A 109,401-nucleotide genomic window follows, 5' to 3' on the forward strand; every position below is an offset into this window, starting at 1 on the left:
AGGTTGAAATATGTCTGGGGATGAGCTGTGTCTACAGCTTTATCAGTCATTCATTCTTTTCTTAGCACCTTGTGTTGTGGTTAATTTAATGAACATCTCAGCACAGAGCCATATGCTGAAACTTTAGCTCCCTCTCAGTCCAGAAGAAAACAGGTGTACATGCACACATGCACTTTTATCTGCAAAGAGCTGTTTTCAATTAGTATTATGCATGTGTGTGTGTGGTTGTGTTGGTGGGTGCATGCGTGCGTGCATAAACGAACGCAGACCAGGACTTGTGTACACTCCCATTTTCATAATTTCGTGTCAAAATAATCAGCTCGGGATGTAAACGTCAAAGAGTGACAGAAGTGTGTGTGTGTGTGTGTGTGTGTGTGTGTGTGTGTGTGTGTGTGTGTGTGTGTGTGTGTGTGTGTAGTGGATATTGGTGTGTGAGTGTTTTTGTGTGTATGTGTCTGGATGAGTAATGGAGCCGCGGTAGGAAATTCTGGTGGAAACAGAGCTCTAGAGTCTTTTTACACGATCGCAATGAGTTAGGAGAACGTTCATGAATGAACCTGAGCGTGTTCACTTTTCACTGTTTGGTAATGAGATTTTCTATGTCTTTAAGCTGATAGTTTAATTCTTTCAAAACTATCCTAAATTCTTTTTTTGTTCAGAGTGAGATGGGACACTGCACTGCAAGACACAATGGCATGTATGTACATGTCAAAGAGTCAAACTAGGTAAGAAAGAGCTGTGCTTTAAGTTGTTTTGGTATTTTTATTTCTGTTTCCTGTGAAGCTTTTGGTAATTTGCTAGTAGCCCCCAAAGTAATTAGAAATGATGAATCTCTTTGTGTGAACATATTGAATCCAATAATCAGACAAATGAATTTTTTCCATTGCACATTCTACATATGTTGTTTCGATAATAATTTAGATAATAAAACAATCTGAGATGCAAAGTAAAACACAATCTCAATCCACCACTCTTTGCTAGTAAAATGTGAAATAGCAGCACTGATTAAAATAAGACTGAAAGTCAATATTTGGGATGAACATGTGATTATTCCACACAGTTTGAACTCTCTGATGCAGCTTTCTTGTGAATTCATTAAGCAGTCTTCAGAAATAGTTCTCCAGGCTTCTCAAAAGACATTTCAAATCTCTTCTTTGGATGTTGCCTGTCTTTTATTACAATCTCTGTCAGGACGATCCCACACTGCGTCAATAATGTTGATTTTCGGGCACTGTGGAGGCAAGTCCATTGCTGATAGTGTTCCACTGTGTGTGTTCCTTTCCAGTAATACTTTCACTGTCCTGGCGGTGTCTTGGGGATCATTGTCATGGCAATTAAGTCATTGCCAATCACACACTTTCCAGATGGTATTGCACTGTAGATCAAAATCTGATGGTACTTTTCCTCAGTATTCATTTTTCTATTACAACACCACTTACTGGCATTCAGCCTGAAACTATGACAGTCTCCACTGTGTTTTACAGGTGGCTGTAAACACTGTACTTCTCTCCTGATCTCCTTCGTACAGCTTGCAGCAAAACGTTTAAATTTGGATTCATTACTCCACAAGAACTGTTCCCACTAGTATAAATTGGCACCTCAGCCTTTCATCCCTATTTTCTTCCTTAAGAGCGGCTTTTTGTCAACCACTCTTCCACTTAGACCATTGTATTATTAGGCTTCAGTGAACAGTAAACGAATCAGATGGAGAACCAGATACATTCCTGAGCCAGGTCTTTGTCACATTTTTTCTTCTGTTTCTTAAGGACATGACTTTCAGATAAAGTTAATTTGCAGACAGTTTTTCTGAAGGAGGGCTGACATTTCTTTTATTCTCCATCTTTCCAATTCCTCAAATTTTTAAGGACACACTCAACATACCAAGTATGTCAATGACTCATTGAGAATCCAGTTATTGGCATGGTTTGGTATTATTATTCTTGAATCATTCATAGGTAGGGATGGAAATTGTTTAAGGTTTTATCCGATACTGGTGCCAAACCGGTACTTTTGAAACGGTGCCGGTGCTTAAACGGTGCTCGAACCTAGGGATGGGTACCGGTGTCCGGTACCATGATGGCACCGGTTCTGACATAAACGGTAGTAACCAGACCGAAAAGCAGCGCACATTTCGGTGCTTTATTTCGGTGCTTTTTTTTCCTGAGCTGTGATACACTTTAGATTCTAGCCAATCATTTTACGTTTCCGAGGATAGTAGGCGGGGCCAGGTACGTACGTTCTTTTAGAGCAGAGCTATAGATTAAAAATGACCAAGGCGAAGCGGTCAAAAGTCATTCATCTGCTTCCTTTAGATATGGTTCTCAGTGAATTAAAATGAATTGAATTGCCTCATTGTGTCTGTATTTCGGTCCATAATTCTTCCCTCTCTAGAGCACAGGGTGCAACATCAGTTTATAGACAGATAATTTTCTGCTTCATGTTAGACGTAGATACGCAACAGATAGACAGATGGTTGTTCCTTTTAAATATTTAAACAGTTGTTTTCAGTCTGTCTGTCTATGTGTGTGTGTGTGTGTGTGTGTGTGTGTGTGTGTGTGTGTGTGTGTGTGTGTGTGCGTGTGTGTGTCAGATACCGTTGTGAGCTTAGGTTTCTATGTAAATTCTTTCGATCATGTCCACAGCTGTTCTCAACATTCCAAACTAGAGTCTGGTGGACTTCCTGGAGCTCACATGCACATACACACAAACACATTTCTGCATCATGCTACTGTGAACAAAGGTCATCTGTGTTCTTTGATAGCTTTAGTTAAAGTAGTGTTAATGCTATGAATTATTGTAAGTGTGTGCTGCCTTTTGAGCGAGCAGTGAAACACTGAGCACCTATGCTCTGAGGGATTACAGCCACAGCTAGCACATACAGGACATTATTCAAAACCAGGGGTCAGTAAGACACTACTTGTTGAGTAGGTTGCCTAGGTGACAAACGATAACGACCTCAAGGAATGCAAGTGTGTTGATAGAGACTAACACAAATGGGGGGCTGGTGGATCTGACTCATTTGCAGTCGCTTCTGTAATGAGCAACAAATGTGTGTGAGTATTGGATTGTAGCTGTGAAACTGTCAGTGAGTGCAAGTGTGATGGTTGTAGCATAATGAGTAGCACAAATAGGGACTTTACAAATCAATTTGAAGGCACCCACATCACACCTCACATTTAGTATGAGATTAAAAAACGCTTTTGTAGCACATTTCAGGCAACATGAATACATAAGCTGCAGTTTCCTGTGGGCGGGTTTTTCTTTGAAATGTTGCTCAACTCTACAAACTCTTTTGGCTTCTCTGAAAACAAGTTAATCACCATAGGTATCTATTATATAGTATAGTGTCATATCACTGGTTTGCAAATGGTGTTCCAAGGCAAACTGGTATGCCATGAAGCAAGTACAGATAAACTGTGGAATTTGACATTTGACAATGACAGCTGCTTACTATATTACCATATACAAGTAAAGAGAGTCCAAATTTTCTGTTTGTGCCTCCAGATACTCCAGCTTCCTCCCACAGTCCAAAGACATGCATGTTAGGTTATCTGATCATTCGATCACTTTTTTGTGCAAAGCAAACCACAAACACCACCTACAGAAAAACAAAGAACTGTCACTAAAGTCTGTTAGAAAAGCTACCTGTTTTGGCTTCAGCTGAACCACAGATGCTGCCAGTCTTCGGCCCGAGTACATCATCTGTCAGCAGAGGCTGGGTAAATGGAGCGAACCAAACATTTCTTCCGAGAGAAACCTGCCCTGTTTAAGATCACTAGATCTCCACCAGAGAGAACAAAAATGTTTTTAGATTTTCTGTAAGTGTCTGGTAAGAGAGTGGAAACAGATCATATGCTTGTGGTGTGACAACACTGCAGAAAAAATGCAAGTACATGCTTACTACAAATATTTTACCTTGAAAAAGAGGTCAGAGGTCCAAAATAATTTCGTTATACTCTCCTTTCAATATGTTGACAATACACACCACACCTGTAAGAATCAGAGTTTCTAAGTTACAAGGCTTTGTGTAAGTTTTCAACCTTGAAGACCTTTGTGGATGTAAGCCAGATTTTAATGGATTGTTAACATAACCCCACTCTAGACCCCGGCAACTTTTTATGAGAATTCATTCTGAACTTTTCAAGCTATTTTATTTAGAATGAAAGAATGATGCAAATGCTACCAAAGATACAAAGATAGATTTGTGTTTGCTCCCATACGTAACAACAGAGTGAATGATGTGCTTGGCTTGCTGGTGGTGTCTCTGCTGGGGAGTGACTCTAGGCTACAACTGTGCGACTTGGAGGGGCTGATGATGCATTACGGACAAACTTCAGAATGCTATGTTATAGGTGAGCATACTTGGCTCTTGCCTACTCTGGGTCCATTGCCATCTGTCCAAACTTGGACCTAAATCAATAATGCACAACCTGGTTTCAGCTTCTAGAAATTGTTACGAAATCAGTTTCACCCTGGTTCTTTTTATTCCTCTGGCATCCAGAAACGGACCGGACTCAGTAGTCATTTTCACAAAACCTTTATTCATCTTTATTCATCTTCATTTACGCATGCATCTTCTAGAAGGGGAGACGTGCAAGGCCGTCCTCTGCAGATCTTCACTCCTTTGTCTGTGAAACACAGTTTTGTCGAGCGACCCTATCATTAAACCCCCATGGTGTGCTGCAAACTCTGTGTCTGTGTGTGTATGCACGAGCACGTGAGTGCCTGTATGTGCGCGTACCCGTATGTCTATGTGAGTACACGTGAGTGACTGTATGCGTGTGCCTGTGTGTATGTGTGAGTGCACGTGAGTGAGTGTGCATGTACATGTGGGTGCGTCGTAACAGTCAAAGCACTGTGTGTGTGTGTGTCTCTGTGTACTCAATCTACACCAAATTCCTTTACACAACAGAGTTAACATATTACAAACACTGAGACCCCCACTCTGCATCCACTGGGCCTCTTGTTGTCTTACATTTACATTTAAGGTGGAAAGTCTCCTGCAAACCTACTTCTAAGTTTATAACAATTATGAGCTTTTATTAAAGGTACAAGCATCAGCATCAGCAATCCCCAACTGTAGCTTCCTGTGTCCTTTTATGACAGGCAGACCCCCAGTGTCCATAAAATTCCTTTCCCTCTAAACAATTACACACACACGCCAAACTAAAACACGCAGACAAATCTTTCCCTATTCCTCTCATCTACTGCTGGACCCTCTTCTCTAAGCAAATTTAACACATTGTATTCTAATAATTGTTTTCTTGTACTCACAAATTACAGGTCTTGATGATGTGCTGCTCAAATAGGATGACATCCACAAAAGCTGTTTAATAAATGGTCAAGTTTCAAATTCTTGATAATCCAAACTGGAACCAACCTAGAAAAGCAACAATATTGTTTTCTCCTTCATTCAAAACCAAATGTCTGGAGTACTTTCAAGTCTTGTGCCAGTGAAATTGGACACTGCTTGGAAGAAAGCTCAGTGTTAAAATGTCAAACTTGCACTTATTTACATGATTGGAGGCCTCAAAGTGGCAGCAGCTGGTTGTGAAAGCATGGAAATCCTGGATTTAAGTACATTTCAAATCAAGTAAAATATTATATATTTTAATGTAAGTTGCTAAAATGTAGTGCAATTTGAAGTGCAAGTAACAATCCCTATCCTTAGAGATTTGACTAGTTTAAGGAAAAACTCTCCCAAATATGCAAAGGTCTAGAAAACACAAGAAGACAAATTTTAATTAACCAGGAAAGAACCTTTTAATATTCACATTCTCTCCTGTGAAAGTACACACTGCATGCCCTCACTGTGGTAAGAAACCAAACTCCCACACAGGCAGAGAGGTAGGGGGTGAATACTTCCTGCAAGGTCTGCACTACAACAGAACATGTAGCATAAAACAAAGCAGAAACAAACAAGATCCTAAAAATATAAATATGTAAGCCCGAATCTTTCAGATAAGCTGAAACATACATACACAATGTTTTTTCTATTCTGCCTTCACTGGGAAATCCCTTTCCCGGTCGATTTCACCTAATCCATATTTAAGAAAAAGGCCTCCTCTCATAATGTCACCATGAAAGCATTTCGAACACATTCATATGTGAGCAAAGAATGGCTGGATTGGGTTACAAGGATCTAAATCAATGTTGACATTTAGTATAAATAAAAAAGTGTGCTCAAAATTGTTCTGAAAGCTTGCTTGGCAAGCATGCACTTATGGTTGCTCAACAGTCTGATAAGGGAGAGTAGCTGGGACCAACAATTCTGGCCTCTATTACACTGTACAGGGTGGGCCATTTATATGGATACACCGTAATAACATGGGAATGGTTGGTGATATTAAAGTCCTGTTTGTGGCACATTAATATATGTGAGGGGGCAAACTCCTCAAGATGGGTGGTGACCATGGTGGGCATTTAGAAGTCGACCATCTTGGATACAACTTTTGTTTTTTCAATAGGAAGAGGGTCATGTGACACATCAGACTTATTGGTAATGTCACAAGAAAAACAATGGTGTGCTTGGTTTCAATGTAACTTTATTCTTTCATGAGTTATTTACAAGTTTCTGACCACTTATAAAATGTGTTCTATGTGCTGCCCGTTGTGTTGGATTGTCAATGCAACCCTGTGCTGCACATCTCGTATCTTCACACCATAGACAATTGCCTTCAGATGACCCCAAAGATAAAAGTCTAAGGGGGTCAGATCGGGAGACCTTGGGGGCCATTCAACTGGCCTATGACGACCAATCCACTTTCCAGGAAACTGTTCATCTAGGAATGCTCGGACCTGGCACCCATAATGTGGTGGTGCACCATCTTGCTGGAAAAACTCAGGGAACGTGCCAGCTTCAGTGCACAAAGACGGAAACACATCATCATCAAATATCCAGTGGCCTTGAGGTTTCCATTGATGAAGAATGGACCCACTATCGTTGTACCCCATATACCACACCAAACCATCACTTTTGTTGTTCCAACAGTCTTGGAGGGAGCAATCCAATGTGGGTTAGTGTCAGACCAATAGCGGTGGTTTTGTTTGTTAACTTCACCATTCACAATATAGTTTGCTTCATCACTGAACAAAATCTTCTGCGTGAACTGGGGGTCCTGTTCCAATTTTTGTTTTGCCCATTCTACTACTAGTGTATATTATGTTATCCAAACTTTGGTAAACTTACAATTTGTTCCTGAAATCTGTTGATTACCAAGCTGTCACATTATGGTGTGATATTTCAAACATTTTAGTTTCTGATACAGAGAAACAGAGTAGGCCAGATTTATTTCAACTCAGTGTTACAACCAAATATGTAATAGACACGATGGTCAACTGTGTCCATTTCATGCTTTGTCTCTCCAAAACACGAACTGGATACATATGCAGAAGTTGCATCACCAGCAAGGGGAAATTACATATTTAAAGCCATGAAGTTGGTAGTGAGCAAAAATTACATGAATTGCATTCCAGAGTGCTTAATCATCAGAAACAATTTAATTACTGCTACCAAATAATTAAACTGAGTCCTTAATCTCCCTCTGCTGTTACAGCAGATTACTCCAACTTAACACTACTTCTGCATACATGTCCTGCATGCACGCTTTCGAGAGGCAAAGCATCAAATGGACACGATGGACCAGCATGTGTATTTCACGCTTTGATAAGAGGTTGTCTGTTTTCACCTTGACTACTGGGATGTGGTTTCTACTCCTCTTACCAGATGTACCACCATGAGTCAATCCAGTTCCAGCATGGCCAAAGGTGAAAGTTGAAAGGTACTTGCCTGCTCATAGGAACATACCAATTTCTTGATAGTTCCTTGCTCTTTGTGCCCGCTTAAACCCCTTTCTTTGTATTTTGATTGTATTTGACTGTAAGACCAGAGTCTTTCTTATTTGTTTTATTAGAACGGGGTTGTCAAAACATGAACTCGAACAGGGAACGTGTTAAAACATGGCTGTATTACAAAAACATGGGAAGACTGTGTTTCTGATATTTTCATTAATAGTGTAATTATGCCAGTCAACTCATATAAATATATAGATCTTCAGAAAACAGTACAGTACATACCGGACTGTGTGGAGTTCAACATTTTGATTGCTTTTGTGTAATTTTACTGAGTAAAGCAAAATTAGCATTCAGATCTGGATCCAAATGAACTACAGGGCTAGATTTTGTCCCAGTGCCAGGTCCTTAAACATAGCGTATCTGCTTATAAGTCTCCTGCGGCAAAAGAAACTAAACAGATACCACATGAATCAAAATATTCTTTTAATAGCGCTCCAAAAAGTCTGTCCCATCTGCATCCAAGTTTCCATTGTTGCAAAAATTCCCCAGTCCAGAAAAACGGGAAAACATGATGAATCTGTTCTGTTGGAAACCACATAAGGTTTTAATGTGTTGTCATTTAGTATCACGTACAGCTTGGTATTGAGCTTTTTGGGCCTGTTGTACATGACAGTTGGAATTAATACTGAAGAGATTAAACACACCAACACCTACACATACTGACTCATCCTACACATCACTGTAGTTCTTGGGAATCAATTTACCACAAATAACCTCTTCGCCTGAATGCACTCCTGTGATCTCAGAGGACAGGTTTGCCTTATCTACAGTTAGTTTCCATGGAAATACATTTTTCCTTGTTTTCAGACTCTCTGACTGATAACTGAATTTTAGATATTATACTAGTGTCATGATCCGAGTGAGCGGAGGCCGTATCTCTGGGGCAGCTATGTTTTCCCGTGATATGCTTGTCTATGGAATTTGTGATATATCGTATTGAATCTAGTAGTGCCAGTGATGTTGATCTGCTTGATATGAACCCGTACTGACTCTCTGTGAGTGGTTTATGTTTATCTGTACATTTTCCCAGTCGGTTCTTAAACAGTTTTTCAAGAATTTTTGAGAACTGAGGTCGCAAAGAAGCAGGCCTGTAGTTTGTGAAATGGTGTTTGTTGCCAGACTTGTATGGAGGTACAACGTTTGCTATTTTCATTCTGTCTGGAAATAGAACAGTTTGAAATGATATGGATTATAGATGTATGTAAATGGTTTTAAATAGCCTCAATGATGTTTTTAACCACTATCATATCAACATCTTTACAATCCAAGGATTTCTCACTTTTACATTTATTTTTTGTTTAACAATTTCAAAAACTTCTATTTTCATCAACAGCTGTGAGGAACACTAAATAAGGATTTCTGTCTATTGAGGTATCCAGTCTTTCCTCTGCTTTCCCAGGATCAGTGATTGTTCCTGCTAAATTTGGTCCAGCAGTTACAAATTCTTTTCTTCATGGTCATTATCAATGAAATTCTCCTGTGGTGCAAACCCACTGCTTCAGTGACTCTCTGCCCCAGCACTGTGACAAGCCAGTCACCTGTGTTCACCTGTAGCCCCAGTGTTCCCCACACTGCTTTGTAAAAACGGTGATTAGCCAAATGTCACCCCAGTGATTTCCCTCGCAAAATTGTGTGGTATTCTTTGTTTAAAATAGTGTGTAGAATAAAGAATTGTGAATCTGATCGCTATTTGCACATTGGCATCTGGATTTGGGTCTTTCTCTTGTGGTGGTCAGAACAAGATGCATTTCTGGAAGTGCTGTAACCAGGTTTAAGAAAGTGATTTCTCAATGCCATGTGCCAACACAATGCAGAACAGCTAACTCAACGCTACTCCCACAGACGTCAATTATCACATTAATAGTCTTACTGTGGTTCCTCTAAAAAAAAGAGGGCAAAGCAGATAACGTGTAATTTAGACTCATTTAAAAAATATTTGTTTGATCTGGAAAAGTAGTGTGTTACGTCTTTTTAAGCCCCCTGTAAAGCTAGGACTATTTCTCATTAATCAGGAAAAACAGGAACAGCCCCAAGTTTCTCTTCAGAGCTGTGTCGAGCAGAGTATTCATTTAACGTTAACTAGCATTGACTTCATGAATCTCTTGACAGATGAAATTTTAACCACTGGAGAAAAAATTAAACTCTTTTATTCTTTCAATCTTTCTGAGTTAACTTTAATAAGGTTTTCCTCTAAACCATCAATTTGCCGTTGTCTACAACATGGGGGTAGTTTTTAAAACAGTTAACTAATCATTTGCAGAGGAATGGTTCATTTCAAGTATTTCAGTCAGGTTTTAGGATTTTTTTTGCAAGCTACAAATGATCTGGCTCTGACAGTGGGCTCATTTCTGTTCTTGCTCTGCTAGATCCCAGTGAAGGACTGGATAGCACTGATTTTATTACAGATATTAGTAAACATCATTGTTGTTAAAGGCATTGCTCTACAATAACTGGAAGCATATCTACTTAATATACTTGAATTTGTGCATGTAAATGGGGAGTCTTCCCTGCAGACAAAGGTTAATCAGAGGCCTACAGGCATCCATGCTAGGATCAATACCTTGGACAGTATTATTACCAAACACTGGATACATTTTAATTGCTATGTAGACGACACTCAGCTTTATTTATCCATGAAACCAGATGATATACATCAACTAGTTAAACTATAGGCATGTCTTAAAGAAGTGTCTGCACATAATCAGACTTTTTTCCACTCTTGTGTTCTTAGTGTTAGTTGTAGATCTTTTAGAATGAAAAGTCAGATATATTAATTGATTCGCGTCTAGAATACACACCTTGCTGAGAACAGAGGAAAAAAAGAATCTTCCCATTTAACTTTTTTGTGATTTCCTGCCTCTTCTGAGATAAAAGATGCCACCCAAACACATGAGATATTAATGGAAAGCTCAGGATGTCCTCCATTTAGCACATCAGGATTTAGGGTAGCTAAAATAAGAACAAATGTCCATTACACAGGACATAAATGAATAGTCTGGTTCTCAGGAGGATACAGAGTTAGTATAAATCAAAAGATTCCCCCCCAATCGAGAAAGTTTGCTTAATATTGTTTGGGTCTGCATCAAGCCTTTCTATGATTACTTAAACTATGGAAAATATTGATATTTTTGGAACGAGGTCATAAAGAAAAATTTAGTCCAAAGGTCATATAACATATTTTCGGACTTTTTACAAAGGAATGCATAAAACACAAACAACTGCAGTTTTGGAGTAGATACCAATGTCTAAAACACATGAAACAATAGTATAGTGTAATAAACAGCAATACAAGAGAAAAGACTGCTGGCCAGAATTATCATACCAAAATAGGATTCTGGTTAAAAACCCAGAAAATTCCCACTAACTAAAAAAAAGAGAGGAAAAAAAATCTATTTTTAGACATTAAGGGAAACTCACTGTATTTGTACCTTCTGCCTATAAAACATATTCTACTATTGCTGTCTCGTGGGATCTCAAAACCAAAGGCTCGCTGGGCCCTGACCTGTGGCTTTAGGAGCAAGACTCTGGAGCACTGGTAGAGAAGAGGGGTCGAGAGGCGGGCTGTGAGACTCTGGAGACTGTAAGGCTCGGTTCCAATGTTGGTAGAGAGCAGCATGTTCAGACTTGAGCAGACAGATGGGCTCAGCTTCATTACCTCTCTGTCACTGGGCTCAGTGTTTGTGCTGCAAACAGTGCCACACGTCTGTCAGCAAGCTCATCAGTCTCACACACACACACACAAACACACACGCACAGACAGCTCAGTGTTCCGGTATTGCCATATGAATACATTCATTTTAAAGTTTCATAGTCAGTCACTTTTGGTTACTTAACTGAAAAATTGTGAAGTGTGTGTGTGTGTGTGTGTGTGTGTGTGTGTGTGTGTGTGTGTGTGTGTGTGTGTGTGTGTGTGTGTGTGTGTGTGTGTTTTAATCTTTCATCTAGTAGCATGAGTTGGACATACAGACATGCAGTTGTGAAATAATCTCAGAACATCTTCTCAATTATTGTGCTTATAATGAGTTTAAAATGCTCGTTTCCAGTTCCATAGTTTTGCTTCTAGAAAAGGTCTGCATGACTCACAGTACCAAATACTCCTTGTTTGTATTATGCTGGTTCCTTGTTGCAGCTGCTCAACTTGTCACTGTCTGAAACAAGTTGTTTTAGCTCTCAGCAATGGTTTCAGAACCTGGTGCTCTGAAACCATGCAAGGTGTTACCACCTCCTCCACAGGCTAGAGTGAAGGGTCGAAAGGCAAAGTGTAAACCTAACCACCAAAAAAGAATCTCATTCTTTACTGGAAATGGCAACTACACAGTCACTTGTTTCAAAAAGGTGAGATCATTTGAAGTAACTGAACACGATTTATGGGATGACATGAAATACAGAGTTTGAGTGATACACTATTTGATGACTAGATTCTGTTGAAGCTCCATAGCAGAAGATAGAGACTCCAAAAACTTATTTTTTTATTGAACTTATGCATACACACTCCAGCCCTGATGAGAATGGACAACATAAACATCTGCAACAGAGATTACAACTGGAAGTCTCTGTTTAGTAACTATTACCTACTACCTACTGTGGGTCTTACAGCCGGTTTAGTCTTTTTATAACAGTCAGTGCACAACAGTGTCAATGCTGTCCCTTTTAATAGCTGCATAAAAAATGCACTGAAATGCTGACTGGAGTGAAAAACCTCAGCCGACAGGAAATATCTAAGGTAAGGTACACTTTTCACTTCAGAAGACACAGAATTGTTATGTATATTATAGAATTTCTTACTGAATCCCTTGCAAAAAAAATGCTAATCAGATTATTTCCAGGTGATCAAAATCAGACACTGATAAGAAATACTATTCTGTATTCATAATTCCAAGATTTTCAACACCACTAATGCAAAGGTGTAATCTGGGATGGGGTGTAACACAAAGTGAAAAAAAAAACTATTAATCACTGCATAGTTAACGTCAGTAAAACGCCATTTATTTTAAGATTAAGGCAAACCAACCAATTAGGATACAAATAAAACACAGGGAAGCGTCAGAGTCTCTGAAGCCAAAACAACAAACAAAACACAACTTTCTAGCTAAAAAAAAAGACCACTCTTTCTGCAAGAATACAATCTAGACAGCATACATACGAGTGGTGTAGATAATGTGATAGCTGATGTACCTTCCTGGTGCAGTGTTGACCTTTCCCGATGAACATGGTGGTACTTCTTAAAGGAGTTTCTGTTTTACTCTGTGTGATGACACAGCCTCCACCATGTAAAAAAAAAAAAAAAAAGGTAAAATGGCCTGCATTTGTATAGCGCTTTACACTACATTTAGTCATTCACCCACACACTGGCAGTGGCAAGCTATATTGTAGCCACAGCTGCCCTGGGGCGCACTGACAGAGGCGAGGCTGCTGGACACTGGCGCCACCGGGCCCTCTGACCACCACCAGTAGGCAACATGGGGTTAGTATCTTGCCCAAGGATGACATGCAGCCTGGGATCGAACCACCGACCTTTTTGCTGCTGTTAAATGAGCATTTTTGTCATTTTTGAAATATAAATTACTATAATCTGTTTCTTAATGTATTTTCTTTTAAAATACAGTGTGTGTATTTTTTAATATTGTAATTATACAAATCTGTAACTATGTGGATATTAGATAGTTTTTAGTAAAATAGAACCCATCTAGAAAGGCAGGGAAAGCCCTGTAACTTACTTTAAAATGAAAATGTTCCTTTAGTCTTATCATAAGGTGGCATAAAGAGTGACTGATTTAAATATTCTCATATGCTCATATAATATAAATGGTGTCCCTTACAAAATAGCGATCCAAAAAGAGAGGTCTGTATTTTTTGTATGTTGTAAGAAAGAAGAAAAAAATTTATTTGTGAATGTAAAATATGTAATTTACTGTGTCCTGCAATCTTTAAATGTAAACTTTCTGGCAGTTCTGTATAATTCCAGAACATTTCCTGGCGAAGTTTCACAGTTCACACACTATTTAAATATATAATGACTTGTTTACTGTTCCGATTTCCAGTATTTGGGTAGGCGGTTACACACACACACACACACACACACACACACACACACACACACACACACAGAGAGAGAGAGAGAGAGAGAGAAAGAGAGAGAGAGAGCCCCCCCTGCCTCCTCCGGTTTCCTGTCAGAGCAAAGTGAGTGTGCTTGCTTATAAACGGTGTGAGAGAGTGTGTGTGTGTGTGGATGGTTCAGCAGTGACTCTCCAGCTGCTGAGCGGAGTGGAGCGCACAGCGTAGCGGACGCACAAAGCCAACTCCCTGGACTCTCTCGTACTCCGCGGCTCGTGTGACTGAGAATCTCGGGCAGGGGGACACAGAATCATGAAGGCACGGCGCTGCTCTCTAACTTTCCGCGGAGTTGTATCAGCCTTTCTCATATCTGTGCTGCTGGAGCCCGGGGCTGCCGGTGAGTTACACAAACACCGAAGTTTAACAAACGTTCTGCTTGTTCGCTGTCACGCGCTCTGGTGTCACTATATAACGTATTTAACGCGAACTCGGAGTTCTGGAGCTGAAGGGGGCCGGGGGAAAGCTTTCTCTCTGGCGCTGTTCGCGTGGCTCTCCGCAGAGCCGCGAACAGCGAGGTGTAACAGGTGACTCAGAGCGGGCAGAGACGCTTCTCAGCTCTGCTGCCCGTGCAGCCTGAAGCGTACCCACAGAGCGCCTCAGAAAACTTTCCCTCTCGCTGTCAGACCTTTCACTGCTGAGGATCACAGGTTTTAGCAGACCGAACGATTATTTTAAACAGGATTAGGAACAATGATAAAAGGTGTGTGTGTGTGTGTGTGTGTGTGTGTGTGTGTGTGTGTGTGTGTGTGTGTGTGTGTGTGTGTGTGTGTGTCTGTGTGAAAATAATGGTGCAAAAGTAAGCTGCGTTGTACAGAATCACATTTCTGCCTCTTGCGCATCCATAACGTCAAGACTTTTACTTAAAAGGGTCACTCCACCTATTTTAGGCTTGCATACAGCCTGAACAGGTTTAACGTTTCTTGTAAAACGCTCTAAATAGTTATAATAGCATTATGGAATCTGTCAGCTGGAGACCTGTTAGTGCTAAAAGGCAAAAAAATGTGTGCATCTTCTGAGGTGTTCCGGTTCCTCGCTTTGATCAGAGTGAAGAAATGTTTTCATCCATTAGGAGTTTGACTTTTCTCTTTAGCTGTTTGCAATGCAGTAGTGCTTCTTTCCCTCCCAACATGCCAATTAAATAGATCTGGCCACTTTCCATCTGTGACACCATGACAGTTGTCATGTTAGTAAACCACAGAAACTTCCCCTTGTTGACAAGCGGTTAGCTCAACTGTAACAATGTTGACAAGAAGATGAAAACTGGAGTCGTGTATTTTGTTGTCCTCATTACACTTCTCCTTCCCTTCTCCCCCTCTCTCCTGTTTGTTCCTGCCCTCCTCCCACAGCAGGAGCCTATTTTGAACCTGGAAATCCCGCATACCACAAGGACTGTGTGGTCCTGCTGCATTACGTGTCACAAATAGACACACATGCACACAAGAGCAAGAAGACATACAAACTTGTACCCACATGAAGACACAAGCTCACACATAAACTTATTCCATGCCATTCCTCCAGAGCTCCTTGAGCTGCAGGAAGCTCCTCGCTGCTCTTCCACTACTGGACCAGCTTGACATTTTTGGTTATCCAAACAGCAGAGCTGGACTGTTTTTTATCTTCTCCTACTTTTTTTTGCTTCCGACTGATGTCAATAACAATCCGCTCAGCAGGATTTCACAAGGTTTCGTTTTCCTTCATTTCCAGGGAATCTTCATTGTGTTGAGGCAAATGTCGCTGTGCATTTCCTATTTCTTGTGCACAGTACTACGTTTAAGCATGGAAAATATAACTTTAAGCTGCCTGAGTTATGCTCCTTTGATTCCTTTTAACCATATTTGTCAAGTCTTCATTCTCAATACGCTTCACTGGAGCGTTCGGATTCTTAGAGACGAAGGAGGGATGGAGGAAGAGGGGAGGCCGAGAGAGGGAGTTAAACAGGAGGAAGATAAAGACAGGGAGGAATGAGAGGATTAGGGCCAAAGTGGAGTGAGGGGTGGATTAAAAGAGGTGGGAGGATAACTTTCAGGAGCAAAGGGGGAGAGCCCAGCCGCCTGCTGTGGCAGTTATGTGGCCCCGAGCTGCCTTCTGCCAGTTGTCTTTGCACATTTCAGTGACAGCGCTGCAGGGAAAAGAAGAAGGGTTCTTGTTTCAACTCAGATTATTTCACATTTTTATTTCCTGTGTTGCTCCAGAAAAGTGTCAGCAGTAAAATCTCTTTCAGGGTTTTTTTTATAGGATTACTTCTGAAAGCGCTGTAGCTTCACATTGAAATGTGAGCTCATTAGGCCAAGCAATGCTGTCATACCTGAAAGCATAGTTCTAATGTCATTATACTAAATGTCTTAAAATGTTGTTTTTTATTAATTATTTTACAATTTTTTACACATGAAACATTCATGAGTGAGTGTTTGAGCACAGAAATCTTTCACTTCTACTCACAGTAAGAATGCATTTAATTTGGAACAAATTAATTCAGAGCCTTGAAGTGATACAAACCTATTAAATGTTTGCCTGGTTTGCAGATTTTTCCCTTTTTCCAGCAGTCCTTCCTGTATAACGGTGATGAACTGCAGTCAGGTTTCCTGCCTGTCCTCCTATCCACACTAACGTCCTCAGTGCTTTGGAAAAATGGGGAAAGAGGAAGAGAAGCAGGGAGGAAACAGTTTAGCTGATGTGATAATGTGCTCTATATCCTTTAAGTTAGCATTTCTGTTTCTATATATATTCAATTCAAATTATTTCAGTTTTATTTATATAGTGCCGAATTGCATCAACAGTCACTTTAAGGGTAAAGACCCTAGAATGATATGGAGAAAACCCCCCAACAATCAAACCATCCCCTATGAACAAGGACTTGAACATGGTGGTACTTCTTAAAGGAGTTTCTGTTTTACTCTGTGTGATGACACAGCCTCCATACACAGATTTACTGTTGTCCAGATAATGTTAGAGACCACTGGATGTTATGGGATGCTGGATGTTCTTGCTCTAAGCAAAGAAGAAATATCAGTACTATAAAGTAGTTAAAATGATTTACGTCCATCACACCAGTGTACAAATATGTTTAAAAATGTTCATGACTTGTTAGTATTCCTGCCAAGGCTCACAAGAAGACATATCCTGTATATGCCAGTCTGGATGAAACCTTACACGAACATCATCACACAAATAGCAATTATTAACAGAAGTTAATAACCACTGACTCAGCCACTAACAATTTTACAGATGAAGCTCATTGATTCTTAGTGCTAACATTTTCTTCTGCAACATAACACTATTTAACATGCAAATCTTTAACATGTCAAATTGTTTGCCAAAAGTGAACAGTGATGAAGTGGCTCCTCACTAGCACCAGTGCAGGCACTGACAGGGACAGTGCATTTTTGGAAATGCAGTCTAAGATTATAGGTGGAGCCTTCCGCCACCAATTGATGGTTAGCTCGTCTCAGTACGTAGTACGCCAGTCCTGCCATTAGGCCATTGAAGTTGCTCAGGTCAGTTAGTGGCCGCATTGTGTTGGCTGATTGAAATGGATTTTAAACACCATATCATTTATGCCCTTCTAAATCATTAAGCACAGTTGCTGCTAGAAAAACTGTTTAGCATCCAGAATTTTATAACACTCTTATTAAAAAATGTGTACTTAAGCATACTCCATCTGGATAGTAGATACTTCTCAGTCTTTACTTTCTCTGCCACTAACGAGTAGGTATTTATTGTGGTTATTCATTGGTCTGACTGCCAGATGGAAGTCAGTCACAGTAGCATGATTTCCCTCCTGCAGCACAGAGAGATATTACATTTCAATTACCGCTCCTTCAGAAGCCATCAAGAGCATAGTTAATGACAGCCCACACTTTTCCCCTCCACTTTCTCGAGACGCACTGAGGTCACTTGTGTTTTCATACTATAATCCTTGCACAAGGACTCGCAGCAGGGAAAGAGTGCAGCAGTAATAAAAAAAAGACGCTTTAGAAGAGCTTTAGCAGCTGGAACAATGACCCAAATCACAATGCAGACCTTCATGCACAGTTACCCTTTAACTTGCTGCACCAGTCTGCTGAAACTTCAAAGTTAAAGCTCTAAGGCTGCCAACACCACCCATCGAAGATCAGAAGTGCTGGTAACCTAAATTCAGAATTTAAAGTGATTTTTCTTTCCTAATCTTTGTTAAGGATTCTGTTATACCCTGTGCAAAAATAGACCTAAAGTCACTGTTAATGAGCTCTTGATGTGTAGTCAGTATTGCACAAGAGCACAATAAAGATCCATCACCATCGTAAAATATTTGTGCTCAGCGTGTAACTCTAGCTGTGTTACTTATTCGGATTGATGTAGTCTCGGTGGCACTTTGCTGCACTAAATCAGCCACTTTTATTTGTCTCTGAGGTTGTGTGTGGGTGTGAGCGCTCTGCTATTTCACGCTCTCTGTCCTGTTCCAAACTAGGCTCAGTGTGATGGAATGTGCCTTGAAAATATATTAACTGTGCTTCCTGTTAAATGAATAACCCAGTCTGTGCAGACTATGATCGAGTGTCACCCACCCATGTGAACACACACTGCGAGTTGAGGCCTTGCAGTTGGTACTGCATAGGGAAGGTAGCGAGCATCTGTGCATCTGGAAGCCAAATCCCTACTCTGGTCTGGTCGGGTTTTACACTTTGACTTTGCAGAGTTGATCTGACGATAGTGCAGACTGCAGTTGTTTTGTCTGTACCTGAGATTTCAGGCCTGTGAGGGCTGTTGTTGTTTGGAGCTGGGGGCCCCTTTCATCAGATGGAATTGGTTATCTATCATATCAGTCGTCATCTTTCTTTACTCACTCTGTGAAGGAGTCTTTTAAGGATGTGTTTATCTGAAAAGTAAGTAAAGGAAGTAATCTAGGAATTCTTTACAGCAGTGTGGATCATTAGCTCAGGTAGAGAGCTTAAGTGGAATCTCATGACCGGCATAAACTGCTTTATTTGCACTTCTGAGTCAGTGATTGTGAATGATTGACTCAGAAGTAATTGGACAAATACACATGATGTCAAAGTAAATCATGATGCTCTCCCGCTGCGACCACTCTCGTGCCATCCTGTTGTAGCATCCATCTGCTTTTAGTCTGTTTCTCGGTAAGCAGACTGCACTGAGTTCAGAAGACTGACTACCTCATCTGGTGGTCAGATTTTCGAGCTCTTCCTCCCTGAAACCTGCTATTGAGATATATATTTTACATCTTTGACCTGCTGGAGAGCAACCCATTTCCACCAGTAATTCAATTACATTTTCAATTCAATTTTATTTATACAGCACCAAATCACAACAACAGTTGCCTCAAGGTCCTTTATATTGTAAGGCAGACCCTACAATAATAGAGAGAAAACCCCAACAATCATATAAGCAAGCTCTTTGGCAACAGTGGGAAAGAAAAACTCCCTTTTAACAGGAAGAAACCTCCAGCCGAACCAGACTGAGGGAGGTGTAGCCATCTGCTGCGACCAGTTGGAGGTGAATTGATGAAGACAGGACAAAGACATGCTGTGGAAGAGAGCCAGAGATTAATAATAACAAATAATTAAATGCAGAGAGGTGTTTAAAGACATAGTGAGTTACAAAGGTGATTGAAGAAGAAAAACTCAAGCTGAGCACCTGAAAGATGAAGACTCTGCCTCCCATTCTACTTTTGGTCATTGGACTCATTCTTATATAGCGCTTTTCTACTCTCCCGGAGTACTCAAAGCGCTGTATACAACATGCCACCCATTAATACCCACTCATACAAGCACTTTCTTCTATACTTAAGTGCAATCTATGCATTCACACACAGTCAAACTCCAATGGACGCATCAGAGAGCAACTTGGGGTTAGTATCTTGCCCAAGGATACTTGGCATACAGACTGGGGAAGCCAAGGATCAAACCATCAACCTTCTAGTCAGTAGCTGATCTGCTCTACCACATGAGCCACAGCCACCCTTTTCACTAGCTGGGCTCACAACCTCAGGACGGCGCGGCACGAAAACGAGAACAGGTGTCATATATAGACAAGAACCAGAAGGGGAATGTTTGGAGGTGTGGTCCCACTCCTGAAATTCAGATAATTTATGTCTAATCAAATACTCAACAAGTAAGCCCGCAGTCTAAGAGTGAAGTGCTCTAATGGGGTTATATGGTACTATAAGGTCATCAAGATAAGATGGGGCCTGATTATTTAAGACCTTGTATGTGAGGAGCAGGATTTTGAATTCAATTCTGAATTTAACAGGGACCCAGTGAAGGGAAGCCAATATAGGAGAAATATGCTCTCTCTTTCTAGTCCCTGTCAGTACTCTTGCTGCAGCATTTTGGATCAACTGCAGGCTTGATCCTGATATTAATGAATTACATTAGTCCAGCCTAGAAGTAATGAATGCATGAACTAGTTTTTCAGCATCACTCCCATAAGAGTTTTTCTTTCTCACTGTTACCAAAGCACTTGCTCATTGGAGGTCATATGATTGTTAGGACTTTCTCTGTTTTCTTTGCATTATTATAGGGTCTTTACCTTAGCCTCCTAGGACCTGGCGTCCACATATGTGGACATCACAAAATACTCAATTTTACTCTACAAGCGCCCCGATATCCACTTACGAGGACATTATACTGCTACTGTTCTCTCGAAATTTTAAACGAATATCCTCATATGTGGCTCTCATTTTTCTTAGAAACAAAAATTAGGTAAAAAAAAAATCTGGTAATTCTTTGTTTTTACGTTCATCGGGCCCCAATCAGCCCAAATATCAAAGAGAAATTAAAAATGCATGCCGTGGAAGAGTTCGGGTCTTAGGAGGTTAGAGTATAAAGCAAAAAAGGTAGAAAAAAGAGGGAAGAACCCCCCCCCCCCCAATTAAAAAAAAAACCCAAATAAAACTGAATTGAATTGAAAATTGACTGATAATTCAAAAGAAGGGCACCTTTGTTCAAAGCCGATTAGTTGCCCCTCATTAGCAGCCAATCTCAGCAGCAGTGTGTACCTGAGATAACCCAAAGAGCTGTGGATTCATTATAAGTTTAAATGGCAAAATAAGGACAAGTGTAGGAGAGCCACTAAAAGCTTACCAAGGAGCATACCAAGTATCTTGTGCTGAATCCTCTGAGGTTTGAAATATTATCAGTTTTTGACGATTGCTACGTTCCCCCATGCTGAGGCATGATCTGGATTTTCTGCACACTGTTTGTTTACTATGATAAAGCTTTTTTGAGAATCCATAAGACTTTTGCCAAAGGCAAAATGCCTTTGACGTGTCTGTAGTTTGAAGTCTAGTTTCACTATGATCAATACTAGCTACATTGCCCACAAAGTTTTTAGTGATAAAGAAAACATATTCAAATTAGAAACATCAGAAAGGGTCCAGGCTGCAGTAACTTGGGTTTTTTTGAATTTTAGAAAATAAATAATGGGTATTGGGTATTTTATTACGAGTCAGATTCAAGCGGCTCCACTGCAGTTTTTGGTACTTCTGCTCATGAGTTCATTTTTCAGCCCCAAATCTTGGTTTTAACCTGAGGTGTAGGAAAAGATTAAAAGTTCAAAGTTCTGCTCAGTGAAGCTGAACCATGACAGCCTTAGGAGCAGACCTCCCAGCAGAGGAAGGCTTTCAACAACACTAAAACCATCCATGTGTACCACAACACCTGCACACTATACACAGAGCTTCTGTCCCACCCAGAATCTAAAGATTATTTGAACACGAAGCCACACAGAGAACTCTTCCTGCCCTTCCCAGATTTCAAAATACAGCCATAAAGCCTAAAAAGCCCTATGTCGTCTCAGGAACTGTCATATGACATCGTGGCTTAGCTTTGTTTTTTACATTTTCTCCTAGGCCAGCAGTTTGGCAGCTTGGAGCAGACAGGTCTGTTCATGTCACGAAGCAGGGAAAGATCAGAGAGGCGTAGGCGGGTCGAGCCACGCAAAGGAGAACGGCAGACTGTGCTGATTACACGAGCCACCGTACCACATGCAATACTTCTCAGATAACAATCATACAGAGATTAGATCAAACAATATCTGAAAGCTGATTGGGTTTTTTTGTGAAGAAGAAATGAAGACAGAAGAGGCTGCTGTGGACGTTTGTCAAGACGGAACATGAAAACCGATCTCAGCTCAAACTTTGTAAACATGAAAAACACATCTATTAAATGACAAACGACATCACGTGACGTCATTACCACTTCTAAGTCTGTGGCCCTGTTTCTAATGTCGCTACATCATGCGTCAGATTCTTTGAAAACCTTGTGAGTCACTTGCACAGTTTTTAGTCACAAATTGATTCTTTTATCTCTAACTTCCTATAAAACTTAACCGTTTACAACATAAAAGTACAAACTGTTTTTCATTCATGGATTATAATTTAAAAAAGACTTTGATTTATCACTTTTGAGTGCCTTTCTTTTAGTGTACAGTGTCACATGTACCTGGCAACAAAAATGCTCACATGCAAGTTTATGGTTATGTATCTGAAGCATCTAGAGGAAAGAAAATGCTGTCGCTTGATAAAGGCTGACTTTTCATTTAGTTGTGGTTGTCTGTATTGGTGCTTAAGTGTGGTTTTGACCTGTTTCTGTATAGCTTCCTGGTTTCTGTAGGACTCATTTAGCTCATTTGTGGTGGCTGATCCAGGTACAGAGTGTGGCTGTGAGACGGAGATGTTTCCCTGCTAGTGGCTGTCTATGTTGACACTTCATGGTTCAAACCTCATTTAGGTCAGGCAGATGATGCTTTCATGTTGCTCCGCCCCACTGTTTGTGTAACTAAACTTTAAAAAAAAAAAAAAGAATAAAGACCTTACATACCAGATGCATAAAATCTGTGCAATTATTTTATGCGTTACAAATGTTTTTCAGACTCACCTATTCTTAATGTAGTACTAGTGTCACAGGACAAATGTAAATAAAAACATCCACCACTACTGAAGTTGTCAAACTATACTACTACTAGTTGCTGCTCCGGGTCAGTCACCAGTGTGTAAATATATTACATGCCAAGTTCGTGCTCAAAAAATTTGGAAATGCGTGTCGTTTTTTCACAAACATTCAGTGTGTAAAGGTGTTTATTCACCAGCCTCTGATATGTGAAAAGCTCCATTGAGGAACCCACAATATTAGCAGTGCAGAGACCATTACAAACATGAAAGAGGAGTGAATAGTTTAAGTAGCAGGAAAAATAATAATATGAAATAGCTTGCTAACATTTCCCTAATGTGAACTATTCTTTTTTTATGCCTGAGACAAAAAATTACCAGTCAAATACTACTAAAGAACAATATTACCGAATTCTGTTTCAGTACTCATGATATTTAAAAATTTTCAGCTGTAGTTATTCATTTAGATCAGGGGTGGGGGAACCCCAGGCCTCAAGGGCCGGTGTCCTACAGGCTTTCGATGTGTCCTTGATCCAATACAGCTGATTTAAATGGCTAAATTACATCCTCAACATGTGTTGAAGTTCTCCAGAGGCCTGGTAATGAACTAATCACTCAGGCGTGTTGACCCAGGGTGATATCTAAAACCTGCAGGACATCAGCCTTGAGGCCTGGAGTTCCCCTACCCCTGATTTAGATTGTATCAAAGATTCTGAGCACATCTTCTGTGTGCCATTTATGTATATTGTTTTTCCTTTATACTCAGACCTGCTAACCTAGGGAATGCACTCAACTTTACTAAGAACACACTGGTCCCCCTTTGCCTTCAAAACTACCTTATTTCAACCATGATAGAGAGTGAATATACTCTCATTACCTCCATTTTTGTCGTAGCATTTGCTTTCATGTATGCGTAGGTGTTAGTAAAAACACGATAGCTTAAAAAGTTTTGAATGAATTCTCATAAAACTTTGTTAACAACACAGTAAACTTTGCTACCAAGGTCTTCAAGGTTGACTTAATGAATTATTGGTCAAAAACTGACAAAAAGACTTGTGTGTCATGTGTATTGTGAACGTATAGAAAGTACTGTATAAAGATTTAAAATCGTGTCACGTTTGACCTGTGACCTCTACTTCAATGTCAATAGATATATCTGGTCAAAGTGATAATAATCCTAGAAAGAGCTATTTAAAACAATGTGTCTTACTACCATTGTTTGTAATTACAACATACAGGCATATAAGGGGAATGATATGGGGAATTCTCAATACCACCTTATTTTAAGACCTTGCTGTGTAAATTAGAGTAACAGGTTATAACCTGTTACTCTAATTAGAATACGTGTACAATGTTAATAAATGAGTATTAATTTTTTGGAAGACAGGATAAACTGCACATGTACAATATATACATATTAGTTTTATCAAAATTGGTTTCAACAGGTCAAATAACAAAAACCTGCACTCTGCGATTGTTTTTACTGAACTACAAACTCCTTAAAGTACTTTTCAGTACTGCTCAGACAATGAGCTGCCTTGGCAGAGGTTTGCACTCTCTCAGTGCTTCTTGTTACTAATATATTAATTTGTTTTGTCTTGACTTTTTAAACTGCAGTCTTATTCTATACCTACTTTTCTCATTTGTTAATCATGAGCTCTTGTTTAGTTTTGGTTCACGTGTAGCTTGGTTATGTGGTGCATTTTGTTTCAGTATATCATTATTGTCCTTACACTGTGCTTACAGCACATCAAACATTTTTTTTGTGAATCGATTTTTCAAAAAAGTTTGGCTGAAACTTTAGGTCTTTAGGCAGAACTTTGGTAATGTTTGGAGAGTACAATTCCAGGAATTTGCTCCAGCAGTCATAACAATGTCAATGCTCTGAACATAAAGCCCACAATGTGATTTTGTTCTAATATATATAAAACAATATATCAAATTTGTGATAGTGCTTGTGTTTCTTGTACAGGCAAAAAAAAATTGTGACTTGCTGTATGGGACAGCAGCACTTGATGAAACATGAAACTAATGCGTGTTGTTGTGTGTGTTATTTGCAGGTCTTGTTTTTCAACTACATGAACTTTGTAAGTTCTGTGATGTGGAGCTTACCTCCTGCAATGGCACAGGTATCTGCAAGACCAACTGCAGCATCTCATCCATATGTGAAAAACCAACTGAGGTCTGTGTTTCTATCTGGTAGGTATCCAAGAGAAGTAAGCAATCTTCATCTCTTAGATGTGATTAACTAAGTGGACGGTATCCTGATAGTTCTTAAGGTATACACTGTTAAACATTATACCTCAATGTGTGTTTAAGGAGAAGAAACGAGACAAACTTGTCCATCGAAACTCTCTGCCACAACCCAGCAGAGCCATTGTACGGCATTACCCTGGATGACTACAACAGCACCACCTGTGTGATGAAGGAAAAGAACACAACAACGGGGTTGGCTCATTTCTGCTCCTGTAAAGGAGCAGAGTGCAACGAAGAGCTAATATTCTCCCAAAGTGAGTACCTAAAATTTTGAAGAAGCTTAAAGCTGTAATTAGATTTTCCTGAAGCCAAGGAGAATAATTCCTGGAGTTCCACAGTTTAGAATGTTTCAGCTCTTTGCTTTGGTTTCACAAACTCCAGCTTCAGTGCTCACATCTACTTCTTGCAAAATGCTAGCCAGTAACTGTTAAAAGTAGTGGTTTGCACTTCCATTTATCAGAAAATTCCAAAGGACTGTAGCTTCCGGTAACTGTTTGCTAACACCATTAATTTCACAACATGTGCCTTGAGACAGTTGTTGTTGAGAATTGGGACTGAACTCTGTGTGTGACAGTGTTTACAGCTACCTCAGCTCTTTCCTGAGGCCCAAAACCTAATTACTGCTGCTTTCAAGTCTGATACTACTTCTTAATGATCCAACCCTGCAATGCCTTCCTTACCTGGTCTGTGACACTTATCCCCGCGCGCAGTTATACCTGCAAAAAGATCACCAAAAACTGTTTACAGACATGCAGGCTCAGCAGCTGTAGGGACCAAAATGTATTTTTTCATTATTGTTCTGACTCACATTTGTCACGATGGTGATATCAGTTTCTAGTAGTTGCTACAATGGGTGTGGTTTCACCTTATTTACCTGGTTGCTCAACAGGTGATAGGATCATTGAGGATGGAGAGGGTAAGTAGGGCTCAGGTATTTTCTGCTGACCGTCTCCTCTGGTCCTGTTTTCATCACTCATTGGCTTATGGCAATGTCTTGTTCACTGCCAATTCATTCATTCATTCATTTATTCTGTTTCCTTCGATAACATCATCATCCGTCAATTCGTAACTTGTTGGAAACTGTTGTGTAGTGCTGTCACAAAAAAGTTTGGTTCCTTCTCTTGGACTTCTTTTTTTGGACAGCAAAAAAGTACAAAGTACAAAAGTACATTCTTTGAAAAATGCGGTGTTTTATATTCTGGTCTCAGTATTTGACTACACAGGAACAAACACCAGCTTTCAGCTAACCAAATGCAGTTAAGTGTGACACAGTTAAGAGAAAAAGACGCATTTAGCAGATAGATTATTTTATAGTGGCTGCACAGCCCTTCCTGCTGACATGCTTGGCCAGTTCTAAAATGGACCGGCTGTTAGAACAGCACATCTGTATTCCTTTGTCAAGTGTGTCAGTAGCTCTTTGATTCTCCACATTATTTGTTCAGTCATTCGCCCATCCCTGGTACTTTCATTTATTGATACCCGTTCATTCTGTCATCTTATCACCCCCACCTTCTTCTCCTCCTACGCTAAGCTTGTTTCCAACCACTGACAAGGAAACTGCTGTGCGTACCTTGGCATGTACAGTAAAGCTGCTTGCGAAGTTCAAAATGTTGTGGGCCTACTTTTTTTAGGGTCTCATTACGGTTGCTACTGTCTTGTGGAATGATTTGAGAATCCACCGTCACCGCAAACAGGAAGTGGAAACGCAATACTCACACGTAATGATGTTTGGGGAATCCTCAGTGTGGTCATAGAAACACAGCTGGGTTCTGTGTGCCTCTCACAGTGCTGAGAGGAAAAAGTGGGTCTTTCTCAGTGTGTGTGTGCGCGCGCGCATTGTCGTGTAGGCCAGCCGCACTGTAGAGCTCAGACATATGGTTTCCTGTCTGTGTTTAACTCGAATCAGAAACATCTCTTGCACATGGTGAAAGGCTGCGTAGACTTGCAGCACCTCTGTGATGAAGTACAGCTGTTTACTGTTCTCCTGCGTCAGTCTTCTTCTTCCCACCTTATTGACTAAACCGTATCTTTAAGTTGCTTTGTGCACATGCTTCAGCTAATAGAATAGAATAGAATAGAATAGAATACTTTTATTTGTCAATTTCTTCAAATGTACTTGCCATACAAAGGAATTGAAATTACGTTTCACACTGTCCCATGCGTAGACATTGACAACAATAAGGTGCAGATGCACAACAAAAACAGCCCTAACAATAAAGTAATAAATAGTAATATAATAATATAAATAGTGCTAAAAGAAATACTAAAAATATATATAATGTGGGCAGGATGGTTACAAACTGAAACACATCAAAACACCTGCGAGCTGCATTTGCTAAGCCTGAGCTGCTGCTTTGTTTCCTTTAAATTCTCACTTCATTTGTGTCCCTAACATGTAGCAATACCATGCAGAGGCTTTTGGATTCATGAGCTTTGACAAGTCTCAGCCTCCTGACATTCAGTTGTCTACCTTTGTTGCATTGTGTCTGTATCTAGTCACTTTCAAAATCACAGCTTAGACAGGCTACACATGCCATCTTCATTAGGTAAGACTTGAAAAGTGCTGTACAACATCTGTACCTAAGTGCTTTCGATCTGAGATTCACACTCTCATGAAAAGGTTGGAGACCAACTTGTGCCCAATGATACTTTGATCAATCCATGTTTTTTACTTTCATCTCAACATTTGAGGTTTGGCAGGTATACTGTTAGTTATATAACCATGTTAGACCATTTATTGATTTTTAAACAACACAAGTGGATAAAAACAGGGAAAAAAAGAAGTTAAAATGTGTGCTGCATTTGAAAGTAAACCTAGCTACAGTCTACAGCTAGGTAAAGTAGACTTTCTACTAAAGTTTATTAAATGTCCTGGTGGATTGGCTCATGATAGGAAAAGAAATGACTCTGGGAAGTGTTATGCTGGAATTTTCTCATGCTGATAATTTCAGTAAAACATGCAAGTTTATGTTTTGGTCCCTTACAGTACATCAACCATAAGTACCTTCTACCTGGGCCTGTGATGATGAGCTTCACAAATCCAGCAAAAACATACTTGTTGCCACGATTTAGTGGGTTTTTGTTTCTACTCGAGCAAAACATGACGTTCACGGCCTCCTCAACAAACAGCAATTCCCCGGGGACAAAATGAGCTCTCATTTTTCACTCACTGCACACGTTTCATAAACATGCTGAGATCCTCATTTTCTCTTTAGTAAGTGAGAATGTTTTCTTCTTGTGTGCGGTCTGTGTGGGTTATAAAGCTGTCTGAAGTCTGATATCTGAATTCATCAGCTCCTCCTTCTGATTTTGGCAAGTTCAAGCGTTCTGTCAAGGATGTATACAGCACTTTGTGTAAATCGTAATCAATCTTTCCGAAACACACCCGCACACATACACACACACACTGAGTTCCCATAGGGTAAGGGTTGTGGTTCCTTCCTCCCATTGAGGATGCATGCAGCAGGAAGTCCTTGTTTGTTTGCTGGACCGCTGCCATGGCTTCCTCCCCTCCAAATACCTCACATTGTTCTGCCCCTGCGTTACATTCTTGTGACATGCTTGCAACAGCATTTGTGCATCTGGTTTATTGCTTGAGAGCAACACATGTGGATTCTCCCGAGTGAGAGTGAGCGTATTTGTGTCACAGTGAGGGAGTGAACATTGTGATCCCACAGCAGCGAACGCAAACAGGGCCCATTGTGTTCAGCGAGAGGCCTGTTAGGAATAAATCAGATGGGGAAGTGTTTGCTGTGTTGTCACTGACACAGTGTGGTAAGATGACAAAATAGATCAGTGCTGCTGTTCATCAAAGCCACTTACAGCGAGATCCACAGCTGTGTCCACTTTAGAGATTTAGCCACGGGGTATTAGCCCTGCTAATCTTTCATGTTGGCTAAATAAAGCTTTAACGCTCCACTAATCATTATTTTTATAATAATAATGGCTCACATAGCTATACTGAGAGGTATTGCCTATAATAAGGAAGCCACAGAAAATTATCACCTAAGGTTACTTAATTTCTCGATTCTGCAGAATTTTATATTCCTCATGATTGTATTTTTTTGGGGGGCTCATATTTTTACACTTCTCTGCATTCTCGCTAACCTTGTGTCCACATTCAACACCCAGCTGAAACAGCATAAAGATGTATGCAAATGCCAAAATCTACCCAACACTGACAAAGGGAAGCATTTAGAGGCAGATATTTTGCTGCTGATGGTGAGGATTCAAGGAGCTTTATTGTCATTTCCTTCCACTTCATGTAAATGTGATGCAAATGACAATAAATAGGGCTGGGCTATATCATACCATTCACGATAATACCGGTGTAATTTTGGGCAACGATAGGAAAATGACATATCGCGATAGAATATGGGTAAAACGCGCATGCGCAGTGCCTTTGTTTACATACGCACATGGCGGCGGCGCAGAATGAGAAGAGCGAAAGTGGATCGTTAAATGAAACGGATGAACCAGAATTGGTTTGTAAAAATGCTGCAACTTCAGTGGTGTGGGACTGGTTTAGCTTTTGTCCGTCAGATGCACAACAAAGCACTATTTTTGGTAGAGCATGCTAGCGGGCCGTCGTTATTACCGTGTTTTTTGGAAAATACGGCACACTTAAAATCAATCCTTTGATTTTCTGAAAATCGACAGCGCCCCTTATAATCCCGTGTGCCTTATGTATGAACTCTGGTTGTGTTTACTGACCTCGAAACGATTTTATGTGGTACACGGCGCTCAGCAATCTGTCAAATGTTTTAGTGCGACTTTGCTAAGCTACGAAGCCGCACCGCTTGATGGATTGTCGGAGCATTACGGCATCGTAGGCAGGAGCCTCGCGGAGTGATACGTACTGTGCTTCAACATAATATTACCGTATTGTGTGTGTATAACCTCTTTTTAAGTTTTGTGGATATTATACATGGTTATGCTGAGGATATGTCGGCCAATTTCCGCTGGAAATACCTTTTGGTTAGACTGTCAGCAAGGAATTTGCACTGTTACATTTTTATAGAACTTTAATGCACATGAAAAACAGCTGCTTGTTTAAGTGAAAATACATTGATGGGGTTTTTTGCACTAATAAAGTTGTGGAGTTGTAAAGTATTTTGTCTAGTGTCAATTATATCGTCAGTTATATCGTTATTGCAAATTTTCAAATGTATATTGTGATAAATACTTTTGGTCACATCGCTCTGCTCTAACAATAAAGCCCCTTAAATCCTTGAATCAAAACACTAAAAGGAGAGCAGATATTAGAGTACCTAAGTTCAAACAAACCAGACACAAGTCCTAATATAGATAAATGGACATATCCTGTGTCCTGTGTCATTGGCCACCCACTGTACAACCAACAAACCAAACAGAAATGTAGCACTTTGGTCGGACACCAAACAGGATTTAAGATTCAAGACTTCTTATTGTCATTATGCAACCATAACACTGTATTATTGTAGGGTATTTACCTCACAATATAAAGTGCCTTAAGGCAGCTATAAGTATAAATACAAAACATGACATATTCAATTCAATTCAACTCAATTTTATTTATACAGCGCCAAATCACAACAACAGTCGCCTCAAGGTGCTTTATATTGTAAGGTAGACCCTACAATAATACAACAAAGAAAAACCGAACAATAATATAACCCCTTATGAGCAAGCACTGTGGCGACAGTGGGAAGGAAAAACTCGCTTTTAACAGGAAGAAACCTCCGGCAGAACTAGGCTCAGGGAGGGGCGGGGCCATCTGCTGCGACCGGTTGGGGTGAGAGAAGGAAAACAGGATAAAGACATGCTGTGGAAGAGAGACAGAGATTAATAACAGATATGATTCAGTGCTGAGTGAGTGAGAAAGGTGACTGAAAAAGAAACACTCAATGCATCACGGAAATCTCCCAGCAGCTCACACCTATTGCAGCATAACTAAGGGAGGATTCATGGTCTCCTCTCTCTCACACACACATACATATACATATATATATATAATGTGTGTATATATATATATGTATATGTATGTGTGTGTGAGAGAGAGGAGACCATGCAAACGACACACACAAAATCTCTGGCTGGACGGTGGATTTGAATCCAGGTTCTTCTTCCTGTAAAGCAGTAGTGCTAACCACCACACCACCACCCTCTTTGATTTCTATGATTCAATAGCACTTGGGAAAAAAGACACATAGTAGGTAACTGTCCTCTTTGGTAAATCTTAAAGCACGTTTACAACTTTTCTATTCTTCGCATTAACATTTCTGTAATAATTTCACCCACTCATTTTTTTTAAAATAAATCAGCCACATTACACCATTTTTAACATTTACGTGTGGGGTAGATGTCACAATTTTCAAACAGATTTAAATGACAGTGTCTCCTCAGATTCAGTGTTACAGCAACAGTGGTTTGAGCATGACTGATCACACTCTACCATCCAATAAGTCTGACTGTTTTTAACAAAGCCCAGAGAGAAAGCCTATTTAAAACCAACTCAGTTTAATTGGTTATTAATAAGTGTATATTAAAGACTGGCTTCCAGAAAACAATAGCCTTATGTCTGGTGCATTTTATTGACCTGTAGTAGCCTGGTAAAAAAACAACAACAACAACAAAAAAACGCATCAGTTGTTTCAGGAATTGGCCCAAAGCTATTGCAAATCGTACCAAATCTCACTTTTGAATCCTCATTTTGACTCCCTGCATTTTCTCAGTCACTGTGTCAAGAGCATAAAAAGTGGTCAGAGATGATCCCTTGCACCCTGACAAGGCTGAACTTCTTTATCTGAAGTGACAGTTGCTTTTAATTAGGAGCCTTGTAAAAACGATTCGGCACGGACTAACGCCGCCCTCCAGTCAGTATCAGCTGCACATGTGTTTTGACGCTTGTGGATTCTTTTGAGTGAGAGGCGAGGATAGTAAATACTGCCTTGCCATAATAACGTGCTATTTTTTATGCTGTATTCACAGCTGTGTTCTTGTGAAGCTACAATCAATTGATTTTTTTACTTACGGTATATTTTTGCACAGATGTCGCCTGGTCTCTTCCAAGTAATCTCTTCCTTTATTTTGGCATCGCTCATGATAAACGCTATTTCCTCATGACATGGAGAGGGGATTTTTGGTGCCAGTGAGGTCTCTATTTTGATGACAACGAATAACAATAGATAACAGTGGGAAATGGAAAAAATAATGATAATTACAACGGCTTCTTTATCCAGCTTGAAAAAAAAGGAAAGAGAAGACGACATATAAAACTGACCTTTTTTCCAAGATGTACTTTTTTAAATCCTTCCTCCTTAACTATGGAATCTTGGCTTGTCATCAGTGAGTACATCAATCATTCAGTTACACAGCAGAGCGCTTTATAGAGAAATGACTCAAGCAGGCCAACTCTTAGACCCATAAAAAGAAGGAAATGGGAAGGACAGTGTGAGACTAAAAGAATGGTAGCCAGAACAGACACTGAGATGGGAAGATGAGATGGAAACAGAGCAAGTTGGAGGAAGGGGATGTTGGAGCTAAAGAGATATGAACCATGTTTATGGTGTAGTCTGAGCTTTGGAGCCTGCTGTTACCATAACAAGTAAATAGTAAGTATGATACTCGGTTTTAGTTGGTGTTACCAGCCTGTCTGCGGCTGGTGAAGCATGGCCACAATCACACACACACATAATATGATACCAGCCTGGATAAAGCCAGGTTATTTTTACACATTTGGGAGGATTCAGACTCCACCAACAGTTTAAGTCTCAAATCAAATATTCTGACGTGAATATTTATTTATTAAATGGACATGTGACTCTAACGCCAAAGCTACAGTTACTTCTTTTTTTGGTTTGTTTGTTTTATTCTGTTGAGGAAGCAGACGTCCATATCAAAAGACAAATTATCACTGTACAGGCTGAGCCATTTATATGGATACACCGTAATAAAATGGGAATGGTTGTTGATATTAAAGTCCTGTTTGTGGCACATTAATATATGTGAGGGGGCAAACTCCTCAAGATGGGTGATGACCATGGTGGGCATTTAGAAGTCGGCCATCTTGGATACAACTTTTGTTTTTTCAATAGGAAGAGGGCCATGTGACACATCAAACTTATTGGTAATGTCACAAGAAAAACAATGGTGTGGTTTCAACGTAACTTTATTCTTTCATGAGTTATTTACAAGTTTCTCTTTGTTCACAGCCATTGGCATGTCGAAGAGGTTAACACGTGAGGAGCGGATCGAAATTGTGTTGATATCTGGTGAACGCAGTAACCGGGTCATTGCAGCAGATTTCAATGCAAGACACCCTACGAGACCACCCATCTCCCATGCTACAGTTAGCAAACTGCTTGCTAAGTTTCGTGAAACTGGTTCAGTTTTGGATTTGCCAAAATGTGGACGCAAGAAAACTGTCACTAATTAAGAAACATCAGTGGCTGTCCTAGCTTCATTCAGCAAGAGCCCACAGCGTAGAACTCGCTGCATGTCACTGGAGAGTGGCATTAGTCGGTACAACTAATGGACCCACTATCGGTACAACGATAGTGGGTCCATTCTTCATCAATGGAAACCTCAAGGCCACTGGATATTTGAAATTGCTACATGATGATGTGTTTCCCTCTTTATGCACTGAAGCTGGCACATTCCCTGAGTTTTTCCAGCAAGATGGTGCACCGCCACATTATGGATGCCAGGTCCGAGCATTCCTAGATAAACAGTTTCCTGGAAAGTGGATTGGTCTTCGTCGGCCAGTTGAATGGCCCACAAGGTCTCCCAATCTGACCCCCTTAGACTTTTATCTTTGAGATCATCTGAAGGCAATTGTCTATGGTGTGAAGATACGAAATGTGCAGCACCTGAAACTACGGATACTGGATGCCTGTGCTGGCATTTCTCCTGTGTGAAGAGTGGGAGAAGAGGGTTGCACTGACAATCCAACACAATGGGCAGCACAATAAACACATTTTATAAGTGGTCAGAAACTTGTAAATAACTCATGAAAGAATAAAGTTACGTTGAAACCAAGCACACCATTGTTTTTCTTGTGACATTACCAATAAGTTTGATGTGTCACATGGTCCTCTTCCTATTGAAAAAACAAAAGTTGTATCCAAGATGGCCGACTTCTAAATGGCCACCATGGTCACCACCAATCTTGAGGAGTTTGCCCCCTCACATATACTAATGTGCCACAAACAGGACTTTAATATCACCAACCATTCCCATTTTATTGCGGTGTATCCATATAAATGGCCCACCCTTTTAACACAATGCAAGTGTATTGTAATATTGAGTATTTTTAATCTGATAAATATTGCATACAGCTGGAAATGTTGTTCTCTTTTGGCCTTTATCTGCCTTCAACTATATTATAATGTGTTATAAATATTTGACTAATGACATTGTATCATTTCAGGATATCAACCATATTTTCTTTTTAACCCTTTAAGACCTACCATAGAACCAAGTCCGCCAGAGCTTATATTAAATTTTTACATGTTGTAGTGCCATTTTTGGGAGCATTTCAAGTTGCTATACATCAATACAACCACTATAGCCCAAATTTTAATAATATGTATGCATTAAGTGCATAGTAATTACATAAATTGCAAAAAAGTGAAATAAACTACAAAAAAATTGAAAATAGTTTTGTCTTTTTAACATATATTTCTAGTTAGAGAAATTTAAGAGGCTTATCCCTCAAAACTGTAAATACAAAAAAGTTGCACAAAATAGTTTCCCACCACAGGAAATTTATTTTGAGTGCCTTCATAGTTTTATTTTTGAAATACACCAATTTTTATATACTGCAGAAAAAACGAAAATAAATATTATAATGCAAATTTGCAAAAAAACAGCATTTGCATCAAAATAAACTACTTCCAGCAGTGCAATTTGACTTCTAAGCATCCCAGAAACGACACAGAAAGTCATAAAGTCAAACACAACCTTTAAAAACACTAGTAGTAACACTACTAGTAAATAACACTAGTATATGCTTGTATCGGCCCTGGAGGTTAAAAAAAAAAAAACTACATTTCCGTGAAAATGACGTCACTTCCGGTTTCGGACGGGTAATGGCGGACATGTGATAGTTCGCGCTGACGTAGCGCTGACGAAAATAAAGTGACAATTATGAATCACTTAATATGATAAGGAGATTCTGCAGGTCATTAATCAATGTATAAAACTAAAATAAAATGTATTTTTAGTGACACAAGATACAAATATGGAAGCAAGATGTATAATTAGAATTATTTATAATAAATATGAATAAATCATTGCAATTTCTTTAACATAAAGAATAACTAAATCCTTCAGGACAATGTCACATCAATGCACTGAACTCACTATGTTATCCACCTAACAGTCTCCACATGTTCTCACTGTAATTTCCCCTCATGAATGAATTTATGCTGCACTAATGTGAATGTTTGCAGGGAAATCAAACGCATTTCACACGCAGTACTCGAGCTGACTTACCTTTGTTTAAATGACGACTTGTACGCGCTGATTCCACAGATAAGGTACGAAAATATGTCAGGCTACGTCAATAGCGGTTGGTCTTCAGGGTTTCTACTCCACGGCCGTATTTCATATGGGTCCACATTTCCAATGCACACTATTTTTTGCAAGTACCGCTGCTTCACCTCTGAACGAAATCGATCTCTATACAGTCCATTCTCTTCTGAGTTGCTTTTAAGCATCTTGTAATCGTCGTTCCAACACAGTGTGTTTGTTTTGATTCGTAGACCCCGAAAATGGTGCCGCGCTCCAACAATGCATTGCGGCGTGACGTCAACTCCAAAGCCCTATCCGGTTGTTAAGTGATGACGTGACGAATCCTACTTCCGGTCCTAAAGTAGTCTGCGTTTAATATGGCTTTTGTGTTGTTAACATGTTTAATGTTTTGTATTTTCTATTTAATCTCAAAAAGCTCCTAAAACAGTCGGTGATCACTGTTGACCTCCCTCGGCTTTTATTACCGCTAATCATTTATATAAGCTCAGTTTTTAAAACCTTAGAATGTAACTACAGCCCAGCCCATGCAGCAGTATATGAATGACTAACCTCGTATTGTGGATGGATTATCTCAGTTGTTCTCCTGGCTGAAGTTTGGTCCTTTTACAGCATCCTGCCATGCGATTACATTTGTTCCTGACCACCGAGAACATTCACGTTAACTTTTATCGAGTGGAAAAAAAGTTAGCTTGTTTATATTATGCTAACTTAGCTGTGTCACTAGCAGTCATGTAGCACATCATTATATACCAGCTAGCCAAACTTCAGTAACCCTACAAACGTCACTGCTGTTTAGTTTTCTGTCTTCATTTATGTCGGAAGTGATAACAGAGCTGTACATTTTAATTTGTTTCCAAAACCCCGCAGTCAGGACATGCTATATTGTATTTAGATAGAAGCTAGCGACCTAACTTCCTGCTAACTTCTAACTCTGTTAAATGTCATAAATTCCCTTTTCATGGATGCCTGGATGTTAAACTCAATTGTTACACCTGGTAGAGCAGAACGCTGATCATTTTATTAAAGATGATAATAAAATGATCAGCGTTCTCATTACTCTCAGTAATGCCATAGTGATCGTTTGATATATGGACCTGCAGCGGAGTTTAGGCCCAGACACGGCTAGTGACGTCAGACTTAACGACCGGATTCCAACGTAGGAAGTGTTATGAACAGCTGATCAGATCGGCAAAGTGTGTTTCTGGAATATTATGTTTTTGTTGCTGCAAGCGCTTTTTATGCAATTTTTGCAAAGCTATATGTGGAAGGAAACCATGACCTAGGACAAGCTAATGGCTTGGTTTCATATGCAAAAAAATTATTGCGCTAGCTCATGTGGTTGCAGTGCTACCGGGATTTAAAAATAGTTACGCAAAACGGAGCGTCCCTGCTCCCACTGGCTTTAAAGTTAACCCTTTAACCCTTGTATGGTGTTCGGGTCTGTGAGACCCGTTTTCAGTTCCCTTTCAGTCGATTCACTCGGTACAACACATAAGTATGGGATATCACGCCCTCGCGTGTCCTGGCTGAAGAAACCTTTATTCACGCCTTTACGGCAGATGACGTGTGATGACACGCGCAAGGCCCCGCCCGCACATATAGCCGCTGCCATCACCGTCATCCCTCAGTTCTTACGCTCTTCACCTCGCTGAGAACACCTCTGCTGAGTTGGGCTAGCTAGCTACTGCTAGTTAGCTCCGTTGTCTGCCAACTTGAACCTAGCTTAACTGCCCCTGTTGGTGTTAGCCTCCACCGCCCAGCTGGTGCGTAGGCTGCCCGCGGAGCGCTATTTTCAAGTTTTTCTTGTGCAGCGTTTCGCTTTGCGTTTTGGGAATGGACTCCAAACCGAAGCGAGCAAAGCAGAAATCTTCTGTTCGCCCCTGTCCTCAGGGATGTGGTTTCTCTTTGCACGACAGCGACCAGCACGATGCCTGCCCTGTCTGCCTGGGGATCGTCCACGCTAGGAGAGCGTTGACGGAGCCCGAAGCTTGTGCGTTTTGTCGCCAGCTCCGACGCTCGACCCTGGAAAGACGGGTGACGTTTGTGGAAAGAGTGCTGGGACGCTCGGCTGTCGCACGGCATGACCCTCTTCTTTCCGAGTCTGGAGCCCCGGCTTCGTCCGAGTCCGAAGACGAAAATTTTCAGGTCGATGTCCCCGCGATTAGCTGGGCTGACCACATGGAATACGTTGACGGGTTAGCCGATGACGGACCGGAACCATGCAGGAGCGCTGACGGGCTTCAGCCTGGGTTGAAGCCCGCCAGCGCTCCCCAGGAAGACGATGACGTGCTGGACATCGGCCTGGACATCCATGGTTTGTCGGAGGATGAGCAGGAGAGCTCATTGTCGACCCAATATGCCGCCGCTGCTGCGCCGGTCGGCCACGATGACACCTCTCTTTTCTCCCTGTTTCGCCGTGCCGCTGAGAAGCTGCAGGTGGACTGGCCCTCTCCTCCACCAGCTCGGAAGCCGTCGCGGTTTGCGGGTTTTTTCCTTCCACCGGAGCCCGCAACGGCCAAAAACTGCCTCCCCATGTTCCCAGACTTTCTCTGCGAGCTAACAGCGTCATGGGACAAACCTCTGTCTACCCGCGTCACTGTGCCCGGCTATGGACATGGAATTGGACGGCGCCGAGGGAGCTGGTTTAGCTAACCCACCCCCTATGGAGCCGTCTCTGGCTGCTTATCTGGCCCCGTCCCATAACCATGGTGTCGGTGGCCCCGCATCTCTGCCGTCCAAGCACTGCAGATTCTCGGCCTCGCAGCTGGAGAAGATTTATCGGGCTCAGGCCGGCACCGCTCGAGCCATGAGCTCCGTCACCATGCTCCAGACGTACCAAGCAATGTGCCTGGCGGAGCTTGGATCGCTGGTTCCGGAGGACAGCCCGCTGTCACCTCTTCTTAACGAGGTTAGAGTCACCACGGATTACATCCTCCGTGCGTCTCGCTGTGCAGCGCTCTCCCTGGGCAGAGGGATGGCTTCGACAGTGGTGGCGCAGAGGCACCTGTGGCTGACCCTCTCCGACGTCCCTGATAGAGACAGAGCTGTGTATCTGGACGCACCAGTGTCTGCGGCTGGGTTATTCGGCCCGAGCTCCACGCCAGTCGGCCTGGGGCAAAGGCCCTCCCCCGGGCCCCCGACGGGACCCGACGCCCAGGAGGAAGAAGCCTCAGCCCTCCTAGCTGTGATTGCGAGTGGGGAAGGGATCCGGCAGCAGGGAGACGCTGCCCTTACCCCTCTGTTGCCGCACAAGAGGTGCCGCTTAAGTTCTGTTCAGGTTGTCAGCCCCAGAAGGCGCTGCACTTCCCTATCGCGGTCTCCCAAGCACATAACCTCTGCACACGGTTCAGATGTGTTGAATGTTCAAGCGACCACATCGAGTGTTCCCGCTGTTTTTCATTGTTATGCCCCGGAAAAGGTGCACCCGACAAGATGTATAAATGTACATGTTCCCATGTTGGAATCAATAAAGAGTGTTGTTTACTCTCAAACAATCTCAAATGCTCAACCTGCAGGCGAAATGAGCCAGGTCAGGCAGGGGATGCAGTCCCCTGCAGACACACTGGGGGGCGACGGCGCCCCGCCGTCAGTGCTGCAGGCCAGCCGGCTGGCTGCTCACTTCCCTCAGTGGCGCGCTTGCGCCCCCTCTCCGTGGGTGCTGCAAACCGTTGCCATGGGTTACCGGTTGCAGTTCCGGGTCAAGCCGCCTCGTTTCCAAAGAGTCGTGAACACGATTGTCAACCCCGAGGCAGCCTTGGTACTCAGAGAGGAAATACAGGCGCTATTACAGAAGAGAGCAATACGGGTGGTCCCCGCTTCGGAGACGGACAAAGGTTGGTACAGCCGTTATTTTGTCATTCCGAAGAAAGGGGGAGGGCTTCGTCCCATCCTCGACCTGCGAGTCTTGAACACGTACCTGCGAACGTACAGGTTCAAGATGCTAACACTCAGACAGCTCCTGAGTGCAGTCGGCCCGGGAGATTGGTTTGCGACAATCGATCTAACAGATGCTTATTTTCATGTCGCTATACACCCGAAACACAGGCAGTTTCTGAGGTTTGCATTCGAGGGCGTAGCCTACGAATACCTAGTGCTGCCGTTCGGGCTGTCGCTCGCTCCCCGCACCTTTACGAAATGTGCCGAGGCAGCGCTAGCGCCCCTCAGGAAGAGGGGCATCCGCATCTTGGCCTACCTGGACGACTGGGCTCTCGTGGCTTGCTCCAGAGAACAGGCGGAGACGCAGCTGTCGCGGGTTCTGTCACACATTCAGACACTGGGGTTCTCTGTGAACTTTCAGAAGAGCTCGCTAATCCCAGGTCAACAGATCGCTTTTCTCGGTCTGGAAATATGCTCTCTTTCCAGCCGCGCACGGTTGTCAGAGCACAGAGTGGCCGCGTTTCATCGCTGCCTCGCTCAATTTCAGCTGGGACGCAGACTGCGTTTCCAGACGATATTGCGCTTGTTGGGCATGATGGCATCTATGATCGCCGTAGTGCCGCTCGGGCTGTTGAAAATGAGAGCGTTTCAACGCTGGACTCTCTCTCACCGTTTGTGTGCTTCGCGTCACCTCCGGAGGAGGCTGCCGGTAACTGCGTCTTGCATGCTAGCTCTCCTTCCTTGGAGGGAGCCCGGGCTACTGCACCAGGGCTCTCGGATTGGGAGGGTGTTGTTTCGCAAGGTGGTGTCCACAGATGCTTCCCTAAGTGGGTGGGGAGCGCTGTGCGAGGGTGCGTCAGTGAGAGGGATCTGGTCCGCGGCTCAGCGCCAGCTGCACATCAACCACTTAGAGCTGTTAGCAGTGTTCTTAGCTCTAAAGCGTTTCCGTCCAGTCCTGCAGGGCCAGCATGTCTTAGTCAGGACGGACAATTCAACAGTGGTGTCTTATATAAACAGGCAGGGAGGAACACGCTCTCTTCCCCTGTTGCAGCTGTCTCGCTCTCTGCTGTTATGGTGCAGTGTTCATTTTCTGACTCTAAGAGCCACCCATGTCCCGGGCCACCTGAACCTGGGGCCGGACCTTCTCTCCAGGGGGGGTCCTCTGGTGAGAGAATGGAGGTTACACCCTTCAATAGTGGCTCAGATTTGGGATCTATTTGGCGAGGCGCAAATAGATCTTTTTGCTTCCAGGGTGAATGCTCACTGCCCCCTGTACTTCTCCATAATCGACCACGATGCACCCTTGGGCTTGGACGCGCTAGCGCACCAATGGCCAGACGTGCTCCTGTATGCATTTCCCCCAGTGGAAATGATATCTCCAATTCTGGAGAGGGTGCGTCGGCATTCCCTCTCTCTGATCCTGGTGGCCCCTTGGTGGCCCGCGAAGTCGTGGTATGCAGAAATAATCAGCCTGCTTGCAGCAAGTCCTTGGCAGCTTCCTCTCCGCAGGGATCTCCTCTCTCAGGCGGGGGGGGAAGTGTTTCATCCGCGCCCGGATCTGTGGCACCTTCATGCTTACCTGCTGAGAGGTTAAACTTGGTTGCTAAGGGGCTGCCACCTAGTGTGGTAGCGACGATTCAGAGCGCCAGGGCCTCGTCTACTAGAGGCTTGTACGCTTACAAATGGCGAGCCTTCGAGCGATGGTGCCAGGACCGCCACACTCTCCCATTTCAGTGCTCTATTGTGGATGTTTTGACATTCCTGCAGGAGCTGTTGGATAAAGGCCTTTCGTTTTCGACGATCAAGGTTTATTTAGCAGCTATATCTGCTTGTCATATCGGTTTTGACGGGGTGACACCAGGTGCGCATCCCCTCGCCGGGCGTTTTCTGAAAGGGGTTCGCCGGCTGAGGCCCGTGCTTAAGTCCAGTGTCCCTGCTTGGGACTTGTCTTTGGTGCTGGAGGCCCTTTGTGGCCCTCCGTTTGAACCCGTTGAGTCGGTGGATATGAAACTTCTTTCGTATAAGACCGCATTACTTCTCGCTTTGGCCTCGGCGAAGCGAGTGGGGGACCTTCATGCGCTGTCTGTGCATCCTGCCTGCACACAGTTTTCTCCTGATGGCCGCAAGGTCGTATTGCGTCCGAATGCCGCCTATCTTCCCAAGGTCATGCCTGCATCTTATAGTTCACTGGAGTTTGAGTTGCTGAGCTTTTGCTCCCCTCCTTTTGGATCTGAGGAGCAGAGGAGGGTGCATTCTCTTTGTCCGGTGCGTGCGCTACGCACCTACATTGAGCGCACTCGGGATGTGCGTTTGTGTGACCAGTTGTTTGTCTGCTTCGCTAATCCGAATAGAGGTAGAGCTCTGTCCAGACAGAGGCTGTCCCACTGGATTGTAGAAGCTATCTCGCTGGCATACAGCACCGGAGGTTTTGCGTTGCCCCACGGGGTGGGGGCTCATTCCACCAGGGGGATGGCGACCTCATGGGCTCTTTTTAGAGGGGTGCCTGTGGCTGATATTTGTGCAGCGGCTAATTGGGCGTCGCCGCACACTTTTGTGCGGTTTTATCGGTTGGACGTTACAGCCCCTTCGGTGGCTCATGCTGTCCTTTCTGCTGGGTCTACCACTCACTAAGGATGTGGTGGTCCCGTTCCGGTTCGGTGGCTGCTCTGCGGGGCGTGTATATAGGTCCCATACTTATGTGTTGTACCGAGTGAATCGACTGAAAGGGAACGATTAGTTATGTCTATAACTTCTGTTCCCTGAAGGAGAGGAACGAGGTACAACACAGGGTGGCCCCACTGAGCAGTTGGCTCGGTGAAGAGCGGCTATCGAACTGAGGGATGACGGTGATGGCAGCGGCTATATGTGCGGGCGGGGCCTTGCGCGTGTCATCACACGTCATCTGCCGTAAAGGCGTGAATAAAGGTTTCTTCAGCCAGGACACGCGAGGGCGTGATATCCCATACTTATGTGTTGTACCTCGTTCCTCTCCTTCAGGGAACAGAAGTTATAGACATAAGTAATCGTTTTTTTCAAAAGAAAAATTAAACAATTAATTATTTTTTCAACCTGAAATTCATTGGCTTTGGCTTATTTTCTGTGAAGAACATAAATCCGAACTAATTTTCAATGACCTCATACTGTACCTCCCCCCCACGCATTTACATTACATACAAGGTGTTCGGGTCCACTGGACCCAGGTCTAATAAAAGTGTTGAAAGTGTAGGTCCTGTGTTCCCACACTCTGTCTTCCTCCTTTCTGGTGCTGCTGATAGTGTTTTCTTCCCCTCCTGCTCCCACACAAAGTTGCAACATTGTTGAAAATTCAACTATCAACACCGTCTGCTCTTACATTCCCGCACATTTTACCCTCTTTCTTGAGGGATCCAAATTTTATTTTCTCATACCCTGTCCCACCTGCAAATTAGGGGCATAATACTATAAATAAGACTTTGCCAGTGTGGTTCTTTATCACAACTGATCAAGATGGCAAAAGATTATCTGCTGCGAGGGCCATCCAATTGATTTTGGAAGAGAGAGGGGCTTCGGATGATGATGTTGACAAAGAGGTTTCAGAATATTTCACATTTCTGAAAATTCAGAGTCTGACAGTGACTTTGAAGAAGAGGAGGTTGAGCATCATTTAGTAACAAAACGAAGACGAGTACCCCATCAGCAGACAGCTCCAGGACCAAAAAAAGCCCACCAGACAGCAAGTGAAGAAATATGGATGTCAATAACTGGTGAAATTGAATGGTCTTCTTGCCCAAGAAATGAGCCACCCTGCAGAGCTGTTACTGTGATAAGCCAGGGCCAACACGGCTGACAGTTACTCATGTGCAGGACATCAAGTCTTCATTTGAGCTTTTCATCCCAGATTCCATCCAGAAAATTATTCTGGATTGCAGTAATCTAGAAGGAAGGTGTGTTTTTGGAGAGAGGTGGAAGGAGATGGACCAAATTCATCTAAGAACCCCAAAGGCCTACTTTGGGGTTCTCATCCTTGCAGGAGTTTTCAGGTCCAAAGGGGAATCCACAGAATCCCTGTGGGATGCAGAAACCGGCACGAACCTTTCCATGCATCAATGTCTCTGGAAAACTTCCACAAAATTTCCAGGATTATTCGTTTTGATAACCGAGACAACAGACCAGCTCAACGGCAGAGAGACAAGCTAGCTGCCATCAAGACAGTGTGGGATAAGTGTGTGCACCACCTCCCCGTTTTACAACCCTGGGCCTAATATCACCATTGATGAGCGGCTGATCCCATTTAGTTGTGAAACATATTGCTTCACGTGTAAATGTGTTGTGTCTTTCCACTCACTCCACTTGATTATAACTGATTTATTTTTTTTATAACATTTTATTAAAAAAAAACAAAAAAAAACGAGAAGCACATTAATTCATAAATGTGATCTAACAAAGGTAAAGGGAAAAAAATAATCATGTTTGCTGTTCATATGGCTTGTAATTGGGATGAAGTAAACATCTGTTGAGTAATTTAACATAAAATTGTTTGATAGTGTTAATTTGGAAAGCCAAAACTCTAGCGGGTCCACACAAGGGTTAAATAAGACAGAATAATACTTTGTTAATAAGCATTTCATAAGGATTTGTAACTAGCATCTTACCTTTTGACATTTTAACACAACATATATATATATATACTCATTATTCACATAATAGCATCAACTCTTTAATAATAACAAAAAACTTAATGTTACAAAGCACTCAACCAAACAATAATGAAAATAGATTTTCGTATGATATAATGACATAACACAGATATTGTGGCTTAATGCTGACCCAGACAAACTCTGCCTAATGAGGTAGAGCAAAACAGCAACGCTGAGCATTGTAAACCTAGTCCTGGAATTAAAAGATGCGAAAATGGTTGGCAGTTAAGTGGGTAACTACCTAAAACAAGGTAGTTGCAGTAGGCTAACGCTAGATTTTTAAAAAGAACTTACTTCCTTATGTTTCTTTCGGTTGGAGGTGGAATTGTTTGACGCTGAGAGCAGCTTGGTTTGCATTGCACGGTCAGATTTCGTCCATCCCTTACTTCTTTAAATAAGAAGTAGTGTCAGAATTTCCAAGTAAGAAATGTATTCCTTTCCATGCACTGGTGGTTCTGTTGTGCTGGCTCCGGGTCCATTGTGTAGCTGACTCCACCAACATTTGACAGGACGCTTACATTAGAGCCTCTTATTTCGTGTTTTGTTACGGCTTCCAGCAATGAGTGGAAATGCCAACATGAGAGAGGGGATAGCCTAACATAATATGTTAGGCTATCCCCTCTCTCATGTCTCTCATATTATGAAAAAACCACCATGTAATCCATTAATTTCAACAAAGCAACTGTATTCTAATTATCACCTATTTAAGCATTAACTGTAATGGTATACAGCGGGCAGGGATAGCTCAGTAGGTAAAGCGGTTCCCCCATGTTAGGAAGGTCAGGGGTTCGAATCCCCTGAACGGCTACCCTGAGGTACCCTTGAGCAAGGCACCATCCCCACACGCTGCTCCCCGGGCGCTTCACTGGTGGCTGCCCACTGCTTCACTGAGTGAATGGGTTAAATGCAGCGAAGAATTTCCCCACGGGGATCAATAAAAGTGTTCATTATTATTATACGGTTACTCATATTTTGTATTTTAAATACGTCACACCGGTACATGTATTCAGTTACTCCCCAACACTGGTGCTACAGTATCAATCATAAACCTACTGGAGCACTCTCTTATCAGTTTCCGGCCAAAACTCCCTTGTCTAGACATCATAAAGCTATCACTTGTTAAACATTACATCATCCCTCACTCGATACCTGTTATAGGCTCCATACCTGTGTTATGCTTGGTTCAGCAAATGCATTAGGAACAGGCAAAGCTGGGAGCTTTCTTTCAGAGAGCGGTGAGGAGAATTTACACCACATTTACTTTTAAATCTGAACCCTCAGCTTTCCATTACGTGACCAGATAATTACCAAAATCAGGGGCTATGAATGGAAATGTTCAAACAAATCAGGATGAATACTGATATTTAAAGTGTTTTGCTGGCACAGTAAACAATCTGGCACAGTGGAAGCCCTGTTGGAAGTGTGCTTCTGCTTACACTCTGTTTATAATGGCTGCCATCTATTCACCCATCACCTGTTTTAAACATGAAATCATGTCTGGCTCTGTCTTTTTTCCAGTGAAAATAGTTCCTCTTTAAAATCCAGCTCGTAACTTCACTAAGCGTAGTAAGCAAGTAAGTAATTAGCAATTGGTCAAAGCATTAAAAGTGTGATTCAGAGATGGCAGGTTCAGTAATCCCAGAATTCACTTCCTGACACATGAATACACACTGATGATGTGAGTAATTACAGGCCGGAGGCAGGGATGCCTGCATTTGGCCAAATTATGTGTCAAACCTCTTTAAACGCCGCCTGAGAACACTTTGGCATCCTGATTGGAAAAGGCAACATGATTGTAATTGCCAGTTTGTCTTGGCACTGCGTGATTGGCTGTTTCTACCTGAAACACACACCCTTACACACTCCAAACATGGCTGCAAGACAACAAGGAAATAAACTTAAAACCCCAAAAACCTCTAAGCAGTCTTAAAACCCTTAAAGCATACACACATGTACAGACACTAGGAATTTGAGTAGAAATGCCATGTCTGACTGGCTGGTTGGCTTATTTTGCAACTAACTTTACTACTGGTCTTTTGAAGTTGTCTCAAGCCTAAAAAAAAAACACTGCATGAGCTTGTGTTGGGTATTTTTGATTCACTGCATCTGCGGTTTTGCCCGAAGTGATCTCAAAAAGTTTTAGTGCTGTATGCCCACATACACAAATACACACCTACATGCTCACAACCACAAAAATGAACACAATACTCGTTCCTCTTTTACTTTGCTGAAGAGAAAGCACATCAGGCAGTTTAAATCGGACAGTTAATGACGCTCTGTGATGTGGGCCCAGCAGTTCGTAAGTCACAAAGATCAGAGTGAGCGTTGACATGACAAATACAGTCTTACATTTTTATCTAATGTAATGGTTTCATTTTTGCTAGGCGACATCACAAATAATATGTGTGTTTATGCAGCTCTAAAGCTGACAAAATACAGAAGTGTAGGCTATCAGAGCAGTGTCTGTCTGAACTGAACTGAAACCAAACCAGACATTCCAGCAGACAGCTGTAGCCAGTCCTAAATCTACTATCTGTAGCTAACAAAGTGAGCTCGTTAAGACTAACTACAGGTTCACAGATGGCAAGCTTGCATTTTTGTAGCATTATTATTGTCTTTGTCTTCTTTGGCAAGTTCCCTCTTCAATGCTTGGGACAAAGACAAGTGTTTTATACACTGTTACAAAAAACATCGTAAAACAACGGTAATCTTCCGGCAGCTGGGGCGCCAAAATATGACCGTGAAATAACAGAAAATAACTGTCCCATAAAAATACGGTTATTTCCAGTAATGAAAATACAATTAGTTGCGCTAATTTGACATGGGATCTCGCCTTTTTCAAGTGCCGCTAAACATTAAATCAGGAACATGTTAATGTGATTAAACAATGAAATCATCTATAAATAGGAAAAAAAACATCTTAAAAAAAACGGTAATATTCCGGCAGCTGGGGCGCCAAAATATGACCGTAAAATAACAGAAAATAACTGTCCCATAAAAATACGGTTATTTTCAGTAATGAAAATAGAGTTTGTTGAGCTAATTTGACATGGGATTCTGCCTTTTCCAAGTGCTTTTAGACATTAAATTAGGAACCTTTTTACGCGATCAAACAATGAAATTACCTATAAACAAGGTGAATGAATGTGGAAATATGAATCATAATACGTAAATGTACAGAAATATACAGTTAACAGTTGGTTTAAATAATAATTGATTGCATGCCCTGGGACAGAGGCGAGGCTGCCATATCGCACCATCGGCCCCTTTGGCCATCACTAGTAGGCGGTAGGTGAAGAGTCTTGACCACGGACACAACGGCGGAGAGTGTCTGAGCCGGGGCGCGAACCGGCAACCTTCTGATCAGAAGGCGAACTGCCAACTCTTGAGCCACGAACGGCCTAACTAGCAGCGATAATAATACTTATGTGCTGTAACACAAGCTTATAGGGATCATGTTATATACTTTTCCATAGCATTACATTTGAATTCAACAGTTCAATCTTTCAAATAACGGACAGATATTTGTGAGATCATGATACATTTGTGAATGTATTTTAACAATCTAAATATGCATATGTACAGACAGATACATTTAATAATCATGACAATCATGTTGTATTACATTACAGTGATTTAACATTTTACATTCAAAATGTGAAGTCAAAGTCTATTTACGTAACTTTAATGATATTCTAGAAGAACAGAACATTACCGTGAAATGCACAGTAAAATACCTTCATATTAGGGTTTTTTTCCTCTGGTCGCAGCCATACCCGCGACCTTGTTGTTAGTTCACATTCATTGGCCGATGCTTAGCGTCATGTTATTTATATTAATTGCAATTCCTACCTCTACATTTCTTTTTCAAAATATATAATTAGCACAGCGTGTCCGTGCAATGTTTTACATTGTGGCATGCAGAGAAATCTTAACAAAGAAGCTCACAGAGAGCAATTGAGCTTGTTATTTAACCCCAAGCTGGTAGGGGGAGCTCCTTATTAAAACACTTGCTGTGCTACAATGTGCCTCAAGGATCAACAACAGCACAACAGAAGTCACTCATGGTACAGCACTCTCTCTACAAAACAACAACTGTCAGTGACGCTGCACCACGGCGTAAACACAACATTCAAGATAACAGTTAAAAGTAACGTAACCATAAACAATAGAACAAGAACATCTAAACAGCAGCACATGTCCCAAGGCATGATGGGAGACATTCCTGGATGTATTTTTACGATCTAAATATGCATATGTACAACAAAATATATTTAACAAACAAGTAAATTGTGTTTTATTACATTTACAGTGATGTTATGTTATTTTACATTTGACGTGTCAGATCACAGTCTACTTATGTAAATGTAATGATATTCTAGAAAAACAGTACACAACTGTAAACTACACAGTAAAGTACTTTGACATTACTATTTTTTGGAACAGTGTAGTTTTGCCTTTGTGCACCACCACAGTGGCTCTTAGGTCAAACTATTAATGTGTGATTGAAGTGGCTTTGTGTACTTGGCTTTAATTCAGTTAATTACAAAAAATTACATAAACTCCTTAAGGCTAGCATTTTTAGAGTTTCAACATTCATAACATAAATTTAAAGAAACTTGAATGGAAAATGTTTGGAGCCTAAAGTCTAGAACCCATAGACATCACTAAATGCTCAAAAGTCCAGCAACTGGTTCAATTCAATACATTTCTATTTATATGTCACAAAATCACAATGCCAGTCACTTCAGGGCACTTTATAGAGATAGAGGAAACCCCAAGAATCAGACAACTTGGCGACAGTGAGGGAAAAAAAACATACTTTGAAGAAACTTCCAGCAGAACCAGGCTCAGTGAGGTGCAGCCATCTGCTGTAACCGTTTAAACAAGACGGGATGCTACAGAGTGGTCAACATGGGCAATTCCTAACTTTTTTGAGACATTAGTAAAAAAAAATGGTTAATTTTCTCATTTTGAACATTTGATATGTGAATAAATGTTTTCAAATAATTGCATTTTCTTTCTATTTACATTTATACAGCATCCCAACTTTTTTGGAATTTGGATTGTAATAAACAATAGTTGTAGCTAGGTAGCTTGCTAAAAAGGCCATTGCATAGTGCATTTAACTGTATTTAAATGGACAACAGTTCTCTGCTTTCCAGATGTGGAACCATTCTTATTCATGGCCAGTAGGGGTAGTCAGTTAGTGTCTGGTTTAACAGAAGTTTCAGCTCCCTTGTTCTATGACCTCAGTACATACTTTCCTGATAAGTTTATTACCCAGTTTCAAGTATTACTGAACACAACAGTGCGTTCTGTGTGTAAATGATGGTCCCCAGTAGAGCCTAAAAGGGCAATAAAGTTTATGCTTAGATGGACATGCAGTATCTTCGAAATCTTGGTTGTCAGACAAAACACTGAGCAGACTTCACAACAGTTAGATTCAGTCATGTGTGGTTGAGTCTACATTTTATATATAGTCAGTGATTACATTCAGTCTATGATATACAGAAGAATTCACAGAGTATCAAAGCTCGAAGTTTTTATTTTTGCTCTATATGCTGATGTTTGCTTTGTATACTTTGAGCCTCTATAGTGCTCACTAATACATGTACTGTAAGTGGAAAATCTTACTGCAAAGTAGATGTAGGGTGGAGCATTTTCTTCAATGGTCAGTCCTTGGCCTGACCTCCTTCAGCTCGCCAATGTGGCAGCTTTGCTCAGGAGGGTAATGTTCCCTTGGGACTATGAGTGAGACACTCTTTGAAAAGGTGCCCGGCTAGAGCAGATCAGTCCAGGCCAGGCCAACGCAAGACAGACAAGCGTTTGACTGTTCTTTCACTGCCGCTGGAGCTCCGAGGCTTGGCTGCCATTCTGTCCCAGCTGGCAGTCAGAGTCAGTGGATGGAGTTAATGCTATAGCTCACAAAGCTATAAAGCCTGCTCAAACTGTGAACCTTCTGACTGCACAGTTAGGTCCCTGAAAAGATCAGAAACCAAAAGGTTCAAACTTGCACTTCTTGTTATGATGGACAGTAAAAGATTTCAAGCTGTCTGTGGAGTGGGGAACACAATGATGTTTTTATAGTGCAGGGTTTAAGAATGATTTCCCTGTGGTGTCCTCAGTGTGGTGGCAGTGGGAGGAAACTGACGTGTGCTGCTGTTGCATCCACCGCACAGAGCACAGAAACTAGCCTGCGTGTCCTTTTCAGCAAAGGTCGACCCCGGCTTCATTTTAAAGAAAGATCTACTAATTAGTAATAGGTGCCGAAAAAGTTGTGTGAAACTAACACGAGCTGTAAGTACAAGCTGTTCAAATGCAAAAGTTACTTTTCCAGAATCCACTGATCACTGTAGGTTGTTAATGCATCTCACCAAATCAACAATACCAACTAGAATCACATCAGCATCATAAAACAGTCTACTGAAAAACTGACTTTGCATTAATAGCTTCATGACAGTCCCGAGAAGACTATTATGCTCATTCTTTAACAGAGCTCTGACTCACGTTGGCGGTTTCAAAAATATCTACATCTTCCCACCTTAGCTTCAGATAGCTAAGGAAAACTCTGAGCAAACCTGAAGGCGTTTTGTGCAGCAGGGAGAATTTTTTTTTGTTTTAATAACATGACAGCAAATGATGGTGAGTCATTTTTTAACAATATTCTTAACGTATCCTCATAGCTGACTTTCATGATTCAGTTCAAAGTCCACCCACGAGCAGTTTAGCTCTTACATGGGGAATTTTTGCGTTCTGCTACTATCTCGATACATTTCCATTTCTGATGTCACACAACCTTATGTTATCGTTGTGCGTCTTCTTTCTCAGTTGGGACTCATTAGCTTACGCATCTCATGCTCACGCTTTTTTCATGTTTTTCATCTTCTCTCCCCAGCTGTGGATCCAACTCCAGATCCACTGGAGTCCAACCACTCTTTGATATCTGCAGTTCTGGTGAGCATGCTGCCCCTGCTGGTGATGGTGATCGCGTTTTTTGGAATGTTCTACTGGTGCAGAATCCATCGGCAGAGGCGTCCCAACCGCCAATGGGAGAGCAGCTTTAACTTTAAGCGTAAGCCAATAGCCGGTGGGCTGGACTGCAGTGACGCCTGCGCCATCATGACAGATGACGATAAGTCCGACAGCAGCTCGACTCATGCCAACAGTCTGAACCACAACACAGAGCCGCTGCCTATAGAGCTGGATCTGCTGGTATGCAAACATATTTGATACATATGTGGAGCTGTGCTGCTTCAAACTCTAATCTTAACTTTTGCTTGTGTCCCAGGTGGGAAAGGGTCGCTTTGCTCAGGTATACAAGGCTAAATTGAAGCAGACTACGTGGAATCAGTTTGAAACAGTAGCTGTAAAGATCTTCCCCTACGAAGAGTACGCCTCCTGGAAGAACGAGAAGGACATTTTCTCCAACACAGACCTCCGACATGAGAATATCCTCCACTTCCTGACAGCTGAGGAGCGGAAGGTGGAGAAACAGTACTGGCTGATCACGGCCTTCCACCCCAAAGGAAACCTACAGGTGAGTGCACAAGTGTCCGGAATATGAAAGTGGTATTACTTTGGTTTGTAACTTCTCAAAATGCTAATACACTGTCACATCTCTGTCTTCTAGGAGTACCTGACACATCACGTGATCAGCTGGCAGGAGCTGCAGGTGTTCAGCAGCTCTCTGGCACGGGGTGTTGCCCACCTCCACAGTGATCGCCTCCCCTGTGGAAGCCCTAAGGTTAAAGATCACAAGTCATATTTAGCAGTAGGGCAGCAATCCATCCATGTGACTGCTATTAGCCACGTTAGCAGCATTCAGATGACACTTGTTCCAATAAAAACACTTCAGCCTTTCTTCACCTGTTATGAGTACTGCTGTCCATCAAGTTTTTAGCAAATATTAACTGGATACATCGAATTGTTATAGTGAGACGATGGCATTAATTCAGTTCAGTTAAATTTAGTTTATGCAGTGTAGAAAGTACAGATCCTACACGGTACAAAAAAAACTCATAATCTCTGACAGGAAGAACTCCCTTTAAACAAACAGAAAAAAAATACAAAGTACAGGAGGGAGCAAATAACAGTGAACAACATGCAGGGAGTGAGATGAAGGGAGGTCCTCACAGCAGCCCAAACCTGTAGCACTCTTAGAATTAAGTAAAAATGTCAAATGTAAAGCCAAGAGGGACTTTCTCAGCATCAAATTACAGCTAGATTAAGGTTTTCTAAAAGACACAGGACACAATGCTTAATGCCTGGTGACACTAGGGGAAAAGTCAACAGATCAACATCCTGTAACTCAGGCTACATACATCGTATTATCTCTTTACCATTTTGATCTCTGCTTTCATGCTTATTATTTTTATTCATTTGGACGATCAAGTGTCTGTTATTCTCCTAGGTGCCGATAGTCCACCGAGACCTGAAGAGCTCCAACATCCTGGTGAAAAACGACGGGACGTGCTGTGTTTGTGACTTTGGCCTGGGACTCTGTCTGGACAGCAGCCTGTCAGTGGATGAACTTGCCAACAGTGGACAGGTTAAATATCATTATGGATTCCTCTTTTTAACAAATGGTCTTTAAACACAACTGCCAAGAGATATCAAAAGCATAACCTGCAAATATCTGCGGTAATAGATTTGTAGCTGTCATATTCACCATATCTGATGAGCGGGTTGTGTTTGTTTTGCCTTCCTCCTACTTCTCCTGAGAATGTGTTTGATTGTTTGCTGACAAAAGAAAACTGACAGACTGATCAGTAATCAAGTGATGAAGGAAGAGGTGCAGTGAGTGCAACCACAACAAAATCCTGGCTGTTCAATCTTTTCTTCCTTTTTGGGGGGGTTTTAACCTCAGCTCATGCGTAGGCCGAAGTATGATTGTTCAATGTCACTATTGGTTCCACTCACAATTAAAAGTTGGAAATTCCCAGCTAGTAGGTTGTAATTATAACTTCCGTGACTGTGTGTGTGTGTCTCTGTCAGATATTATCCTGAGCTTAGGTTTCGGTGTAAATTCTTTTCAATCATGTGTGCGCGTGTGGTCGAACTTTTCTTTGCATAAAAATGCAACTCGTGCAACCACTCGCAAAACCATGTCAGCAGTATTTTTGCATATACAGCACATGGGAAATTTGATGTTATGTAAATCTCAGATGTTTTATGGTTATTAAAGCAGCAGTGAAAAGACAGATTTGGAAAATGCTCATGGTAAGCACTAATGGAACAAATGCATGTAAATGCACTACAAAGCTGTTGAACTGACAGAGTACCTGTGGTGGAAAGGACATAAGTCTTGCATTAGCATTGCAAGAATGAATTTGCATATACAGTCAGCTAGCTTATTTGACCAGTTTGCACAGCTAAACTCAAAGCCATTTGGATTACTGCTTGGGTTACTGTGGAACAGTACAAGCCACCGTTTTACTAGTGGGAAAGTAGATGGAATGCAAAACGGTTATGCTAATTGACTTTGATTGACGCACAAACGTCACTTTTAAAGGCAGAAAACTGTTCCACTTTCACTTTCAGCTTATACGTTTCCATTACAGTCCATGATGACTCCAAACTCTACTTTACAAAATCAAAAGAGTCCCAAGATTTGCAAGCATACAGTTGCAAAGACGTGCAAACTATTAGATTTGACGTGCAGCGACTTGATGAGAATGGTATCCCTCTACTTTCAGTAAAAACTGGGAGAGAGTATGTTCTAAATATTCACCTAAGCCACTGAGTTTAAGCTGAGACTTGAAATAATACTTAAATAATTCAACATTGGACTTTAATCTTGTTTGGTTTGAACTCAAACTGATTTCTCCTGACAGGAATTTGTGATTTTGACTTGGAAGTCATTGATTGTCTTGACTTGTGATTTAACGTGAGGCTAAAGATCTTTATTTTGGACCTGACCTTGAATTGAGTTTGTCTTCAGCTGAGACTTAATTTTCTATATCTGCTTTTAGTTAAAACTTTGACAACTTGTTGATCTTGGCTTGGAGGTTGACTATTAAATGTAGGACTCTGCAGACTTGCAAAAAATATATATTGTTCCATGTCTGGCTGTGAAGAAATGCATCTGGAGTATACAGAAACACTGCAGCATAACAGCAACATTGAAAGTTGTCTGGAGCAAACAGTGCAGTAGCTACTATGTGTAATTTAACAGCGCACATCAAACAGATGAATGGCTAGACTAGAATCTCTCTGTTTTATGATGTCAAATGTCATTTCTTTTTCTTACCTGTTTCTGAATGAAGCGAGGAGTGAGTCAGGTCTTCTGCCACTGAGCCAGTGCTTTGATTTATTGCACCAGCACCATTAATCAGGCTTTGAGAGACAGTGTAGTGATAAGGTGATAATCTGTTTAATGCTTGGGTGTGCCTGTTTGTGTGTTAACCCCTGTTTGCTGCCTCTGTTCGGCAGGTGGGCACTGCGCGCTATATGGCACCAGAGGTGCTGGAGGCCCGACTAAATCTGGAGAACATCGAGTCTTTCAAGCAGACTGACATTTACTCCATGGCTCTGGTCCTGTGGGAGATGACGTCAAGGTGTGAAGCTATTGGAGGTCAGTGCACACAGTGCACACTGCACACACATGTAAACACACAAACGTGTTCAGTAATTACCAAGCTGTGGGAAGTATGATGTAATGTAACACATAAGCGCACACTCACTCTCAGAATAAAACAAATCTGCTCAGGTGAAGTGTCTCAGCAACTGAGATGACTCTACAGTGACAGCATGCTCTGTGAGTTTTGGCCTGTCAGATCAAGCTCAGCAGGAGAAGCAGTTGGGCAGAATGATGTTAACATGTCACATAATGAAGGTGTGTGTGAGGTCTAACTCAGTTTGTGCCGTGTGTAATGCAATGTCATAAAAATGACTGCTTATCTTCTACCTTCCTTTCTTTCCGGTCATGTCCCTTCAGTCATGAAACAACTGGAAGTATTTGGCTATTTCCTATACGTCACAATTACTAAAAGAAAAGGAAAAGGTCACTTTAATCAGCTGACTTCACGCAATACGTTTGAAGGCCAATGTGTTGAAAGCTGCTTGAAACTGCTACCGTGTGTGTGAGACCTACATAGTGTAGACAGTAGTTTCAGGACTACTGTTTACTGTTAGGCTTTTGTTTTTGATGGGGGCAGCAAGGAGGCTGATGGCCTCATCTGTTGCACTGCACCTCAACCTTCAGCTTTAGCAGCAGGAATTTGAGGAATGTCTGATGTGTGAGGGAGACAATCTGAACCGTGCGGTTGCCCTTCTTTGGGCAGGAAATCAGGGGGAGAGAGCTGGAGTGGTTACTGTACCTGCTACAGCTGTGTGTGTGTGTGTGTGTGTGTGTGTGTGTGTGTGTGTGTGTGTGTGTGTGTGTGTGTGTGTGTGTGTGTGTGTGTGTGTGTTTTAATTTATTTTTGAGGCTCAGAATGTGGTTTTAGTGTAAGGGTTACAGTTAGATCCCTGAAACTTGTTCTGGTCTTGTCTTGCTTTTTCTGCCAGTTGAAAAAAATAGAAATAGAAACTCCTAATCCACCAAGCAATGAACTGCAGTCCAAGCAATCAGATATTCGTGGCCTAAACAGGGAACCAGTGACACACAACCGAGCTGTTTCACATTTGGCTGCATGCTGTATAATGAATAGTACCAAATCATCAGTAAAGAACAGAAAGGCAATTCTTAAGCCACCAATTCAAATGTCAGTGGAAGATCACGAGAATCGAGGACAAGGAACAATCTGTAGGGCAACAACACAACAACACACTACTACCTTACAGTAGCTAGACACGCACACAATTAGGAAAGGGAGTTTTGATACCACCAGTTTTGTTTCAGTGCTGGAAGGGAATCATTTCGCTCTTATGCACATGAGGGTGTGTGAGTCCGGTATTAATGCCACTTTGATCAAAAATCTTTCTATCAGTAATTCTCACCTTGCAAAATTAGATTGTACTATAGACTTTAAATCTTAGAGAGGACCTTTTAATGAAGTACAGCTCACACAAATTTGTTTTTGTGTGTTTTATTCCAGTCTCCTTAGAGTAGAGAGGGACTCTCTGTGGTTTATGTTGTTCCCTCTGTCTCTTGGGCTTTTCTAGACAGTCTGAGATATTTAGAATGAGACAGTCACATTCCAGTGTGTGTGTGTGTGTGTGTGTTTATTTCCTCTGTCTACACAGAGTGTGTGTATGTGTGTGTGTGTGTGTTTATTTCCTCTGTCTACACAGAGTGTGTGTGTTTCTTCAGAGTAAAGAGAGTCACCTGGAGACAGTGGAACAGAAATGGAGGTCTTAGACAGATGCCCTCATCTCATCCTGTTTCCATGTCTCAATCTGGGAGTGTGTGTGTGAGCGTGTGTGTGTGTGTGTGTGTGTGTGTGTATTTCCTCTGTCTCCACCGCAACAACAGGGGTCAGAATGGTGGATCGAAATACTACCCTGCTCTGGCATTGTTGTTGTGGTCACTTATAGTACATTCTCCGTGGGTCTCTGAGCATTTTATTTACTTATCCTGAATTAGCCTGCAGGGCGCAGCAGGGCCCGCATGTTCAGTCTGAGCTGAGGGTTATGCAGAGTAAATGGAGCAGGGAGAAAGGTTTGCACCATGCCAAGCAAAAGCCTTGTGGGCCATGTAGGGACACTGCCATTAGCAGCAGCTGGTGAGGGGTTGATAAAAAGCTAAAAGAACACAGAAGTTAATGATCAACATTTTGGAAATACGCTCACTTTTTACCTTAGACAAGACTGAGACCACTCTCTGTAATTACTGTAGGGTTATTGTAATCTCAGTTGCCAGTTCATTCGACCCGTTTAGCTAAAAGTAACGTGGTTAGCCCTTAAGAACAATCCTGCCCTGATGATGTTTAGATTGAAGAATTTCTCGACACTGAGTGTGTAGGACTTAGTTTGTGACTAATTTTAAAATTACACGTACGGTGAAGAATATTTACAATTTTATTACAATGCAATTTTCTACTGGGAAATCTTGGATACATGTGTGCTGCTTACTTTAACAGTTAACACCCCTCTAACTGTTGCTGTACCTCTGGCAACAACAGGGGTACGCCATGTTCCCTAGCAGGATATTTTCTTCAACATTTCCACAGGAAGTGGAACTCTTAAGATATACCCCTTTTCTCATTTCTTAGTTTGCACGTCCTCCCTTTCCTCTCATCCTCTTCTCATGTCTTACTCCCTCTTATCAGAGATGCAAAGTAAGGAGGGGGAGAGAGACACACAAGAAGAGAAGAGTTGAAGCAACAGGTGTTTAATTCAATGAAGCATCCTTGCATTGGAATCTCATTTTAAACTGATGTATAATCAGTAGGAAATGGATGGTTGGGTGAACAATAAATGCACCAGGTGCAGGAGAATGAGCTTGACCCACTTAAGTCTTACAACCAACAGACTCCCACAGGACACCCTCAAAGGACCCAGGTCCATGCGCCACATAATTTTGATGTCATAGCTGTGCAATATACTATTTTATATTACTATAACATCTCTGTTGGTGGCTTTTTTTCTTTTGTTTTTCTCTAAATTCTCTAAATAGCTTTTAGTTATTTTTAGCTAAGTGTATCTTACATAAACTGGCAGCTGAGTGTAAACATTTCAAGATAACTAAGTGTGTCATCTCCGGTCAGATACTAAATTACCCATTAAAATAAAAATAACGCAGATAAAGAGCAATAACAGTAAAAGACAAGTCAAATAAGACTAAACAGACAAAGAGCTGAAGAATACAGTAATTCCAAACAAACCAATCAAATGAGAACAGACATGAAGATAGGACTGACTGCTTCTTTCTTTTAAGTTTCAGGTATTCATTTGGAGGGAATCTGCTATTTCAACTTGTAACCCCCCCCCCCCCCCAATCAAAGTACTACTAACAGCACTGACATTAAACTTCACAGCACCCCAAGTGCTAGCCACAAACCTGCCACAGGAATTCAGCCCACAACTTTCTCTAGAGATGGGCGGATTCTTTGTTTCTGTGGAGAGGAGATTTTGTTTCGATGACAGTGTGGTTCATTAGAGTTTACGCAGGTTCATTTCTTGCAATGTAGTTTGTTTTGCATCAGTGTGGGATCAGTTTCATGTTATACTTCTCTCGAGAGTCTGAAATCTCTCAAACGCCAAACATGGAGATGTTTGTCTGGAGATAGCAGATCCCAGACAGCGTAGCCAGCCACGGGGTTTCTGCTAACCTTCAGGCCACAAAGGTTTCAGACAGATAATCTGAAAAGGAAACTGTCGTAAACCACTTTCCAGCACTTAGATTGAATATATCGGGATTTTAACTGCGGGCCCCAGACAGCAAGAGGAAAGTGAGACTGAAGCTCTGGTTGCAGTCTCTTTTGAAATCTCCTCTCAGATGAAATTCTTCTCATAGCTTTTCAAAGGTCCAGAGAAGGAAAACAGGCCCCGCCTCATGTAGACCGCACGTGTAGTCCCCATGTATCATTCACAGAAAAAGGACAAGTGTACAAGAGCCAAATCAGTAATGGAGCATGAAATAGGACCTTTTCCACTCTGTGATGTCTTGATGTTTAGAAGGTACTCCACCTCTTTTTATTTCTGTTTTCAACTCTGTGCTTCAGCTGTATGCAGTCCAGGAAAATGTGTGGTATTTATACCAGCTCCACAGCAGGAGATCTAAACAGCAGAAAGCTGAGGACAATACCAGGCCTGGCATAAATAGCCCTGCAGGGAATGGGCCATGCCCGGCTGGGTCCTGTTTTAAAATACTAAAACTGAGGGAACTTCCACATGTCAAAACAGGAAGTGTGGGTCTGTAGAGTCAGCGTTTCTGCACATAGTCCCAATCCTAGCCCTCCAGTTTCCTGTCTGCGGGATTTTACCCCAACCTCCTAACTTCCTGTATTTGAGGATAAGCAGCAGGGCTGCACGTGGTTATATGAGACTGCATCACTTATCATATATTTCACCGCATCATTCTGCTAACCACTACATCAAAGCATCTAGTTGATATGGAAATATACATAGCTATGTAGACATTTACTAAGTGCTTTGAGATTAAATGGGAATTTGAACAGCTACAAGTGCCGCTTTCTTCAACTCTGGTCTTTCTGAATTCGTGTTTCCACTCTCTCACTGTACATAAATAAATTTAAAATGGGGAATTGACACTCATCACCTAAAGCTTATTCAGATAATAGGTCCTTTATTAAAGATACATGCAGAAAAAAACACTGGTTAGCTTAAGTGACAGCTGTGTGTTAGCCTAGCTTGCTCTGGTTCTGCTTCATAATGCAGCCCTTGACTTCCAATGTAATCTCCCATCATTTCTAGTGTCATTTTAAACAAACAAGGGAGTAACATTTGTAGCTGTAGTTTTAACGGTAATAGCAAATTATAGTATAGCATAATTTATACTGTACCAAAAATGTTTAGGTAGTGAAAATATAGAAAAATGTATGTAGATGGTAAATATTGAGAAATGACTTCTGTATCTCATAAAGGATATTGAGTTTGGAAATTTAGGATTTTACTATAGGTAGTGACATACCAATGACTGCATCTTTGGTGGTAAATACACTTTAAGTTTAGAAAAATTTCCAAGTTCTTAAAGTGCTGTTGCAGACAATGTGAGATGATTTGAAGGTTCAGAGGTGCCAGTTAAATGGTTGTGAGGCTGTTGAAAGTTCACGAACGAACATTGAGCAGCAGGCGTTTAAGAATTGCAAACCAAACTAGTGAAACTTAACCAAACATGACTAATATTTTGGAAAACGAGAGACCGAATGTAAAGGGAAACCGAGTACTTAGCCCAAATAGAGTCAAGGATATTTAGACCTGGTCTAAAATGTGGTCAGCCTCAACTGACTAAAACACCCAGAGATCCACCCAGACACTGGACTGAGTGTGACCTGTGTGACTCACCAGGTCAGGATTTAGTTCCCTTTAGAATCAAATGGACTTCCAAAGACCATTGGTTTGGAGGCAGCAGAACAGAGAAAAGCAAACTGCAGCAAAATGTAGCACAAATGACAGTTTATTAGAGAATAATACCCAGTGTTTGACAGGTTGGGAAGAACACTTTGTTATTAAGCATAAGAACACTGACGTCCAGGGATAGATTATTTGCTAATTATTTGTGCATCATTTCCGGTGTCAGATGGGCAAACAGAAATGAGTTTGCAGTGATTAGTATCTCATTACACAGCAACTGTGAGATCCTGGGAGCCTTCCTTTCCGGGGTTGGAGGCAGACTGCAGCTGTTGTGATTTCGGTTTCATGAGGTTTGGACCCAATCCCAGAGCCTTGTTTTTCATTTTTCATGGTTTCAACATGATGCCCTTCCACCCCCTGCACCCCAGCTATTTTTTGAGCATAAAAGAGTAAAAAAAAATAACCGATTGTTATTTTGGTGTTCTTTGCTCTGAGGTTGCAAATAATGGCTTGTTAGCGGAAGCTGATTTGTTTGTTTTTAGACACGATCGTCATTTGAGTGCCAAAGTGGGCATTTTTCCTCCCGCCAAGGCTTCATAAAAGCAATTCTTTCCCACTGTCAGCATTATTGGTGCCAGCGTACAAGGCTCAAAGCTCGGGTGGAAATTCAAGCTCAGTGGTTTTGGGGTGTAATGACCTCATACCAGGATGCTTTTGCACTTTCTAGTAAGGTTAACTCAGCCACCTGTCACACTCAGTCTCCCTCTCCCTCTCTTTCCTTTTCTTCTTTATCTTAAAATTTTCACATATCATCATACGCACCTTTCAAGATTTTGAAAATGACAAATACTGGTACATACAAGTGGCTGTAAAGAAGGATGTGGTTTACTTGCAGCTCAGTTTAGGGTCTGCAGTCCATGTCTGATCTGTGAGTTGTGCTTGTGTTTTGCAGAAGTAAAGGATTACGAGCCGGCGTACGGCTCTAAAGTGCGAGAGCACCCCTGTGTGGAGAGCATGAAGGATAATGTGCTGAGAGACAGAGGGAGGCCTGAGATCCCCGACAGCTGGCTCAGGCACCAGGTGAGTGCATTAGACTGCAGTACTAATCAAAATTGTAGATGCAGCTTTCTACAATGTAGAACAAAAGTTAGGATGAAAATTAAAATAACACAATCAATCAATTGAGTGTGAACACTCAAATAAGTTTCATATTTTACATTAGTAAATATGTATCTATTGTCACGATTTTTTGCACACATAATTTTATATAACACAAGTGTACATTTTGAATGTAATAGTATGTTTAACTAATTTATACGATAATGTATCCCCTTTTGTACATTGTACTTGTTGTAGTTTATTTATTTTTCTATGCTTATTATTATTTTTCTTTGGTTTAGTTTAGTTAGTTTACCTGTGTGATGGACTCATAGCTAATAAGCACAATGGAGTGAGAACAAGTTTAAATAACTAATTTTTGCAGTAAAAGAGTAAAAGCCGGCCTTTGACACTTGAAAACATTTTTCAGCATAGGCTGTGGCTCGTCTCTTTGCTCTTTAAACAGTTTTGCATTTAACACTTTCCCTATATTCAATCAATCTTTTTGGTAAATCCTAATCATAAATTGCTTTGCTTGTTTGTGTGAAGACAGCAGAGACAGAGAGACATGTTAATGCTGACATAAATGCCAGTCACATAAGTGGAAGATTCAATTCAGCGCCAAATCACAATAACAGTTGCCACAGGATCTTTATATTGTAAGGTAGACCCTACAATAATACATACAGGGAAAAATCCAACAATCATATGACCCCTGTGAGCAAACACTTTGGCGACAGTTGGAAGGAAAAACTCCCTTTTAACAGGAAGAAACCTCCGGCAGAATCAGGCGCAGGGAGGGGCGGGGCCATCTGCTGTGACCGGTTGGGGTGAGAGAAGGAAAAAAAGAGCATTGCTCTCTAACAAATGTGATGCATTAAAGTTGAAGTACAATAAATACTACAACCTTTTTAGTCACAGCGGTTCCAGGCAGCCTCTTTGCTGACTGTGCTACAGTCAGCCACCTTCTAAATACGGAGACAGGTTTGGTTTTAATAACAGTTTAGTCCCAGTAGAGGTGCCTCCAACTTTACTCTGCTCACTGTAAAATGGCAATTAGCTAAACTTTGGTTTAATGAGGTGAAAGCTGCCTTATGCATTTGTAACATCTAAAACCGACTGAGTTCACTGCTTCCAAATAATGAAAGTGTTGCTTTTAATTTGCTTTTTAACTTCAGTGCTTGTACATTTATAACTTTTCTTAGAACCACTATAACCGGTTTGATTTCATATGTAAGAAGTTTTAACTAAACTAACCAAGTCTCAGCATTCCGTGACTATCTTGGAATTATCTGACTTTTATTTCAGTGGTCACTGGGATATAAAAACTACATATATAGAATAGTTTTATTTCTGCACTCATCTTTGCTTTTGTAGAATTCTCCTAGCACTCTCTCTCTTTTAAAAAGTTTCTATCTGATAACACATGCTCTCTGCCTCCCTCTACAGGGCATGGCAGTGATGTGCGCCACCATTAAGGAATGCTGGGACCACGATCCCGAGGCCCGCCTCACTGCACACTGCATTGCCGAACGCATCTCTGAGCTGGAAGACGAGATGGGCAAGCTGTCCAGCCGGAGCTCCTCGGCGGAGAAGATTGTAGAGGAACTAAAGATCCCAGTAGAGGTGGAGATCCCAGAGGAGGAAGTGAAAATTACAGAAATACAAAACATCATAGCTGTGGACTGCTCCATTAGCGACAAGAAGTGAGAAAAATGCCACTTCCTGGGATGGGACTGAGGACTAAACTCTGAATAGTGTCCTGGAGCTCAGCTCTTGTAGGACTTTGAGCCAAGCCGAGTGTGAGTCGCAGCGTCATCTGTCATTGTAGCCCAGCAAAGATCAACTTTTGGATGCTTTTGGTCTTCGCCACATTTAAGATGTGGCTCGACATAATCAGCTGGTAGCTACAGAACCAAAAAAGATAACTGGAAGCTTCTCGAGATACGCTGAGCGTGGCGAGTCTGACGGGCTTCTCTTCAAGGTCTCTCCACGAGAAACAAACTGGGCAATACATCCTATACCAAAGATATTCAGTGTGCACTTTACCACCTACTACTTATTACAGATGTTTTTATGTACTCTAACGTGCCTTTTGCCTGAAAGTGCCTTTGTGTGTTCAACTTTGAGCCAAACTGTCAGCAGCGCCTTAACACTAATGATGCTACAGATTCCATCCTCACCAGCAGGAAATTAAAGGAATACGTGTCTGTGGGTGTGTGAATGTATGTGTGTGTTCTTTTTCTTTCTACCAAGCTATGCCTTAACTTTGTTTTCCAGATAAGCAAGCACGTTGTACACAGAGACATAAACTGTAATACAGATGACAAATCAAAGCTAAAAGGGAAAGTCTTCCTTCTACAGCGCTTATGCAGAGATCAAAAGACTATATAAAGATGCATTTTTTACAACTGTGTATGTTTTCTGTCTGTATCACCAGGAAACTGAGTGTGCCAAAGATCGTTTATCCCGCTTTTCAATATGTACCATATGTAAGATATTGTAAATCTTTTAAGAATTAAATATATCTGTATGCTGATTCTGTTGACACTGATTTTTTTTTTTCAAAACTGTTAATTAAAACTGTGTCATGTTTCCTTTTTATGACTGTTTTGTTCACATCTAACTCCAACTGTATCATTAGTTTATGAGACTTCTACATCATCAGTGTCCTTTCTCTGGCCATAACACACTTATATGTTTTTGTTTGCTTAAGATCAAAAGCTGTAAGCAATAAACTACACAAAACATGCCAGATGTAGCAAAAAACTATAAATCAAATATGTAAATTTATGTTAAATTTTTTGGGGTCAGAAGTACAATAAATGTAATTTTAGTGGTTTAGGCTTTAATATATTTGGATCAGGTAAGTGAAACTAAAATGATTTAAAAGTGAAAGCTGGATTTATTCATGTTTGACCAGTTAGAGGCAGCAGAGCAATCCCCACCTCACAAAGTTATGGTAACTACATTAGTTATCAGCTGACCTATTTAGATGCAGAGCTACTTATCTGTTTGTTTCACTTTCAGCTTGACTTTGTCCTCCACAACTGAGGAAATATCTGCTCTTTAGTTGCTAACTGCAAAGGCTGCAAAGCTTTATCATTTATATATGCATGCAATGCCGAGATGTTGAGGTTTTCTGCAATTGACAATACAAGGATTCCCTTTCATATACTATAAAGAAATCTAATCCACTGCAGATGCATCAGTATAAACAAATGGATTAACAGTGGTCAGTGTTGGGGAGTAACGGAATACATGTACTGACGTTACGTATTTAAAATACAAAAACTGTATTCCGTTACAGTTACCATTTAAAAAGGTGGTATTTAGAATACAGTTACTTTGTTGAAATAAATGGATTACACGGCGGTATTTTCCTGTTTCACATTGTTGCAGGTCAGGACTGTTTGGGTTTTGTTTGACAGCTATGTTCTGTTGTTCCAGGCAGCAGCGTTACGGTTGCCATGGTTACAGGATGACGCGCGCTACTGTGTGTTTCCTGGGTGAGAGAGCGCCTTTTTGTTGTTGTTGTTGTTGTTGTTGTGCTAAGCTAATAGGCAGAATGCTACAGGCATAGCGCTAAAAAATGTAGCCTGATGGGCAGTGTAGTCCGTGCTGCAGGGAGAATGGACTGCCATACCCGTTATGTGTCTGTGAGCGAGGGAGGGAGAAAAAGGAAAAATATGAGCTGTCATCAAGCAGAAACGGGAGCTGGAAGCATGTAAATAATAACCACTGCAGCCAAAAGGAGTGCCTGACGAGTCCAGTTGTAAGTAAGCTATTAAGACTCGACTGTACGCTGTGTTCGTGTTTTCGTCCGAAACAATAAGTTCCGTTGGAGCAACAGATTCCCATGATGCATAAGTATTTTATCCAGTCTTCCTTCTCTCTCCCCAGCTGGTCCTGGCAGATGGCCCCGCCCCTCCCTGAGCCTGGTTCTGCCAGAGGTTTCATCCTGTTAAAAGGGAGTTTTTCCTTCCCACTGTCGCCAAAGTGTTTGCTCGTAGGGGGTCATATGATTGTTGGGTTTTTCTCTGTATGTACTGTATTATTGTAGGGTCTAGCTGATATAAAGCACTTTGAGGCGACTGTTGTTGTGATGTGGCACTGTAAAAATAACATTGAATTGAATTGAATAGGATAGAAACACTGTTGGGAAAAATTCCATAGGAATTTAACAGGCTATATTAAATTTCCTCATTTATTTCAGGATTTTTAATCACACAATGGGCCTACATATGATATTGTTCTGAAGTTGTGTTTTTTAATTTAGTGAAACAACCTGCAGAACAAACAGATGTCTTACAATTTTGTGTTATTCAAAGGTTACATCAAATTACCAGGAAGTGTACCGCTAAAGTGTTTAGTTTGTATTACTGTGGTAACGTTAACTAGAGATGGACCGATCCGATATTACGTATCGGTATCGGTCCGATACTGACCTAAATTACTGGATCGGATATCGGAGAAAAATAAAAAATGTAATCCGATCCATTAAATATCACGAAAGCGCCTCACAAAACTTGCAACACGCCGTAACTCACCTCAGAACGTTAGCAGTCGGAGCAGTATGCATCACGTGATAGAGCGGCTGTGGCATGCAGGACCTGTTGGTGGTCTGGATAGCATTTGGAGCTTCGCTAGCAACCTGGCATTTCATCTCCGACAAAGTTATCCCGAGAGAAGTAAAGCAAGTGTGTAAGTCCATCTCTGAATGTTTGTAAAGCATTCCTGCGTTAAGCTTACCAAACGATATATGGAGCGACTGCCTCTTCTGGCTGCTACTTCAATCATGAAACTGCTTAATGATCAGCTGATCGGCTTTTCTGTCGCGAGTCCGTCTCTCTTGTTTGCTTTTGGCCCACTTTGCACCAGAAAGAGGAAACCAGCGGCTGAACAACAGCAGCACGTTTAAGCTTGATCAGCTGTTGTTAGAATGTATTTAATATTACTTTCTACTCCAGGATCTTTTTCTACGTAGCTGACGGCTGGTAACTGTGCAGGGGCGGATCTAGCAAAGTTTAGCCAGGGGGGCCGATAGGGCATTAACTGGGAAAAGGGGGCACAAAGACATACTTTTCTTTCTTATTCTCATTTAAAATGTCGAGCTTTTAATAAATAATTATCTGACACACAAAGTTTTAATTTGATGTAAAATGAATAGAAGTCAATTACTGTACATAGTGACTATTAAGTCTAATATATATACCCTAGTAAGCTATAGTACTTTTTCCTTTGGGAAGGTACCATCTGTGCAGTCTGCAATTTTGTTGAAGAAAGATGTTGAATCTATTTAATATTTCTTGAAAAATAATTGATTTCTGTGCTTTTTTTTTTCACACTGCATCAAATTAAGGTTGATTACGTCGATTAAGCATCATGAGGTGGAGCGTGAGGGGTGGTTCCCTATTTTTTATTTATTTATTTTTGTTGTTGCTGGGAGTTGGAACCCTATTAGTTAGGTTGCTTAATATTTACGCTAAGTACTCTTTAAAATACTAGAATAGGGAGGATGGTGTAGGTTTAAGTTTATTAGATTGATCAGTATTGCTGAACTATGAAATTTTTTTTTTTTTGCATACAGGTATAACAGAATAGCTTTAGTGTAGTTGTTGTTTTAAACTTGAGTATGAACTTATACAAAATGCAGCAAGATATTTAAAAAACAGTTTTGTTGATTAAAAAACACTATATCGGATTCATATCGGTATCGGCAGATATCCAAATTTATGATATCGGTATCGGTATCGGACATAAAAAAGTGGTATCGTGCCATCTCTAACGTTAACAGTGATGTAATATATTGGACTAGTGCTGAGCAGCAGCGGTGTTCATGTCAGTGTCACAGAGTCATTAAATTCCACCTTTATATACACTTTGTCATCTGTAGGGCTTGGAGAATCGCCACGATAGCTCTTGTAACATCGATTGAATTTGGTTTGCTAAATCCACAAAGAGCAGCAGCACACTGGTCAGCCTTGTATACAAAGAAAACATCCTGGAGCTCACAGTAGAAATTATTGTGACTTGTATAGAAGTTTTCATCACCTAATCTGTCTTTGTCACTTAGTCACATCTTGTTTTTGTGTCACTCTGTTTTCTATTCTTGAGAGAAATTTGTGTGAAAAGAAATCAAGCATAATTTAAAATTGCATGCTAAGAATTCTTTTCCATTCACTTCATAAGACTTTATAATGTCCCTTTCCAGACTATTCGTAGCTGTACTACATTTCATTTTTTTGTGCTGTAATGCTGCTGTGGTTACTGCTCCTGACAAGGTGTCAGGAGCTGAGAAAAAAGCAGTTTTCACATGCAAATGCAGAGTAGGTCCAGTGTTAATCCACTTTTAGCTCTAGTTTTGATCTTCACCCCGTCTTATTTGACTCTTTAACTTCTAAATGCTCCACTAGATCCATCTAGTAGAATCTAACTATGTCTGTATGTTTGCTTATTAGAGGCTTTCACTGAAAACAGGTGAAAGAATCAAAGAATTTTGGATGGAAAAACAGCAAAATATACTTCCCAGAACACAAAATGAACGAACTGAAAGATGCTATCAAGTTCTGCAAACTTAATTCAAACTAAAGAGCTGTGTGATCATTTCCTTTTCCTATTTACATTTAAACTACTCATTTGATCCATTTTTATTATAAAATTAGAATAAGTAGTGGTTCAGGTTCTGTTTTTTTACGTTTGACTTGAATTCAGGCCCCAGAGCTGTAGCTTAAGATCTATTTTGTGATTATTTTAAATAGCACACTCTGATTTGGAGCACAGCTGCTGTTGCTGTTACTGGAACTTTGTTTTTTGTAGTGCAAGCCCTGCTTTACCTTTAAATATACAGTTACAGTGACTGAGAGCAGTCAGCAGCTTCCAAGCAGCCGAGGGTTGAGGGTCAGTTGAGCAGACAAGCTGTTTTTAGTGCAAGAGGCTTTTAGGGGCAGTGTGGAAATGGTTTTAGTGGGATGTCAGACACAAAGTGTGTGAGTGTGGTGCAGACATTCCTCTGGTTATTTTATATCAGGAAAAAAAGTAATGACAGGCTTGCGATTCCCATGAACCAGAGAACAGAGGGTACCACATCACAAGTAGTCATATAAACACACGTGCTTACATGTTTCTGTCCCTCCAAAGGACCTAACCAAAACGTCACCCCAACCTAAACATAAATCTTCTAAGCCCCCAAAGATTACGTCATTTACGATTTTCTTTTTGCCCTCAATATAATGCTATGTAAACAGATTCATGTTGAGGCGACAAGTGTACAAAGAAACACATGTACATGCCTACAAAAATTCGGGTAACCTGGGGTTATTAAATATTTTAAAATTATAACTTGCATAAAATAATGGCATTAATCTGTCTTACAGGTTCCTATATCTTTAACTCTTTGCCTCTTGAAGCATGTATTTGCATCAGACATTAGTGGAGGTGATCTCTACTGATATATACTGAGGTGTCAGATCTCATCATTAAGGATACAGGGGAGATCGTCAAATGTCACCTTTATGAAGGAAAAAGTTTGGGTTTTCATTCACGTTCCAGTGGCTCAGCCGAGAAGCTTTAGTGTATTTTTGCCTCACTATATAATATCTGTCTGGACAGCTTCCAAGCTACTCATTGATACACAACCTGAGAAACCTGAGAAGACAATAGGTCAACTTCCATGTTTAACAGCTGGTGAGGTGTTATTAATTGTTTTTTGTTTTTTTTACCCCCATTTTAAACCCAACATACCGTTACTGATTATGGCTTATTTTAAAGCAATCTGAGTCATCCAAATGTTGCTCCACAGACTTTAGGCCTTTGTGATTAAAAAAGGTCCTTTTGATCTCTTTTGGTAATGAGATGTGGTTTCTGTTTGTGCAAAACTGCTGCTCATTGGAGTGGACAACTACTCAAGTGTCAGCAACTACTTCCTGCAGCTCCTCTGCAGTCAGGTTAGGTTGCCATGCTTTTCCACCTTGCAGACATGCAGTTTGATCTTCAAGCTTTTTGATCATGATTTTTTTTTAATGACATTTATTACTGACATTTTAGTCGGTGCGAATGTTGACCTGGAAGTACTATGACTAGACAGCTGCCCCAGAACCATTCCCAATGATCAAGAGTCCTTGGTAGCCATTCATTGTCTGTTTCAATGCAATGATACTCTGCAGGCCAAACTATTCTGAAAGAAAAAAAAAAAAGCAAAGTTAGTTTTATTTGTTCAAGGTTGGCCAAACTTTTAAATCCAACTGGCCTTCATTCCCTCCTCCGCCTCTGTTTCCCCTCCTTCTCCCTGGCTCACTCCTGTTCTCTCCATCTTAAACCTCATGCCACTCTTTGTTGGTGAACTCCTGGCATCCCTGTCTCTCATCAGAGGCAAACATTCTGCATCCAGAATTAACTTTTTTCCATTCTTTTACAGGCCTCTGTAGTAATCCAGGGTTTTGTGCATATCCCAGAAGCCCAACTCTGCCTTCCTGTTGCACTCAAATCACCAGACCGGATCAGTCGCTGTCAGATCATTTCCAGGCGTGATGCACCTGCGTGGCACAGACTTTAGTGATAACAGCTTCAAGAGTCCACCTTGTATTAAGACTATAAACTAATGTGGGCATATCTTAGATTTATGTCTCCCTTCAGGGTATAATCGCTGAAACAATTACTATGTAATTATTGTACTGCAGTCTGCAGCAGAGAAAATCCTTTCCACAGTGACATGCTGTAGTTTTCTTCAGGGCTTGTTTAATGAACATGTCTGCCCTTTGTTGGACAAAAAGTGGTTTCTGGTTAATAGCATTAAAGCATTAAAACACACTGATTTTCAACAAACAGTGTTGCATCAGCATTTTGTCAGTAACTATTGTTAAAGGAGTTGTCTGCCTCTACTTCCCACTATCAAATGTAGGTCTATCCCCTTTTTGACCAAGAAACTAATGAATTTGTGGATCGTTTTGTCAGAAGGCTGAAAGGCCGAAGCGAAAAGGCGCACCCAAACACAGACTGAACAGATAGGAAGTTTCACAGAAATTCAAGGTTTAACATAACACTTCCCCGGACCGTGACATGTTTCACAGCACATATAAATATGCATACCCAAAGTCTATATAAGTTTAGGTAATGTATATTACAGTAAATGTTCACAGTACTCAAATAATAAATCAGTTATACACTACATTTACATTTAAGCAGACGCGACAAAGGTAGGTGAACAATGTTGGGATGATTACTCAAAAAGTAATGTATTACACACTGTTAATATAAACCTTAAGCTACAGTCCCACACACCAACACAAATCCCTGTCCTACTTAGGACACATGATTTTTTTTGTACCATTTACATATGAACACTACTGTAGGAACTTGAAGAGAAAAAAATAAAGGCTGCATTGCAACAACCCTTACTGCTCATTACTGCCTTAACATTAGTTTCGGTTCTTGGCTAGCTTTGTGTTAGCATCTGTCTGTGCAGATGCTTCCTGAGAACGGAAGTTTTGTTATCAGTATAATGCAGCTGTTTCTGTTCTAGGTGCAGTTTCCAGTTTGCTATCACAATCATCACAAAAATAATGTCCATATCCATATTTTCTACCTCCTACAGCTTTTCTGAGTGTACACCAAGTCCCATCAGGAATGTATTTTCATATAATCAAAATGTAGCAGGAGCAATAAGTGGTTGATGGCTTGTGTTCTTATCCAGCATTTGAATGTCTTTCATGGAGAGGTAATAATGATCATCTAGATCAGGCAGAAAATCAGTTTCAGGCCAATTATCAGGCCATGTTTCTCTTTCTTTCATGCTTTCTTCAGCCCCAGTGGCAAGCTCAGCACCCCTCTCTTCCTTCCACAGCCTCTTGTGCTCTTCTTTAAGTTCATTGTAAGTGCGGTTAAAAGTGTGGAAGATAGATGTGGAAGGGAAGGACAGGATGAGGATCCCTGCTAAGATGATGATTAGCGCCCCCACTTGGCCAGGAATGCTGCGTGGCACCATGTCTCCATACCCCACGGTGGTCACGGAGATGATGGACCACCAGTATGATGCTGGGATGCTGCTGAACATTAGCTGGGGGGTTCTAGCAGCATTTGGAGCCAGCTCACTTTCAGCAAGGTGGACAAGTGGAGAAAAGAGGGCCACGGCGACACAGATGAAGAGCAGCAGCAGGCCAAAGTCAGTCACGCTTCGCTGCATGGTCAGCCCCAGAGTCTGCAGACCCATAGAGTGACGGGCCAGCTTCATGACATACATGATACGCAAGGCCCTCATCACACGCAGGATTAGACCCAGTTTATCTAGAGTGCTCTTCCCTGCACCAGCAACAATATCGTGCACTGTTTCGTCCTTAAACTCAAGAAACAGGGAAACATAGTAGGGCAAGATGGCGGCTATATCAGTGATGTTGAGTGGTCCCTGAATGAACTCCAGCTTGCTCTGTGCATGGAAAAATCGCACCAGAAACTCCAAAGTGAACCAAGCCACGCAAATCGACTCTACCAAGAACATGTTTCGGCACTTCTGAGAGCATTCACCCTGCAAGAGTAACAAAAGACAGAAATCCATTGGTAAATTTAATTGATCTAAATGTACACAATTTAATAATTATCTTGTAGGCTGATAACCAGCATTGGTGCAAAACACTAGTTTAGTACCTTTCTTCCACCAAGGTTATGATGATGGTTGTGCTAATATGTAGCCTGTTTTCCCTTTGAAAACCAGACCACATTTTGACCGGTTTGAGAGCTAATTGTTACATAGTGTTGGTCAAGGTAATTTCCATCTGTAAAAAATTGCCACAAAATTGCTGATGCCAGTGGTTCCAACTGTGAGCCGAGCAATTTTGTGGTGCCATGCACGTGGCAGATTGCAGCTATAAATTCTTTTTATATCTACCTAGTAGCAACAAATAAATACATGAGCAACTAAACAAGGATAAAAATAAAAACTTATAAATACTGTCAGAAACTACAGAATCTAATTCATTGGGTCAAATTTGAAGTTCCACACATGGTTCAACTTAGAAACATAACGAAAGTACAGTAAGTACTGACTGATCAAAGAGGTCTAACTGAATTTATTTACCAACTCTCTAAAGGTTGTTCCAAATTTTAAAGTCACATTAAATTGACTGGTGGTTAAATAGCACTTTTCTACTCTGACTGATCAATCAAAGCACTTTTTACTCAAAGCCTCATTCACACAATCATACATCTATTCATGTAAGCGATTTTTTTTATACCTAAGCACCATCGCAGTCTGATGGATGCACCGGGGGCGGTAGGTTCAGTATTTTGCTCTTGGATACTTTGACATTCTGGCTGGAGAAGACAGAGTAAACCACCAACATCTAGTGATGTGCGATACCACTGATTTGCTTTCTGATCAGATACCAAGTAAAATTCATGGTATCGATGATACTGATGCTGTGTACAAAAACTTAATGTTTCATTGTACAGTATTTCATAATACAATATATAATTGTATTATGTAATTGTAATAATATAGCTTCATAATGATTACAGGACATCAGACTACTTGTTTTTATTGCTTAATAATGCAGAATTATCATATAGAAATAAAAAAAACTGAAGTTGTGCGCTATTTGAACACGTTGCCTGCCTGCAGCACTAAAGGACTCTGCGAGAGATGTCTGTCTTGCCCCAGCTGCACCTGTCCCTCTCCTCCTCTTCAGTTCGCCTCAACATAAGCTCATCATATTCTGTGATAGGATTTACCCTGAGGTGTTTAACAACACCTCACTGTCTTGCCACATGTATGGCAAACTGTGTCTTGGCTTTATGTGGAGGTAAAATACGTCCACACATGACTCCGTTTACACTCAGCCATTGTTGTGAGTGTGCACGCCAGGGGCCGCGACACATTTATACAGGCATATTTCGCATATGACCATGAAAGGCGTAAGCGGAAGTAGTTCCATCCAATTTAGACGACCTGAATGATATAGTTTCTTTCCAATTCAATTCAATTCAATTTTATTTATATAGCGCCAAATCACAACAAAAGTCGCCTCGAGGCGCTTCATAGATACAGAGAAAAACCCAACAATCATATGACCCCCTATGAGCAAGCACTTTGGTGACAGTGGGAAGGAAAAACTCCCTTTTAACAGGAAGAAACCTCCGGCAGAAAGACATGCTGTGGAAGAGAGCCAGAGATTAATAACAGATATGATTCGATGCAGAGAGGTCTGTTAACACATAGTGAGTGAGAAAGGTGACTAGAAAGGAAAAACTCAATGCATCATGGGAATCCCCGGCAGCCTACGTCTATTGCAGCATAACTAAGGGAGGATTCAGGGTCCCCTAATCCAGCCCTAACTATATGCTTTAGCAAAAAGGAAAGTTTTAAGCCTAATCTTAAAAGTCTCCCGAATCCAAACTGGAAGCTGGTTCCACAGAAGAGGGGCCTGAAAATTGAAGGCTCTGCCTCCCATTCTACTTTTAAATACTCTAGGATAAGCCTGCAGGGCGAGAGCGAAGTGCTCTAATAGGGTGATATGGCACTACACTGTGTTCCTGTTAATGATAAACTACAAATTTACCAGAAAGTACTAAAATATTGATATTTTAATATGAGAATCAATTCTAGAACATAAATTACTAGTATCAGAAGAATCGATATTTCAATATCGATCTGCACACCACTACCAACATCCCAATTTGTAGACAATTCAAACTACGTCCTGAGTCACAGCTGCACATTAAGACATTTTCCCTTAAAATGACCCCACTGGCCAAAGTGGCCAATACTAACAAAAAAATATGCTTCCACTCCGACTGAAGCATTAAGCTATAGTATTGCAATACAAGCAATACACTAGAATATTGCAGTTCAAACTTAATATCTAGTGTACCAGGGCTGGTAAAATGCAGATAATACCAATACGTACTGTGAGCTTTAAATGGGACTTTAAAGAGTAGCTTTGCATGATTCACAGTTCAAAATGACCCTTATTTATCATAAACTGTGCCACAGTGCAAACTCTCATTTCATATTTGGAGTTTAAAAAAAACATGGTCGTGCACACCATTGCTTTGGTTGGTACATACCATAGATTCTTGCTGCTGCTGGTCTGGCATGGTGCTGATGCACAGGCTGACTACAGTGACCACAACCATCATGACAGACATGAAGGCAAACACTTTGCCTGCAAAACCAGAGTGGGGGTTCTCCACTGCTTCTCCCAGCTTGTGGAAGAAGCTTCCCTGCTCTGCATTTGCTCTCATCACTCTTCTCCTCTCCCTCCACTCTTCCTCCTTGCGCTGGTGCTGCACCACCTCATCCACTGAGCACATCATGCGGTGGTGGCAGCAGGGTGCCATCTGTCCTACATCAATGCCCCAGTACAGCAGCTCAGTATGCAGAGCTACATTGCAGACATCCTGCAGCACGCGGAGCTTCCCACGGCCCAGGAAGTTGAAGATCATCTGAAAGGCTAAAGGGTCTCGATCAAAGAAGAATTCATGACACAAGGGGTCGTAGTCATCACAAAACTCTGCTATCTCTCTCAGGGTGGTGCAGGAGTGGAGGTGACTCAGGCGACTCTGGGGGAAATCTTCCAAAGTACTCCAGGGAAAAGCATACCGGATACCTCCCACATTGATGAGGGCCCGCAAGGAAGGATCCACAAACCAAGAGGCATCACGTCCACGGAGCAGCTGACCACGCTGGAAGTACAAGCCTTTGACTTCAGTGTTCTCTGTATCTATGAAGAGGTGGTTGTAACTCTCATCACTGCTAAAGGAATGGTCATCAAAGCCAGCGCCGATGATAGCCATGGTGGTACGTGGGTATTTGGCTGAAGAGCTGGACTGTAGTTATGGTAAAGTCTGAAAAGATTGATTACATTAAAAATTCATACATGGTGATCGATGAGTGGCCTACCCTCTTATATTAGCTGTATATTAACCATCATACACTTCAATGCCAGTATGTAACTGAAACTGCTCTTTTAAAGGTCTACAATGATCTTCTAATGGCGCCTAATGTAGGAAATTGTTCTGTACTCATACCGCTTGAATTTAGTGCTGTCTTTGATACTATTGATTACTATTCAAGATTTTGGCTTCTATCTCTGAATAATCAGTAGATTCATCATCCTCCTTTTCTTCTAGATCAGGGATGGGGAACTCCAGGCCTCAAGGGTTGGTGTCCTGCAGGTTTTAGATATCACCCTGGGTCAACACATCTGAATTAAATGACAGGGCTCTGGAGAACTTCAACACATGTTGGGGAGGTAATTTAGCTATTTAAATCAGCTGTGGTGGATCAAGGACACATCTAAAACCTGCAGGACATCGGCCCTTTAGGCCTGGAGTTCCCCACCCCTGCTCTAGAAGGACATTTTGTTCGTGCGTACACCTTCTCCTCTTAGATTGCTTGTTTAACCTCCACAAGGTTCAATCCTGGGTCCACCGTTATTCTGATTTTACATGCTTCCTTAAGTAGGTATCATTTAATCTTTGTGCCTGCCGTTTTTTAGCATTTCTATGCTAATGACATTCAACTGTATGTGTCTTTTAAGCCTCACCAGCTGCATAGGCTATACACCCTAGTTGACTGTTTATCCCGAACCAGTGAGTTTTCACTTTTCTGTTTCTTTTATTTAAGGAATATTTCAAAATTGTGAATTATAGTCTACTCTTCTGAAATGTTAAGGCTTTTGTGTCACTGCACCTAGATTATAGCAGATAAATCTCAGCCATGTCTCCAAGCAACACAAAATGCTACGGTCAGACTCTTAACAGACTCTAGCAAGCAAGCTGACATTTTATTCTCTTTATTGACTCCCAGTTTATTTTAGAATTAATTTTAATATTCTCACCCTTGCATGGACAACCTCCAGACTACATGACTCAACTTCTTGTTAAACACAATGCTGTTTACTGTCTTCGCTCACAAGCTCAAAATCTATTAGCTGTCCCTCATAAGACTGAAGACCAGGGGAGACAGGGGAGCTTTTCAGTCTGTGGCTCCAATGTTTTGGAACAGTTTAGCTCCTTTTAGCTGAATCTGTGGAGTTGTTGGAAAAAAAACTGTTTAAATCTTTTCCGGTTAACCAGGTTAATCTGCTGTTATTTTGTATAGGCTTATTTTTATTCTGTTTTTAATAATAATAATAATAATAATAAATGCATGCAGATTTAAAATCTATTTATTTCTGTTATTTTCTTTCTCTTTTTGACTTTGAGTTTGATGTAGCTATTGATGTAGCTGGTAATCATTCTAACATCAGACGCACAACAATGGTGACAGACATTAAGTAGCCAAGTCAGACATTTTTTTTTTCCATTACTCACTTAAACTTTACATCTTGAAAACCGTCCCTTATAGAAGTCTGCTACAAGGAAGGTGTTTCAGATCATACACTACTGTCAAATTTAATTATGTGGACAGTTTTTGTTGTAGCCCATACAAATTCCAACAGGTGGTTGTGTTGTTTAAATAATAAAGAAATTATTTTTAGAAAATCTGCTAGAAAAATAGCTTTTACTGGGTATAACCAGTTCTAAGAAGGGTGTATGTAGGATGGCCACTATTGGCCTCTCTTTGGCTCTGTGCCTGCAGTTATTTTCCCTACTTAAATATCATTCAAACACTTGGGTTTTTTTCTCACATAACTACAATTTGCTTAACCAACATCTCTTAGCAAAAGCACAACACGTTTTCTGGTAAATCCACCACTTTAGTCATGATAGGATACGAAACTTACCTTAAATCTGTGTTGTGATACCAGTCCGTTCAAAATGCCTCTAAATATTCCAAATATTGCTGCTGTGTGTGAAACATTTAGCACTGAATTTCATAAAAAGTAATGTCCAATTACTGCAGGGAAATTTGTCATTAATTCTTACACGTCTCAAGTGTAAGAGAAGCTCAAACCCAGAATGAACAAAGCCGTCCCAGATGATCCATCTGTTTATCTTTTCCTCCCTCTCTCTCCTCTCAATGGTCCACCGTTTGGGTGACTAATGCATGACCCTATAATCAGCCTGAACATAATCACGACTCTTTGAGTCTGATCCAAACATCATCCATTAACTTCTGTCACACTGCATCTCTAAGCTTTGGGCTTAAATGTCGAAATGCCAACTCATCTACAGAAAGTGGGATTAATGAGATATATCAAGAGGATATAAAGAGAATAAAGAGCCAAACATGCATTAAGTGTCATCATAATACCAACTGTAGTCAGATTGTGCAGTTGGAGTTTATGCTGTATACATGTGTGTATGGCATGAATGTGCACAACAGAACTCATCATTTACAGATACATACAGTTGGAGAAATAAGTATGTTGAATTTGTAAGTCTGCTTAGTTACAAAGAAAAGAACAGTCTCTCTCAGTGTTCATTTTAATGGGAGGAGATAAACCAAAATTCCACAAAAAAACTCAAAGTTATGAATTGAGTATTTGATCCCTTACAACCCAGCCAGAATTCTGGCTCAGACAGATTGGCTGTGTCCTAAGGTTGTCACGGTCCTGGGTCTCCTGACCCAGCGTTTTTAGTTCTTTGTGATGTTTGTATTATTGTACTTGTGTGAGTTATTCTATGGATTCTAGTTTCGATCCCTTGCCCTTCACGTTTCTCTGTGTCCCCTCTGTTCTGTGTAAGTCTGTGTCTGCATGTTTGAGTTCCCCTCTGTGTCTCTCGGTTCTTAGAGTCCTCTGCCTTATGGTTTATGTCTCTGTTTCTTAGTTGCTGTCTCCACTGTGTCAAGTTCGCGTCTCTGTGTGATCCTTCCTGTTTTACTTTGAAGGTCCGTGTCTTATGTGAATGTGTCCTGCTTTGCTTGTCTCGTCAGTCCTGATTTCTCCCAGCTGTGCCCTCCTTCTGTGTCTCATTCCCCTCGTTACTCCCCAGTGTATTTAAACCCTGTGTTTCTCTGAGTCAGTGTTGTGTCGTCCCTCATGCTGTGTGTGAGATTCTCCCTGTGTCTTCTTGTATGTGTTATAATTAGCTTTTCCCAGTTTAGTTTTGTATTGCTTGTGTTCTATTTTCCAGCAATAAAGCTGTGCTTTTGAGTTCAAGTTCTGTCCCCGTGAGTTTGCGTTTGGGTCCAATCCCTGCCTGCCTGCATCAGCAAGAAGCTTGGTGAGAAGGTGACAACTGTTGGGGCAGTTATTCAGAAATGGAAGAAATATCAGTCGTTGTCTGTCTAGAACTCCATGCCTCATGGGTAAATGATGAAAGAACTGGTTCTTATACAGCACTTTACTACACTTCCGGAGCACTCAAACAGCTTTCTGTCACACACATTCATATTTCAATTAATCCATTGGAGAGCAACTTAGGGTTAGTATCTCGCCCAAGGATGTTTGGAATGGAGACTGGAGCACACAGGGATCAAACCACCGCTACAGCGATGAGGTGCAAACGGTCACAAGAAAGCTGGTGGGTCAGCTCAAAATGGGAGGAGCATGTTATTAATATCAAGGTATCTGGGGCCACAGTCAGTAGGAACACCATTGCTAACACACTACACCGTAATGGGTTGAAATCTTGCAGATCCGCAAGCAACAATTTGATAGATAGTTTCATCCCACTGCAACAGTCAAACCTGCAGCTACAGTTTATCCAAGCTGCATCCTCTGCAGCAGAAATGCAAGAACTGCATTACCTCTGAAAGAGTCATCTCCATGGATTCCCACACTTTAAATATCCAGCAGAACCAAGAGTATTTGCAGCCTCATACAAAAATAGCTATTTTCCTCTTTAAACAAATTTACAGTGGGTGAAATCTAATGACTTACTTAAACTTCATTATGGCTTAATTTTAGGAACATAAGCACGCTGATATACAGGTGGATGCCTGCTATAGCCAGCAGTTGTCTTCTAGGCTTTAACTATATTATTTTGAGACACTTATGATGATGGTGATGCAAATGGATTGTGTGACAGATAGAAAGGTTTGTGCTCCAGTTTTAGTGATTAAAATTCTGCCCTTTAATCTGTCTATTGCTCAGCATAACTAGCAACTAGCTGTGCTTTTGGGATGTACCCAGATCTGTGGATACACCTCGTTATCCAAGATTGCCAATGAAACTCCACCCTCTTTGTCAAAGCTTGTCACCTGTGGCTCTAAATACCAACATGGCAGTGATCAAACACTGAAACCTTAAAATGCGTTCCACCAGAGTCAATTAAAGGAGACACGTTCAAATTCCTATTTATACCATTGCACGGCACAGAGGTTGCTCACAGGATAATCCTGTAGGAGTAAGCTGAGAAAAACAACTAAAATAATTATTAACACTAGCATCTAGACAAAAAATGACAACGTTTAAATGTGAACTTTGGGGGACGCCTTAGCCCCTAGCTTACTTGAGTCCCTGTGAAAGTGGTATTCTAGAGAGTGGCTTCACAGTGGCTAGTTCATGAGTCTGTCTCGGTGAGAAAGCTGGTTTACCCGACTGGCCCATATGCACATATGACCTGCAGTCATAATTCTAAGTAAAAGCAAGGAAGTATTATTACCTTAATGATGTGCAAGTAATAACAGAAAATAGCAATAAACATAGCAGTTCTTGCGTTGTGTCTGACAAAGAAAGGTAAAAGAAAGAAAGACCTCCAAGTAAATAACTTGCCGCTCCAGCTCCTCTCCCACAGGAAAAGGGCTGCATTTATTTTTACATTAAACATAAAGGATGAACTTACATGGAACATATTTGACATAAGATTAAAAGAAAAACACCAACACAAATCCGACATACCTGACAAAGAAAGGTAAAAGAAAGAAAGACCTCCAAATAAATAACTTGCTCGCTCCAGCTCCTACGACCAAATACAAACAGTGGGGAAGAGGGTTAGCTCAACCCATCACAGCTTCCAAGCTAGCCAGAATTATATATTCATCCTAGCATTAATGGCCCCTAAAACACATTTGTGGCACACACATACTGCACATTTCTAGCATCTAACAAAAACAGGCACAATGATGACAATAACTGAACTAAAATCACAATCAGAAACAGGGTGGATAAATATACATTATATGAGCATTTTACAGTGTTGGGAAAGAAATGACACCAACCTCTCCTACAGGGGAATTGTAGAAAAGGGCCAAAGGGGTACACTGTATTTATATGGTTGCACCGAAGAAGAAGAAGAAGAAGAAGAAGAAAAGATGAGGAGGAGCTCTAACTGATAATGAATCCGGTCTTTAAGTGATGACCTGATGAATCCTGCTTCCGGGCCCAAAGTAGTCTGCATGTTGTGTGTTGTGTTTTTAACATGTTTTAATGCTTTGTATCTTGTTCTATTTAATCTCAACAAGCCCCTAAAAACAGTCAGTGATCACTGTCGGCTTCTCTCGGTTTTTATTACCACTAATCATTTTAAAGCTCAGTTTTTAAACCCTTATATGTAACTACAGCCCAGCCCATGCAGCAGTATATTAATGACTAACCTCGTATTGTGGATGGATTATCTCTGTGGTTCTCCTGACTGACATTTGGTCTGTTTACAGCATCCTGCATTTGCCCCTAACCATTGGGAACCCTCACATTAACTTTTAACGAGTGGAAAAAAGTCCTCCGTTCATTAGTGTTTGTCCTTCAGCTTTACTGTTTATGTTATGCTAACATAGCTTTGTCACGCTAGCGATCATGTAGCACATCATTTTAAACCAGCTAGCCCAACTTCAGTAACCCTACAAACGTCGCTGCTGTTTACTTTCCTGTCTTCATTTATGTTGGAAGTGATAGCAGAGCTGTACGTTTAAATTTTTTCAGAATCCCTCAGTCAGAACATGGTATATTATATTTAGATGGAAGCTAGCGAGCTAACTCCCTGCTAACTTCTAACTCCGTTAAATGTCATAAATTCAGTTTTCATGGATGCCTGGATGTTAAATTTAATCCGGTCGTTAAGTGATGACGTGAGTAATCCTACTTCCGGGCCTAAAGTAGTCTGCGTTTAATATGGCTTTTGTGTTGTTAACATGTTTAATGTTTTGTATTTTCTTCTATTTGATCTCAAAAAGCTCCTAAAACAGTCAGTGATCACTGTTGACCTCCCTCGGCTTTTATTACCGCTAATCATTTATTTAAGCTCAGTTTTTAAAACCTTAGGATGTAACTACAGCCCAGCCCATGCAGCAGTATATGAATGACTAACCTCGTATTGTGGATGGATTATCTCAGTTGTTCTCCTGGCTGAAGTTTGGTCCTTTTACAGCATCCTGCCATGCGATTACATTTGTTCCTGACCACCGAGAACACTCACGTTAACTTTTATCGAGTGGAAAACTCAATTGTTACACCTGGTAGAGCAGAACGCTGATCATTTTATTAAAGATGGAAGACTTTAGACAGTTTTTCAACTCTCAGTAATGCCATAGTGATCGTTTGATATATGGACCTGCAGCGGAGTTTAGGCCCAGACGCGGCTAGTGACGTCAGACTTTACGACCGGATTGTTACACCTGGTAGAGCAGCCACACTGATCATTTTGTTACAGATGAAAGAATTTAGACAGTTTTTCAACTCTCAGTAATGCTGCAATGATCATTTGACTTAGGGACCTGCAGCGGAGTTTGGGCCCAGACATGGCTAATGATGTCAGACTTAAAGACATAACTACAGGCTTGGAGGTCCTAACAGTCATGAAGACAAAGAAGTGCAAAACGAAAAAAGATGAAAAATAGATGAGACTGCAGCCAACAAAGTGGCAAAACAGCTGTGGACACTTTTTTAACAGGATCAGTGTGTTTGGAAACATTTTTTAACCCTCTCAAGGCAGGCGTTGCAGATTTGCAACAATTAAAAACTAACAACCTGACTACCCCACATACATATTTTATGAGTTTTTTTACTCAGAAGTACCACTGCAGGACTTGGTTGTGCATGAGAGGGTTAAAAGTAAATGGCATTTTACATTTTTGCATGAGCTCCCAGGACTATAATTAATAGTTAATGATAAATCAATCTTTTCCATTTAAAACTTTGTCTCTGGATTGCGTTAAGGGATATTGATGCCGCTTATTTCTTATCTTATCTCTAAGATGAAGGCTCCAGTTTCTAAGAAGCCCCTCCTTCTCTCTAGGAAGGCAATAAATCAGTAGCAGAGGATTCAGGATGGTTGTGGGTCTGCAGCAGCATAAACCTGTTACAGTACTGTACTAAAGCTGCAGGGCTTTATTGCTCAACTGCTCCACGTTGCATGTAGGTTCAATAATGGGTAAGGGTTACAAACTGTATGAACTTTATCATTCTTTAATGATTTTTTTCCCCAAATCAGCTGTCTGATAAAGGCAAGAGGTTAAAGGGAAAAAAACTGCTACTGGACTTTTGCTATGCATGGATCCAACTCAATGCATGCCCGGCAGGATATAATGCTAAGTAACAGACTAATAAAATACTAGAATGCTGCTCACCAAAACTCCCATTAAAAATTATCCAAAAGGCGCCAACGCCACAAACATGGTTGAGACGTCCACATCAGTGACTTGATTTAGAAGGAGTGAAACACCATGGGTTACAACTGCCAGTGCTGGAACACCTGTCAATCAAAGGAGCCGCAGGCTTAACTGAAGGCCTTATCAGTATAACTCTGTGATGATTTCTTTTCACCCGCCTTACAGTTTCTATGAAGGAGAGGTTGTCCATACACGCTGTAAACGTGCTGTTTAATGCTGTAAAGTTGGCCATTGTGTGAGTCCACACTCATTGGAGCAATCCTCAAGTGGCAGCTTGAGGAAGTGCAGTTTTTGGCTTCATTTGTCAACCCAGTTGAAGCGAATGCATTCTGTAACTGTCATTATCATCCTAGTTATAATCATCGCTGTTTCTGCCACTTCTGAGCATCCTTGTAATGCACACGCCACCTTGGCCAGAAATGTGTTTTCATTATATTTTAAGCTAAAGATTAACCACTTGGAGTCCTTTTCCAACACACACAAAAAATACTCCTTCTCATGTCCTGTCTAGGACTTTTTGTGCACATCATTTTGCTTTTTTTGCTGTTGCTAATTGCTGAAGCTCATGCATTTAATTATGTTTTTTGTTTTGTTTTTTAGCTATCAATAAAATACACCACATAACCGAAATTGAGAGATTCTGTAACTTTCCACAGTAAGGGCAGTTTCAGTAATTTTCCACAACAGGGGTAAAAGGACAATGTTCAGTCCAGCAGTTTGGTGGTGCTCAGCTGCATGCAGCTACCTAAACGTTTGTTACACAACCTTGAGATCAATTGCACTTCTCTTTGATGCACTTTTGCACGTCTATTTCTGTGTTTCACGGCCATAACTGTACAGCTGCATTGTGCAGGGTTTCTTTTTTAACCTCCAATCAAAGAACAGTAAGGTACAGTAAAAACATAAGTCAGCATAACTATCAGTGGTATTAGCTGGTAAGTTTGTGTAGTGGTGCAGATGTTACTGATTACTGTGCATCCAAACCCAGATCTGGGAAATTCCATGACATCAGAAGAGTCCGTCCTTCTGTGTATAAATAGGACGGCTTAGTGGTAATGTGCAATAAAGAAGAGGCACAAAATAAGGCAGCATCACAGCTGGGAAATTTCATCAAATATGGAGAGACACATTAATGGTAAGACTTTTTCAGTGGAACTTTTAGTTTAGTTTGCAAAAGATCACTTATAACACTTATGTTATATGCACTTCACTTAGCACAAACTAGCACATGCTGCATCTTTTTAGGCGCTATCAATTATATTCTTTCATAAATGTAATGCTCTGATATGTTTAAAGTCATTTTGTATTTTTATTCTTTATATTTTATTCATGCACAGTAGAAATCAATCAGTATTCCTGCAAGAATAACAACTAAAAATGATGTTTTGAGCTTGATAACCTCATCAAATTTTGGAACAACACTCAGAGGGAAGGAAAAACATTTTAAAAAGTAAAAAAGGATTTTGAATTCTTTAACTCAGTTCCTCAGAAAGCCTTCCACACATCTAAACTTGTCGCTTTAAAGACCTTTAAATATTCTATTTGTTATCTCTCTGCACTGCTCTGTATCTGCTGGAAATAGCCCGGCCTTGAGATAACGCTAAAAGGAAAAAAACTGAATTTGAAATTGTTCTTTTCAAATTGAAAAGTAACATTTGTCTTTAATTGAATTACTGGAATGGAGTTCAAAAGATAAGCAGCAGTTTGTTTTGAGGGTGACTGAGTTCATTAAGTCCTACAATTTGGACTGTTGCCATAACTGACAAGGCCAGAGGTCAGTCAGCTCAGAGGTCAGGTGACAACTTGGACAATCATGCCAAAAGAGTGCAAGAAAGATATGACAAGACATGAGAGGGCATAGCACAGTGAGATTTTAAAGTTACACTTACACAGGGAAAAGGTAACGTAAAGTACAGTTAAGTGGCAGGTGACGCTTGAGCACAGGGTTAGTTCAAGCAATCCGCAGAGTCAGGAAGGGCTGCAATCAGCCTATCAGCTCATCTCAGTGCCAGCCCACATTATCTGATGACTCGGCTGATATGTTATGTGCATCCTATTGGCAAATTAGATATGGTGTGTGCTATTTATGCTGCTCCAACCTGCATGGAGTCGCTGCTGCCTCGACATGCTGCTTTGCAAACTCACCTCCCTCCACTGTTCCTTCTTTTCATGTTTTCTGTGCTCTCTCTGCCTTTTTGGTTCCCCACATGTGCATTTAGAAGGGCAGAGCAGATGGATCCTGCCAAATATGTGCATTTATGCAGCTGCTTTATTTTTTTATGATAATTATGCAACATTAAACTGGAAGTAACATTTGTGTAAAATCACAAATGTATAAAGCTGCCATCACATGAAAGCTGTTTCTTTCATTCATGATCTTAATGCCTCGAAATGAATTTGAAGTGAATCAAGAAATCGTTGGAATCAGAGGGAAAATTAAGAAACTAGAAGCAGGACTGGGTAATGAAGTGACATGTGTTGTTCCTTTCTTTTATTTTATGCAACAAGGGGACAAAAAAATGTTGTACTTATGAGACAGAGTAAGGCCCATTTTTTTCTTTTTTCTTTTAAGGTGTGAAGTCCTGCGAAAGCCAGGCCCCTGTGACACAACCTGAAAAATGTTCTCCAGCTGGCAGCTTTGATGTGAGCAGCTCCACTGCAGATGAACAAATAGCAGAGTCCTTTATCAGACAAGCAATGGAAATCATTGTGGACGAGGCAGTGAAGAAGGCCACTAACGTCCAAGAGAAGGTAACGTATTGTTGTATTTATTTATTATTTGAAATCCAGGGTATTTAAAATGGATTTAAAACATGGAATTCCAACTACTTTCTTTGAAAGTACAGTGCAATTATATTTACCTATAAATATTTAAAAGTTGGCACTCTAGAATAAGGGGATAACAAGTTTGTTTTTTACAAGAAACAGTTATAGTGTAAGTAATTTTACACGGATGGCAGCACGGTGGTGTGGTGATTAGCACTGTTGTCTCACAGCAAACATTTGAATTTCAAAAGGAGTTTACAGGAAAGTGCAGCGCACTTACAATGCATGATGTTATTCCAAAAAATTACCAAGAAATTAGCTTGGTCCATATATATTATAGACCAACTTACCTGTGATTGGCTGGCCCTCCCTAACAAAGGTTGGTGTTCTCACATTTTAAAGACATCGACCCGTCATACAGAACAAAGACAAAGCTGTGAGCTGACACTGTAGTTATATTTAATATAAACATCCATCACTGTAACAGTATGTAAATGACCAACAATAAGGAAAAGCACTGGTTAGTGGTTGCATTTAAAATCAGCAGCATTTAAAAAACATTAACAACAGAACTGAATCTTAAAGTTATAATTATATTGTTTGTTTCTGTCTAAAGTAATCAAATTATATGTATATATATTTATATTTAATTTATATTTAACATGCTTTTTTTTAGTTTTGTCTCTTTAGATGGTGGATAGTGTAAAATATGCTTCAAGTATGGTTATTGGTTGACCTTGACAGTGACACCTCTGTGCCTGTTTTCCAGGTTTGTGAGTGGCACTCCCCCGAGCAGCTGAAGAAGCTGCTGGACCTCGAGCTGAGAGACAGAGGAGAGCCGGAGTCTGAGATCTTGCAGAGATGCAGAGATGCCATCAGATATAGTGTCAAGACCAGTGAGTGTTCATAACTTTCAGCGACTGCCTACAGTATATAACGGTGTGTATTTATGTTATGTGCATTTTTAAGCACCTGCTTTGGAGGAAAAACAACTAACATGATGTGCCCAAACCAAAAAGAAACAAACCAGAACTCTTATTGTAAACTTAAACTGAACATAAATTTGAACTAAACATTTTCTTGCCTTTACAATTTGTCATACTGATTTCTAATGATGACAGCTTTACTTTTGGTGCTTCTTCTGTTTCCCACAAGCCATATGCCATGCAATATATACCTGATTGTGTAATAATAAGCATCAGTGCTCAATGAAGCAATCTGTTCAATGCCCCAGTTTACAGGACATGAAAAAGCACAATCAGTCAGTAACTGAAGACAAAATGAATATCTCTGGGCTCTACAGACAGATTTGATGTAAGCTGTCTATATGCAATGCTCTTGGATTTAAAATTTAAGAGGAGAAAGTGTTAAGATCTGACAAATTTGACGACTTCCCAAATTTCAAGATCAGAGGAGCCTCTAAGTAGGTCTCCTGACAGCCAGATACATAATTGTTCATCGATGTGCTTGCATACTGAGTGACTGTGACACAAATTTGCATTGCACCAATATGAAGTGTATGATTCAGCACAAATGTTATCAAATTAAAAGGAAAGCCACACTAATAGTTAGTATATGATCCTAGCTGTGTACTGTATTTCTGTCCCATCTCTGTAGGTCATCCCCGTTTCTTCAATCAGCTGTACGCAGGGATGGAGCCCTACTCTATGGTGGCAAGCTTCATTGCTGAAGCAGTCAAAACCAATCTGTGAGTCATACAACTTACTGTAAACCTGTAAGTCACACATGGAGATATTTATGCTGTCCACTGCTCTGTCAGGAACTACACTACACATTAAATCATACGCATATGTGGTTTCCGTCAGGTACACATATGAGGTGGCTCCAGTGTTTACCTTAATGGAGGATGCTGTGCTCAGAAAGATGATCAAGGTGATTGGCTGGGAAGAAGGAGGTGATGGAATCTTTAACCCAGGTACACTCAACTTTATACTTGTGTGTCCAACTGGACATCAATAAATGGGATGTTTGAAATCAAGAAAGATCTTTATCTTAACAAGTAAAGTCATCTTGGGACAATTACCTTTCAGGTGGCTCATTGTCCAACATATATGCTGTGAACTTGGCCAGGTACCGCTACTGCCCAGATTTCAAAGAGGTTGGCATGTTTTCTGCTCCGCGACTGGTCATATTAACGTCCCAGGAGGTAAGTGTGGATAAGAATTAGGGTAAGCCTAGAGTGTTATTAGCTGGTTTTCCAGAAAAGATGTCACTGCCTGCATAAGATTCACTACAAACAAGCAATATAATAATACTCAGTATAACTTACCTCCAACACATAGATCACATAGATGACCACCCCTCCCTTAACCTGAACCTGGTTCTTTCTGAAATATTGTAGGGACTTTACCTTAGAATGTACATGTAAAGCACCTTGAAGCAACTATTGTGATTCGGTCCTTTAGAAATACAAACGAACTGAGCTGAATGCACAAGTTTAATGCTGGAAAGCAGTGATACTGTAGCCTGTTTCATACAAATATTAACTGAAGTAAACGGTTTCCTTGCTTCATTCAAGATTAAAGAGTAATTCATTAGGAAACATTAAAATAAAACCCATGAGTTATCTGGAAGTATTTGGTGTGGTTGTGGAAGCCGGCAACCAGCACAGGCATGCATATTTACTGACAAACTCTTGCTTAATCTCTTTCAGTGTCATTACTCCATTTCCAAAGGAGCAGCTTTAATGGGGATCGGCACGAAGAATGTTTATACTGTCCCAACTGATGAGAGGTGCACTGTCTGTTTCACGCACTTTCCTTTTTTCTTTAAAATTCCTGATAATCTATGAATGCAGAGAGACAGAGTAGAGTGACTGAATTGAGGTTGTCTCGTGTCTTTTTCAGAGGAAGGATGATTCCCTCAGCCCTTGAGGAGAAAATAAAGTTGGCAAAAAGTGAGGTTAGTCAACCATCTTATTTTCCTGAGCTACCATACAAAGAGTCTTGAAATGGGAAATGAGCCAAAGGATAATATCTCATTCTGTGTGCACAGGGTGCAGTTCCCTTCATGGTAAACGCCACCGCAGGAACCACGGTGCTCGGAGCCTTCGATCCCATCGACGAAATTGCTGACATCTGTGAGAAGCACAACTTGTGGCTACATGTGGATGTGAGCTCATTATTTAATCAAGTCGTTCATTTAATCCCTCCTGTCGCTCAGCGTTGCTCATCAGTACTTTCCTCTTCTGTCTGTCTGTGCTCAGGCATGTTGGGGAGGAGCAGCTATCATGTCTAAGAAGCATAAACACTTGTTAAAGGGCATCCACAGGTAAACACTACGTACAAATCCCCCTAAGCATACAATGTAGTAGCTGATTTTTTTCAGCGTGACACACAACTGCAACTCTCTGTATAATACATAGAAATATATTTTAATTTCTACAAGTAAGCGTTGTCATTTAATCGTGCAGATTTTTATTGTAGTCCCTATAATTTTATCTTGTGATTTTCATTCTTTATCAAAAGATCAAGACATACTATCTATACATCTGCAAACCAACTTTTCTGTTACTGGTAAATTTGGGCTTCAAAGAAGAACGTAAACTTGTAGAACTGCATCCTACTGAGGTGGAATGTAACCTCGCTCTGTCATCTTTCATTTGTTTGATAAAGAGTTGACTCTGTTGCTTGGAACCCTCACAAGATGCTGATGGCCTCTCTGCAGTGCTCTGCTTTCCTGGTCAGAGACAAAACGGTGAGTCTGATAAGTCTGATAAGTCATATTTGCTGAATGAAAAAACGAATACCACCAGTAAAACCAGCAAGAGTGACAGCAATGTCACAATGATCCACAATGATGTGCCACATCAACAGAATGTGAGTCAGGTGTTCAGCTGGGACAGATGCCCTTTACATCCTCTATCCTGTGTTTTCATTTCAGTATAATCATAAGAGATTAAATTTCTTTTTTCTTGTTAAGTCTTCCTCACTCTGCTCCCTCAGAGTCTCCTGCAGCGCTGCCACTCTGCTCGGGCCTCCTATCTCTTCCAGCAGGACAAGTTCTACGATGTCAGCTACGACACGGGGGACAAGTCGGTGCAGTGCAGCAGGAAGCCAGACGCCTTCAAGTTCTGGCTCATGTGGAAGGCTTTGGGAAGCAGAGAGCTGGAGCAGAGGGTGGACAGAGCCCTCGCCATGGCAAGGTCAGTGTGGGCAAATAGAAATTATCAGTTGTCCTTCACAGTTATATTTAACTTTTACGTTTACTGTCTCACAGCCATGACTGCTGATAACAAGTACAGTTTTCCCAGTTTCCTTAATGTAGAAGGCAGTGCAACCACGTTTCATTGTAATATTAAAATTTCAGATCAATCAAGAAGACATTTTGATTTCTGTCTCTTTTTTAAACTGAACACTGAAACCTGACGTGATGCAATTGTAGGTATCTTGCAGAGGAGATCAAGAAAAGAGAAGGATTCCGTCTTGTGCTGGAAGTACGTACTTGCATATTCATACATGACTTGAAACTAAACCCCTAAAGCTAACCTTCATTTCCATCTTTAAGGCAGTATTATTTAAACTGTTTTTCTCTGCAGCCTGAATTTGCAAACGTTTGCTTCTGGTACCTTCCGCCAAGCCTGAGGAACCTTCCCGAGAGTCCTGAGCTCTGGAAGAAGCTCCACACTGTAAGGAGTTCATCACTGCAGAGGGTTATTTTAATGTATTCTAATGCTGACATGAAGAGATTATTCACTTTTACTTTGGCAAATGCATGAATTCTATTGTGATAAACAAGAAAAGTGTGACCCTCTCACACACTGCTGCCGGCTTTTGGTACATTAATATGGAGTAAAAAGTCACTGCAGTTTCTACCCTGCTCCTCTAGGTGGCCCCAGTGGTGAAACAGCGAATGATGAAGACAGGCAGCATGATGACAGGCTACCAGCCTCTTGGAGAAAAAGCCAACTTCTTCAGGATGGTTGTGATCAGTCCTCAGGTCAGCAGGCAGGACCTGGACTTTGTCCTGGATGAGATCCATAATCTGGGAAAGGACTTGTGATTAATGATCGGCGTATGCAAAGAGCCTTCCTATGACACAGATGGATCTGTCAGGAATTTTCACAGCACTATCAGACAAGTGATGCAACTTAATAACAAAGATGTCTGATTATCTGTAAATATTTCATCTGTAAATACCAACCAGACAACTAAAATAAATGTCAGAATTCCACACGCTGTATAACATTTGTGTTTTGTTTTGTTTTATCTAAATATATATTTGTCTTTCAGCAATGCCCATGTGTTTTCGCTCCCTGAATAATTATGTTATGCATTGTTATGCAGGCCAGTAACAGCCAAACCGGTCTTCATGTTTTCCATCCCATTCTTGTAAACATGACATGGTGTCAAAGATACTTTGAGGGAAATTTCTTCAATTTTAGCATCAGGGTCACTGTAAACCCACAAAGTGCAGCTTTGGTCATAAAACAAGATCAACCTACGTAGTAATTATTCACACAAATATTTAGTAGAATAAAATGAGGAAACACTGATATTTCTTAGAAGGTGAAAAGTCAATGTGAATTTAATTCAATTCAATTTTATTTATACGGCACCAAATCACAACAGCAGTTGCCTCAAGGTGCTTTATATTGTAAGGTAGACCCTACAATAATGCATACAGAGAAAAAAACAACAATTATATGACCCCCTATGAACAAGCACTTTGGCAACAGTGGGAAGGAAAAACTCCCTTTTAACAGGAAGAAACCTCCAGCAGAACCAGGCTCAGGGAGGGGCGGGGCCATCTGCTGCGACCGGTTAGGGTTAAGTTAGAAAGAAAGGAAGACAGAATAAAAGACATGCTGTGGAAGAGAGCCGGAGATTAATAACAAGTGTAATTCATTGCAGAGAGGTCATAGTGAGTGAGAAAGGCGACTGAAGAAGAAACACTCAGTGCATCATGGGAATCCCCCAGCAGCTCACACCTATTGCAGCATAACTAAGGGAGGATTCAGGGTCACCTGGTCCAGCCCTAACTATATGCTTTAGCGAAAAGGAAAGTGTTAAGCCTAATCTTTAAAGTAGAGATAGTGTCTGTCTCCTGAATTCAAACTGGAAGCTGGTTCCACAGAAGAGGGGCCTGAAAACTGAAGGCTCTGCCTCCCATTCTACTTTTAAATACTCTGGGGGGACGGGGGAAACAAGTAAGCCTGCAGTGCGAGAGCGAAGTGCTCTAATGGGGTGATATGGTACTATAAGGCCATCAAGATAAGATGCGGCCTGATTATTCAAGACCTTGTATGTGAGGAGCAAGATTTTGAATTCAATTCTGGATTTAACAGGAAGCCAATGAAGGGAAGCCAGTATAGGAGAAATATGCTCTCTATTCTAGTCCCTGTCAGGACTCTTGCTGCAGCATTTTGGATCAACTGAAGGCTTCAGGGAGTTTTGAGGACATCCTGATAATAATGAATTACAGTCGTCCAGCCTGGAAGTAATAAATGCATGAACTAGTTTTTCAGCGTCACTCTGAGACAGAATATTTCTAACTTTAGAGATGTTGCACAAATGGAAGAAAGTAGTCCTACATATTTGTTTAACTTGTGCATTGAAGGACATGTCCTGGTCAAAAATGACTCCAAGGTTCCTCGCAGTGTTACTGGAGGCCAAGGTAATGCCATCCAGGGTAAGAATCTGGTTACATCAATGTGTGTGATGCATTTACTGTAAGAGTCTGGAAAAGGCATGGATGTGATACTTGACCAGTTGTTAGTGGCACATTACCACAGAGACTGAAGTTTTCTTTTAATAATTATTCTATTATCTGTCGTTTTTGTGGCTTTGGTTGCATTTGTTTGTGGATGTTTTTCACACACCACCACCAGCATGTCATAAATTCTACATACAATACATACATATATGTGTAGATATATTTTGTCTGCTATCTCTGTTTGCTTTTGTCTTCCTTTCATTCTGGGCCCTGCATAAAGATTCATTTATTTGTGAAAAGAAGCCAGCTAAGATACTTTATTTCAAGTTCGCTGGGGTATTTCTCTGATGTTGACTTAAATACCCTGCTGCCAGCTGCTGCTTCCATTATGAACTTCTGCAGAGTCACAAAGGATTTTAGGTCACTGGCATCTACAAAGATATGCTCACTTAGCGAGATAAACATGAATGCATGCTGTGGCTGTCAAGCCACAGTGATTGTGTGGGGCCTCTGCTGACCAGCTGCTGTGTTCTGGTAAAACATTAACACATCTTTGTTGGATTATGTGAGCACTCTTAGTGCAAGCTAGCGGATTAATGAGCCATTCACAAATTGATCAGTGAAATCAGTTTTGGGACTTTAATAAAAAGACAAACAGCATGTCACTCTCACATATAAAAACTGTGGCATAAAAATAAATCAAGAGGAAATCAGGTAGCAGGCAAACAAACATACATCTCTGCCCCTGTCGTTACATCACTTCCCTGCCTTACTTACATTTAAATAGATTAAATAAATTTATTGTAAACAACAAAAGGAAGTGAAAACTGAAAGGTGGAGGGGGCTCCATAATGGTGGTGGTAAAACCGGCCCTGTTCTCAACAAGCCTGCCCCTGATGTGCAAAGCTGGGGAGTCATCACAAGTCCTTTCCCAGATTGTTGATCTCATCCAGGACAAAGTCCATGTCCTGCCTGCTGACCTGAGGACTGATGATGATCATCCTGAAGAAGTTGGCCTTTTCTCCGTGTGGCTGGTAGCCCACCATCATGCTGCCCTTCTTCATCATGCGCTCTTTGATCACAGGTGCCACCTGCAGGAGGAGGGAGGAAACACTGCAATGACTGGCACAAAACACACGGGAGGATTTGGTCATCGTCAAATTTTAGAATGTCACTTTTAGGTGGTTAACGACTTACTTTGTGGAGCTTTTCCCAGAGCTCAGGGCCATCTGGAATGGTTTGCAAGCTGGGTGGAATGTACCAGAAGCAAATATTTGCATATTCAGGCTGTAGAGATATAAAATTGAGATGTATGCACTTCTATAAATAAATAAAAACATGAATGAAATGCTTCTTTTCATAGTTCGTAATGACATGAAATTTAGTGGTTTAGTGTGAATTAACTTACTTCCATCAGCAGACGGAATCCTTCTCTTTTCTTGATCTCTTCTGCCAGATATCTGTGATGAAGAAAATTTAGCTTCAGATCGCAGCACAGATTTATATCATCATTTCCACCGCTCAACATACAAGCCATAATAATACTTAGTCTTAGGAGTGGAGCCCGTCCCAGCTGTCATAGGGAAAGTCTTTGCATTTATCACAATATTTTCAGAATTGGGGTTAATAATAAAGTAACTGTTTTTTTAATTCAATCATTAGTCTTTCATATGGATAATTAACTAGATATTTTTGATTTATTAAAGCAAATATATCTGTAAAATGCATTGAGAATGCACTATATAGCCTAGGGGTTGTATAGTGTGCTAGCCAATCATTTTAAAAAGAGTAATATTTTTCATTAATTAAGTAATTTATTATAATGTTACTGCATATTTTGCATTTTTATTATTTTTATTTTATTGAAATTAAACATAAATGATAATAATGCCATTCCACATTTTTGCTTATTACTGAGGTCATTCACAGAAATGGCCACTAGAGTGCACTGTGCACCAGCTTAGTCCCCACAGTCGTGCACATAGTTTCATATTGTCAGTTAAAGTTAGAGCAGTTAGTTCACAGCAGTCCTCAGTCTCTGTGCATGAAGCACTGCTGGGTCTATTCTTCTGTAATTTATGCTGCAAAGCCTGTATTCCATGAATGAGCAATACTTCTGTGGTGTGAAGGACCACTACATAAATTTTTGGTTCCTATTTCTGATTTAGTAAATATTGCCATGCGGTCACTGTGATATTTATCTGCAGCCCATGGTTCCTCAGACTGACCTTGCCATGGCGAGGGCTCTGTCCACCCTCTGCTCCAGCTCTTTGCTTCCCAAAGCCTTCCACATGAGCCAGATTTTGAAAGCATCTGGCTTCCTGCTGCACTGCACCGACTTGTCCCCCGTGTCGTAGCTGACATCGTAGAACTTGTCCTGCTGGAAGAGATAAGAGGCCCGTGCAGAGTGGCAGCGCTGCAGGAGACTCTGAGGGAGCACAAGGACACAGATGAGTTATATAGAGTGATTTTATATTTTAACAGGAGGTAATAGACTCTGGTATATCAGTCGGAGAACCTTTTTTTATTTATGTCAGCACAAGAAACACAGGAAACCAGGACTTGTAGTCTGCACAAGGCTAGATAATGATGGGTATTTCGCACTGTACTGAATGTTACCTTTTACTCTGTTTATAGTTGTTTTTCCTTCAGTGATTCTTAATCAGTTTGGAAAAAGTGTAAACCTACACATGTTGACACCATAATGCAACTAGGCCTTTATGCGAGCATTTAGCATTATATATAAATCCAAAATGTGGAACTACAAGAGAACTAGTCTGCAGTGAACTGTACTGGCAGGTCCACCCCAGGCCCAAAGCTCTGCTGAATGACTGTGCTGAAGCACATAGCTGTCTAATGCTCCACTGTTTATATACAGGGAGTGCAGAATTATTAGGCAAATGAGTATTTTGTCCACATCATCCTCTTCATGCATGTTGTCTTACTCCAAGCTGTATAGGCTCGAAAGCCTACTACCAATTAAGCATATTAGGTGATGTGCATCTCTGTAATGAGAAGGGGTGTGGTCTAATGACATCAACACCCTATATCAGGTGTGCATAATTATTAGGCAACGTCCTTTCCTTTGGCAAAATGGGTCAAAAGAAGGACTTGACAGGCTCAGAAAAATCAAAAATAGTGAGATATCTTGCAGAGGGATGCAGCAGTCTCAAAATTGCAAAGCTTCTGAAGCGTGATCATCGAACAATCAAGCGTTTCATTCAAAATAGTCAACAGGGTCGCAAGAAGCGTGTGGAAAAACCAAGGCGCCAAATAACTGCCCATGAACTGAGAAAAGTCAAGCGTGCAGCTGCCAAGATGCCACTTGCCACCAATTTGGCCATATTTCAGAGCTGCAACATCACTGGAGTGCCCAAAAGCACAAGGTGTGCAATACTCAGAGACATGGCCAAGGTAAGAAAGGCTGAAAGACGACCACCACTGAACAAGACACACAAGCTGAAACGTCAAGACTGGGCCAAGAAATATCTCAAGACTGGTTTTTCTAAGGTTTTATGGACTGATGAAATGAGAGCGAGTCTTGATGGGCCAGATGGATGGGCCCGTGGCTGGATTGGTAAAGGGCAGAGAGCTCCAGTCCGACTCAGACGCCAGCAAGGTGGAGGTGGAGTACTGGTTTGGGCTGGTATCATCAAAGATGAGCTTGTGGGGCCTTTTCGGGTTGAGGATGGAGTCAAGCTCAACTCCCAGTCCTACTGCCAGTTTCTGGAAGACACCTTCTTCAAGCAGTGGTACAGGAAGAAGTCTGCATCCTTCAAGAAAAACATGATTTCCATGCAGGACAATGCTCCATCACACGCGTCCAAGTACTCCACAGCGTGGCTGCAAGAAAGGGTATAAAAGAAGAAAAACTAATGACATGGCCACCTTGTTCACCTGATCTGGACCCCATTGAGAACCTGTGGTCCATCATCAAATGTGAGATTTACAAGGAGGGAAAACAGTACACCTCTCTGAACAGTGTCTGGGAGGCTGTGGTTGCTGCTGCACGCAATGTTGATGGTGAACAGATCAAAACACTGACAGAATCCATGGATGGCAGGCTTTTGAGTGTCCTTGCAAAGAAAGGTGGCTATATTGGTCCCTGATTTGTTTTGTTTTTGTTTTTGAATGTCAGAAATGTATATTTGTGAATGTGGAGATGTTATATTGGTTTCACTGGTAAAAATAAATAATTGAAATGGGTATATATTTGTTTTTTGTTAAGTTGCCTAATAATTATGCACAGTAATAGTGTTAAGTCTAATTGTTGAATGTTGCCATTGTGTTTCTTAAATTTGTACAGTCTTAGTTTAAGCAGTAGGATCAAAGCCATTCCTTTGATTCTGACCACCTCTCCAGCCACTCTGTGCTGGGGGAGGTTTTATTGTAGATACATCCTATCTGAAAGATCTGTTTCTTTTGATGTAAGCTTCCTGGGTTTATGACCCTTTGGTCAGCAGGAGGTCTCACTCACACACACACACACACACACACACACACACTCAGTGTATACATTTACATACAGTGCCTTGTCTTTGTAACCAAAGGGGGGTTGCAAGGGGAGGTGCTTTGTAAACTATTGTTTGAAGTTTGTCAATAAAAGGCAGCGAGAGGAGGCCACCATTTTGGGGTTCTTTGTCGTGCTGGACACAGACGAGGCCTCCCTTGTGCAAGTAATGGATCGATCGACTGTCTTGTTTTCTTCATGATGAATAAGTCTCTAGAATTAGCGGGGTTTGTGGAAACACAGACCCAACAAATAGTCACCTGCACACACAGATATCCCCCTAAAATAGCTAAAACTAAAAACAAACTAAAAACTACTTCCAAAAACATTCAGCTTTGATATTAATGAGAACATGGTTGTTGTTCAATAATAAAATTATTCCTCAAAAATACAACTTGCCTAATAATTCTGTACTCCCTATAGACAGATAGACTGGTGATCTGTCCTAGCCCCAACTTGTTAATTAAGCGCATGTGGCTGGTCATATTTCTCTGATGTACATTCATATTCCAGTCATGTCTGCTGAGTTGTGTGAGCTGGACTGTAACACTAAACTTTTCAGCAAGAATTTCAACAACCACTGATGGACCGACATAAAACAGGCCTCACCTTTATGTTAACCTTAAAGTATTCATTAAGGTATTTGTCACATAGATATAATTACATATGAAGCAATGTCCAAACATAACTCAGTTAAAACAACAACAACAACAACAACCAATATATACGTATGTATGTATATAGGGTGTATGGCTTATGTAAAAATGAAGATGGGTCCGGACACATAAAGAGTACAATTATTGTCTAGAATGGTAAACTCTACATTTCCAGTTTGAATTTCTGTTAACAGAAAGAGCACAAGAGCCCAGTGAGAGATTAACGATGGTGTGAATTTGCAGGCCTTGAGAGAAGTGAGTGGGAGCCAAACCTAACATTCAACTGACCTTTTGTGTAGTTGAATGTTAAAGTTTTCTTTCTAACTTGTGTAGCTAACACACAAGTAGTGACAAGCTTGTTATAATTTATAACTTTTTTCCTGTCAAACATTTAGCCTGACTATATGGAGCCGTAAAGAGGCTGAAAATGTAAGAAGCCACAGTCACATGTGCTGTTTCTGGACCACAGATGAGGAGTCTGTTGATGAGGATTATTCATGCTTACCGTTTTGTCTCTGACCATGAAAGCCGAGCACTGCAGACATGCCATCAGCATCTTATGAGGGTTCCAGGCAACAGAGTCGGCTCTGATGAAAAACCACAAAGCAGGAGGAGAGGTTACAACAGGAAACGATCAGCATTTCACTTTACTAAGAGGCAATGATGCCTTCATCCGTACAGCTGCCTGTTTACCTGTGGATGCCCTTTAACAGGTGTTTATGCTTGCTGGACACCAGAGCTGCTCCTCCCCAACATGCCTGAGGAAAAAAGAGAATATTATAATAAGAAGAGCTGATTGTCAGACATGGTTACAGGAAATAAATAAATTGATTAATTAATCATAGGGCTCACATCCACATGCAGCCACAGGTTGTGCTTCTCACAGATGTCGGCAATTACATCGATGGGATCAAACGCTCCGAGCACTGTGGTTCCTGCGGTGGCGTTTACCATGAAGGGAACTGCACCCTGAACACACGCACATGAACATTTTGTTCAATAATTCTGTAACTTTAATTAAAGCCCATCACAACAGCCAGCGACTGCTCGCTCACCTCACTTTTGGCAGACAGTATTTGCTCCTCCAGAGCAGAAGGAATCATCTTCCCTCTGAAAAACACACACAGCAACTCATCATTCAGTCAGCTTACTAACTCATTTTTACCCCAGCAGACTAAGCGTCATTTTCACTGAAACACAATGAGGTATTCCTACACCAAGTCTGGACCGTGCAATGCCAGGTCCCTCTGTAGGTGTAAACAGACGGGAGTGTGCGAGTGGCTCTTTACCTCTCATCAGATGGTATCGCGTAAACATTCTTTGTGCCAATCCCCAGCAAAGCTGCTGCTTTGGAAATGGAGTAATGACACTGAAAGAGATAAAGGAAGAATTATGCAACAATTACGGTCGTACAAAGCAGATCTAATTTCACCGCGCGACCCGTTCTTCAAAGAATCTGGTAGATTTGCAAGGCGAGCATCCCCTCAAGAGATGCAAGATTTGTCTGCTTAATCAAGCAAGTAAAACATTCATGCCAACATTCATTTGTGTTAAAGAGGCCAGAAAAGAATGTTTTGCTTATTAAGAGGGTTAGACAAAAGACAGAGAAGAGCTTCTTCTGAGACAAATTATATTTAGGATTTACTTTTAGGAAGTAAGAAAATGTGGCCAAAAAAAACAATCGGTCAAAGAATTTTTTTTGTAATGACTTTTAGAAAACGTACCTCCTGTGACGTGAACATGACCAAGCGTGGAGCTGCAGAGAGGCCGTTCTCCTTTATGTCAGGGCAGCAACGGTACCTGGCTAAGTTCACAGCATACATGTTGGACATTGAACCGCCTGGAAGGGAAAAACGTAGGAGATGTTTATTTTCTTAAGAAAAAGATATTAACATTCTACTGTGTGTCCAAAAAGGTTGTGACAAAGTGCAATGATGCACAAATCAAAGCCTTTATTTTACTGAAATATGGTGCACACAGTTCAAAACACATAATCTGTGGCGGTGTGGAAGCTTTTGTGTACACGGCATGGGCAACCTTAACAATTGTAGAGGCAGCGTAATCAGAGACATATACTACCACCAAGATTATCCTTATTTCTCAAAGAATCGTAATATAACACAACTGATTGACTCATTACAAGAAGTTGCTAAACTGGCTTTTCTGTAATACGAACCTGTCACCCTCCCCGGATGCATTATCATGCAGCTTTTAAGCTGTTGAGCAGTTAAATTCCTGTATCAGCCAGTATAGTATAAGCATTTGGTTTTCATCACTACAATAATTGGCTATCTTCTAAAAAATGTGCAAGGTGTTGTTAAAAGAAGAGGTGATGTCATAGTCTCATTTTTTTTTCAGTTTCATGACTTGATATGTTGACGTTCTTTCTCCAACTCTGGTATACCTGCTGTTATTATCTGTCGGCAATTATACCTGCATTGAAGATTCCATCTCCGCCATCCTTCCAGCCAATCAACTCCATCATCTTCTTCAACACAGCTTCCTCCGCCAGCGTGAAGACTGGAGCCACCTCGTATGTGTACCTGATTAAAAACCAAACCAAATCTTACAACAGTACTGAATATTGAATGATCCTGTAAGATTTCTCTACAAAGTATTTAGCTGTAAATAAGTGCAGTACTCACAGACTGGGCTTGAGAGCCTCAATAATGAAGCTTGCCACCATAGAGTAGGGCTCCATCCCAGCATACAGTTGGTTGAAGAAACGAGGATGAGCTAAAAAATATTAAAAGCTGAATCAGGCCAGGTAAGAATCAGATGAGGGCTAATCAAACATCCTGAAGTAAGTAAGTAAAATACATCAAAGTGTCATTTCTTCATTCAGAATTTACATCTTCAAGAGTTCAACACAACTCTGCATCTTTTTTAAGTTGACTCAAAAATGGAATAACAGTATAAAGAGACACAAAGGGAGTTAAAAAAAAATTACCAAAAAAAAGAGTTTTAAAGAGACTAAAGAACAAGCAAAATTACTACAAAGACAACCAAAGAAACTACAAAAAAATCCAGTGAAATAAAAAACCTCGCCCAACACAAAACAGCTACAGAGACATTAAAAACTCCAGCAGACTGATGTCAGAAATATAAAAGAAAAGAGGTGTCAACAGTAGAAGAGGTGCTAAATTACATTAAAGGCATGACGGACCACTAAACGACATATAGCTTCTTATGCCTGAGGCGTAACATCCCGACGACTTGTCACGTCCCGCGGATTTCCTGAGGAGCGTGAAAGGTGACCTTCCGCTTTCTTATGCAACGCGCAGTGTTATGGATGACATCAGTAGAATTATGGTCCCCCAGTAATACACGTTCCAGCCATGTATTCCAGCCATAACTCTATCCTTATCCCTAACCCTATACCCATAACCTTCTCCCTAACTTTAACCAGCACTTTAATGACGTTAAATAGTGTTTTCGAAAGTTTAAATTTAAGTAAAATGAACGAACATGTGTAGATTGAAACGGCACTCACGTTTCCTTATTTTTCCGATCTCGTCATTTAGGGACGTGTTGGGTGCCCAGAGGTGTAATATGTTGACGATTTGTCACCTAGTATCAAATATTACGCTTTGGGAGTGAGAACATATTGTTTGTGCCTGTTTATGTCCAGGGGCCATTATCTCCTGATCTACCCATAGTTCTGATGATTGTCTGCAGGGTATTTGGCATCTGGTAGCCTGGGTTCATTAAATGTCCCTCCACATCACTGCTACAGAAACATTCAGGAAGCCACTTTCCTAAAGTGGTGTCTCTGTGTTCGGATCTCAGTTCATTAAATTTCAAACACTCACTAGTCTTGACGCTGTATCTGATGGCATCTTTGAAGCGCTGCAGGATCTCAGACTCTGACTCTCCCCCATCTCTCAGCTCGAGGTCCAGCAGCTCTTTCAGCTGCTCGGGAGAGCGCCACTCACAAACCTGATCAGCAGGAACAAACATGTCACTGTCGAAGTCAAACAGAGCAGAATTTGCTGTCGTATAGTTACATATCCATACATTCATTGTTTACCTTTTCTCTGACGTCTGTGGCCTTTTTTATTGCATTTTCCACAATGATGGACATGGACTGGTGAATGAAGTTCTCTGATGCGAGTACATTCACAGTGGGTCCATTCAGAGGAATATTGTCAATGATGACTGGAGAACATTTCACTGGATGACCTGGATCTGCCGGGCTTTGGACATCACTGGTTTTCTCCTCTGAATAAAGACAAATTAAATCATATGAGTTCTGACATCAGTGGCTTTCTCAAAAACTAGATACATTTTGAAAAGCTCAGCCGATGCAAATTACGTTCAAACATGACAGAAGATAAAGATAAAGGAGGCTCTCCAAAGCTTTCCTCAAAGCTGGCTGAAGTAAAAGATTGTTTGGCAAGAAAGTGCTTAACGAATGATTTAGCAATTCATCTTTTTCTTCCAATTTCCCATTTTTTTTTATTCTTAGTGTGGAACACTTCCTCGTTCAGTTGACACAGACCTTCTTCTGTAATCTGCTTTGCTGTAAGATTTTTTCTCTCTTAAAGCTGATTTCACTTCTGCACTTTACCTTCAACACTGACTTACTGAGAGAAATTTGGATAAGAGTGTTTTATCTTTCAAACACAGAAAAGAGGAGTCAGGTATCAGCCCACATTAAAACAGTATGACACCTTGGTATAACCATAATAGCATAATTATAACATCAACATGGTGAATACACTAAAGGAAAGGTTATAAAAGCTCTAAATCCAGTTAAGAGAACATTTTTATTTTTACATTTCTAAATTCCAGTTAGAGTTCAATGCCCACTGCTCTGCAGGGTAGTGAAGTACGGGGTCCACCCAGTCATCACAGCTGTGGCTGTTGGGGTAAACACCCAACAGAAACTCTGCCGACAGACTTTACGCAAACACAGAAAAACACCAACAATCAGCCAGAGTTGTGTTCACATTTTTTAGTCAAGTTTTAAATCCAGTTCTTAAACCACGCCCCATTCCAAAGCCCTCCAAAGCCCAAAAAGGGTCCCAGAAAACAGTCACCTACGTCAGCTGGTGCTGAGACTGACCGCTTTCAAACACACCCTAAACAGTCTCCCAACAACCCTGTTTCCCAACAACCCTGTTTCCCAACAACCCTGTTTCCCAACAACCCTGTTTCCCTGACACCAGTAGGAGACGAATCAAAGCCGCCTCTCTGGAACACGGCAAAGAGGAAACTAAAAGCCAAAACAGATCAGAACATTATTGCACCTCAAAGTGAAATTAGTAATTGGCAGAATATCTCTTAACTATAGTGGATATGACACAAATTAAAACTCATATATTTTCTTTTTTCTCTCTCATTTGTCAGAATAAAAAGTCCAGTATCAAAAAAAGTAACTTTCCTGGCACTTATTTCATAGTTCAGGCGTTAAAGGGTTAACTATCAGAGACAGAAAGCAGAGAGCAGAAAGCACTGGCTTGATACTTTAATTTTACTATCTGTAATGCCAACAAAGACCCAGAACTGTAATAGCTGGCCTCAGAGTACTCAAAGAGTCCAACACTACAGAGCACATTGAAGAAGCTGCCTGTAGCAACATGATATTTGACATGAAATTTCATTAAGAAAGACATTAGTTAAGCATGATTGCCTTTTGCACACCTATTTGAACCAAATAGCTGGATTATCACCACTAACACAAAGCTACCACAACCCATTAACCCTGCTATGAGTTTTATACAGTAATTTGAAAGCATTGTTATTATCATCATCATCATTATTATTATTAGAGTGCTTGGTGATTTAACACTCTTCCTGGTTGTGAAATTTAGCTCTCAATCTAAATAAAGAATAACTTCCTAAAGTCTTACCTTTGTGGTGTCCTTCCATGTTGTTCTCATACAGGTGTACTGTGATGCTGTGTAATTACCGCATCGTGCCTCGTATTTATATCATTCACTGCCACCTACTGACGCTACGCCCACAGGTTGCACCATGTCTGATGATTACTTCTGGTACGTTTCCATTAAGACTCCACAGGTCTGTGTTCAGAGAGGAAAATTCCACCAATTCGTTTTCTCCAAGTGCTCGAGGAAGCTTGCGAAACCTGCAACATCCACAGAACGTATCCTAACATTTCCAGCCGTTTTATGCTTTCATTTTTGTTATTCATGCTCCACAGTCCCGAGGTTTGGGGCATTTTCCTGTTGGAGCACCCGACCAGCATCCACTGGAGTCAGCCACTGTTTCTAAAAGTGGGCTAGTACCCACTGCTTTATTAGTCCACGTTGATAAAGCAGAGTATAGAGCAGGGACTCTACTCCAGCTGTTCTAGCAGTGGTGAAGCCACTTCCTTCTTTTCAAGCTCTTATGACTCAACTGGATAACTGAGAACTTACACGGAGATAGGAGGTTTTTGACATGCATTTAGCATATTTAAGCATAATTTAGTCATGGAAGGATTTACTCTACTGTATTTTTAGTTTATTTTTACTTCTTTTTTTTAATTGTTTACACGTTCAGCTCTATCGGATGAATACATCAGTAGGAGTGTTGAAGTAATATTGAGACTTGAGCTGAGTCAGTTTGTACAGTTTGTGCACTGGAGTCAAATTTCTGTTTTGTAATTGTCTTCTCAGCAGCCTCGAGTTACATGACTCACCTCTCGAAGAACAGAATGTATATGGAGATCGTCATGTTGTGGAAAAATCTACTGTGCAAAATCCAGGACAATTAAAAGCAATTCCTTCAAATGTCAGCACAAAAGACAGTGTTATGTAATGAAAGTGTAACTAACATGCAAATCAGTTGTTTAAACCATGTCCATAATTTACTTCTTAACCATAAATTATGTGACAGATTGTGCATTGTTGTTTACAGGAATATGCTGATTGTCACATGCTATCTCAAATGTTATGGTTTCTTAGGGTGTTTTGACAGAGCAGTAAAACATTTGTCTGTCAAAAAGGAGAACATGCGTTCTACACAAAGCAATCAAAAGATTCTTATCAGAAGCGTTATTAATCCACTCAGTTTTACAGGAATCACTCCTGATTCATTAGAATTGACTTTGCACTTCCTGCTAAATTATGTCACCTCATGAGTCCCATTCTGTCGAAACTGGAGGATTTAAGCAAAGCTGCCCATCCATGAATTCTCTTTTTTCAGTGTCTTTTTATTGCATAAGCAACATTTGCATTTTTTCCAGCTGCTGTGAGTGGGTGGGACCATCACTGTACAGCGCCCAGGCATCATGCGCTGGACAGAAAGGAGGCTTCCATATTTACACATCTTAGATTGAGGCCTAGCAGAGTATCTGACCATTACCTTACTTAAAAAATGACACTCATACACAAACACACATTTTCCCTAAAAACATCATATCATATGGAAATTTCTCTTTTTTTTTTACCACACAGATTGAAATGTGAAAACAGAAGAACTGTAGATTAGAAACTTGATTTAAAGAAAGACATCTGCTAGTTTCTAAAACTCTGTTTATTTAGAATGTGGCTAAAATGGTGATTTGCCAGTTACTTGGTGCATGTTAAAAGATTATGAAATAATGAAAGTTGTTGCAAAATTTAGACGCTGCTTCCTCCAAAATGTGGTCACATCTAGGTTTAAATTAAGATCAGGGAAACAATGAAAAAAAGCACCAATCAGATGATCAGAGAGGCCGACTGCTACAGTGAGAGTCAACAGTTCACCTATGATGCACTCTAATATGATTTTACATGACTTACTTATCTGGATGCTGAGAGGCAAGACAACAGTGAACAGAGGTGTTGTTAGGATCTTGATATGCTGATAGATGTTTTCCTGATAGTGGCAACAGTTTTAGGCTCTTCAGAGTGAAATAAAATTTCACAGCATGAAATTATAACAAACTTTTTTTTTTTTTAAAAAAAGGATCCAAGTTAAATGTAACTGAACGAGAGTCGTCGCAATAGCATCAGGAAACACTGTCTTTCGCTGGTTTGTCACTCAGGTTAGTTTTGCAGCTTATTTTTCACCCACCTGCTTGTCGGCACCTCACCTGCACTGGCTCCACCCCACAGTTGGAGACAGTTAGGTCTTTGTCTATGTCAGTGGGTCTGTTCAGGAGAGTGACACACTCGCACTGTATCAGTTGGCCTCTGATCATCTGATTGGTACAGGTGTTTCCTGATCTTAATTTAAATACAGATGTGATAACATTTTGGAGGAAACAGCATCTAAATTTTGTAGCAGTATCTTTTAATAAGCACAAGGTCACCAACAAACCATCAATATAGCCATATGCTAAATAAACAGAGTTCTTCTTTTAAATCAAATTTCTAATCTGCACTTGGTCTTGCAGATCTTCTGTTTTAACATTTAGATCTGGATGCTAAAAAAGAAAAAGAAAAATCCTTATTAGAGGTAAGAAGTACAAAGCTACTGTTAAATCTAAATGGCAGCTAAACCAAAAAATTATTTTAGGTTTGTCTTTCCATAAATGCTCTACAAATCTTAATTCTGCTCATGTGTCGTGGCTACATTTCAGATACATTCCAATACATCAGGTATTATTACTTATTTTTATTTTATTTATTTCTTTTGGATTTTATCCTTAAAGCTCTTTTTGTACCTGTGTATTTTTTAATTGCTGTTTTATGGTACAGCTTTACTCTTGCCATGAAAGTTTTTCAGGAATGATCTTGTCTGGAGAATCCTAAAGGCACAAATCAGATTTAGATCCCCGTCAAGTGGCTAAATTTGGTACTGCACTATATAGCTACACTGTATTAACCCTGTAAAGCATGTCAATACCGCCCACCCCCCACACTCTAAAATCTCCCATGAGCAATCATTGTAATATTTAATTAGTAAAAGACAAACAGGTTGTTTATTTTTCTTAATTTATGTTTCTTACTCATATTGAAATATATATTTATCTTTTGTCCCATACTGAGGAGTATAGTTTTGGTTATACTTAATTCTTTTAATGTTATCAGCACTTCCGCAGCTAGTGGAGTGCTGATTTTGGCTTGTTTTGCAGTCACGTGACCTGAGCACCCACTGTCATGAGCTCCTCTGTATATCAAAGTCAAATGTGAGGCCATCTGTCTGGCAGATAAAGCTTGCCCAGAACTGGGTCATGTAACACAACAATGAGCCCAATGATCCCACAGCAGCAAATCTAACAAAAACTAAGCTCATTGTCTCTTAACTGATAATTTAAATACCTTAAACAAGCTCTCCTAACTTTCATTTATAAAGTCCATTCATAATGACTTCTATCACTGGCAATGACACTTATTTATTCAGGAATTGGACTGCCTGGGCGAGCTCTGTAGGATCCAGGTATTGCCTCATGCTGCCAGTAGTGACACTGACCCTAGCCAAATGCAGAAAGCATTCCTATTTTAAGGGTTGTCTCGTTGTTGCCCCTCTAGTGGACCTGTTGTTAATTTAATTAACACCAAAGCAGCTAAAACTGATTAACAGCCCCCTCTGCTACTTCACTGACCCCATCAATATCCCACAGTTTTAACTGACCTGATGCTGAACTCTGATTAGAAAGTTTTCTATTCATTTTTTGGAGCAGTGTATAAAGTGCAATTCAAATTTACTTCAGTAAAGTTTACTGAGTTCACGTGACTTATCCAAATGCAAAATAAACAAATTAGGATAGATCATTAATAAAAATTAACTTTTTAAACCACCTGTTCATGTCGTGTTTCAAAGAAAACAAAATAATACCATTTTACATGGTGAATAATTTGGTTAATGATTCATGTTCACCATATTAATCTTGCATCCCAGTTTAATAAGAAACAGGACGTCACCATAGACAAAAAGTATTTCCTCTGTTTTATATTCATGTTTATTCTGAGTCGAGTTTCTGCCAGTTTGTCAATAGTTTGTGATATCATGCAACTGAAACCATAAAAGCCTGATCACACCTTCACTTAACTGTACATCTTTAGCGCCTGAAACTGAACTAGAAAGGAGGGAAGCAGCTCACCACAAACTGCTTCCTGTGTTTCGATAGTAAGATTTTCACAGATTCTGCAGAGTGCAACTGCACAGCGCCCAAATGTGGCAAATGAATGAATATGGCTCATTAGTTGTAAAGGTCACTCTCCATCACTTCATTAATTACCCTAATAGCTGTTAAAACATGTAATGTGGGATTAGTACAATGAATAATGGCATGCTCATTTAAGCATGTGATCACTCGTTTCATATGAGAGACTATTCACAGTGTTCCTGCGAGCTCTAATACGCTAGATCATATTTTAGGACCTGGCTATCTTATGGTTATAGTGAAATGCAAAACTTAAAGATAGTGGAAGCAAGACATAATTTAATGAACAAATGCTGAGGGTTAAAGCCTACTCTTGCCTATAAGTTTATGAACCTGATGTATCTTTGGTATTTTTCTACATGCATTATATTCCAGATCACAAAACGTTCCCTACCCTCCATAATGTTTCAGACAAAGACACGAGTTTTGTAGTCTTGCCCCCTGTTCACCACCACAATGAACTATTAATCAAACAATCAGCATGCGATTGAAGTGCAGACTTCCAGCTTTAATTCAATAGGTTTTACAAAAAATTTAGCATGAAAAATTGCAGTCCTCAATTTTGAGAAGTTCAGCATCAATGGTAAAGACTAATATAAATTGGTATAAACTGGTAAAGACCAGTCTGATCAGTTTTGCAGCATTTGGCTGATGCTTCACAATTCCTCCTGTCACTTCTATCAGCAGCCACATGCAGACACAGGTGCCCATGCTATAATGCTTCCTCCACCAGGTTAGACAGATGATGTGCATGCTTTGGATCATGAGCTCCTTCTCTTCCCATCATTCTGGTACAGGTTAATTTTGCTTCAAAGATTTCTTTTTTTACACACCTGTGCAGCTCTTCTTTCTGGCAAAGTCTAAACTGACCCTCCCAGGCTTGGTGTAACCAGGGGTTTGCACCTTGTTATAAACCCTCTGTATTAACATTGACAAAGACACCTCTTGATTATAGACTATTACAGTTATATACCTGCTTCCTCAAGAGTGTTCTTGACTTGGTTAGATGGTATGAAATTCATTCAACATCCACATTAATTGTCTTCTGTGGTCTTTTGGGCCCTTTGGTTCTGCTGAGCTGGTCAGTGCATTCATTCTTTTAAAGAATGTACCAGATTGTGAATTTGGCCACTTCTAAAGTTTTCTCTCTGATAGGTTTATTTGAGTCTTTCAGTCTAATTACAGCCTCTCTCCTACACACAAACATCTCTTCTAGGTTTCACCTTTAAAATTACGATCAAATTACAGTGAAAAGCTATAAAATATAAATGTAACACTTTAAATCAACATTAGATAAAATGTCCACTTCATTTGTCATTAAACAACAAGAGAGCAGTGCTCATCTGGCCATGAAACTGTCACTAATTTTAAACCTCTGGGACTGAGAGATGGTGTAGAAATGTGGCTGTAATTCTTAAATCATTGCATGTAAAACATTTTTGTCAACCCCTTGAATTAAAGCTGCAAGTCTGCACTCGCATATTGATTGTTTGATTTACAACCCACTGTGGTGGTGCACAGAGGCCAAACTACAAAGCTTGTGTCGTTGTCCCAAACATTATGGAGGGCATTATACACATTGAAGACACACTGTGTTGCACTCTCAGTCCACACGGCCTTTACAATCACTGGGCTAGAATTTTCTACCTCATTTCTCTGGTACATTTCACTCATGTTAATGCATTGTATTGAATTCTGCAGAAGACTCCATTTTAAATTCTGCAAAGCACAATTTTAATCTCACAAATCCTTTACAGTAGAATGAACTCATACAAGGTACAAGTCAATATTAACATTTCTAGCTCATCTCTTCGACGGCTTATTTGCATGTGCACTATTTGCATGTGAAACTGATAAAAAAAAAAAGGGAAGTAATTTCTGTGAGAGACTTTATTATAAAAGATCGATTCTACTCTCAGGTGGAGGCCTTCCACCTACTGGCTTCACCTGGAAATTCTGCCCACAAAAATTATGAACACAATCAGTGGCAAAGGGCAGGACTTATTGTCATCAATGCAGACTAAGCTCCCATTGCAGTTGTGCAGAGGACAAATGCATCGTAACAGCCCATGCTCACAAAGCATCTGCAGATGCTTTCTTCAAGTCCAGTACTGGTTCTGGAGCCCAGGCCATG

The 109,401-nt window shown here is 40.8% G+C and overlaps 4 protein-coding genes across 5 annotated transcripts; 2 read left to right on the forward strand and 2 right to left on the reverse strand.

The window, feature by feature from the left end:
- The first annotated feature begins 14,050 nt into the window (after positions 1-14,050).
- Positions 14,051-63,790, forward strand: tgfbr2b (transforming growth factor beta receptor 2b). 2 transcript variants are annotated; one of them, XM_085290607.1, is made up of 11 exons: positions 14,051-14,305; positions 24,913-25,051; positions 25,172-25,362; positions 25,998-26,024; positions 51,074-51,390; positions 51,467-51,715; positions 51,809-51,922; positions 52,589-52,726; positions 54,610-54,751; positions 61,049-61,176; positions 62,644-63,790. In XM_085290607.1, exons 1-11 carry the CDS (start codon positions 14,221-14,223, stop codon positions 62,902-62,904), a joined length of 1,791 nt encoding a protein of 596 aa, XP_085146733.1. In that variant the 5' UTR covers positions 14,051-14,220; the 3' UTR covers positions 62,905-63,790. The 2 variants fall into 2 exon arrangements, with proteins under 2 accessions (XP_085146733.1, XP_085146734.1); XM_085290608.1 differs by lacking the exon at positions 25,998-26,024 and having other exon boundaries at positions 14,052-14,305.
- Positions 63,791-70,400: 6,610 nt separating this feature from the next.
- LOC146563491 (voltage-gated potassium channel regulatory subunit KCNG4-like) lies at positions 70,401-77,102 on the reverse strand. Its single transcript, XM_085290245.1, has 3 exons — positions 76,914-77,102; positions 74,251-75,030; positions 70,401-71,713 (listed from the first exon to the last, which is right to left on the reverse strand). Exons 2-3 carry the CDS (start codon positions 74,977-74,979, stop codon positions 70,835-70,837), a joined length of 1,608 nt encoding a protein of 535 aa, XP_085146371.1. The 5' UTR covers positions 74,980-75,030; positions 76,914-77,102; the 3' UTR covers positions 70,401-70,834.
- A 6,525-nt stretch (positions 77,103-83,627) lies between these two features.
- On the forward strand, positions 83,628-90,638 carry LOC146563492 (acidic amino acid decarboxylase GADL1-like). The gene is made up of 15 exons (XM_085290609.1): positions 83,628-83,756; positions 85,194-85,372; positions 86,157-86,283; positions 87,005-87,095; positions 87,214-87,323; positions 87,439-87,554; positions 88,062-88,141; positions 88,255-88,309; positions 88,403-88,519; positions 88,614-88,678; positions 89,023-89,104; positions 89,353-89,552; positions 89,792-89,843; positions 89,946-90,035; positions 90,236-90,638. The coding sequence occupies exons 1-15, from the start codon at positions 83,738-83,740 to the stop codon at positions 90,407-90,409; spliced, it is 1,557 nt and encodes a 518-aa protein (XP_085146735.1). The 5' UTR covers positions 83,628-83,737; the 3' UTR covers positions 90,410-90,638.
- Positions 90,639-92,688: 2,050 nt separating this feature from the next.
- Positions 92,689-105,086, reverse strand: LOC146563493 (acidic amino acid decarboxylase GADL1-like). The gene is made up of 16 exons (XM_085290610.1): positions 104,959-105,086; positions 103,084-103,319; positions 101,259-101,449; positions 101,041-101,167; positions 99,874-99,964; positions 99,662-99,771; positions 98,953-99,068; positions 98,518-98,597; positions 98,284-98,338; positions 98,081-98,197; positions 97,922-97,986; positions 97,734-97,815; positions 94,291-94,490; positions 93,471-93,522; positions 93,260-93,349; positions 92,689-93,153 (listed from the first exon to the last, which is right to left on the reverse strand). Exons 2-16 carry the CDS (start codon positions 103,100-103,102, stop codon positions 92,980-92,982), a joined length of 1,569 nt encoding a protein of 522 aa, XP_085146736.1. The 5' UTR covers positions 103,103-103,319; positions 104,959-105,086; the 3' UTR covers positions 92,689-92,979.
- Positions 105,087-109,401: the final 4,315 nt, after the last annotated feature.

The sequence above is a fragment of the Mchenga conophoros genome, linkage group LG11 (assembly GCF_057382185.1).
Source record: "Mchenga conophoros isolate Kocher_MC1m ecotype Shallow Benthic linkage group LG11, M_conophoros_male_GT1.1, whole genome shotgun sequence".
NCBI classification, from domain to species: Eukaryota; Metazoa; Chordata; class Actinopteri; order Cichliformes; family Cichlidae; genus Mchenga; species Mchenga conophoros.

What these genes read in the sequence shown, in the direction of transcription:
- tgfbr2b (XM_085290607.1), top strand. Translation starts at nt 14,221, where the DNA reads ATGAAGGCACGGCGCTGCTCTCTAACTTTCCGCGGAGTTGTATCAGCC. An exon ending in CTATAGAGCTGGATCTGCTG is followed by an intron (nt 51,391 to 51,466) that starts GTATGCAAACAT and finishes CTTGTGTCCCAG; the next exon opens with GTGGGAAAGGGTCGCTTTGC. An exon ending in TCCCCTGTGGAAGCCCTAAG is followed by an intron (nt 51,923 to 52,588) that starts GTTAAAGATCAC and finishes TTATTCTCCTAG; the next exon opens with GTGCCGATAGTCCACCGAGA.
- LOC146563491 (XM_085290245.1), bottom strand. Translation starts at nt 74,979, where the DNA reads ATGGCTATCATCGGCGCTGGCTTTGATGACCATTCCTTTAGCAGTGAT. An exon ending in AGCAGCAGCAAGAATCTATG is followed by an intron (nt 71,714 to 74,250) that starts GTATGTACCAAC and finishes TTACTCTTGCAG; the next exon opens with GGTGAATGCTCTCAGAAGTG.
- LOC146563492 (XM_085290609.1), top strand. An exon ending in TCATATTAACGTCCCAGGAG is followed by an intron (nt 87,555 to 88,061) that starts GTAAGTGTGGAT and finishes AATCTCTTTCAG; the next exon opens with TGTCATTACTCCATTTCCAA. An exon ending in AGAGCCCTCGCCATGGCAAG is followed by an intron (nt 89,553 to 89,791) that starts GTCAGTGTGGGC and finishes ATGCAATTGTAG; the next exon opens with GTATCTTGCAGAGGAGATCA.
- LOC146563493 (XM_085290610.1), bottom strand. An exon ending in GAGGCTCTCAAGCCCAGTCT is followed by an intron (nt 99,772 to 99,873) that starts GTGAGTACTGCA and finishes GTTTTTAATCAG; the next exon opens with GTACACATACGAGGTGGCTC. An exon ending in AGAGCCCTCGCCATGGCAAG is followed by an intron (nt 93,523 to 94,290) that starts GTCAGTCTGAGG and finishes TCTTCATCACAG; the next exon opens with ATATCTGGCAGAAGAGATCA.